Raw genomic sequence first — 103,611 nt, forward strand, 5'->3', positions numbered from 1 at the left:
ACCAGAGGTGCATCGCCCCGCAGGCCTGACAGCTCTGAGTGTAAGACGTCCTTCTTTCCCTCCTACCAAGTAGGAAATTGTCTGGAGCCGGGACAGGCACCAGGTCTGTCCAGTTCCAAAGCCCACTAGTCACCACACACCATGCATTTCAGTCAGCAAAAGCAAACGCATCAAACCACTGGATCGGAAAATTCACCGGGCAAGCACGCAGAAAAAGGAACATGGTTCGTGCAGTCGGAGCCTCCATAAGCCCTCAGGCAACTGCCCTGACATCTGATTTCAAGGACAGTGTCGCGAGGCATGGTGGTTCCCCAGCATCCCAACAGGGGCCCCTTACTTCCGTCTAAACAAGCAAATGTCCACTATCGCCCTGCCACCTTCAGTATCTCCTGGAACTTTTCTGAAGGTCAGACCTCTCCCATCAACAGCCCCCACGTTTTACTCAATGGCCCCAGACTAAGTCCATTATCCTTTGTTACCTTCCCATCAGGCCCATTTATCCATCCTTCCTGGATTTCTGCCTCACACACACCCAGCCCGGCCAGCTCCGCCCCAGTCACAACTCCCCAGTCTGGTTCCTCACCGCCCTCCTCATTGCAAGGCTCAGACTATTGCTGCCACCTCCTCCTCGTTTGTACCTTTGCCACCGGTTACACCCCTCTGATGTGCTCATCCTCCCCACTATCGGCGTTACCTTCCTAAGAGAATCTAAGCAGGACTCCCTGCTTTAAAAACATCCAATGCTCAGCTGGCAGGGCTCAGTGGTTGAGCATCGACCTATGAACCAGGAGGTCATGGTCCAATTCCAGTCAAGGGCATGTGCCTGGGTTGTGAGCTGGATCCCAAGTAGGGGGCATGCAGGAGGCAGCTGATCAATGACTCATCATTGATGTTTCTATCTCTCCCTTCCTTTCTGAAATCAATAAAAAAAAAATATTTGAAAAAATAAAAATAAACACGTCCAGCCCTCTTAGCATGGTCTCCTCCCATCTGTAGCGACCACAGGAACGTTGGTGAGAAACTGGCGTGGGTACATCGGTGGGTCCCAAATAAAGCTCATTTACTGAAGCTTCCAGAGAACCAACGATCAAGAATGGATAAGCCTGGGAAATGATCTTGACCCCCCTACTTCCCTCCTGTCCTCCTTCCTGAACATAATACAATAAACTGCATCCAGTTCTGTAATTCTCGGGCCTTAAGGCAGATGGTACTCAACGACCAACTTTCATATAATTTTAAACATTTCATATGTTTTGCTCTAAAATATATATATGACATTTTGAAAAATGGAGAACAGAAACACGAAAAATGACCCTGAGTTCACTCATCCCAATGCATTTTCATGTATTTCCTGTCAATTTTCCTCCCTATCCTTATGGGATTGTTGTGTATTTTATATTATACATTTGTAAATATGCCATACATGTAATTTTACATACTGCCTTTTCCTTACTCATGTTATCATCAGCATTTAAAACTATTATATCATTTTCTTAGCCGGAATTTTCCGAGCCCCCATCAGCTTCCTGGACTGGATATATGCAGCCTATTTTGCTTATTCATTCACTCAATTCTGGATTTCTATATTGTTTTCCATTTTTCCTTCTTATGAGCAGTGAACACTTGCATAGCTTTGTCCGTGTTTAGGATGGGGTCTTCGAGGCAATCATAGACAACCGAGTGCTTCCTCTAGGGGGCGCTGTGCGGGTGAGCATGGATCTCCTCACCTAATCTTTGTAACAAACCTGATGGGTAGGTCACTCTATGACCCCATTTTCCCGAGGAGGAAAACGTACCTCTGGGGCTGTTACCTTGTAGAGGAGGGTGGCAGAGCCAGATTGAATCCAGGAAGCCTCGAGCCTCCTTTCATTCTCAGAAGTGCAATTCCCGGTCAGAGGTTTATGAATGGGCTTACCCAAAGGAAGGCCTTTAAAGATAACACCTCATCTCACCCCAAACCTCCATGTGTTTATTTGGTGTCCAGGGTTATGTCCACGCTTTTCATGGGCCAATTCGGTGCAGAGGGCAACAGGAAAAATCTCCCGGTCAGACTGACCCTTCTTCCTCCCAAAGCCGCAGGAGCGTTCCCCAGAGGAGCCGGGGAATGTTTTTAGTTTCACGAGGTTAGAATTGCTGCATTCATGTCTTCCTGCTGCTTTTGCTGTTGTTGTTTTTTTAATTATTATTATATTATTTATTATTTGTTTTATTGTTATTATTTTTTTTTATTTTAGAGTGAGGAAGGTAAGAGGGATTGAGAGAAACAAACATTGATCAACTGTCTCTTGCATGTCTCCCCCTGGGGATTGGGACCCACAACCTGGGCATGTGACCTGACCAGGAACCGAACCGGCACCCTTTGGGGGGATGATACTCAACCCACTGAGCCACCCTGGCCAGGGCCACCTTTGCTGTTTTAAACAGACAGTGCCAGCGTGCTCTATGCTCCGCGCCATTCCCACCTCCATCCCTGCCGTGTCACGTGTAGCTGCTTTGGGAGGCGCGTTAAGCTCTTCTCACCGGCAGCCTCTTCCACGCGACAGAACGCGCTCAGCCTCCTACACAGCTCATTATCCATCCCCCTGACTTTCCTTAGGCTGACACAGAGCTGCCAGGCCTCATGGGGAAATCTGCTCTGGAGCCTTACCTTATCTCCCGGGAGAGGTCCCAGGTCCCCTTGCCGTCCGTGGCAGGCCAAATTCGGACGCCCCATCCAATGTCCCTGCAAAAGTCAAGAAAATGCATTGAGCAAAAGGATCTGGTTCTTTTTAAAAGGGAAAAAAAAATTTTTTTTTTAAATCACTAGTGTTTTTTCTGAATCCCATCTGGGGGCCGGGTGTTGAGTGGGCGTGGCACCAGTCAGCCTGTGGCAGATGGGCCGGGTGAGCTCAGGCAAGCCCCTCATCACCTTTGAGCCTGGTTGCTGTCTGCAAAGGGGCGCGGCTCCTCCCTCCCAGCGCAGCCCTCGGATTACACAGGAAGCCAGGAGTGTCTGGTGCATGCCTGCTGCCCTGGGATTGGCACTGGATAAAGGTTAGTGCCTTCCCATATGGCCAAGCTTTTAAAGTTACCGGGACAGCCCACCCACCTGCAGAGCTTTTTCTTTTTAAATATATATTTTTTTTACAGAGGGGAAGAGAGGTATAACATCCATGAGAGAGAAACGTGGATCAGCTGCCTCCTGCACACGCCCTACGGGGGATGTGCCCACATCCAAGATACATGCCCTTGACCAGAATCAAACCTGAGACCTTTCAATCTGCAGGCTGACGCTCTATCCACTGAGCCAAACCAGTCAAGGCCTGCAGAGCTTTTTCACCAGATACAGCCTGAAGGAGCTGTTGAGGAGCACGCTTTGAAAAAAGTCTTGTGTTGTTTCTAGCTCTTCCCAGTGGCCTGGGATCAAACTCCCCCAAGGCTGCACTGAGGCCTTGGTCCCCGCAGGCTTTCTAATGGTTTAGTCTCTTTTGTAACAAATGCTCTTTATTTTTTTTAAATATATTTTTATTGATTTCCGAGAGGACGGGAGAGGGAGAGAGAGAAACATTAATGATGAGAGAGAATCATTGATCTGCTGCCTCCTGAATGCCCTACACTGGAGATTGAGCCCACAACCTGGCGGGCATGTGCCCCTGACCTCTTGGTTCATAGGTTGCTGCTCAATCACTAAGCCATGCCGGCCAGCCTCAAACACTCTAGTATCTCCTGAGACAGGCTGGGCACCCAATGGAGAAAGGGTAGGAAGGGGGGTTTGCTGTAACTGGACCCTCATTCTAGGCAGCAATTTGGTCACTGTCTGTCATTACATGAGCAGCCCCAGAACCACCCTCAGCGGTTTGTTGGGGTCCCCTTGTCGCACATTCATTCCGCAGGATACAACTGGGTATCAAGTATGTGCCAGGGACTGGACTAGGCATTGGGGATGCTATAAGGACGATTTAAAAAAAGGCAAAACCTGAGCCCATGGCTCAAGCCAGCCAATTCCCTGTCCCCAGACCCTTCCTCTGGGTTTGAGGCCTTGGGGAGTTTTTGCTGATCTGCTCACCACTCAGGGTGCTCCCTGCAGACCCCACCTGGATTCAGCTCCTGCTTGGAGAGCCCCGAAGAGGCTCACTGAGCACAGGGACCCCTGGGCCTCTCTGCCCTGAGAATGAACCACACACCCTGTTCGTTCACGTGGGCCAGGTTCCTTTGAAACGGGGTTTTCCTAGCCTCCCGGGCCAGGGGTGATGAATGAGCAGCTCCTGTCTAGATGTTTCCCTTTTTGGTGACAGTGCCCGCCCGGGCCACCTTTCGCCCCTCCATCATTCTCAGCAATCCTGGGGTGTGTCCCCACCTGTTCCTGGCTGGGGATGCAATCCTGGATAAAGCAAGTCTCTGCTTTCCAGGTTCCTACAATCTCTGGGGAGGAGAGCTTGGGAACAAATGAGCAATTATGAATGCGACACATGCCCTAACCGGTTTGGCTCAGTGGATAGAGCGCTGGCCTACAGACTGAAGGGTCCCAGGTTCGATTCTGATCAAGAGCATGTACCTTGGTTGCGGGCACATCCTCAGTAGGAGGTGTGCAGGAGGCAGCTCATCGATGTTTCTATCCCTCTTCCTTCCTCTCTCTAATAATCAATAAAATATATATTTTTCAAAAGATGCAACACAATCGCAGTTTTTGTGTTGGGTGCTGTTATTGGAGGAGTCAGAAGTCCCCCCCTCCCCTTTGGGCAGAGGAGAAAGCTGGCAGGTTTCAGGAAGGGCATGAGGTATACTCAGGGAAATACAGCATAATAGTAATAATAACAACAGCTAGTTTGGGTTGAGCGCCTGCTAAGGGCCTGTTATACGTAATGTATGTACAGTAACTCATCTGTTATTCTAGGTGGGGGATGGGAGAGGCAGATGACCTCTTATGCATGCGAATTTTTCCACAGCAAACTCTGAATGCTAGGTGGCCTTTTTGCCCCAATATTTCTGGGCCTCCTTCCCCCTCACCCCCTTTTTTTTAACCCATCATAACCGCATAACACACAGAACTCTTATGAAAGGCAAATAGGCCCTCTTTCCTCCGGGTTCATTCCTGTGTTGCTGTATTAGACTGCAATCATGGGTGGTAAAGTGCATTACCAGTGGGTTGGACGGATCACCCATCATTGAGGATCATTATCCTTTGCTCTTGACATAAATAATCAAGATCTGACGGCTATTTACAAAGACCTGCATTCAGGCCTCCCATTCATTCAATCAACAATGAGTCCCTCTCACGGGCCCGGGAGCTGTTCCAGGTATTGAGGATACGACAGGGAACGAGACAAGTACAAATCCCCCTTTTCCAGGACTGATGCTGTCACTGGGAGAGAAACAGAACAATAGACCAAACGTATAGAGAAAACGTAGAGTGTGTTCAATGGTGATGGGCACCAAGGAGAAAAACTCATCAGGAAAGAGGCAGGGAGTGGGGGGTGGGAGAGGGGGCTGGGCGGGGTAGACACAGGTGGGCCAGTGAGGAAGGCCTGGGTGAGGGGAGGCTGACACCTGCTGGGAGGGGCGGTCCCGCAGCAGCAGGTGGGCTCAGAGGCCCCGGGAGGGAGCACACCTGGTGCAGGAGGCCCGGACCTGAGTGTTTTGAGCAGGCGATGAGCATGAAGACTCTCCTCTGATCCAACTTGAGTCTGGTTCTTGAGTTTCCTTTCTGTCCCTGACCTGGGGCTCTGTCCGTGGCCTGTTTGGTCCGGTTTTAGCAAGAATCCTGCTGAGTCAGCTGAGTGAAAACTCCCCCATTCTTGACAGCTGATGAAATGCCTCATCCCCTCCATTGATGTCTCTGGCTGGCCTTCAGGCCTTCAGTCAGAGTCCCCGGGCCCTGGTGCTTCCTCTTAGTAGTTCTCCATCCACAGCCTCCTCCCTGCTCCGAAGCTACAAACCCCACTGGTCCTTTTTGGAATGCAGGAGTCTGCTCCCACTCTCCTCCCCTGACCAACACTCCCCCTCCCCTCCACGCCCCAACACAGTCTGCCCTGCCATCTTTATCAAGTGTCAGAATCATTTTTTCTTTAACAGGCACATGTGTGGGGGGTTGTTATTAGTGATGAAATTCCCCGTGGAATCCCCCTCCCGGGTGTTAGAAAGATCCAAGCATCCAAGTCCCCAGGCCTGGCATCGAGGTCATGGGCAAGTCCCTGAGTCTCAGTCTGTGCATCTTTAAAATGCAGATGACAGGACTGTGACCTTCAACTTCCAAGGGCAGTGAGACGCTGTAAAAACAGAGACTTACAAAGGAGCGCCGACCTTAAAGGCAGAAAGGGGCCTGTGTAGCCAAGCAGCTTGAATGGTCTGGTTGCCTGGGTGGGGATTTGCAGCTCAGGAACTGGGAAGGACCTGAGGTCCCCCCAGCTGACCCTGCTCCCCTGCCCACCCCATCCCTTCCTGGTGGTCCTTTACTCCTTTTTCTTTTTTTATGTTTTATTGATTTTTTACAGAGAGGAAGAGAGAGGGATAGAAAGCTAGAAACATTGATGAGAGAGAATCATCGATTAGCTGCCTCTTGCACACTCCCTACTGGGGATGTGCCAGCAACAAAGGTACATGCCCCTGACCGGAATAGAACCTGGGACCCTTCAGTCCACAGGCCAATGCTCTATCCACTGAGCCAAACAAGTTTTGGCTGCATTGTTTTTAACATACCCACGTTAGCTCTACGGGTAACATCTTCCAGCCTCAGACATTCTGCTCTGGCCTTCCTAACTTTTTGTCCAGTTTTCTGGAGAGGCCATTGGGTGGTAAACGGTGTCATTGCCCCGTTACGGTTGGAGAGAGTGGCCCTCTTAGGAGGTAAGCAATAACCAAGATGACACCGCGAATTGGAGATCAAGCCAGGGCCTGCATCTGGGCAAAAATGAATTCCGAAAGGCCGCTCTGCCAAAGCTTCTAGGAAGCATCATCTGTTCTTTATTTAAGTCTGGGGGAAATGTGATTTGGGAGAAAAAGAATAGAAGCATAATTAAAGGATCTGGCAAGAGACTAGAAAACCCAGAGGGAACAACTCATTCCTGTGTGTGTGTGTGTGTGTGTGTGTGTGTGTGTTGTTGTTTTTTTAAGTTGCTTGAGCTCACATGTGATTTTTCTTATGTCTTCTTCCCAAATGGTCTTTTCACTCCTCTTCAAGTCAAATCTTAAAGTGCTGAAACCCAAACCCTCATCACCTGACTGCTCTGGGACCTGACCTGCCCTTGATTTTCTCAGCTGACCAAGCAACTCCACCTTTTTATTTTTTTTAACTTTCTATTATGGAAAATTTTGTAGGTATTCAAGAGTACAGAAGAGCTCAACTCTAAACAATGTGAGCGAATAATGTAAAACAAAAACACAAATCCCCAGGGTTGTGTGTTTCCACCTCAGGAATTCCCTACCCCGTTCTTCTTCGCCTGCACTGAGGGGGCTCCCAGGCCAGAGGAGACCATCTGCGCCCAGCTTCTCCCCTCCTGACAGCGAGGCTCCTGACAGCCACTCTGAGGCTCGATTTTCTTAATTTGCAACATAGGAATAATCAAAGCAACCCACCGAATAATGGCCGTGACAATGAAATGAGTTAATATCTGGAGATCTGTGTTGTATGTTATAAAACGCTCTTTCGAGTCCTAGCCAGTTTGGCTCAGTGGATAGAACATCGGCTTACGAACTGAAGGGTTCTGGGTTCGATTCCAGTCAAGGACACATGCCCGAGTTGCAGACTCGACCTCCAGTGTGTGTGTATGTGTGTGTGTGTCGGGGGGGGGGGGGGGAGTTATGCAGGAGGCAGCCAATCAAAGATTCTCTCACATCACTGATGTATCTCTCTCTCTCTTCCTCTCTGAGATCAGTAAAATTGTATTTAAAAGAACAAAAACACTCTTATAATGTGCAGAACTATTATTACTATTGCCTGGGCCCTCGGAGCATCGCCAGGCAGTGTGGTTCTCGTGCTCAGGGATGTCGACAGAGGTGCTGGCGTCACAGGAACCCGGCCTCCCTCCGTTCAGACCTGGTCCTGAGCCACTCTCCTCCTGCCACTTGGTTTCCACCCACTGAGTCCCAGCCTCGCTGCCCACTACTCCTTGCCTTCCAGGACGGTTTATCCGTCTTGTCTTCCCAACTTCCCCAGGGCTCCTTTGCTCAACAAGCCAGTTTCTGCACCCAGGCCATCCCAACGCAGGTGGACTTTGTATAGAGAGGCCCTCCTCCAGGAGGCACCTGAGGTCCTCTGATTTGGGCAAAATCCTGATTGGCAGCACCTCTACCCAGTAGGAAGGGCCCAGGCAGGAAGCAAGGCTGGCTTAGGAAGGAGGAAGGGGAAGAAGACCCTTGTCACAGGCTCAGCCCCATTCCTGTGGATCGAGGAGGAACCCACTTTTTAAAAATTATTTACTTGAGGCCCAGTGCATGATATTTGTACACAGGTAGGATCCCTAGGCCTGCCCAGCAATAAGAGCCAATCAGGGCCTTCCTTCCTCCAGCTGCAGGCCACTGACTGGGGCCTTTCTTCATTCTGCACCACCCCCTGGTGGTCAGCGCACATCATAGCAAGTGGTGAAACTTGCATTAGATTGAATTCCCGAGGGAACAATTTGCATATTAGCCTTTTATTATATAATAGGGAGATTCTTCTTAATCCTTATGTGAGGATATTTTTTCCATTGATTTTTAGAGAAAGCCGAAGGGAGAGGGAGAGACAGAGAGAAACACTGATGTGAAAGAGACACATTGATTGGTTGCCACCCGAACACCCCCAAGCAGGACCCAGAGCCTGCAACCAAGGTATGTGCCCTTGACTGGAATCGAACCTTGGACCCTTCAGTCCACAGGCTGATGCTCTATCCACTGAGCCACATGGGCAGGGCGGGACCCACTCTTTTTAGATGGTAGTCTTGCTCACAGTGGTGAGCAAGAGGAAATCCATGACCCCGTGGAGCTTGTATTCCAGAGGAGGAGCTGGCTATGAACCAACAGGTGTCTACGTAAGTCAAATAGATACTATTTCAAACTGTGAAGGAAATAATGCCTGGTAGGGACTAGCAGAGACAGGGGGTAGGGTGACTAATTAGGACAGGGGTCAGGTCAGGAGCTGTGGCTTTAGTGTGTGAGTGCCCTCCCGCCCCACCCACTTCACTGAGAACAGGAAACTCAGAGTCCCGCTGGCCACTGGCAGCCATCCCACACCCCGGCGGGGGGGAGGGGGGAGCAGGGAGGTGAGCCACCACTGTGGACGGCGGGATGGAAAAGGGAGAAAAACTGAGTCCTTGATGCTGTGGGTAAGCCTGGACCTTCTGGTGAGGAGCCCCAACGACCTGTTCAGGCCATTTTGATTTAGGTTTTCTTTATTTTAAAATGTTTATTGATTTCAGAGAGAGAGGGAGAGAAAGAGAAAAACATCAATGATGAGAGAGAATCACTGATTGGCTGCCTCATGCACAGCCCCTACTGGGGATGGAGCCTGAAACTGGGCATGTGCCTTTGACCAGAATCGAACCAGGGACTCCAGTCCGCAGGCTGACGCTCTACCCACTGAGCCAAACCGTCTAGGGCTTGACTTAGGCTTTCAATGCCCAACAAGCAACGGCACCCTCCCTGACGCCTGCCTCCCGTGGGCGACATCCCCACCCCAGCAGTTGGTCCATCCAGCCGCCCGCCACTCCTTCCTGAGGGTTCTGATGAGCCTACGCGTCACCTTCCCACCTGCCAGGATGCCATTGCCCGGTGCGGCCCTCCGCCACATGCCCCGCTCAGTAACAACACGCGGGGTCTGCCGAACTGAACTGGTGGATAAGCCGGAGCTGGGCTTCGGAGGAGGCGGGAGGCAGAAGTCCGTCTCCGGGAAGACATGGACGTTCCAGAATAAAGCTTCACAGCCTTTCTGGGTCACAGGACACTTTCCCACACCTTGTCCCATGTAACCTGTGCTGCCCCGGGGACCGGCGCAGCCTTCATTTTAGGGAGGAAGAAGCTGAAGAAGTGAGGTCGCATGGGGGGCGCAGCACTGAGGGGGGCGCCAATGAAAGCAGTGGAAAGAGGGGGTGCAGCCCAGGTGAGCCAGAGAAACACGTTTCCAACTGGGCTCATTGCAGAGCGCGGCCACACAGACAGCTCAGGTGGGCCCGGGGGTGCGAACCCTGGGCTGGGGGAGCAGGGATGCCTGGGACACAACACAGGCCATCAAGGTCACCTGCAGCCTAGCAGGGACACACACACACACACACACACACACACACACACACACTCCTATTCGCAGAGGATACAGGAGTGCACATGGGGCTCAGAAAGGCTTCACCTCTATCAAGTCTCCATCCCCCTCCCCTCCGGACTGCGGTCTTACTCAAGCCAGTCCCAGGCTGCCCCAGCCAAGCTCAGGCCTCTCTCTGCCTGCCTGGCCCTTCCTGGGACGCAGAGTCCTCGGCACTGAGCGGTGTGATGGGGGTCCTATCCCCCTGGGTGTGGGTCCCGGGCTGTGTTACCTGGGGCGGCTGCATCAGGACGCAGGCCCCGTGCACCCACCTGCCTCTGACTCCCAGGGTGCCTCCTGGCGACACAGGGAAGCCGGGATTCAGCTCCGGAGCCCTGGATGCTGCGGGCGGGCAGTGCCAGCCCCTGTGCGCTCCGCCTCCTGCTCTCAGCCATCAGGCCCGGGCGGATGGGCAGCACCTGAGGCTGCTGGGTCCAGCGCGAACCAGCACCGGCTGGGCTCCTGGCCCCTGAAGTTCCTGCTTTCTCTGGGCACCCCGTCCTCCACCCTCTGGAAGCTGGGCGGGGAGGAGGACCTGTCTGTGCTCTCCCCACCTGCCTGCTTGCTGCCACCCACCCTCGGAGGTCCTTCCTTCCGGGGGGGGGGGGGGGGGAGCAGAAGTAGGCAGGGGAGCCCGGCCCTCACGCGTTTTGCTCCAGCTCTACAGCTTGCACCTGGCCCCTCCACGGTGCCCACCTTTGACCCTGTTGCTCTGGCTTTGTCCGGCCTGGGCTGCGGAGACCTCTCATCAGCAGCTCTGTGTGCAAGGGGCGCCACAGAAGAAACTATCTGGAGCCCCGGAGGCAGGTCAGGGGGCTGTAAAGTCCTCCTAAGGTTCCAACCCCAGGCGAGCCAGCTTCACCTGGGACACGACACACCATGCAGAAAACCTTTCTGTTTTGTCCTGTTACTCCCTACCTGAGGGTGTTTTTCCATTGATTTTTAGAGAGACTAGAAGGGAGGGGGAGAAACAGAGAGGAACATCAACGATGAGAGAGAATCACGGATCGGTTGCCTCCTGCACGCCCCAAACTGGGGGTGGAGCCAAAAAACCTGGGCTTGTGCCCTGACTGGGGATCCAGCGGTGACCTCCTGGTTCATGGGTCCCCGCTCAACCGCTTAGCCACACTGGTGGGCAAAAACCCCCACCATTCTTTAGAGCAGTGTTTCCCAAACTTTTGACATATGTGTACCCCTTCTATAATTTTCGTAACGCTGAGTACCCCTCGTACTCATGAGAACGTAGAATTAGGCGCAGCTAAGCACGGTGCAGTGCACATTCCCACCAAACTCCGGTGCAACGCGGACCCTCACCAAACTCTTCCCGTACCCCTGGGGGTACGCGTACCACACTTTGGGAAACACTGCTTTAAAGCAATAAGGGTTGTCCACTGTCTTAATGAACTTTTATAACAAAGTGGGTGGATGGGGAAGCAGCTTATCCATGTGGTGTCTTCAGATAAGGCTCTGGGGAAGGGCTCCAAGCACCTCTTAGCATAGGGGTGTCGAACTCAATCAGAGAAGGGGCCAAAATCTAAAATCCAGCTTAAATCGCGGGCCGAATGGTTTACTGAACAGTCATAAACTGTCATTGTGATGGAAACGCAGCGGAGTGCAGTGATGACAGCGCGGTGCGGGCCACATGGCAAGGCCTGGCGGGACGGATTTGGCCCGCGGGCCTTGTGTTTGACACATGTGTTTAGCAGGAGGAAGGGTCGCTGAGTCCCCGGGGTCCCCACGAATGCCACCGCAGAGGCTGTTGAAGGGGGTCACGGCAGGTGGCTCCTTGTCTCGTATTCAGGGCAGCAGTGGCTGGCCGCGGTTCTGAGCACCCAAGGGCAGCCGACGTGTATGGACAAGCAGAGCCTTTGTCTCGTGCTCACTGGGACCTGTTCTCCATCACCCTCACCTGTTCTCATTCTCCTCCCGGGCCCCAGCTCTTCCTGTATTTTGGCTGCTGTCTCCCCTCACACAAACGCTCTGCACCTGAGGGAGCGGGAGCGTTCCCCCCTTCCTCCTCCCATGACCTGCAACCTGAGTCCCGGCTTCTCGTCCTCCCCAGGGGCCTTGTGGTCCAGCCGCTCTCACTCAAGCCGGTCTGGGAGGCGAACAATGGAAGGTGTGGGCATGGCTGACAGCTCTCTCCTGCTCCTGTGTTCTTCTTTCCAGAGAATTCTCACCTCTCCCCAGGTCCTCATGAAACAGATACTCTTCTTGTGTATCTGCTGGGCACAGAACGAGGCCCAGATGCATTTCCTAATGGTTTGTTTTCCAGCTGGGCTGTGCGAATCAAAGCCACAAACCACCCACAGGGCCCCGGGCAGCTGACAGGACAGAGGCAGCCATGGAGAATGCTAGGGAAATAAAGTACCACAGAATCAGAGGCCAGTGGGATTCTCTGTATTTTACTGAAGAGCAGATTATTTTTATATACATACTAGAGGCCCCGGAGCATGAGATTTGTGCGTGGCAGGGGAAGGGTCCCTCAGCCTGACCTGCACCTTCTGCAATCCGGAAGCCTTCCAGGAACCCCTGTGGGATCGGGCCTAACCTGGCAGTTGGACATCCCTCTCACAATCCGGGACCTCTGGCTCCTAAGTGTTCACCTGCCTGCCTGCCTGATTCCCCTAACTGCCCTCCCCTGCCGGCCCCTATTAATTTTTTTTTTAATCTTATCCTCGTCACACACAATTGTATTTGACTTCCTTATCAGCTTCTCCCTCTTGCACAATTTTTCTCTCTCCTTTATGTAACTTTTTTTTCTACTGACTCATCATTTATAGACTTTTCTTTCCTCCTTATTTCCTACTTCTGTTCTATCATCCTTCTTCCCATCTTTCTCCTACCTTCCCTCCCTCCCAACATTCCTTACGTGCCCACTGATACTTACCCATGTTCACCTGTGCATGGAGACAGATGGCCACAAGGGGGCACCAAGATCCGGGTGTAACCGGTGAAAATTCTCAAGGACTCAATGAGCTCATCCCAGCAGTTAGATGTGCAGGCCAACCAGAAGTAGGTATTTTCCCAGACAACAGAGTTTCCTAAACATCACCAGGTCATTTTTCCAGTTGTAAGCCGCCTAGCTGTGCACCAGGAAATAGGCCGTGAAGAGGAATGTGCCATTGGATTTACGGATACGATTCCTAGGCACAAGGTGGTGTTCTAGGGGCTGGGAGGACGCAAAGCTTCCCTTAAAGAACAGTCCAGTGTGTAAGCTGGTATTGCCTTACTGCATGCTCACCATGCACTAAGGATATTCCAGAGCAGAAGGCATCTCCCTGTCCTTTCGTTCTGAGGGAAGAGGCCCCAGAGGCTTGGCTGAGGACTGGACCTTTGTCCGGAGGCTGATAAAAGCCCATAGATATTGTGGAGCAGGGGGAGGTAACATAACAATGAAGGCACTTGGTGTGATGTTTGCATGGATTTCTGGGGAGAAGAGTCGCGAGTCAGGGCTGCCCTGGCAATGCTGCAGTAGACCGGGGCGGGGTCCAACTCTGTTAAAGCAAAACCTCCCGGTAAAACGAAATTGTAAGAACAACCCCAATAGTTAAGAGAAATAAAAACGAGGCTGTGGTTGGGGCTGAAACAGGACTATGGAACCTGAGGCTTCCCCTAAGAGGCCTCCCTCTCATCTCCTGACAGCCCCCAAATGGTGAGTTGGCCAGTTTAAAACCAAGTCAAATGCTGGAAGAACCGTGGGTGTACCTCTGTGTAACACAATGTGCAAACCACTGCAATGGTCCAGTCCGTCAAGTGGACTGAGGGAGGCACAGGATAAAGAATGCCTGTGAGGATGGAGAAATGGGGCAGCAGGATGACCCAGCCTTCACACCAGCTGCCCCAGGCATCCGTGCTCCATCCCAGCAGCATCCTATGCATGTAGCCTTCTTCCTCCTTGTACCATTTCTCCTGCTTCTCTTTGCCTTCCACCCATTGCCTTACTCTAGGCTCCGTGTCTGAGCCCAGTCTTTGGCCTTAACCTTGGCTATTTAATACTCTGAACTCCTAATCCCTCATTTATAAAATAATGATATCTCTTTGCAGGTTTGGTAGGAAAGAAAGATGCGTATTAAGTGCTCCACATGCGAGGGGCCCAATACAGTGTACTTTGGGGGGATTTCACTTTGTCCCTTTCATTCTCGGAACAATTTTCCACTTCTGCCGCTAGGTGGCGCCAGTGAGCAGCGCTGCCCTTTGCAATGGCTTTTCTTTCCACAGTCTGGGTACTAGGTAACTCTCCCCGCCTTGGTGCTGGTGCTCAGGCTGGCATTTAAACCCAGCCCTGCACGCAAACTCGGTGGTTGCAACCCATCTGCTCCTTGAAGAACTGTGAAACTCAGAAACACCTACTTTCAGCAGCCACCCATTTCTCTAGTCTATGGACTTGTCAGTGGCTATGCCTTTGGGATATATAACCAGGCAGCCGGGCCTTCGAAAGAAGTCAAACATTTAATCAGCAACTTTCTTTTCTTTTCTTTATTGGTATGCTTATCGCCATTATAAATTAGAGAAACTGGAAAGGGTGCAGAAATTCAAAGGCCAGGCCGTTGGTTTGAATCTCAGAACGCCTAGGCAACCTTGGGCAGACTATTGGGTCTTTTGAGGCCTCACTTTTTTTTTTTCACCTGGAAAATGGTTGCGATCATAGTGGCTGCTTCCTTGTGGGCCCTTGTGAGGGTAAGTGAGATAACACATGGAGGACACTCAGCATAAAACCAGGGACAGGGGAAGCACTCGCTAACTATAAGCAATTTGGGCTACCAAGAGCGTGAGCCCAGCAGTCAGGTGGGCATAGATCGGACTTCTGGCTCTTCAACGTCAACCCTGCATGACCTTGAATACAGCTTGGGGAGTCTCTGAGCTTCCCTTCCCTTGAAAGTTCCAAAATTATTAAGAAAATTTCAGAGATGTTTATTGAAAACCCTATACTTTTGATTTGTATCACGACCAATTTCAGAGAGGATTTTGAGTGTACCCACGTGCAACAAAAATTAGCCCAGCCCAGCAGGCATGGCTCAGTGGTCAATCGTGGACCACTGAACCAAGATTTGATTCTTAGTCAGGGCACATGCCTGCGTTATGGGCTCACTCCCTAGTGTGGGGCATGCAGGAGGCAACGGATCAAAGATTTTTCGCTCATCATTGATGTTCCTATCTTTCTCCCCCTCTCCCTTCCTCTCTGAAACAAACAATATATATATATATATATATATATATATATATATATATATATATATATATATATATATATGTTGTGTTTTTTTTAAATTAGCCCAATGACATTATCTCTAAAGCAGGGAATAAAATCAGAGTGAGGGACAAGCAGCGTGAGGAAAAACAGAAGCTAAGGCTAGGATCTTGGATTACTTTCTGTGAGTCTATAATTGCTAGCAACGGGCCGCAGATTTGGCTCTGAGCTTCGTAGCCTCCCAGGCGAGGAAGAAAGGAAATCTGGTTCGTTAAGCGGTTCCGAGTGCCAGGGAGAATGCAGAGGAGTTCTGCAGAAGGAACCCAGCTGCTCCCGCGCCGAGGCTGAGAGACCGCGCCGCACATGGCGCACGCACGATAGATGCACGGAGGGACGTGTCCTCACGCACAGGGGAAGGAGGGCGCCTAGGAACGGAAAGCCCACGGAAGGGGCGCCTTCCTGGCTGCAGGAGAGACTGCAGGCCAACCTGCCAGGTGCCTGCAGGGCTGGGAGGGAGGGCCGCCCTCCAAAGGCAGGCGAGAGTGTGACCCTGTCTCCATCACGCCACCCATCCGCAGCAGCGACTGCAAAGCCAGGGCCTCCTGCCGCTCGCAGGGGGTGGCGATGGAGCTCCCGTCAGACCGAAGGGCACAGGGGCCCGTGTCCTGTGAGGAGCCAGGAAGGAGAGGGGGCGGGGACTTGGTCCACAGGGCTGCTTGGATTACAGTCTCTTCCTCCTGGACATCGCCTGTTTAATGACGCCCCCCCTCCCCCCCCTGAGGGACTAAGTGGTCCTTTTCTGAGTGTGTTTGGCTTTGTTCTGTTCTCCGGAGGACTCGTCCTCATGGCTCCTGAAGGCAGACATGGGAGAATGGCCACAGGGAATGCTACTGTTTTCCTCCAAATCTTCTCGGCCATCCCTCCCAGGGCCGGCCTGCTCGGTGACATAACCGACTGAGCCAGAGCGTGGAGGCTGGGAAGATCCAGGCATTGTTAGGGAACCGTGGCTTCTTCCTTTTCTTCCACACCACACTCTGTTCCTCCCCCCTGTTCCTCCTCTCCCTCCCCACTCCTCCCTCTCCCTCTGCAGGACCCTGTGGGATGAACCATGAACCTGTGTCTCCCTCTGCTTTAGCCGTCCAGAGGGCAGGCTCCGGGCAGCATCCGAGTGCCTGCCTCCCCTGGGACTTGAGCCTCCAGAAGCCTAGATGCAGGGACAGCGCTCGCTGCCCTGCCGGTGCCTGTGCCCAGGAGGCTGAAAAGGAACTCATTAGTGAGGACAATTAGCGGCGGATTCCTGAACACGCGCTCTGGGTGTTATTGCCTGGCTCTCAGCAGCAGTGGAGGAGCCACTGGATTTCAGGATTAAAAGGCCCGCTGGGCTCTCCCATCCCCGCAGCCCAGGGCATTGTTATCTCGGCAATTACCTGCCTTCTAAGAACCCTCCCAGGGCTGGTTCCGGGATGGTTCAGATGGTTCTCTCTGCGCCCCCTGTGTCCCTCTGTGACCGGGGCCACGCGTTAGCAGCTCTGTAGGCCTGGAGGACGGGACACAGGACCACAGGACAGGAGTCAAGACACCAGGGTTCCAGGAGTGACTGTCCCAGACCAGTGGCTTTGGCTATGTCTCTTATCTTTTCTGGTCCTTGATTTTCCCTTCTCTAAAAAGCAAATACATATATATATATATATATATATATATATATATATATATATATATATATATTTTTTATTTTTTTTTTAAATTGAAAAGAATGTTTTACTTGTGAATTTCTTCTTGGGAGAGGGTCTATGGTTGTCATTACTTTCTCAAAAGAGTCTTGTTGGTTTATAAAATTTTAAAAAATATATTTTTTTATTGATTTCAGAAAGGGAGAGATAGAAACATCAATTATGAGCCAAAACCGGTTTGGCTCAGTGAATAGAGCATCGGCCTGCGGACTGAAAGGTCCCAGGTTCGATTCCGGTCAAGGGCATGTACCTTGGTTGCGGGCACATCCCCGGTAGGGGGTATGCAAGAGGCAGCTGATCGATGTTTCTCTCTCATCGATGTTTCTGACTCCTATCCCTCTCTCTTCCTCTCTGTGAAAAACCAATAAAAATATATTTTAAAAAAAATAGAAACATCAATTATGAGAATTATTAATCGGCTGCCTCCTGCATGCCCCCTACTGGGATTGAGCCTCCAACCCAGGCATGTGCCCTGACCGGGAATCAAACTATGACCTCCCGGTTCATAGATTGACACTCAACCACTGAGCCACACCAGCCGGGCAGACGTAGATATTTCTGCTCCCCACATCAAGGTCAAGATCAGGGTTGTTGGGGTAGGAGAGGAGGAAAGATTTGTAGCAGGGGATAGGAGCACCCAGATAGGAAAATAGGGTAACTCACCCTGGGAGTTGGAGATGACTGAGACAGCCCTGGGTTGGCCCAGCACACACCCAGCGTAGCTCCAGGGCAGCAGGTACCGGGGCTGAGGAGGGCGTCCAGGTGATGGGGCCGGAGTCCCACTTCTCCTTTCAGAGAAGGAGGATAAGGAGGAACTCCTACAGGGAGTTCCCGGGGCCTGGTCAAAGGTCATGAATTTAAGGGCCTTCAAAGCTACAAACAGACACTTTCAGAGAAGGAGGATAAGGAGGAACTCCTACAGGGAGTTCCCGGGGCCCCAGGAGAGGTAGAGGCCAGAAGGAAGGACCCAAATAGATGCGGGAGGTAGATACAGAGGCCCAGGGAGTGGGGACTCACCTCTGGAGGTCAAGTTGGGGCCGCACACAGAGCTCTGAAGGGCAAAGCAGGGTCCCCTCTCAGACAGACATCCAGGAAACATCAGCAAGCAGAACTGAGTCGTGTGTGTGTGTGTGTGTGTGTGTGTGTGTGTGTGTCCCGCCTTAGGCCTTGTGAGCTTCTCCACTCAGACAGGACCAGGAGAAAAAGGAGGCGGAGAAATAGCCTGCCTTGCACAGTTGTGTCTGAACGGATTGAATTCTTCATGCAAAGAGGTCAAGTTGAAGGAAAGAGCCCAGGATTAGCTCCTTTCTCTGTTGTTTAATCTTTGCAGAAAGAATATGGAAACACAAAAGCCCATTAGAGAGTAAAGATGGCATTGAGGGGCGTAGTGGGGGTTAGTGTCGGCTGCCATCCGCAGCGTGCCTCTGAGAAGCTGGCATCTGTGCGGGCTCCGCTGTAGACATATGTGTCTGCACCACATCGCAGGGAGTTCGCCGCCAGAGAGAGGGCCAGATGGAGAGCGTGTGTGGGAGTGGGGTGCGGTCCGGAGCGGGGAGTGACTGCTTCCAACCGGGGGACCTTCCGGAGAGGCTTTCAGAAGAAAAGGGACATCTCCATGTGTCTTGAAGAAGGGGCAGGATGGGGCCCTTCGAGACCTGCTTAGGCCTGGAAGGCAGCGGGCTGAGGGGTGGGCTCTCAGGCCTCCCTTCCTCCCTGCAGAGCGAGGATTTAAGCGTCTCTGCCCTCTGGGGCCACATGGGGAACAGCAGCTGAGGAGGGGCCCTGGCGCCTGTGGAACAGCAGGGCCTGGGAAGCAGGCGGCTGCCATTGCATTTGGCTGGGTGCGAGGCAGCACATCCCTCGCCTGCTCCGGACCACAGTGTTCTCATCTGGAGAATCAAAGGCTCAACCAGATGAAACGCCTTCAGACTGGAACAGCATTGTGTGATCCTCAAAGTGCCTCGGGTGGGCCTCGGGGAACGGGCTTCCTGCTGGCACAGACACTGGGGAATGGGGATCAAGAGGGTCAGCGGGGGTGTTGACAAGGTCACCGTCAGGGAAGTCTGGGCTCCTCCTGTCCCATCCACCTGCTCCTCTAGCCCCTCTTCCCCAATAGTTATCCCACCTCTCACCCGCATCCCGCCCCCTCAGCCACACAGGAGGAAAGAAAGGAAGGAGAAAGGGAAGGAGCAGGGGAGGGGAGGGGAGGAGGAAGAAGAGAAAGGGGGGGAGGGAGAATATGACCATTTCAGGGCACAAATAGCTGGGATCCAAGCTTCCCTTGCCGGAGAACGGCAAGGCCAAGGGGAGGCTCCTTCCTTTCTGCCGACCCACCCTGGCTCCTCTTTTCATTGACTTTCCTTATATTCCTGAGATTCATCATTGTTCAAAAGGAAGAAAGGCACTTTGGTCTCCTAAGGGGACCTTTTCATGAAGCCTTTGAGTGTGTACGCTTCCCTCTGTGGGGGAGCAGCAGGGAAAGGGGTGGGGGTGGGGGCTGAGAGAAGGGTGCTGAGCTCTCTGTGATGCTGCCATGGGAGGTGGGCAGGGCTGGACAGGGAGGGCGTGTCTGGCTACCACAGGAGCCTGGTCAAAGGTCATGAATTTAAGGGCCTTCAAAGCTACAAACAGACACTTTCAGAGAAGAAGGATAAGGCTAGAGCTGGGGCAGATTCTCTTTGGGAAAGGCAGTCCCAGCTCAAGCCAAATCAATTAGGCCCTGGCCTCTTCCTCAGAGGCCATCATCTTTATTTTTTAAATATATTTTTTTAAGTGATTTCAGAGAGAAAGGGAAAGAGAGAGAGAGAGAGAGAGAGAGAGAGAGAGAGAGAGAGAGAGAGAGAGAGAGAGAGAGAGAAACATCAAAGATGAGAGAGAATCATTGATCCGCTGCCTCCTGCACACCCACTGGGGTTAGAGTCCCCTAACCCAGGCATGTGCCCTGAACTGGGAACAGTGCTCCGGGCACATTCCCCTTGCTCGCCTCCCTCCGAGGGTGTTGATTGCGGGCCCTGAACGGACGAGCGCCTGCGCATCGGTTCTGGCATTAATCCTCCCCTCAGCCCTCATGGTGGCGGTGAGAACGGCATTTCACAGACCAGGAGATTTAGCTTCCAAAATGCACAGTATCAGTTCAAGGTCACATACCTGCTAAGTGACAGATCTGAGTCCTGGAGCTCCTCGCCTCAGAGCCATGGGTCTCGTGCCAGAGACGCGGCCGAGTTCCTTGGCGGGGGCTGCCGCTCACGCAGCGCAGTTTTCAGCTCCCCGGGTGGCTCTGCCAGGCTGCCTGGGCCGGGAACGGCTCTGACATCAGCCTTCCTATGTAGATCCGGGCTGTCATTCCTTCTTGCATCCCAGACTCCTTGAGGAGGGGAGAGGAGGGGAAAGGACTATGGATCTTCTCTACAAGAATAAAATAAATTCAGTTATACACGAAAACAGCATTCACTTTCAGGAAATGATGGGCCTTTTGGAGCTTCTACGTGAATTTCCACCAAGGGTCAGGACCTCGAATTAAGGCTGAGTCTATCAACGCTTGGCTCCAGGTATGTGGCCACTCATGGGAGTTAGCTGAGTCTTTAAACAATTATTTCCTGGCTCCACCCCAGCTCTATCCATTCAGCATCACTGGGTCTATACCCTGAGGTATGTTCCCCAGTGATTCTTGTATATCCACCCCAAAAGCAGACTTTGTGTGGGGGGAGTTTGAAACTGAGGCTCTAAACCAGGGGTGGGGAACGTCCAGCTCGCGGGCCATGTAAGGCCCAGGAAATCATTGGGTCTGGCCCTGACAAAGCATTAGAACTGAGTTAGTTAAATGTTTGACCAAATGCAGCAGGCTGATGTTTAAGGTGATATTTTTGCATGGCCCACGAATGATGTTATAAATATCCAAATGGCCCTTGGCAGAAAAAAGGTTCCCCACCCCTGTCCTAAATGCTACTCATTCAATGGATGAGAAGTCCTCTCTGTCATTTCCGCCTTCGAAATGTTAGGTCAGCTCTTTACCTCCCTGAACCCTCTCTTTTCTCTTCTGTCAAATAGGAATAACAGCCGTCCCTCCCTCACAGGGCTGAATATCCCATGGGAGTGGTTAGCACGGGGCCTGGCACATAAATATGCAAGAAATGTTTATGTCCCGCTCATGATGTACTATTATTTCTTCATCTAGGTAACTAATCTCTTAAATGTTCTCTTGGCGGTAGAGTTGGGAACAGAATGTAATTTCTAGCAGACTGTCAACAAAAAAATACATGAAAGAAAGGAAAAAATTCAAAGTTTATTAAACATGAAGGATAACAGACAGAGAAAGGTTTGTGTGGAACAGCATAAACACGGCCCACATCATGGTACACAATTCAACTGACCTCCTGTGGACTTTCACCTGGTTAGCGGATGCGATCTTTGTGGTGTTGCCAGAAAGATAATGGTAGATTATTGTGATGTTTGGTAAGGTGCTCCAAAATTAAAGATTTTTATGTCTTGATTTAAATAGTTACACACACACACACACACACACACACACACACACACTCTACCCTACATACATTTGGCCCTCTGTGAAATGTACTGACTGTCATGCCAAGTTCATTCAATTCATCAAGATCAAGGCTAAGGCTGTGCTCATTGTTTTAAATGGTATTATTGCCAGAAGGTGTGGTTCAGTCGACTTACAAAAGAAAAGGTCACGGTTGGATTCCTGGTCAGGGCACATGCTTGGGTTGTGGGCTCCACCCCAGTGAGGGGTGTCCAGGAGGCAGCCGATGCATGATTCTCTGTCATCATGGATGTTTCTCTCTCTCTCTCTCCCCCTCTCCTTTCCTCTCTGAAATCAATAAAAATACATTTAAAAAAAAAACAAAAAACACCAGGTTTAAAAAAATAGACCCAAGACCTTGTCAATGTACATGCAGAATCATCATGAGCTCCCTCACAAGACCAGCGAGTGGAAAGAAAGCTCTGGGATACCTGGTCCAGCGTCCTGTCCAACCCATGCCTCTCCTCCAGCAGTGCCTCCTACTCTAAGCGATGGTGCCTCAAAAGGCAGCCACTTCTTCAAGAGAAGGAGAAGTTACAGCTCCCCCACCCCCCCTCCCCCTACCTGCTGCCACAGGTAGCGTGGGATGGGCAATCCCTGCCTTTCTCTGCAAGTCTGGGCAGAAGAAACGGTGATGGGACCTCATCAGGAAGCCCTGGACCACTCATTCCAAATCGTGTCTAGAGGATGTTGGCACGATACGACTGGGCTTCCAAGTTAACGGGCAAGTAATTGATCTCTGAAAGTTGCTTATGAGGAAAGGTGGGGAGGGGGATGACAGCAGGACTGTTAGAATAGCTGCAGTCTGCAGAACTCACCTGGCTCTTGTGGACCACGGCCTCCCACACCCTTTAGCACTGCCTCCCTGGCCAGTTCACTGCCCTGGATGGAAGGCAGTGGGTCTGGGTGCGAGTGCTCACGTGTGCACAGTGGCAATGACCTACATATAAGGCACCTGCAGACGCCTGCGTTTAAAATCGTTTAAGATGAGGTAGGTCTCCAAAACCTTTCCTGGCACATGAAAGTGTATGTTTTATTGTGACAATTTTATTTCTTCTGTAGAAAGCATTTGTGATGCTCATTGGATACAAACAATCTAATTCCAAGAAAAACCAGTACTCAAATGCATTTTTTTTTTTTTGGAGGGGGCTACCATTTTATACGTCAATGAATTGGGTGGTCCAGTCCTCAATATATTTAAGTGGCCCTTCAACATGTCACCACTTAAATATATCATTTGTCTCTGCGTTAGTGAAGACTGCCATTTCACAACTAGGGCAATTAGTCTCTTTTCCCATGAAAAGGCCGACCCTGGCTCACTGGTGTCTCCTACTGAATACCGCTTCTTCAGACCTGCCTGAGACTGCCCAAGGTCTTGCTTGTTTCTGTCATTAGTGATTCACCCGAGCAACGCATTTCAGCTCCAACACTCTTCCACCTCCCGCTGCCCTCTACCGCCTGGGGCCCAGTGAACAGCTAACGGGACTATCCGCCCAGCGGGCTTCCCGAGACTGACACCAAGAGACAGCTGCTGACGGGCTGACCAGGAGCCCATCAGGTCACTAAGGAACCAGGTACTCTGGGCGTGGGACACTAGGAAACCTCATGGAGGGAAGCGTATTTGAATCCAGCACAACGTGTCTCTGTAACAGCAGCAGAATCTCTTGACATGACACAACCGAGCGACGCGGAAGAACAATCTTTAGAGTCGGAACATCCATCAAGTCGTAAGCCACACACAGCACCACTAGCGGCCGTCAACTGCCTAAGACGCGCCCACGGGAAGGACAGAACTGTTTGGGGTGTCTGCGGTGGTATTCCGTTCCAGGAAGTCATCGTTTTGAAGTGAACATTTCTGTGGCAGATGCTTTCCCTAAAAAACACTGTAGCATCCAATAAATATTTGACTAACATCCATTTTGTGCTTTTGGGTGATGCTAACTGACTTCTTTCTGAGACCTACTAGGAAACAGGAAATCCCCTTCGAGCTGTGAGAGCAGAATTCAGCACGGAGGGCCTTGATACTGTCGTGAAATCTCCAAGCAGAAAACATGCTGAGGTGTCCGTGATAGGCTTCAAATATTAAAGACATCAAAACCCCCAAGCCCTTCTTCTCTGTACAACGCTGATGAATATATATCTTTGCTATAGAATTTCAAAACATGGACTTTTCTCTTTGCTATATATAATATATGTCTTCCAAAATACATGGTCAGTATTCATATCTGAAAAATACTGTACAAAAAAAAAGAATGTCCTATAATAACTCTGTATAAACATTAGACAATTTCAGCATCTCTCCTTTGGGTCTATAGTAAACAGTTCAACTGATTGGATTTACCCACAGTTTGTGACAACACCATCCCCTTCTGAGATACACCAGTGTCTTTTACATTCATTTTTTTCAGAAGTACACTTTATATAATAGAAGCACATACGTTCAAAAGCAAATGGGGTGAGAAACGCAAGCTCCGGAATCATTAATTTATGAAGCATTCGAAAAGGGGCACCGCTAGGAAAAGGGGTCATCCAAAACGCCAACTCATTAACTTAACTGATGTTTAAAAACAGCAAGGTATAAGTCACAAAAATATATATATTACAAAAAAACGGGGGGAACTGAATCTCAATGGAGTTGCTGGGAATATATCAAGAGGGCTATGGAAAAAAGTTAACTATAAAAGTGGGGGGAGGGGTTATGGGAGAAGGGAGAGAACAAAACCAAACATATCCATGTCAAAAGCCATTCCAAAATGCGATTTGTTTGTGTAGGGTTTTTTTTTTGTCTGTTTGTTTGTTTTTTTGGCTCCTATGCTGATAAAGTAGCCCTTCCTTCTCAGACCTGCCATTCCCTCAGCTTCCCTGTCCTGGGTGGGGGATGTTCTGGGCATGCTCAAATGCACTGCTGTCATGTTTGTGTGTGTTTTATAAAAGAGGGTGGACTTCTCAGGGAGGGAAAACATCCTACGTCCACTAGTAATACTCAGGCAGCATGCTCTAGCGCACAATAGGATTATTGCTTTAGGTACAGACGGTGCAAACACACGCGCTGTGGTCTAGAAGAGTAACTCTCACGGATCCGGGGTGCGGAGGAGGAGGAAAAGGGAGCTTAGTCGATAGCGCGGTAAGCAAATACGGGCTCTAAGGAATCTAAACAGCACTGTCAATGCGAGGACGATCGCCATCCGAACTGAAACGATGAGGAAAGCGCCTGCAAAGGAAGAGGGCGAGGCGGAGCGCTGGGTTGTTCTGGGCACCGTGTTGGCATGTTGGTAACTCACAGGCCGGTCTGGACCACCGAGAGCCGCCGTTCTCCCAGGGCCCTTGCGGTGGATCCAAACCCAGGGTCCTGGCAGAGCAGGGAAGAGCCGCGTGGAATGGGGCAGGAGTGGGGAGGAGAAGAGGGGCAGGAGACCCCGCCACGGAGGTCTCCAGAGTCCAGTAAAAACATGGCACCTTTCTGATGGGGGACCCGAAGGAGGAGGAGAGGGTTCTCTGGACATGGCAAGTGCAGAGGCCCGCGCACCGCTGGCCACACGCATGCGGGAGCCCGTTGTGTGGATGGATGCCTCCGGTAAAGTGCTGCCGTCGGGAAGGAAGGTCAGGTCGGGTGTGGTGCTGTCATCGGGGAAACGCACGGTCCATCTAGTCCAAGGCCGGCCGGCCCCCTCATCCCCCCCGCCGTCCTACAGGGGCCCGTGCCTGGCCTCGTACTTGGCCAGAATGTTCTTGCACTTGCCCAGCTCCTTGCGCAGGTCGGCCACCTCCTGGCGCAGGGCCGAGTTCTCCTTCTCCAGGAAGGATGCTCGGATGGCGATCTGGTTCTCCTTCAACCGCCGCGCGTCCCGGGAGCGCTTGGCTGCCATGTTGTTCTTCCTGCGCCGTGCCCAGTACTTGTCATCCTGCTCGGGAGGTACAGAGGGAAAAGGAAACAAGATATTAGATTTCGGCAGGGCTGAGGGGCCGCCTGGCCAAACTGGCAGGCCTCGGGGCAGCGCCCAGGCACCAGCCCAGGAGTCTTAACCTGCGTCTCCTTCCTTGACCTTCTAGGCAACGGGGAGTGGAGTCCATGGGCCCTGGCCCCCTTCCCAGGGCAGACACCCCCGCCTGTCACCACGGGCCCCTGCCCTCTTTGCCCAGCAGAGCACGTGCCTCACAAGGCTATCCTTCTGAACTGCTGGCATATGATGTAACAGGCATGTACATTTTGGCAATTGAAAACAGAAATTAAGAAAAACCCACAAACTTCTACCTGCCACCACATCAACATGCTTCTACTGGTGACTACCACTTAAATAATTTACTCTGATTTCCTATTTTACAGTTCTCTGCGCATTCATTAGTCTGAGTAATGTTTAACTGGTCAACCAGAAGCAGTCCCTTCTTCCCCCTCCCCCTCCCTGCTCCTCCTGCCAGGAGAAAGGAAAATAATCCCGGGGAGACTGAGAAATGTAAGCCCTCTTTCAGCCCTTCCTAACGGATTTATGGAGCCACCTGGTGCCTTCTGCCACTCCCCCGCCTCCCTGCCCCCCCTTTCAATCCCTTGCAAGAGTGAATCGCGCTCCATCCTGGCAAGCCTAACACCTATAGTTACATGCCACCCAGAGTAAGCGGGTGAGGTCAGTTCTCACCCTCCCCCAGGATTCCAAGGGGCAGCTGGCACTGGAGGAGGTCACATGGGTTGGGGCCAAGACTGCAAGCCAGGGCCAAAGTCAGTGGCCCGCCCCCATACCTGCCCCTTCCCCTCAGCAGACATCTGCCCTAACCAAAGACATAAGGTGTGAGGCAGACAGCGAGTGCAGGCACCTCTGTCTGCTCTCACAAGCTGGGACTTTTATTTACCAAGTGCTTTCCGCTTTCTGTATATACCAGGACTGTCCTTAGAGAGGAGTTAGCTTGGGCAGGTATGCAATGGCTGGTGGTGGGATTTGTTATTTTGCTTCCGAAGGGAGCAGGGGGCTGGAGGAAGGGGAGGGGCCAGGCCAGTGCGTGAGAGAGGCTGGGAGGAGCTGGGGGAGTGAAAGGTCTCCCACTGCTGAACAGGCCCAGGTGTAGCCTCTGGTGAGCCCGAAGTTGTTTGCGCTACTTTGATGGAAACACCAATTCCACACACCCTCAAGCCCTGGGTGTCAGGAGGTCTGCCATCCTCCTCAGTGCTCTGTGAGTTTGGTTTCCAAGGTCATTCAAAAGAAGGGCTGACTTAGGATGTGTCCGAACCTGCACCACGGGCAACAGGGCCTGCGAGGTGAGGACATACGGACATGAGAAACTCCCCTGCGTGCTGCAGAAGCTGTGTGTGTTGGGGGGACAGAAGGGGTGTAGGCCACGGACTTGGCGGCGTGTGGCCACATCATAGGGCCCAGGGAGTCACCAGCTCACTCAACCGACTTCTCTGTCTCTTGGAGCTCTCGCCTCTGAGGCGGCCACACCCCCAGCCTCCCCGTCCATGCCTGGAGCTGAGCTAGGAAAGGCGAGGAATGGGAGGTGGGGACAGGAAAGGAGGGAGGATGCAGAAGGCGGGGATGACGCATGGCTGTCCTGGCGGAGAAAAGCCAGGCTGCTGCCCTGTGAATCGCAGGAGACTGAGGGGCTGATCGGTTTGGCACTGCATCCCCTGGCCCCTTCTCCTCCACCCCCAGGGGCAGATGCCACCCAGCTGCCCAGTCACCTCCACCCGGCAAGGACCCCCTCCCCTCATCCCCCCGTCCTGTCCCATCATCTTCCTGATGCCCCCTCCCCCCACCAGGCCGGCATCCCTCCTCACCAGACTAGAAGTGCCCAGAAGGTAAGACACAAAGCCGGGACCCATTCACCTGAGAGTCCCTAGCCCCTGGCACGGGGCTTGGCACACACTGGCATTGGAAAGACACGTGTCAAAGGAATGAATGGACGCTGCAAAGTATGATGAGATCAAAGTGATTCAATGGAGTCTCAGCTAGTAGTGTCAGTGTGTTACCCCTTCACCCCCGCCAGGGGACACATGCTGACCCAAATGCATGGCTCCAGGGAGGAAGCATGGTTCACTCAGTAGGTTTGCTTATCCAGTGCTGGGACCACAGACGGGTCTCCCACCACCCAAGCTCAGAGCTTCCCGCTTCCCGCTTCCCACGAGTACATGGTCTGTGGCCCAAGGCTTCCCTCCCAGCTGAAGAAATCCAAGGACACGTGGCAGGAGGATGCTCCTGCCCCCTCCCACCTGCCACGGGAAAAGGTCAGGCCTGGCTCTGACAAGAGCGATTCGCATAATCCCAGCACAGAAGGTTTCCGTGTGGCCTCTCTGTTGCCAAGGTTACCTGGGATATGAGGTGGGCTGGCCCTCTGCTTTGATCTTGAAAATTCAGAGACCCTGCGAAGGTCTGGCTGGAAGCTACATCTATTTCTCAGCAGCATCCTTTCAAGCTACCTTCCATTCAAAAGGAAATGCATGCCGCATGGGTTCCCGGGTTTAGAGTGAGAGATGAGCTCTGAAATACCGCAGAACGGCTGAGCACACAAGATGAGAGAAACCCTCCAGTGGAAAGAAGATACCTGCTCGCCCAAGGACCAACCTATGGTGCCCCTTCACACGCCGCCATAGGCTAACCATCAGTTCCCTGGCCGGGTTAGATGTTCTGGTCTTTACTTTGCACTTTCCTCTCCTGATTCTCAGGGGGCAGCTACTGACCTGTTCCCCAGGAGTCCCCGTTGTCGCCTCTGTCAGGGCAACGTGCTACAGTGACCTGTTTGGAAGCCAGAAGCCTCGGGGACCAGGCCAGGCCTTCCTCCACCTGGCAGTGAGCGGTGCTCGGCCATTTCACTGTCTGCTTCTCCTTTTCTTCAACGGCAAAATGATAACTTGGTCTAGTGTAGGGGTGTCGAACTCAATCAGAGAAGAGGCCAAAATCTAAAATCCAGCCTAAATCGTGGGCCGAATGGTTTACTGAACAGTCATAAACTGTCATTGTGATGGAAATGCAGCGGAGTGCAGTGATGACAGCGCGGTGCGGGCCACATTGCAAGGCCTGGCGGGACGGATTTGGCCCGCGGGCCTTGTGTTTGACACATGTGGTCTAGTGAATCTCTGAGGTCTGTTCACCCAGACAGTTCTGCATCCCGCCAGATAATGGCAGATACGGAGATGACCACAGTGATTTAAAGGGGCCCCTCCAATGCTCTTTCTGGATGGAAAAGTAGAGGTAACGAGTCTAAGCCAGTCCCAGGATGATGCCCCAAACTCCCATTTTCCCAGCCAAGGAGCAATACTCCATCTGAGCCACACCGAGGCCTGAGAAACCGGGATCAGAAATTAGGAAAGGGTTAAGGGAGTATGCTTGATTCCAATACCCTGAATGTATGTAATCATATCTTCACTGTCCACATGCTTGGAATAAAGCATAAACACAGACAAGTCTACGCAACAGCTAATCAAAGGTGGTTCTCAATGAATACCAGTGGACAGGCATCATTGTAAAGAATTCCCTCCCTACGGTATACTAAATGTGTCAGAATAATTTCAAGTTGCATCTGATTTCCCAAGATAAATCTATTTTCCTTTAGAAATAATGTGTCCCACCGAAACCGGTTTGGCTGAGTGGATAGAGCATCGGCCTGCGGACTAAAAGGTCCCAGGTTAGATTCTGGTCAAGGGCATGTACCTTGGTTGCGGGCACATCCCTAGTAGGGGGTGTGCAGGAGGCAGCTGATCAATGTTTCTCTCTCATCGATGTTTCTAGCTCTCTATCCCTCTCTTCCTCTCTGTAAAAAATCAATAAAAATATATGTATTTTTTTAAAAAAGAAATATGTCCCTTCAACACAGCAGAGAAAAACCAACTTGGAATTAACCTTTTGCTTAGATATTCAAGTGATCCTTATTTGAGGTAAGAGTGAACACTACAAAGAAACAGTGTCAGGGGACCCACCTGCCCTGGTTCCCCTAGGTTGGCATGTGGAGAGGGGTCCTGTCTCCAGCTGCGGTCCCCTGAGGCCTCCAGGGAAAGGATAGCAGTTAATTATCAATCAGTTCCCCCAGGGAACTTCCCCCGGAAAACGAGGGGGATAGATGCCTTCCCCAATGATCTTCTCTCTCTTTCCAACCTTGAAAGGTTATAGTTTGATTTTATTGGCCTTTCCTATGTTTCCTTGCAATGTGCCTCCTTCATGGGCTACAAATACCTTCAGCATGTTAGCGCCCCTCCTTTCTGGGCATTCCCGGGACATGAAAGGCATGTTTGAGAAGGCACCCAGAGAGGAAGCAGCTTGCTGAGTCACATGCCAAGAAACAGGATCAGAAATCAACAGTCCTTTGTCCACCAGCCTGTGTGATCTGCCCGGAGTCGTCCTTCTAATCCGCCTCTTGATCCTCCCACTCGCTGCTTGCCCACAGCCTGGTTACCAGTTCCAATTTACCTTCAGATCATCGGGGATGAAGACTTTGCGAGCTTTCTTGATCATGGGCTGCGGCTTCAGTTCCTCCTCGGAGAACTTGCGTTTGCGAGGGTCGAACATTTCCTGGCCGGGGATGCTGGACAGGGCGAGGTCTGCCGGGTCCGGCTCGTAGCCCACCGGGACCTGGATGGTGTCGGGGTCGATGGGGCTCGGTGTGTTGCGGTTCGCTGGCAACAGCTGACCTGGAACAACACGGGAGTTTCAATTCATCAACACCCTGGGGCCGTGGTCGGCAAACAGCGGCTCATGAGCCACATGCGGCTCTTTGGCCCCTGGAGTTTGGCTTTTCCACAAAATACCACGGCCTGGGGGAGTCTATTTTGAAGAAGTGGCGTTAGAAGAGGTTTAAGTTTAAAAAATGTGGCTCTCAAAAGAATTTCAATCGCTGTACTGTTGATATTTGGCTCTGTTGACTGATGAGTTTGCCGACCACTGGCCTAGGGAAACCCAGTAGATACAGCTTAGTGATGCTTCAAGGTGAGTGACGAGTCTGCATGTTCCTGATATCCGACCCTAAGCCTGTTCATCTTACTCATCCTCACCACGTTCCTGGGAGCAGACTGAGCAGGTCTTTACTCAGATTGTGCACAACCAAGACCCACAAACATGTGGTCACAAACTAAATAAAAAAATACCTGTGTTCAGCCCAGCTGGCACTGCTTAGGGGTTGGGCATCGACCGATGAACCAGGAGGTCACAGTTCAATTCCCTGTCAGGGCACATGCCCGGGTTGTGGGCTCGATCCCCAGTAGAGGGTTTGCAGGAGGCAGCAGATGGATGATTCTCTCTCATCATTGATGTTTCTATCTCTCTCTCCCTCTCCCTTTCTCTCTCTGATATCAATAAAGATATATTAAACAAACAAACAAACAAGCCCCTGTGTTCATTCTTTTCTGCAGCACATCCACGGACCAGCTCCAGACCAGGCGCTACAGGTACAATGGCTAGAAATACATGACTGTTACCTTCAAGGTGTTTTCCAGGCAAATCAGGGAACCAGACCAATGACTAGCCAGTGAGGACACAGTGATGGTGCCCGGATAGATGCCAACCCCACAAGCTTCCAGAGTGCGGGCAGCAGTGCCTAATGGGGAAGTTAGGGGACGTCTCCTAGAGATGACGCCTGCCGTAGCCGCATCTTGAGACAAAAGAGAACTAGCCTGGAAAGGTAACCTGGGCATAAACACAAGACAGAAGGTCACATTTCTGAGGAACCACACTCAGGCTTGGTGGCTGCAGCACTGAACGGAGCACACGTGGAGGGCTGAGGTGTGAGTGAACCAGGAGCAGGAAGGTGGGCATGGGGTGTTACAAAGGCCCCGAGTTGATGTCGGTGAAGGGTTCTGAGCACTGCAGGGAGGCACAGGGCTGAGCTGTGGAGAGAAGAGTCAGGTGGCATGAGGAATGGACTGAAGGGGGCAAGGCTGGGGTGGGAGACCAGCTCCCGGTTCGTTGTGATAACCACGCACGCATACTGCCAACTGGCCCCGGGGACAGTGAGAGGAGACAGGCTCCAGGAACATCTAATGGATTAGGAAGGACACAATGGAGCCAGTCTCACTTCCACTTGAAGGTTTTGCAGGTTAACCTCAGGAAATGCACCAGCGTCCACTGGACTGCAGGGTGCCTGGGTTTGCTCACACGTCTCCCTGGCGAAATGAACTGTTTGCATGGGGAGCTCTGAATCTTACTTCTAGTTTCACCTGAAGTTTTCAATCGCTCCTTTCAGGCCCAGAGGATCACGGAGTGGACACAGCTCAGCTCTGCTACTCCCCTTGCTCACGGCCAGTGGCTGGCCAGCGTGTGTGTGTCCTGCAGCCTTCATCAATGCCTACCCCAGGTTGAAGTGCAAAGCCAGGGGCTTGCATTCCAGCAAAACTGTGAAGCCAGGCTTGTCTGTTTCCTGGAAAGGCCTGCTGGGGAGCTTGCAAAACGAATGTTCTGGGTGACCTTTCAGCCCCCGCTCAGCTCTGAGCGCCCTCTGTCTCTGTCTGCCAAAGGGGAAGCGAGGGCCCCGGAGACATTGGCCGAGGACGGAGATGCCCGTTAGCCAGGCTGAGCTGGGCTCCGGATTGGACCGTGGTGAGCTGGGTTTGATCTCCTGCCTCTTGACATCGCCTCAGACAACAAACCGTGTCTGTCTGAGTCAAACGAGGCTTTCCTTTTCCCTTTGCAATTGCTCTTTGAACTTAATGCCAAAGCTACCCGGTGCCCCGTCTCTGTGACCGCCTCCCCACCCCACTCCCCACCGCACGCGCTCTCACACAGGAGCATGCCCCCTTCTCCCACCTGCTGCAAGCCTCTCTTCATTCATGTTTCCTAAATCCAATGGCTCAAAGTTATTTCGACTCCCTCCCAAGTACTCGGTATTCTGTTTGTGATGCTATATTAAAAGCAGTAAAATGTTCTCGTTTGTTGCTTTATAAATGTTAAGCTTCACACACACATACACATCCCTCCTCTACCAGACCTCATGCCCTTTTGTGGTTTATCTGTTTCATCCCACCCCCCCGCCCCTTACCGTGGTCCCTACGTCAGAGTCCAGCTTCTACCAAGAGCGCTCCTCATCAACGAGGCCCTCAGCAAGCTGGGCCCTGACCTTCATCCCTGGGCATTCTGCCAAGACCACTTCCGGGCCCAGCAGAGCCTTCCTTGGCACTCCTTCTCTCCAGCCTGTTCTTCCGACGGAAACAGGCCAGCCCCACCTGCAGGATGGGGAAAACCTAACTGGACCTCAGATGAGGCCCATGGCTTCCCCAGCACCAAAAACCAGCACAGGGCAAAGGACCTGAGAATCACAGCGGGGTCCCCCTTCTCCCCAAAGCTACCTCTCACCATCTTGGTTATCCACATTGTCTACTGAGTTAACTTGGCTGGACTCACCTCCCCCAAACCCCCTTATTCCAAAATGTCAGGTCTCATTGGATAACGGCGAGGAGGATCTTTACTTTTCATTTTACCTACTGTGGGTTTGCAAAACTGTAATGTAATTCTCAATTTGAGAACGCATCACTGCATAACTTTTAAAAAATCACCACGGATGCTCACTGCAACATTTGAACAAATGTGGCAATGGGTCAAGAAGCCATCCTCTCCCTTGTCCCCCGACCATCTTGCTGCCCCTTCGCGAGGGGATCCCCCTTAACCACATGTGTGAGCCTCTCAGACCTTGGCTGTTGCACAGACACCATATGACTGCCATCGCTCGTCAATAACGCTTCCATATACCACACACATTTCCCATGTTAGTGGAAAGGAAGAGAACTCCTTTGTTCTTTTCAAAGGCTCAGTATAGTTCCCTAATCACTCTCCAACGGACGGGCTTGGAGGTATGCGAGCATTCCTGTAGAAAAGATTCCAAGAAGTGGCCCTGCTCATGCAACAGGCATGTGCGTCTTATGTTTCCAAACGTTCTGCTAAACTGTCACATCTATTTACACTTGCACCAACACTTCGGAGAATGCACTTCCTCAGGATTAAATGTTCATGTTCTAAATGTTTCCAGTCTGATACACGTCCAGGCACCGGCTCCAATGCCACCTCCTCGGATCCCCGGCTTCCCTCCACCGTCCTGCTTCCTCTCCTGTACAATACCGTCTCCACCCAAATCACCGTTTGCGCCTGGCATTTGTGGACCACCTCCCTCCACTCACACGGAAGCTCCACAGGATGGGGGGTCTTGTCTCGTTTGCTGGGGCACCCCCAGTTTTGAGGCAGAACACTCATGGAGAGGAAGCTCCATGTGAATGATGGGGTAACCAGAAATAAGCACTCCCAGATCCCAACAAGGACACTTTTTTGGAAACAGGGACTTTATTTATTTATTTATTATATTTTGCAAATTGTCTGTCATAAGTATCTTTTACTTTAAAAAAAAATCAGAAGAAAAAAAACATGATTTTCAAAAAATGGACTTTGCTTACTTTGCACGTAGTACGCTCAGGAGGCTATGCCAAATACTATGGTGAGAGAGAAGGCTCAGAAAGAAAGAGGGGAAGACAGGAGCAGGAGGAGACCAGAACGGGAAATGGGCTGGAGAAAGAAGAGAAAGACACTGAGAAACAGAAGAACCACAAGAATGAAAGAAAGGAGGGAAGGAGTGAGGAAGGAAGAAGGGAGAGAGGGAGTAAGGAGGGAGAGAGGGAGGAAGGAAGGAAGGAAGGAAGGAAGGACGGACGGACATAAGGGGGAAACAGAAAGACAGAGGATGAGAAAGAAAACGCTCAGGCAAATGTTAAATGAGGAATCGCCTGGACCCCAGCAGCTGGGGATCTGTCCAGACGCCCCTACTTTCCAAGTGTCCGAACCTCACATGCTGATGTGCTGACATTAAGGCAACAACAAATCACACACACACACACACACACACACACACACACACACGCGCGCGCGCGCGCACACACCCTCCTTGGCACTGGCCTCAGACAGTGGCCAGGACTTCCGGACAAATCCCTGAGAGGCCTGTTGTACAGATCTCTTTGATCTGAGTGGCCCTTTTCCAACCCTCTCTCCGCACAGTAACCGCTGTCCACAGAAACACGGGTAGAACAATATGCCGGCTCAATCAGCATGTGAGCGATGGAAGGGGCCGTCTGCTACCCTTTCCTGAGAGGGTGAACACGTGGATCCCCAGGTGGAATCACCCTGAGCAACAGCCATAGCATCTGGGGGAACCCTCGCCTCGCCAGCCTCTCCGATGTATTACTTCACTTCATCCTCACCACAGCCCTGTGAAGGGGAATCATTGGTATGTCCGTTTCCAGACGTGGAAATAAAGAAGAGAAATAGTATAAGTTCAGAAATAACCATTTGCCCAAGGCTGCCCAGCTGGTAGATGAAACAGACTAACCTCACCATCTTTCTGACTCCAAAACTGAAGTTCTTTTCTTTAAAAATAATATATTTTTATTTATTTTAGAGAGCAAGGGAGAGAGGGAGAGGGAGAGAGAGAAACATCAATGATGAGAATCATTGATCAGCTGCCTCCTGCACGCCCCCTAATGGGGATTGAGCCTGAAACCAGCTGCCTCCTGCACGCCCCCTAATGGGGATTGAGCCTGAAACCATGTGCCCTTAAAAGCCTCTGATGGCTGAGACCTGCCCCAAAGGGGGAGGGGGAGGACTCCTGGCCGAGAGGGCATCTCACAGTCTCTCAGGGGGATGTGAAGCTGGCTTCCAAGGGCATCGCACAGGGAGGCATGTTTTTTTGCCCATGCCCTTACATTATCAGTATTTCAAGGAACACCTGCTTGGCTGGGTTCGAGTAAAGAAAGGCATTTGGGACTCTGTGCTGAGGTTCTGCTCCGGCCTCCGTCCCTCCACCTTGACCTCCCTGAGATGCACGGCTTATCAGAAGGTGCAGACAGACGTGGGCTCATCGTGGCTCTGCCCCAAAACAGCTCTGTGGCCCAGAGCCTGTCCCTCCAGCACGGAGCGCCTGTCAAGTGGGGAAATAGTATCATCTCATAGGGCTAGGTGGGATGGGCAGCACGTGGGAAGGCCCCTCGAGGGCGGTGGGAGGCACACCTCCCCTCACACACTCCCTCGGCTCCTACTCTCCTCCACCTGCAGCCCGATGAGGCCTGCGACGTCACCCGTGTGACCCCGTGTCCAGGACAAGCCCTCTGCCCTGGGGCCGTGGAACGGTGCCCTGGTGCCCGGGCGTGACTGGGCAGCTCCCGCCTTGGCAGGCACCGGGGCTGGCTTCACAAGCCTCCCATTCCAAGCGCGTTTATCATTGCGCTCCAGGCCAGCATGCCAGCAGGAAACACACCTCCCGGAGTGAGAGGTGGGACCGGAGGAGCTCACACCACAGGCCTGTGGAGTCCGGTGCACAGGGTGCAGCAGAAGCTCCAGCTGTGGTCAGAGCTCCTGTGAGCCCTGGCTTCTCACCACGCCCCCAAGACAGCCCCCTCTCCCCGCACCCTTTTCCCCGTAGCTGCCCCAGCACCCCGGTGCACAGAGAAGTGGCAGGTGGGCCAGAAATGAACTCCCGGTACCTGAGACTATGGCCTGCATGAGATACAGTGCAGATCTTGCAACACAGGCCCCCTGAGGTGGGTATGGAGGGTTGTGAGTGGGAAACAAGAGGCGATGGCCTTCACACACACACACACACACACACACACACACACACACACACACACACTGCAGGTATGGAACTGCGGCGGAAGAAGGCAGGCCTAGTGGCCTTGTACTGAAGGGAATGCGTGGTGCGTGGGGAGGGGGAGGCCTGGGAACAGACGGTCACGTCCCAGCCAGCTGCCCCTGGGCTCTGAGTGTCCGCATTCCACTGTGCTGCGCCGTCCTGAAAGCAAAGAGGCCCAGGCCCTCCCTAGGCTGCCCTGGCGACCCTGGCTGTGAGAGCCAATGGCCATTTCAAGCCTCACCGCGTCCACACACCGGAGGCCACACCACAAGGGACGTTTGGAGGATCAAGTGGAGGGTCCTGTCCAGCGTGTGCACGGTGTGGGTGCAATCACCTCACAGAGGAGCGGGGGAAGGGGGAGCTGCTCACTCGGCCCTGGGTGGACTGCGTGCCACCCACCTGCCGCCTCACTCTGCCCTCAAACGCCTCACTCTGCCCTCCAACAGCCCTAGCAGCAGGCCGATGGGGACCCCTTGCCTACGGAGAAGCGGAGCCACTGAGCAAGTTACTGGGCGTGTGAGGACGGGGCTGTCTTCTTCTCCAGCAGAGAAACAAGCTTGCCCGTCCCTGGAGTCCACTTCAGAGGCTCCTTCCTTTCCTGATTCCAACGTGCACCCCCCCCTGAGTCAGCACTGCATGGGCCCTGGGGGCCTCCGCATTGTCTGAGTCTGTGAAAGGAGCAGGCCCAGCCATTGGGAACCCGCAGTATCTAAAGGAGAAACCGACTGCTCTCCTTCGGGTGACGTTAAGATTTTGTTTGAACACAGAGAGAGGGGGGCGGGGACAAGGTGGGGGACGTAGTCCTCGCATCCACTGTGGACCCAGGAGCCCACGGTGACCTGACGGCCCGCCCTCTGCCCTTCCTCCTCTCCCCAGCCCCCACCCCCACCCCAAGCCAAACAAACGTAGGAAGAAAAACAGGATTGTCTTAGAGCCCGAGCTTCCTTAGGAACATGAATAGCATTCAGGTGTGTCTGTGGCTGTGCCGTCCCTGGAGGAGACCCACGAAAACGCCTTCCTGTGTGCGTCTCCAACTTGCTCGCCCACAAGTAAACACGCTTTTCCAAAGCTGCCAGGCCCTGGCCCCTGGCCAGCGCCCGGTGCCATTCTCTCACCAAGTTCACACAGAGTCCCAGCCAGCTCTGCGCGCCGGGATCCCTGCCTCCAGTCTGCGGGCAGCTCGGAGCCACACTGGCTCTCCGGTCTCCCGGTGACCACACTCTCCTCCAGGTCTCCTGGGGCCTGGGAGTGATTTCTCCATCCTGTCAGTTACCCACACACCTCTCAGGGGGGAGGGAGAAATGAGCCCCGGCCCAGAATCCCAACACCCGAGAGCTGTGGGAATGTGTGAGCTTCCCTGGCTTCAATGAATCCTGGGATGAGAGCAAAGGCTCCTTCAGACACTAGCAGCACACATTCCCAGATGTTCCGTGGAGGTTTTCCTTGGTGGTTCAGATCCCGGTCATAGGCCAAGGGCAGGCCAGTCCACAGAGGACTTGGCCTACTGCAGTACCTTCCGAACTGGTCTCCCTGCCCCTGCAGTCCTGACTGGCATCAGGGCCACCAGCTTACTCTTCCCAGGACATCTCTACCGTGGTCAACGGTGGCCGATGGTTTCCCACCGCCTCCCCACCCACACTCCTAGTCTGGCGCCCAGGAACCTCCACTCTCAAGCATATGGCTCCCGTCCTGTGTTCTCTGTTCCAGCCAAGCAGGTCCGCCTTGTTGCCTGGACATTCTTCCCTTACACCTTCTCCACCTCTACCAGGCCGACCATCCATCAAGTCCAAGCCAAGCCTTTCTCCTCCTGACTGTCCCAGGGTTGACCACAACTTCTAACATTCCTCACCTGGTACATTCAATGTCTGTGTCACATTGCACTTGGCATGTGTTAGCCTAGAAGATTTATTAGAGTAAGTGACTATAACTTTGAAGCAGTATCTATTCTCAAACTAGATGGGAAGTCATGTCAGGCAAAGTCCTTGCCAATGCCTTGCACATAAGATTACGAATAGCCCGACCAGATTGGCTCAGTGGTTGAGCATTGACCTATGAACCAGGAGGTCATGGTTTGATTCCCGGTCAGGGCACATGCCTGGGTTGTGGGCTCGATCCCATTGTGGGGCGCGCAGGAGGCAGCTGATCAGTGATTCTCTCTTATCATCAATGTTTCTATCTCCCTCTCCCTTCCTCCCTAAAAATGTTAAAAACAAAAAAAAAGTCCAAAGAGTTGGAAGAGCACATTCAAATTAGGGCGAATTCAAAAGCCCTGTCTGTCTACACTTCCACCTTCACCCACTCATGTCCACCAGCAAAATGAATGCCAACAGCCAGTGTCCGGCAATTTCCTTCTTGCAGCAGCACCTGGCTTCTACCCGTGCAGGAACCCTGGGGTGCTTGCAGGGGTCCTCAAACTTATTAAAGTGGGGGCCAGGTCACGGTCCCTCAGAGAGCTGGAGGGCCAGACTATATGAACTACTAATTCCTACTGTAACACCTCGGCTGCGCTCACTGCCCAAAAAACCTGGCGGGCCAGATCAGACTCCTCTGCGGGCCGTAGTTTGAAGACGCCTGCAAGGTGACCAAACGTCCCGCTTTTAGCGGCACAGTCCCGCCAAAAGTGGGACGTCTGGTCACCTTAGACATGCTTCTTGGGATGTCAGGTGCCTACTTTCCATTCTCTGAAGGAGTATTTGTGAGGTGTGTCTGCATCTTGAGATATTGAGCAGCCCAGCCCAATAGAAGTATTTCCCTTTGCTGTCCATGTACCAATGCCTCAAGTTCCCACGGTATATCTTTATTTTCTTGGTCTGGTGAGTGTCTGTTTGGGGTGCCTGGGCTATGGAGGTAGGGAGGAGGGTAGGGGAAAACCTGTAGAGATCCCCTTGACCACCTGCAATTAGCAATGTCTGTGCCAATTGCAGGAAGGGGACGTTTGCTCCGTACTCCTTAAGGACCGTTCTGAAAGGTTACTGAACAAGTGTTGCTAGGCAATAGGGCCTGCCTGAGGAGGGACGGGGGATTATGCTAAATCAGGGATATGGATCCTGCGGGGGAAATCAACTTAATTCTACCAAGTCAGCTGGTAACTAAACAAAATGGATTTGTGCCCCCAGCGTCTCATTTCGGGGGAGGTGAGTAATGGCCTAATACTGCAGCCCGGGCAGCCGCTGCAGGGCAGACTCACAAGGCTGGTCTTGCCGACTGGCTCCTACCTGTGAGGCGAGGTATCGCGGAAGGAATTACATTATAAAGAAGTGGCATTGAGGCAGAGGGACAGGGAAGACGATGGAGCAACGTAGAGAGTGCATAGCAATCTGTAATCTGAATCAACATTCAGTGGGCATGCGTCTGCTCTTCACGCTCGCATGCAAGCCAAGACTTGGGAAAAGGCGGGCACCTGCATTTCTTCAAATAAATCCAAGTCCCACCCACATAGGAGGAAAGTTTCCTGTCGCTGATTTAGACCAGGAGTAACGATGGAGGGGTTTCTTAAATCCATTGGTGGGGCAAGAGGCGAGACGCAGGTACATTTCAGACATGTGTTTTTCTTTTTTTAAAAAGATTTTTTATTGATTTCAGAGAGGAAGAGAGAGATAGAAACATCAACGATGAGAGAGAATCATTGATCAGCTGTACTCCCCACACTGGGGATTGAGCCCGCAACCCAGGCATGTGCCCTGACCGGGAATTGAATGTTGACCTCCTGGTTCATAAGTTGAAGCTCAATCACTAAGCCATGCCTGCTGAACTCAGGCACATTTCTAAGCCAGCCTATGGTCCCACAGTTCCTAAAATACACTGGAATAACACTCAATTTCTTAGAAAGGCGTCGTTCGGAAAAAGTTGAAGTTTTCCAGCTTGCACTGGGGTTAGCCAAGCAACACCTTCCGGGCCCCTGCTGGTGTTGTCTAAGGAGAAATCTGTCTGGGACTGGAATCTGCCTCTGTGCTCCCCAGGTGGAGGGGAGGTCTGCGTGCCTCGTGGGTGCACAGAAGCCAGACGCTAAGTCAGTATCAAACAGGACGAAGGATCTTAACTTCGTTGCACACTTTCTCCTTTAGCTTCTGAGACCAGTGCCCAGCGGGAGATCCCATCACACCCTGCGACGTTTCCTTGGACCCAGAAAATCACACAGCCTCTGAAATCCCTTCCCATTCCAGTGTGTTGGTCAATCACGACTCCGCCAGCTCGGACTTCCTAACACAGGCTCCTTCATGGAAGGGGCTCTTACCTAATCAGGGAGTGAGAGGCAGAGGCAGGCCAAGGGGCAGATATGCAAATGAGAGCGGGGAGGGGGCGGAGTCAACTTCCTCAAGAAGGAAAAGTTTGATGGAGACAAATGGTCTCAGGTGGGTGGGGGGCAGGTAGAGGCATCACATGGCTTCCCAGTTGGGGACACTGTCCTTGGCAGCAGCTCAGTAGACAGGAACCCTCAGAAGTGGGCAAGGCGTGGCCTCAAGGGAAGGGATCCCTGAAGGTTAGTGAGCATTGTCTGAAACCGGTTGTGAAGGTCAATACCAGAATAGCTGCATAAGATGGGCAGTTCTTAGAACAGGTGTTCTGGAGAACAAAAGTCCATTTTCTTCCCCTTCCCCTCCCTCCCTCCCTCCCTCCTATCTATCTATTGTATCTATCTATCTATCATCTATCATCTATTGAGGCTAACAAAGTGAAGGAAAGGAGACCATCCCCAGACTGGCAAGTTGTGTATCAGCCCAGGGACTTTTCATGCTGAAATAAGATAAAGAACAGTTTTTGACTGTTCATTTACTTGAACTGTATCTGCTTCTAATGGAACCCAAGGCAACACACAAAGAAACAAAATAATTATTCTTAAACACATATAAGAAGAAATGGATGATGACTAAACAATTACAGAAAAGTGAGAAAAGTACCCAACTGGCCCGGCTGGCTTGGCTCAGCGGTTGAACATTGACCTATGAATCGGGGGATCCCGGTTCAAATCCCCATCAGAGCACATGCCTGGGTTGCAGGCTTGATCCCAGTGTGGAGGGTGCGGGAGGCAGCCAATCAATGATTCCCTCTCACCATTGATGTTTCTCTCTCTCTCTCCCTCTCTCTTTTCCTCTCTCTGAAATCAATAAGGATATATATATTTTTAAAGTACCCAATTGTACCTAGGTGTTACTTCTCTGGTCCTTAGAGCTTTACTATAACCATATTTTAAGTATGGATTCATTTAATGTGTGTGTGTGCGCGCGCGCGTGCGCTTAAAGGAAGATCTGCCGCTTAGCAGAGAATGCAAGGCAAACGGGCTTCCATTTCTCCACATGGACCACAGTAAGGGAAGCCCTGCCATTGGGCCTGAAAGGGAGTGGCTGAGGCTTCATCATGGAGGAGCACTTGTCCCTTTAATGTCCCCGCCTCCCGTGGCCGACACGTCCCACCGTCATGAGGAGCCCTGAGGCTCCACAGGGCCACTGTGGAGCTTTAATTTACTTATTTTTAAAAATTAACTAATTAGTTGTCACCTGAGGATATTTTTTCCATTGATTTTGTAGAATGAATGGGAGGGAAAGAGGGAAAGAGGGAGGGAGGGAGAGAGAAACATGGACTCACATAGATTGGTTGTCTCCCACTTGTGCCCTGACTGGGGCTGGGGATCGAACCTGCCACCAAAGTACATGCCCTTGGCAGGGAATTAAACCCGAGACCCTTGGATCCACAGGCTGATGCTCTAACCCCTGAGAAAAACAGGCCAGGGCCACTGTGGAGCTTTTAAACAACACAGATTCTCAGCAGCTCTTGCATGTTCATTTGAAGCACTAGACTCGGGCCTGGCTCTGTATAATATTTTGCTTCTTGCTGGGTTTTTGTTTAATAAAAGGGGAAAGAGCCTGCTCACACATCTCATGATGGGTGTTTGAACTAGCACCATTCTTTCCGAGCCTGCACCCTTTGATCTGGCCTCTAGGAGCTCCACATCTAGGGATTTAAACTTTAGATATGCCGTGGGAATCTACAAAGAATGGCATCCAAGGCTGAAACAAGCTAAAGCTTGTTAAATAGATTATGGCACATCCAGACAATAGGATTTCACGAAGCTGTACTAATAGGAAAACGTGTCCAAAAGATCTATCTATATAAAAGCCTTAGCGACCATTCGACTGTTTGACCGTTCGACTGGTAGTTATGACATGCACTGACCACCAGAGGGCAGATGCGCAAGGCACAGGCATGGAAACCTGGAACAGACTTATGAATCTCAGAGGGAAGGGGAAGGCAGGAAGAGATTAATCAAAGGTCTTATATGCATGACAGAGGCCTGGTGCACAGATTTGTACACTGGTGGGGTCCCTCAGCCTGGTTTGAGGGGATCAAGCTGAATCTGTGTACAGGGCCTCACACATCCCCCTAGGGGTCCCGGATTGCAAGAGGGTGCAGGCTAGGCCGAGGGACCCCACCAGTGGATGAATTCGTGCACCCGGCCTCTAGTATTATATAAAAAAGGCAAGTTGCATAACATTATATAGAATGTATATTCATACATTACCACATTCCTATATACACACTATATGTATGGTCATTGTAACATAAATAAAGTCACAACTGTACATTTTAATAAATATACATATGCTTACAAACACAAAGAAAATGTCTGGAAGAGTATCCAAGAAACCATTAATAGTTAAATCTTCGAATGTGACATTGTCACTCAAGCGGTACACCTGTGCACTCAGTTCTAACTTTATTTAAAATTGATCACATACTACATTCACAATGAAATATGTTGGGGTAATTTTTTGCCAAAAAGGAAAAGATCCACTGATGATTCTCATGTGAGGTCATGGCTGAGGACCCGTAGTGTGGAGGAAGTCACTAGCCCTGTGGATGTCTAGCTCATACACTCCAGCTAGTAAGGAAACCCACCACCCTCTCAGGAGGGGAGTTTTCACGTGTCATGCCTCTAACTTGCCAGAAGGTGGAGGGCCAGAGGAAATCACCCAGAGCTTCAGCCCAAACTTGTCAAAACCAATTTTTCATTAGCCCAAGTCTTTTCGCTACTCTATTTTATTTATACCCAAAGCATGCTTTGTCGGAGTTAGAAAGGGAAGTTTACACACATTTTTATGCCATATACTCTTTTTCCCATAGAAACCTGGAGTTTTCCAATATATTAAAATGCAGCACTGGGTAGATGTTTTCCTGAGCGGAATTGTCTATGCTGACTCAGACCTCCCCCTCCTCCTCCTCCGCACCGTTTTCCCTGTTTCTTTGCTCTGGTTTAGGCATCTCCTTATCTTACTCCAGAGTCAATTCCACAAAGGCGGGCAGCAGTCAGCCATGGGAGGTGTCTGTGCCTCCGGACCTGCCCACGCCTGGGGCCCAGGACCAGCCATGTGAGGCCTAGGGCAGCCCAGGGCAGGTGCCAGGAGTGTTCCTGCCCTCCCACTAACCCTGCTTTTCTGGAAGTGGGTGTGTTGCCACAGCAACTGTCAAGTCCCATCAATTATCCGTCGCTACCCTCCCAACGTCTTCTTTAAACAAATTACCACATCGCAGACTCGTGACATGGCTGCCCTGGGCATGTGGAGCCCAGGGCCCCACCAGGCAGCAAAGCTTCCTTCATCTGGGTAGGAGGGAGCTTGTCACTTGGTAGATTAATCACCACATAACACTCTTTCTATTCTCTCTTCCCTCAACTATGATCTGAATTATTTCCTGTGCATAGTTAATGGCAAATAACTCTTCATATTAGTCAAGAAAGATCTCAATGAGTCACTTAAATGTAGGCTTCCAATCAATACAATGTTTGCTCGTTCATCAAGTCACAGCTCATGGACCACCTCTGACCTTCCCGCTACATCTCATTCAAAGCAGATCATTCTGGCCTTCCTGGTTCCAAACGGTACATACCAAATGTACTCTTTAAAAAAAAAATTTTTTTTTATTGATTTCAGAAAGGGAGAGAAGAGATAGAAATATCAATGAGAGAGAATCATCTATCGGCTGCCTCCTGCACTCTCCACAATGGGGACTGAACCCATAACTTGGACATGTACCCTGACTGGGAATCAAAGCGTGACCTCCTGTATGGAGCCACACTGGCCGTGCCCAATATACTCCATTTATCTATCTCTTTGCAATTCGTAAGCTTCTCGTTTTTAAGGGCTGACATCTTCCTTATATCTGGATTCCCAACATTTAGTTCAGTGCCTGGTAAATGGCCCTCAGTCAATGTCTGCTGACCAAATGGATAAATGCACTCCCAAACCAACATCTGTTTGCTTGTGGTTCTCCATTACTTTTTATTGTTGTTAAATAGCTAGGACAATGACGCAACGACCATGTCTCAGATGGGAAAATAAGATCCAAGTGACACACATAGAAATCCTTTTCCATGGGGCTGAGGGGGGATGGGGGTGGGGTGCTCGCTACAGAAGGTCTGGGCCCTAAGATTCCTACCATTCTCTTTCTTGTTCTTGTTTTTTCAGATCCAGGAAGTGTGTCGAAAGGGAGGCTTCTCCATCTGGGGCAAAGCAGTGCAGCCTGAGAGGGGAGCCGTCACATTCCCCAAGTCCTCAGCAGGCATCTGGCCCACACCTGGGAGAAGAGGCGTGTCCTCACACAAGCCTATTTTTGCCTTTCAGACTGCTGATGCCTCTCCCACAATGCAGGAAGGGGAAGGAAACTAATGTTTACCCAGTGCTGCCACATGCCCTGGCCTGATGCTTCACACACACAGCTCCCAGGACCACCTTCTCCCCATGCTTCGAATCTGTGAGGAGCTCGCACCAAGCGAGTGTCCCTGAAAAGTGAAAACTGGGTGAGCACCTCTGACTCCCTCAATTCATCCAGTGGATGGTCAAATGCAGAGCTGATGGCCAGCCTGTCCATACAATCATGCATGCTTTAAAAAAATTAATATTTCTTATTGATTTTGAGAGCGTGAGGAAGGGGGAGAAAGAGAAACATTGATGTCAGAGTATAACATTGATCAGCTGCCTCCTGAACCCCCCTCCCACTGGGGACGGAGCCTGCAAAACCGGATGTGCCCTGACTAGGATTCGAACCAGCAACCTTTCGGTGCACAGGACAATGCCCAACCAAGTGAGCCACACTGGCCAGGGCTGGTGGAGGCTATATATCCAGAGAAAACTTGGTGCGCATTGTGGAGGGCCCGATTCTCAGGATCTCACCAGTCAGGAGAGAAAGCACACGGTGGCCCTAGGCCACATGGGTCAAACACAAGGCCCGCGGGCCAAATCCGTCCCGCCAGGCCTTGCAATGTGGCCCGCACCGCGCTGTCATCACTGCACTCCGCTGCATTTCCATCATAATGACAGTTTATGACTGTTCAGTAAACCATTCGGCCCGCGATTTAGGCTGGATTTTAGATTTTGGCCCCTTCTCTGATTGAGTTCGACACCCCTACCCTAGGCCATCGCCCAGTCCACCTGCCCTGCAGGACGGCCTTCTTTCTGGTGCCCCCGTCACCTGAGGCCTTGGGGCGGCCGGCGGCCCAGCACACGGCTGAGGCCTTTGGGCGCTCCGGGCCCTTCCTTTGGGGTCGGCTTTGTGCATTTGTGTGTTACTTTGGCATCGAGGACAGATCACTCTGGTGTGGCTTCCCCAGGGCTAAGGAATACTCCTTCCACATTCCAAGGGAAACACCCCCGGAACCTGTGCAAAGAGCTGCCTGCCCCCCCCCCCCCCACCTCCCTGACAAAGTACAACCACAGGGAACACAGCATGCCACTTGTTTTCTAACTACAGGCACAACAGGCGCATTTATTCCTGCAGAGGGATGAAGACCTAGGAAAACAGACTTGGACTATGACCGTTCAGCCTTATGAATAAGTGAATACATTTCTCTTTTTTATTTTTAAAATATATGTTTTATTGATTTCAGAGAGGAAGGGAGAGGGAGAGAGAGAAACATCAATGACGAGAGAGGACCACTGATCTGCTACCTCCTGCACACCCCCTGCTGTGGAATCAAGCCTACAACCTGGGCATGCGCTGGGATTTGGAATCGAACCTTGGCTTCCTGGTTTGTAGGTTGCCGCTAGACCACTAGCCACACTGGCCAGGCCATTTCCATTTTTTAAAAGTTGCTCAGGACCTCAATTGGCCTATACTGTTTAAATAATTCATAAATAAATAAATGTCTATATATGAATATATATGGTGAATATGCCAAATTACTAATTCTAGGTGGTAAAAAGAAGGACACGTGCTATGTATTCTTTTTTGTATTTTAAATCATTCTCAAAATAATTTTTGAACACCTCGGTGGTCTGAATAATTTTCTGCCCTTTTCTGTCCGAGACCTCCATGTCTGGCCTGGTAGGAGGGATGGGTTCCCTATAGATGATTACATTGAGACGCAGGAAATGAAGGGGAGCAGCCCATCGGAAGGGTCCTACCCTCCGGGCATCGCCAGGAGGTCTGCAGTGTTTCCCCCGGTGTGGGCACTCAGCGTGGAGGGGCTTAGGGTGGACTCTGCCAGGGGATTGAGGGCATCACAAATCCCCGGATCAGCCGTCCCAACGCCTGACCTGCTGCTGCCCCCGCAGCAAGCCCGAGGGCAGGCCCGCCAGCAGCACAGCCTCTGCGTGGGGCTATATGCCAGGGCGCGGGCCTTGGGAACCCTGCCCTCCTCCCAGGGCAGGGTCGTGCCCGTTTCAGTAGCCCCACCTCTGGCTGGCACGGGCAGGAGTGCCATTGCCTAAGCCTGCCCTCCGAGAAGCCACAACTCCCGCCTCTGCCAACCAAACCAATGGAAGCTGGCGTTTCTTATCGGCACCCCCCGACCACACACACACACACCTTCTCTACGCACTCAGTGAAAATCCTACTTAAGAAGGTGTGAGATGAGTTTTAAGAACTTATACAGCTAATCCTGGAACATGCTACCAACTTCCAGTTGCATCCCTGTCACCAAGGCTGTGTGTGTGTGTGTGTGTGTGTGTGTGTGTGTGTGTATGTGTTTAAAATATTTTAATTGATTTCAGAGAGACAGAGTGAGAGAGAAAGAAACATCAATGAGAGAGAATCATTTAACGGCTGCCTCCTGCATGCCCCCTACTGGGGATGGAGTTCAAAACAAAGGCTGGGCTAGATCCACCTGTGTTTATAAGCACCTAAATCCTTTTGTCTGAAAACACCCTTTCTCCTTCACTACTAACAATCAATCAGAACACAGGGAAATGTTCACGTAGGAGAGCAGCTCCCTGAAGCTCAGAGGAGCCCTGGCCCGTCACAGTTCAGCAGGGGCCTGTCTGCTCTTCGCCTCCTGAGATCACCCAGCCCCAAAGCTCGTCCCGTCATCATGACCCTTGGCAAAGATGCACCACGTTGAAGACGTTAGGTGGGCACAGGAACTCGTTCAAAATCAATACTGTCCGGCGCCGGCGTGTTTAGCATCGGCCCATCAACAAGGAGCTCACAGTTCCATTCGTGGTCACAGCACATGCTCAGGTGACAGGGCCTCGATCCCCAGTGTGGGGCATGTAGGAGGCAGCTGGTCAATGATTCTCTCTCTCTCATCATTGATGTTTCTATCTTTCTTTCCCTCTCCTTTCCTCTCCCTGAATTTAATAAAAATATATTTTAAGAAATCAATACTAATGAAAGTAAGGTCCTTGTCATTGCATTCACCCTTTGCGTAGGTGCTGCATAGAGGCTTCCTCAGCCCCGGCCTCTGAGAAACTTCCCAACGAGGAGCAGAGAGCCAGCGGGCAGTGATGGAGACAAGAGCACCGAGAGGGGCGCTTCCCAGACCCTCACCTGTTTTTATGCAAAATGAAAAGATCCTGCAGCATGAAAGTACTCCCACTCACAGGAGAATCGTCCCAACTTAGGTCAACCACGGGATGCACTGCTTTTCAAAGCGGGCCAGACACAGGGAATGCTGCAAGCTAACAGTCCTGCCCGCACCATGCGCTAAGGAAGGCACCGTGCACAGCTTCTGTTAGTTATAAAATGAAACTGCACCCCCCCCACCCCGAACTCTTCCCCAGTGGAGGGCAGGGGCCCAGGCCTCGAGGTGCCGTCTCGCCAGGTGGCAAATGGCCACCAGCCAGGGCTTACACATTAACCATGGCTAAGACTTGGAAGAGGATAAGGCACCATGGAGGCCGGATGCCCAAGGCTAACAACAGACCATTTCCATCATCTGCCAGAGCTCCCGTCCCTCAGAAAAGAAAACGTGCCTGGCCGGCGTGGCTCAGCGGTAGAGCAGCGACCTTTGATTGCCGGTCAGGGCACACGCCCAGGTTGCAGGCTCGACCACTGGGGGATCATGCAGGGGACAGCTGATCAATGATTCTCTCATCACTGACGTGTCTATCTCTCTCCCTCTCCCTTCCTCTCTGAAATCAATGAAAATATATTTATAAAAAGAAAAGAAAATGTGTCCCCCAAAAAGTGCCAATCCGGCCGATAAGGGGAAGGGGGACAAAGTTTCAAACAAAGTTCTGAACTTCAACCCTGTCTCTGCCTTTTCTGGAGATGGCTCTGACCCAGCAGGGCGACTTTCACCCCTTCAGAACCTTATCTGACCTCCCCGGGGATGACTAATGAGATTGCAACAGCGTTAGGCTGGGAAATAGCACCCTTCTCCCTTCCCTGTCCCGCCCCCCACCCCCCCCCGCCCTGACACACACACACACACACACACACACACACATGGAACATAGAGCCTGAGTCTCTCCCAGCCATGTGACAACTTGGCGTTATTTTTTAAAGCTAATTACCAGCAGGCTTTTGAGACAGGTGGGATGGGCTTCTGTCGCCTCCCTTTTGCAGAGCAGGCAAACGCATCACCAGGTGACGGGCGGGAATCTGCATCCCAGCCCCCGAGGGTCCGGGCAGCCTGGCAGCCGTGGGGGCCTCTCGGGGGCAGCCTGACCCACGCAGCAGCAGCCTGGCACACGCACTCTGCTGGGAAAGTTCCTCTAAGTCCTGACTCCTCGCTGCTTGGCTGGGTGGTCCTGACAGCAAACGCAACCATCCAAGGCAGCAAACACTAGGATCAGAGTGAGGCTTGGCACGCCTAGGTACTGTGGGATCTGTGGGCTGTGGTGTGATGGCGGAGGAAGAGTCTGTCAATGGTATATAACAAGAGGGGTCTATTCCATTGGGGAAAAGAGAGAGAGAGAGAGAGAGAGAGAGAGAGAGAGAGAGAGAGAGAGAGAGAGAGAGAGAGAGGGAGAGAGAGAAGCCAGGATTGTTCCCACACATCTTTTGTTTTCCAACCATCCTGACCTCTCCCCAGCAGGGTTTAAAATTCTAAAATCAGCTTGATTTCCAACCCTGGGTCCAGCTTCAAGCAGCCACCTGCAAGGGCTGAGGGTGAGGGAAAACCGGAAGAAGTGAATCATGCCACCTCCCCATTCTGAAATGAGATACGTGTTTTACTGGAGGTACACCGATCGGCGGGGCCCTGAGCAAAGGGGGATGGAGAAGGGGATGGAGAGGGGTGGCCACCACCCCATGGCAGGAGGAATAGAAGCAGGCCGGCGAGGGAGAGCCGAATGGGAGAGCCTGTGTGTTTATTTGCAGAGTTTGCCATGGCGGGAGGCTCACTGCAGTTCCTTCCTCCCATGCTTGGCCTGGGACCAGCCTCTGAAAAGCCTCAGATCTTCGGAAAGAAAGATCTGGACCACGGCGCTGTTTTATCTGGGAGGCTGACTCGTTTACTCAAGAGCTCCAGGACTTTGGTTTTGATGTTATTACCTTGGCCCGGGTTCCTAGGTCCCGGGCGGGCGGGCGGGCGGGCGGTCCCTGGGTGTGTTTACTCATTCAGCGGGGGAAACGGGAGAGGCTGGGAGGGAGGGAGGCGGCGGCTCTGCAGAGGAGGCTGAACCCGGGCTGGGTCACCTTTTTCCTGGGCACCTTGCAGGCCACGATGGGGGAAAAGTCAGGTGGTTTCTGGAGGCCCCGCCTCTGGACACTCCTCTGACTTGCTCCCCGGATGGCCATCACCGAGGATGTGCTGCCAGAGTGTGTTCCACAGCGAGATGTGAGCTTGGCCCGGCGCCCGGCCCGGCTGTGTTTTGCACAGAGAGCTGCGGGCTGGCGTAGCCCGGGAGCACATGGCTCTCCATGTGACTGCGAGGGCCGGGCAGAGTCTCTGTTAATAAACGAGACTGTACGCGCCGGCAGCCCTGGGAAAACGTGAGCCAGGGAGAAGGACCCAAGGAAACCCCTGGCCCTGGCCGGGGAGGGACCACAGAGGCCTCCAGCTCGGCTGGGCTGGGGCCAGGCGTTCCCAGCCTGCCAGATGCAGAGGCAGGACACAGGCGGGGAGGAAAAGACATGTCCGTGCTTCAGACATGAAAACAATCCGTCGAGCATGATCCCTCGAGCGTGTGTGTGTGTGTGTGTGTGTGTGTGTGTGTGTGTTCTTTCTCAAGGTCCATGGACTGAAGTCCTTCGTGTGCACTTTCTCGGGATTGGCAGCAAACCCGGGACCCAGGGAACCTTGCCCACAGCACTGAGCTCGCTGCCAATGCGCAGGAGTCTGAGCAAGCCCTGGGTTCAGCTGTGTGCATTCTGGTCTGGTGGGAGGTGTGGCAATTCCGCCTGTTTCTACTCCCTCACCCCACAGGGGCCTGGCAAACGCAGTCAACTTTCTGTGAACCCTGCAGCCACGGGGAGGGGCTCCCAGCAACCCCAGTAATCGCCGTGGGAAGGCCGGACCCGCCAGAAGCTTGCTTTGTGGGCAGCGTGGCCTCCCCTGGCCTCGGGAGGGACCCGCCGCTCAGCATCTCCAGCCTGTCAGTCCACACTCGGGGGTACACAGGCGGGAGGTCCACAGGCTGAGGAGAAAAGGAGAGCAGCTGCCCTCTCAACAGATTAATCACTGACTCTCACGTTCCCTGTGTCCTCCAGCCAGCCCCGTCCTGTCTTCCCAACGCGGGGAGTGTGTTGGGCTTGAAAGGTGCCCAGGGCAGAGTTCCGGGACCCGTTGGGCTTTGGAACCTTTTAGGGACCACGCTGGGGATTGCCGGACTTCACAGGCCAACGGGCTTTTCTGGTTGAAGGGGAGTGGAACGTTCTGGAAGACACTGCACCTCCACTCCCTGACCATGGGCAGGCAACCAGTCCAAACCAGCTAATTGCCAGGCCCCGGTGAGCCCTCCCTGGGGTTAATCTGCAAACCGGTTCACCGGCCCGGGGAGAATGGCACGTTAATCCCGTGCAGGGCTCAGGTGCAGCCGCTGGGAACAGGAGGAGGCCGCAGAAGCAGAGGCGGCCAGGTCCACTCTCTGGGAGAGACTCCCACAGGCCACGTGTCACCCCGAGCCTGCCGCCCCACACCACACCCACCTAGACCCACTCCTCGCCTCAGCCACCTCCTCCCTGCCTGGGAGCACATGGTAAATGCTCAGTGAGATGCAGCTGCTGTTTTCCACTGGAGCGGTTCATGGATTCCAACCGGGGCGGACTCCGAGGCCCTCCGGCCGGCTGTGGGCAGCACATGGGGGGGTGGCGGGGGCTGTGAAAACACCATGCCCCTCCTTCTCAAGTGTTCTGTACAGAAAGGAACACCCGAAGGGCACAAACATCACCAGGAGAGCTGATCTGAGTGAGCACATGGCGAAGGTGAAGAGAAACAGCCTTCAGAGCATTGGCCCCGCAGCCTGGGTCCCTGAAGGTCATCTCTAAGCCTGGCAGACTGGTACACTCCCCAGTGCCTCTCGAAGAAGGTGGTGGCACTTTGTCTTCAACAGCAAGGCTCACAGGGCATGGAGTACGGGGGAGGGGGGGAGAGAAGAAAGGGGGGGACAGGGGAGACAGCCACCTGTTCCTTCCGAGGGCTAGGTTCCCAGGGAATCCGCAGCCGTGACCGCTGGCCATGGCCACCAGGCTCTGCGATTTGTGGCCGGAGCAGCGAGCCCCCAGCTTGTGCTCTGCCAGCCCCGCAGGGATGCGATGGGCATTGCTGGATCACAGCCCCGTCAGCCTCACACTTCCTGTCCTGTGACCATGGAGCGGAATCAATAGGCCGCCCTTCTTCCACTCTCTCTGTCAAGGTAAGGAGAATAAGCCTCCCTCAGAGAGCAAAACAGCACGTGCCCGGCCTGGAGAACACGTCTCTGGGACACAGGAAGGAGCACTGGCCGGAGTCCTTGACCTTGGGCCCAGGGGAAGGACAAGTCCTGAAGGCTCTTCACAGCCTGCTCTGTCAGGACAGCCGCACTCGGCACAGACTGTCCCTCTGCACCCAGATCGAGCCTCCGTGGGACAAGATGACATTCAGAGCGAGCACCTACGAGTCCATTGACAAGCTGTGGGGGGTCCTACCTGCCAGCAGCCCCCCAGAGGCCCAGCCCAGGCGCACCGCTGGCCACGCCCTTCCAGAAAAGCCGCCATCAGAAGACTGAGCTGGAGTCTTGGGGGTTTTCCTTTTCTTGTTTACAAATTATTTTGTCTGGCTAACAAACCACTGCTGAAATGTCCAAGCCTTGGGCTGATGATTCACCCAGATAACTTGGTATCAGGGCTCCCCGGAAGGCTGGACACCAGCCAGAAGCCAGTGGCTCCCGTTCGGAACGAAGACCACTTTGAAAGAAGCAACTACATTTAATGCTGCTGCATTACTTCACCAAATAGTGTCACATGTCTTTTGCTTTGCAGCTTAAGTTTTTTCAATATGTTCTCATTAATTTCAGAGAAAGGAAGGGAGAGGGAGAGAGAGATAGGAACATCGACGATGAGAAAGAATCAGTGATCGAATGCCTCCTGCACACCCCATACCGGGGATTGAGCCTGCAACCTAGGCACATGCCCTGACATGGAATGGAACTGTGGCCTCTTGGCTCCTGCATCAATGCTCAACCACTGAGCGACACTGGCCAGGCCCCAGATTATACTTTGATTGGGCTTTTATGTGGCCAGTTTTTGAATTGACTATCTTACTTGACATTATGGCACCTGGTAAGTGAGAAGGACACAGACTGTCCCCACCTTACAGATGAAGAAGGAAAACCTGGACAGGTTGAGGACCTGTTGAGGGTTATATTCTAACGAACAGCATCGCTGGGAGGGTACTGAGGTCTCTCAGTGGACCAGAGGGAGCATCAGGGACCTCGCAAAGACTCAGCCCAGCAACTCCAAAAGCTGGAAGTGAGACTCAAAGACTGAACTACATCTTAGAAAAGTGTCTTTAAACACCAGATTTTCACTCTGAATTAAAACTAGCCGGGTGATAGCTCTGCCCAGGCCCAGGCCCAGGTCAGCTCAATGGTTAGCCCACCCAATGTCACATAACCCCCAGGACATACTGTGCAACAGGCTGCCGTGTCCCGGGGAGGAAACGAGGGATTCCCCGCGTACGTGACTTGTCCGGGTATCATGGCTTCTTAGGAGACCTCCCACTCCAAACCCACCCTCGCTCAGGGCCTGAGGGTCTGACAGTGACACGCTGGTGCTATTAGGACTGCGTTTCTCCGAATATCCTCCCGAAAGCTTGCTATTTCTGCCTTGAAAATGATTTCATCCTGATCTCCATGGTTTTTGGCCACTGAGATATGCCCACGTGTATTTTAAGCTGTCTGTAATCAGAAGGGAGAGCTGGGGAAGGAGAGGGAACACATACTTCGGCAATGTAACCACCACTCAATCTCTTGGGGGTGGATTCAACCCCTGAACCAGCATCGCTTCTAATATGAGTTGATGTCCTGCAGCCTCTCACACCCGATGCCTAGCACCATCGCTGCTTTAATACCCCAGGGGTGCTGCTATGATTTCATATCCATTTCGCTGATTTAAACTTAGGGGCACGGTGTGTGTGCACTCTTTTATAAAACTCAGAGACATTTGATTGGATGTAAAAATATGGCGAGGGAGCTTTAGCTATTGTAGAATCGAACCTCCCTCTTGAGAGGAGAAAATTTTGCCTGGTTTGATGCTGTCCTTAAGACAGGGCTGGTGTATCTTCAAAAGCTCTAACCTGCCTCACCCAACTGTACAGTACATAAGATACTGTATTAAGACCACTGCCAAGAACTCTTCATTCCTAATCTGGTTGGGAAACTGTCATAGCAGGTTCAAAACAATTCTTATATTAACCAACTTTCAGTTATCCCCTTTCTGTAAAAACTATCTTCACACTTGTTTTCCAGAGGGGAAGGAGAGGGAGAGAGAGATAGAAACATCAATGATGAAAAAGACTCATGGACCAGCTGCCTCCTGCACGCCCCACACTGGGGATGGAGCCCACAACTTGGGCATGTGCCATGACTGAGAATGGAACCATGACCTCCTGGTTCATAGGTGCAACCACTGAGCCACACCAGCCGAGCCCAAATAATTTTCTTTTGATTTTTTTCAATTTCCTCCTGGTTCCATTCCACTCTGATGGAAGGCTCCATTTTCCCACCTGGAGACATGCTTGCCATGTTCCTTTCTTGCAGGGAGAGTCAAGGAGAGAGTGAGAGAATGATATTAGGGTGTTGACCACCATCCTGTTTTTCTTTCCTCTAAAAGCTTCCTTCATTGATTCGAAGGCCATGACATACTGACTCCACTCTAAGGCGAATTAAGTCTCTTGTTCAGTGCTCAGGGCCGGTGGAGTTTAGCTGTTGGCCATGCTCCTTAGAACTCTGCCCTTCTTGGGGGTACACTGAGCTCCGATCCAGGTAATCTGATTACTGCACAGCCAGGCGATCTTGTTCATCTGGTTTACAGCATGGGCTCCCATTGGCCAGGGCCGCCCGGTGGCATCCTTCCCCAAGCAAGCCTTTGCTTTTCCCATTCAGTCCAACTCAAGAGGCATTTCTTGTGCATGAATGAACAGCCTTGCTTAACTCTTTCCATTCTGAGCAGTAGCACTCAGAGAGCAATGAAGAGATCCCCCTTGTCCGCCCCTTCCTCCCCTCCCCCCAATCCACGCCTGGGTTCCTCAGCAAAGGCATCCGGGCGCACTGCTACCCAGAGCTCATTAGGAAAGAAAGCACTGCTCTTTCCCACTCAAGGAGATTCTGCCAAAGCGTTTATTTCTGCTGATCCATTTATGCAATCCTGCTTCCTAGGAGAACATTTTGTCACAGATGATTTAGTGTGGAGGCTCCCTTGAGCATCCCTCTGCAGCATGCACTCATTGCTCTTAGGAATCTCCGGTCTCCCCGGCAAGATTGGAGAGGGAAAAGGGGTTTAATTAGCCGTGAGCTGTCTCTGATGATAAGGCCCCAGATTCCAAAGCATCTTCCAAAAAATCATTCATGAAAAACAACAAAAAACACAAAACAAAATCCTAGATGAAACTTCCAAAACCAAAACTTCTGGGTGACAGGGAACTGTGGGACTATTCAAGACAGAAACCGAGACCGGGTGCCCAGGATGAGTTGGAGGGAGCAAAGACAATAAAAATATTTGGTAAAGTCAGAAAAGTAGGGAGGCATTTCAGGAACCTTCCCATTAAGTCATGGATGTGTGTCCGCCAGAAGCCAACTGGACAGAAACAAGGACTGTGTGGTTTTCCTCCAACAGACACTCGACTCTGCCAACACTGCTGTCATTGTCTCCTCCGCAAAGCTGGAGGTGAGATTGCACATGTCGACTGTTACCTGTTATCTGAGTGAACCTGTCTGGGTCATGACAACTCCTCCGGCTCTCTGTACGCTTGGGGCTGGCTGGCAGAGCCCCCTTCAGGGGTACTTGAGCACGTCATGTCATGCCTGGGCCACTCAGCAGTTCCCCGCCCCCCCAAAAAAAACCTGTGTCCCCCCTCGACGCTCCTTTCCCCAATAGAGAACACTCACACAGCCCAGAGCCAGCGTATCTCAGAGCGACATGCAATTAATTCCTGTTCCAGGGAAGAAGGAAGCCACAAATACAAGGTCGGGACTCAAGAATGCAAAACTGCAATAAGGACTCCTTTGTCTCTCAGGAGTAAAATTAATGAGCTGGCCGGAAACCTGGCTAAGTATTTTTAGCTTGATATTTGGGCGGCAGGTTAGTCCTCATAACCAAGGACCATTTGTATCACTGAGGCAGTAATTTTCTCTCATATGGACATGTTACACACACCAAACACACATACACACCAAACACACTCACTCTCTCTCTCTCTCTCTCTCTCTCTCTCTCTCTCTCTCTCTCTCTCTTTCTCTCTCACAGAAATCTGTTCCTTATACTTGTTTGCAACTCCGTGAGCTTTATAAAATAGAAGCATTTGAAAGTGATGAATGTGAATGGGATGGGGTTTATGAAACTCTATTTCTCTACTCCTGTGAGACCAGGACTGCTTTCAGACTTTTAAACTCCGAACCATCCAAAACCCTCGCATGGTTTTCTTGCCAAAGGCTGTTTCCCCCAATCACCCAAAATTATGGGCTTTACAAGCGAAACCTAAACCCTGTGTTTTTGCATTACTTTGTCTCGATCATTAGAACACTGTGTTTTGGAAAGCTGTTTGATGTTCGGGGCAGAGTATTTATTTTCAAAACAATCATAATGAGGAAGTCCCAGTTTGCCAGAGGAAACGATTGTGAAGTGTCTAAAAATGTTTCCAGTCCAACCTTGAACCCAAGGGGAAATGTCCACCGGCCACTTCCCTGCTCAAAACCCGTCCAGGGCTCCCCTCGGCCTGCTGGTGTCCCCGGAGCTGCCAGCCTGGCTGGCACCCGCCTCTCCGGACTCGGCCCCGTGCCTCCTCCGGATGAATTTCCTGCACTAGCCAAACTGGATCTGCACCTTGTGCCCTAAACACCCTGTGGGCATTCCTGCTTCCACAATGCGGGCACCACCATGGCCCACTCACCCTCTGGCTCCCCCACCTCTACCGCCAGGCCCAGCTGAAGGTCCATCCCTTCCAAGAAGCCTCGCCCAGGACACTCTTGCCCTGGGCAGTGGCCGCTTCCTGTGAGGTCTGGCAGATCTCCTTGTCTGCACAGCTCCCTTATTTATTTTGAAAGTTTTCGCTCACTTTCTTTCACTCTCCTCTTTCCAACGGGTCCTGGAGGCCTCCCTGTGCTCATTGTTTGGCAACGAGAACAGGCTAGTTTGCCCTGTCACTCCTCCTTTTTTTTTTTTTTTTAATATTTTACTGATTGTTTACAGAGAGGAAGAGAGAGGGATAGAGAGTTAGAAACATTGATCAGCTGCCTCCTGCACACCCCCTACTGGGGATGTGCCCGCAACCAAGGTACATGCCCTTGACCGGAATCGAACCCGGGACCTTTCAGTCCGCAGGCCGACGCTCTCTATCCAATGAGCCAAACCGGTTTCGGCTGTCACTCTTCCTTTTATCTCGACGTTCTGTCTTCCCTACTCCATGGCCGACTCCTTGAGACCAGCAGCCAAATCGTGTCCTTGTCTGTCTTCCCCAGGGGGCAGCCCAAAGCCAAGGCCACTTCTGGGGACTGTCCACGTGGCTCCTTGCTCTTCCAGCCTCCCCTGCAGCTCTCTAACCTTCGTGTTATTTGCTAGAGGAAAATGAAGGGAACTGACCTGTGGCAGAGGCTGGCCTCCCGTGTGCCAGCTGCCACCCTGGACCCTCACACACACTGGTTCTAGAAAGCTCACACAAACCCGGCAAAGACGTTACTTTGCGGACAAGAAAGTGGAGGTTTCGAAAGAGCAAGGCCTTGCCCGCTACAGGACCGTGTGGGGGCAGGAGTATTATCGATATCAGACTGGGTGCCTATGTCGGGTCCTCCTTGCCAGCAGGAGGATGAACTGTACGAGACCTTTCTCCTCTCCCAGCACCACCCGGTGTCTTCCTGGTTATTTACCCCGAGGCCATTCTACAGCCTCAGGTACCGTGACTGATGCCTGTGATTAAAAATGCAATAGCAACCTTGATGGATGGACTGATTTACCGGCGAATGTGTCATGGGGAAATCTAATTAAGAACTTACTTGAGCTGCATTTTGTTTGTTTGATTTTTTTTTTTTTAATCTCATGAGCGAGGAGGAATGAATGAAGATTCCAGTTAGTGACCCGAGGTTCCTTAAACCTCAGGGGCTAAGAGGGACAGACACGACTCAGGTAGAGAAGCAGAGGAGAGACGTCAATGGCTTGAGCAAACGCCTTGATGGGCTAGGAAGGGAAAAGCACGGGGACTCCAGGGCTGGGTCCTCCAGGGAGAAGTGAGAGCAGGCGGTACGAGGATGCCTCTCGCAGCGGCTAACTGTGCCTGGGCACCTCGTGTGTGCCAGGTGCCTCACCCAGTGCTCTCCGGGCACCTTGGCTCATGGACCTTCCACACTCCCGTGAGGCGGGCCAGTGATGGATGATTCCAAAGTTCCAGATGGGAAATCAGAAGCTCAGAGTGTTTAAGTGACCTACCCAAGACCCAGGCAAGCAGGGCGGAGTGGGACTATCCAGACCATCCTAGGCTCTAGGGGTGTCGAACTCAATCAGAGAAGGGGCCAAAATCTAAAATCCAGCCTAAATCGCGGGCCGAATGGTTTACTGAACAGTCATAAACTGTCATTGTGATGGAAACGCAGCGGAGTGCAGTGATGACAGCGCGGTGCGGGCCACATTGCAAGGCCTGGCGGGACGGATTTGGCCCGCGGGCCTTGTGTTTGACACATGTGCTCTAAACAGTGGTCAGCAAACCCATTAGCCAACAGAGCCAAATATCAACAGTACAACGATGGAAATTCCTTTTGAGAGCCAAATTTTTTTTAAACTTAAACTTCTTCAAACGCCGCTTCTTCAAAATAGACTCGCCCAGGCCGTGGTATTTTCTGGAAGAGCCACACTCAAGGGGCCAGAGAGCCGCATGTGGCTCGCGAGCCTCGGTGAGCTGACCACTGCTCTAACACATCGCTGTGTTACTGCCCGTGTGTGAACAGTGTCTCAAACACAGGACATGCCAATGGACCCTGTGAAAGGTGAGCCAGCAGGCGGCTATGTCTTAAAGAACTTGAAGTTTATTCCAAAAACAATGGCTTGGTGGTTTCAGGTCGACATCCGCTGGGACAATGCCAGATATGATAGTCAATGAAGAATATTCTCACCCAGCCCCACCACAGAATCAAATACAGGCCCTGTCCCCCCCCCGGTTCCCTCTCTCATATATTCTTTTCCAATGTGTTTTTTTAAAAAAAATCTTATTACTTCCCCTACCACCTCCCTTCCTCCCTCTCTTCTCGCTGCTGAGACATAAAAAATGACTCCTGGGTAAAAGTGATTAGTGCTGGCTGGCAGCGAGGTTTCCAAGGAAAAACCTCATAAATCACCGCTGTCTTTTCATCCTCTGCCTTCCACCTGAGGGTGGCATCAGGGCCTCGATCCTCCCCACCTCCCCAGCCCTGCCTTCTCCTCCACCTCGCTCTGTCTGCATGCTGCTGTTTTTCTAGTCTGGTAGGCACCGTGCTGAACGGGGAAGGCTCTGCCAAGCCCCTTGGCAGGAGCCGGCCTGCAGGAATCCTGCCCACCATAGCGGCGCGGAGAAGACAGGGCCTCCGGGCAGACGGGCGGGAGACGGGGCCAAGTTTGGGGTCTGGCTAGGAAGCTGGAGAGAGCAGGTTTCCCTGGCATCCCAACTGCCCTCCAGAGCTCGGCTTTCTCATGCCAGGGTCAGCGTTACAATCTCTGGCTGGCTGCGCCGCGGTTCGCCTGGGGAGAGAAGCCAGCATGGGGGAGGAGGGCGGAAGCCCAGCCAGCAGGCCGCCCGAAGCTGGGCGAGCTCCACAGGGCACAGCCACGTGCCTGAAGCACACGGTCGGTCAGGCGGGCAGGCGGGCGGCCAGAGTTGCCAGGGCTCTCACGAGAGCTGCGGGCGGGGGAGGAGGGCGGCTGGGCACCAGGCGAGTGGCCGCCTCCACACGGGCCGATCGGGAGGAGCTAACCCAGAAGTAAGGATGCTGGGTTAGCATCCCAGGAGGGACTCATCGTTCCAGGCCAGAATGAAGGAGGGAAGTCACCAGGCTACACAGAACACTGGGCATGCTGGGAGAAAAGCGCCTGTCCTATTTCTGCAGAGGGGAGGGGACTGGAAGCAAATCCCAGATGAGGAGCAGGGGCTGGGAGCACAGTCATTCTCGTCCCTAGGCCGTGCCACCAGCATCGCCAGGACGGCTCCCAGCCGGAGTATCCATGTGCCACGCCGTGCCATCCTCTGTGTTGTGCTGCCTTCCCGCGCCCTGCTGAGACCCCAGGGGAGCGGCTGGTTACTGTCTTCATTCTATTGACGAGGAAACCGAGGCCTAAAGAGGCCGAGGAACCGACACAAACTTATAGACAAGGCCAGTGTGGGTCCAGGATGTGAACCCAAGTCCCTGGGTCCAGAGCCTATGTGGGTTTTTTTTTAATTTAATATAGTTTTACTGATTTCAGAGAGGAGGGGAAAGTGAGAGAGAGAGAAACATCCACAATGAGAGAAAATCAAGGATCGGCTGCCGCCTGCACGCCCCCTACTGGGGATTGAGTCCACAACCCCGGGCGTGTGCCCTGACCAGGAATCAAACTGTGACCTCCTGGTTCATAGGTCGATGCTCAACCACTGTGCCACGCCGACCGGGCGCCTATGCTCTTAAGAACCGAGTTGTCCTGCTGTCCGTGCCTGTCTGAGACACCTCTTTCCAGAGGCCGGGAACCACTGTCCTCGGCACGATAAAGCCACAGCGCTCGGCGGAGAAGACACACTCTTTGAGGAGACAGACAGAAGTCTGCCTGCCTCCGGGACGAAGCCGATGCCCTCCCCTGGGTGACATCCTGGGTCCCGAGGCTCTTCCCCGAGGCACAGCGCACAGCTACCTTCAGTCCCCACGCCCCCACCTGCGAATGTCACCACACTGGTGGCCAACATATGAGCCGCCTGCATGTATGGGGAGGGGACACTGACGCTTCACCTAATGAGTCTGGGAAAAGCCAGAGAACACTGGTGCCAGGGCAGACCCTCCCCTCATCCCAGAGCCACCAGCACACAACCTCCTGCCATCAGTACTCAGACCCATGGCCAGCATTCTCCTGCCAGGCCCAACCTTCTCACAAGGCAAGGTCAGCAGAAACCACGCCCATTCCATCTCCCATGGGCATGCTGGGGGCTCCCTGACGCTCCCTCCTCCCCCCACCACGTGGAAGGGTTTTCTCATCACCCTCAGCCGTCCTTCATCCACACCCAGAGAGGGAGGCTCCCCATCCCTCAGCTGCGTACGGGTCTGCCAGGGCAGGACAACCCCGAGCTATTCAAAGGAAAACCACCAGAGGAAACGATCTCAACGTTGGCTCCACAAGCGTGTGATTTAAAAATAACCCTGCCTTTGTCTGCTGCTGTGACTTTCCCTAAAGGGACTGCTGTCCTTACAGCGGCCGCTCCATCCTCCGGGCAAACGGATTCTTATGTTTCCAGGACCCGGCGCTTCCAAGTCCCACTCCTGGTCCCCCCTGGAGCCCAGTCACCGATGTGGTCAGGGTGACGCCGGCCTCTGCTGCCTGGGACGCCCGGGAGGCGGCACCCAGGTGACTGAGCAGCTGTGCAGGTGCCAGAGCATCCAGCAGCCACCCCTCTTCTTCTGCCATTAGGGCGTCAGCCCAGGAAGCTGAGCGTCACCCAGAGCCACAGGAGGGCGAATGGGCCCCTGGAGTATTTCTGCAAGGCCAAGTATATTTCTCCAGACATTTGACTCATTTTCTGATCAGACAGCGAGACAGAGGAATAAGGATGGGTGCGCAAAACAGGAAAGGGGGTTGGGGCGAGTCACGGCCGATCGTATGAGAATTCACAGGAATGCTCACCGTGCCATTCCAAGACATGCTCTGGGCAGACCAAGAAGTGGCCATGTGTTACCTCCCACTTCGTTTCCTTCCCGCCAGACAGAGAGCCCTAATGATACATGCTCCCCAGCATAGCCCAAACGATGCAATAGCAGAAATCAAATGTTTAATATCAAAACTCTGAAAATGTCTCCTGGTTCACCCGGTGCCATACTTTTATAAACTAAAAGTGCACGACTCTGCTCTATGAACACTGTATTTCTTCTTGAAACCTAATGTCTCCTGACATTCTCGAGAGTTTGGCCACAGAGCATTACAGGAGGTCAAAAGCATCCATGTGGGTGACAGGGTCCGCATTCAGTCCCCAGTGGACAGTGGACATCACTTCTCAATAGGGATGATCCTGCCTCCAGGGGACATCTGGCAGCAACTTGTCACAGCTAACTTTTGTGTGTGTGTGTGTGTGTGTGTGTGTGTGTGTGTGAGAGAGAGAGAGAGAGAGAGAGAGAGAGAGAGAGAGAATAAGTGTGTGTGGAGTGAGAGTGTGTATGTGTGAATAATTGTGTGTGAATAAGTGAGTGTGTGTGAAGTGTGTGTGTGTGAGCGTATGTGCAAGTGTGAGTGTGCATGTGAGAATAAGTAAGCGTGTGAGTGTGTGTGTGTGTATGAATAGATGAGTGTGTGTGAATAAGTGTGTGGATAAGTGTATGAGAGTGTGTGTGTGTGTGTGTGTGTGCGTGTGAGTGTGCGTGTGTGCTGTTAAATTTCCTACAATGCACAGGACAGTTTCCCACAACAAAGACTTACTTGCAACAGCAGTACCGCCAAGGTTGGGAAGTCCTGCTCTAGACTGAGATTACACAATTCCCAGAATGCTCCAGGCTACCTCTGTGCTGTTCCCTTCTGAGGATTTCTTTTCCTCAATAGAAACCTGGTCTTTCCATTCCGGTCACCACTGTGATTACACAGGACCACCGAGAGCTCTCTCCTTTGTCAGGTTTGCTTAGGAGGGACCCTGCACCAGGCCCACACCTGCGAGAGTTCTATTTTGCATCATGATCTTTGTAAGGATCAACAGCAGAGGACATTTCATCGGCATCTGGTGTCTGAAGAAGAGCTTTAATGTTTCCCCTTTTTTGTGAGGAATATCATTGTGTTTTCAACTCAAAGAAGGAGATTATTTTGAAGTGTGTCTCCATGATCAAAAAAAGACGTGTCAACAAAGTATTTGTGTGTCCCCTTTGGTCCTAGTGTCTTTCCGCCCCCTTCCCCCCCCCACCCCCCCCAACCAGTGACAGACACTGACAGCAGGAGTCCTCACTATGGGCTTCGAATCGGACCGGGGCACCTCAGGCTCCTGAGTTGCTGGTGAACACGGATCCTAACGAGCTCTGACAAAAGACTGTCACCAAAGCCTCAGTCCCAACCCCAGCTCTTGATCCTCACTGAGAACCACGGTGTGGGGGCCCAATACTGGGCAAACAGTATTCCTAACATGGCATTTGGCGGAGGGGTGAGAAATACATATCAATTGATTGTAAGCGGTAGGGTTCAAACACCCCACGCCAGTAACGACGGGTCCACACCTCCTCAGAGTTCTCCCCAGACAAAGTAGCTGCATACTGTATGTACCTCATTAGTCTAAGAAGGTATTTCAGAAGACAGGGATCGAACACGACATGATAAAAGATGACACACACATGACAACGATCATCTCTGCTCTCGTGATGCTAGCCTCCGCACCTTTTATGTACCTCACCTCCATTTTTCACAACAGCTCAAACAGACAATCTGTCATTCTACACAGAGGGAAACAGAAGCTCTGAGAGGCTGTCCCGTGAAAGGCCACCGGGCTACAAAGTGGCACGTCCCCTTAGCCACGGAGCAGAAAGCCCGAGAGGCACAGCGGGGCCTTCCCACCGGGGCTCTGTCCCCCTCTCCCCGGTTTTGTGTCACTTTGAATGGTGTGTTTTGCTGCTTGTCTGGCCCTGGGAAGAAGGTGAAGGCAGTGGCACTGTCCGCTCATAGTACCCGGGCCTCGGGGTCATAGGAAAGAGAGTTCTCCCAAGCTTCCTCAGCCTCCCGGGGCGGTGAGAGGTTAAGAATGAATTCCGTGCCAGCCAGTAGCCTTGGGCCATAACTCACAGTAGATCTGGGAGGAGGGGGCCGGCACAGAGAGCTATGAATGGAGAACTTTAACCCCAACACTAACACTTCCAGGCAGGGGGGGCGCTCTTCCTCCTTTGCTGCCTGTCCTTCCTTTTACTCTTGCTCCGCATGTCACAGAAATTCTCCCGGAGGACACGGGGTTCAGGAAGGATCTCCAGCACAATCTCCCATTGTCCTGCTCTCCGTCCTCCCCTGCAGCGCAGGCCTCAGCTCCGAGGCCTTCCTGACAATGGATCCGGCCCAATCTTTGTTCCAGGTTACCTGCGCACAAAGCGCGGCCTTTCTTCCTGCTCATTTTGGACCGCGGGGAGCTGCAGGCCCGGAGCCACAGCCGCCTCCCTCCGTGTGTATCAGCGCTCGGCAGCGGGTTTTGAAGTCCTGGCCATTTCAGGGGATGGTTTTTGTGATATTTCAACACCATTTCCAGCCGACCTTGCGGCCTTGCAGGCATTGATAAAAGTGGACTAAGTGTGCTCAGACAGAGGAAAATGACAAAGGGACATGTAAGGACAACTTGGTTTAGAGGAATACGGAAGAGAGAACTAACTGTGGGGCCTGGTGCTGAAAAAGGCCAGGCCGTGCTTACTAGGAGAGGTGGGTTGAGAGTCAACTTCTCCATCGTGACGACATGAGACGAAAAGATAAAACGCCTATCTGCCCCATGCCCTTAACTCACATCGTTTTTTCCCTTCAGGCCAGCCAAGGGGGAACGTACGTACACCACTGCCTTATAGAGCGTCTACACACATCCTTTACAAGAGCCTCATATCCGGGGAGCTGGGGGATGCGGACAGGGGCAGGAGACGAGAGGGATGCTGAACTGTCCGAATCATCACCTGTCCGTTGGTGTTTCTTATGCTGCAGTCCTTGGACCAATGGCATCCAGTCCCCCGGGGAGCTGGTTAACATGCATGTTCCTGGGCTCTGACCCCAGGCCTGAAAACCAGCATTTCTAGGGTTGGTCTGCATTCGGCCGACGCCCCAGGTGGCACAGACCCTCACTGGAGTGGGACCCCGGCTGCTGGGGGTGGGACAGCCTGGGGCAAAAGCAGGTGCACAGCGGCGAGTACGCCAAATACCGTTTATACTCTTGTATTCGCATTTTTTCATCACTGTACCAGTTTCCAGACGAACAACTGGACACCTCACCCTGTTCGAGGCTCCTCTTTCAGAGCGAGCGAAGCCCCCCCCAACGAAGAAGTTTACCCCCCCTCCCCTTCCCACCGCTCCCTTAGCCCCCTCCCTGCCTGCAGTGAGCAGGGAGAGCCGCCGGAGGGGTTACCTGGTCTGATGGGGCTCTGCATGCAGGTCGGGGACGGGATGCCGGGGTGAAGGGGCGCAGAGGCCCGGCTGCTGAGGTCCACCACGGAGGGGGCGGCGGGGGCGGCGGGCGGCAGCCCCGGGGGAGGGTGCGGGCTGTGGTCGTGCTGAGGGCTGGGGGGGATGCCGTTCTCGGACAGAAACTCCTCCAGGTCCATGTACTCCAGCTGGAACGTGTCTCCGTCGTAGGGAAGGGTTTTGTCCCATAGGGTGGGTCCCAGGAAGGCGGACTGGGGGACGGTCGGGCTGTGGCTCTCATCGTCCAGCTTCTTGTCCTTGTCTTTGTCTTTGTGAAACGCTGCGGGGAAAGGGGAGAGTCGGATGTTAACAGAGAGAACATGCGGCCTTCTCACCGCCTCTCCCAGCCTCTGCTCCAGAGCTACTGGTCTCACAAACACCGGGGCTGTCTGGCCGCTGGCTTTTGTGGCTCCAGAGTGAAAAGTTCAGGCAGGACATGGATCCGGGCCCGTGTTTCAGCATCTTCCTATTTACTTTGGAAAGAAAGCGCTGGTCCTTGGGTTGGGGCGACAGACTGCTCTGGGACGTAAACACAAGGGCACAGTCTTTGGGGCATTATTTGAGGAGGCAAATCATTTCAACCCACAGTGGGAAAGTAACGCTCACAATTATATAAAACCGCTGGGATTTTTTTTTTTTTAAAGAAAAAAAGGCAATAACTAGGCATGATTTAGCATCTAGGAAAGTCATTACAGTAACAATAGGAAGCCATTCAGATGTGGAAAGCCCGGGAGTTGGTGATTCCAAGTTTGCTGAAGCAGGGACTCTCCTCCCTTCTCTGAAACCGTGTATTGAGCACCTACTTCGTACCTGGCTCTTTCCATATATCCTCTCCCAAACTCCCAGAATCTACTTGCAACTCGTGATTATCCCCATGTATAATGAAGACATGGAGGCTCTAAGCCGGAAGGAACCTGACCAATGCCTCATATTGGCCCAGAAGACAACTGAGAACATGGCCTAAGTTCAGGTTTTGCTTCTAAATCCACTGGGCTACACTGGATTCTACAAAAGGAGTTTTATTTCCTTAAAAATAAACACACACACACACACACACACACAAAGTGTTTTCTTCCACCTCTTCCCCTAAACACGTAAGTGTGACCTGGTTCACAAAAATCACACATGCACACAAGCTGTTAAAAGCCCGGCTGATGGGAAAGGTGGTTACCTGACATACCTATGATGGAGGTATGCAACTATTTTTACCTGGAAGCATCGCCTCACCCCGGGAGGGCTTTACCCAGCGCTCAGGGTTTTGCCAAGTCTAGTACTCAGGCGCCGGTGGAATCTGGGAATTAAGGAATTTGGCTTCTGAGCTCCTTCCTCGGAGAAACACGGCCTCCGCCGCCATCCGTTCTAATCCTCTCCAGTCTCATCTCCCGAGAATCTGACTGGAAACACCCACGGATGCAAAAAAGGCTGCAGGCAGGCAGCACCTCCCTGCCAAGTGCTACTCCTTCAAGGAGAGCTCCGTGGAAGGCTGTGCTCTGCAGACGGAGAACAAGCCCCTCGGCCTGGGTACACAACAAGGCCTGGGTGCCATGCAACAGGTGGGCCCCTGCCAGCAAAGAGGGTGCGAGAAGATGCAAGTGCTCCCCGGCTATGGGTGGCCAAAGGATCTTTCAGGACCTTCCACTCCGAGCCACACGGTCTGCATTTGCTACTGGGATGAGCCCAAATGGCAAACCCCTGGCTGCACCAGCTCGGGTGGTTCAAGGTCTCCTTGCACGACCCCTCCCTCCCTCCCTCAGGTCCCGCTCCAGCCCAGGCCACCGGGGAAGCTTCGGGACTTACCAGGAAAGGGCTCGGGCCAGAGGAGGCTCCCGCGCCGCTACACGTGAGCCTGCTCCTCGCTCCCCTCCCACCGACAAAGTGCAGAGCGAGAGGAGGCGGGCACCGCTTCCCGCGGGGAGGCAGCACCCCTCAGCCCCCACCCCCGCCAGCTCTCAGCACCCCTCCTCCCCCCGCTTCTCAATTACTCTTCACTGGGGAACTCGTGTCTCCGCGCACACCTCCTGAGCTCCAAATCCGAACTAATAACAGGCACAATAATAGGATCCCAATACTCGGCCTAGACGGTGAGACACCCCTCCCCCCAATTCGCCCCCCCCCCCATCTCTCCTCCCCCAGCAGGAGCTCTGCCCGGCCCGGGCGGGTCTCTCTGCGGGCGCAGAAGCCTCCGTGTGCGGAACACGGACCTGTCAAGTTCCATCTCCCTTCGCTCAGCCGGAGCTGGACCTGGGGAGGCTGGGCCGGGTCCCCTGCATTATTGGAAACATTGCACAGTGAGGGGGGGGTCCCCATTTTTCGAGGGGAGGTGGGGTGATGGGTGAGCTCCTCTATGTCATTAAAGCAGGGCCGGGGTCCCTGGGAACGGAGGGAGATGGATGCTCCAGCGAGCTAGCTGCGGGGAGCAGGGGAGAAGTGGGGGGGGGGGGGGTTGCCCTGCGAAGGAGGGGGACCCCAAGAGCTTCTTTCCCCCTCCCAGAGAGGGGCAACCAGGAGGGCAGCGCTCACCGTCTTCAGGATGAAGGGGGAGCTTCAGCGGGTTCTCCAGCAGGGACCTGAGCACGCCGTAGGGAGGCGGGATAAAGGTGGGGTTCAGGGGGAGCGGTCGGGACATTTTCTCCATGGCGATGCAAATGTTTTTCTTAAAAAAATATATAACCGCCCCCCAAAATGCTGTTGAGCTTTTTTCCTCCGTCCTTTGCCAAAAGTACTCGCTTGGAGACCAGGGAAGGAAAAAAAAAAAATGTGTTTATAGCTTTAGAAATGCATCTGCATTAAAAAAAATAATAATAAAAGCAAAAAACTTTCAGGTTTCCAGTGCGGCCGGCCTCCGGAGAGCGCGCCAAGTGCCCTCCGGCTCCGGGACGGCGACCTGCGGGATGCTCTCACCTGTCTTGAACCCACCACCGCCTTGCAAAAATGTTTGATTGCAAAAATAAAATAAAATAAAAAATATAAAAAGACTGTGCAGGCGATCGCAGGAGTGCGGAAGACTCCAAGACAACGCGGCCCCGTCCCACCAGCACCCGAGGCCGCACGCGGCCCCAGCCCACCCCGCGCCCCGCGCGCGGGCGGCCGCTGGTCCCCTGCGCCCCGCGGCCCGCAGCGCCGGGCTCAGCGCATCCGGCCGCCCATGTGCCGCGGCCCTGACAAGAGTGACGTCAGGGCCCGCACCGCTCGCCGATAGGCGTACGGGAGGCGGGGCCACGAGAGGCCCCGCCTCCGCCCAGCCCCAGCCCCGCCCGCTGCCGCCGCGTGTTTGGCGTGGTCGCGCGCGCGGATTTTCCGAGATGGACCTTGCGGATCTAGAGATGGCAGGTTGCAAAGGGACCGGAGCCCGATCCCTGAGGCCAACGACCTGGACAGAGGGTCTGATTGTTCCCGAGTGGGACGAGGAGGGAGGGATGCACTCCCGTGGTTTTCCACCGGGGGACCTGGGGGAGTTAAGCACCCGGATGCCCACGCTGTATCCCAGAGGAACTAAGTCAGACCTGTGCGCTGACAGCCAGGCATCACTTGTTTCCAAAGCTCCCCCGCGGTTCCAAAGAGCAGCCAAGTTTGCGAAGGAAGGACAAGTTTAGATCCATGGAAGGTAGATGCTCTTCTGAATCCTCCTGGCCCCAGCGCGCTCAGCCCCTCCCGCTCCTGATCCGCTCCCTCAACCACCGAAAATAGCTTCTTACGGGAAGTTCCCAGAAGATAAAAAACGTGCCCTGGAGAGGGGAGTGCGGGAAGGAAGGAGCGCTGTCCGCTGTTTCCCACGCTGCCCCGGCGGGGTCTGAACAGGGATACACAGAGGCGCAATTGCATGCAGGCAGGAGGGACACAGGCGCTGAGTGGCGTTTTAGAGATAGCTGCTCCAGGAGAAGACAGATGGCCTCAAGGGAAGAGGTCTGCATGGCCATTAAAATGATTCTGTAAACGATTCCTACAGCAGATCTCCGCTTCATTGCCACAGCAGCCGCAGCTCCCGCTGTCGGTTTGGCCCACTGTGGCTCTGTGCACCCTTGTCCCCAGTGTGGGGGGAACCCCTCCTGACCTGGGTGGGCCGGGCCAGGGCATTCAGGCCTGCAGAGCCCCAGGCAGGCAGGGTCTTCCCTTCCTCCCGCATCTCCCGCTGACACCGTTGTGGCAGGATCCTCTGCAAGAAGGAATGGGTACAAATGAAAGAAAACGTTCTGTCGGTGAGACCGAAAGCTCTTCTTGAACATACAGGCCTCTGTGAAGGCTGCATCCCAGGGTGGGGTACAGCGGGGTCCGGTGCATCCTACTCCCCTGGAGTCCCAAGAGAGAAGCCTCCAGAAAGAAGGCACCTGGAAGGCAGGGGCTCAATGGATAGAGAGTCAACTTGGGGACTGAAGGGACCCGGGTTCAATTCCGGTCAAGGGCATGTACCTTGGTTGCAGGCATATCCCCAGTAGGGGGTGTGCAAGAGGCAGCTGATCGATGACTCTCATCGATGTTTCTAGCTCTCTATTTCTCTCCCTTCCTCTCTGTACAAAATCAATAAAATATATATTTTTAAAAAAACAGAGAGGATCCAAGATGGCTGCTCGGGTAGACATCTAACCGCAGCAGCACACAACAATTTCAATGGAATACAACTAAAATGTAGAGTGGACATTGCCTAGAGCTACAGGTAGTCGACTGACTGAAAATTCTACAACAAGAAGGAAAGAGAAAACCAAAAGGAAAATCAGAGGAGCTGAAAAAAGCCTAAGCTACAGAGACATGCTGCGCGCATGCACATGCGCGTATGCGGAGAGGACGCAGCCGGAGAGGAGGAGAAGGCTGGGTGCTGCCTGGCATTCCCTAGCAGGAAGGAAATAAAACCCCCAGCCTGGACTGAAACCCCGAACCGGCAGCGCTGAGCCCCAGTGAGCAGCAAAAAGCAGGGCCCCCGGAGTCGCGTGCACATTGCGCGCAGAGGACTGAATGTTGACTCTGATGCTGGGTTACCCTAGTGGGAAGAAACAAAGCCTCCAGCGGCGCTGAGCCTCAGTCTGGACTGCTCTGAACCCCAGTTCTAGGCCAATCCCTGGGGACCCAAGCTCAAGCAGAGGGAGACGGGGCTGTGAGGTGGAGTCCTGGGAGAGCGGTGAAAGGCCGAGCCCCCAGAGTCGCGCACATTGCTTGCAAGGCAAGGAATGTTGACTCTGATGCGGGATTGCCCTGGAGGGAAGGAAACAGGAGCCCCTGCCGTGTTGGGCCCCAGTCCCGCTCTAAACCCCAGTCCTAGGCCAGACCCTGGGGACCCAGGCTCAGGCAGGGGGAGACGGGGCTGTGAGGCGGAATCCCAGGGGAGCGGCGAAAAGCGGAGCCCCCAGAGTCACGCACACTGCGCGCAGACGCACACAATACATGCAGAGGACAGAATGTTGACTCTGATGCTGTATTGCCCTGGCGAGAAGAAATAAAAACAAAAACAAAAAACGTTAAGGTTAAGGTGCTAAGCATGCAATAGTATCAGATGATGTGCTGTGGAATTGTGCCCCCTGACACCTGTATAATTTTGTTAACCAGCCTCACCCTAATCAATTCAATAAAAAGAATCAAATGTTAAAGCTGAGTCACTCATTTAGCTAATGCAATCGCTAGAATGCTGTGAAGTGGACCTGTGTGCTTCTATCAAAGACTCACAGAGAATGGCCTTGGGTTTTACTCTTATTGTTTTTATTTTTGGGGTTTTACTTTAAAAAGTTATGCTACTTTCTGGGGCGATGAGGAATGTGGGTTACACAAGTGTGTATACCTTTGTCTAAACCAATTAAACAGCATACTTAAGATCTGAGCTCTTCACTGCTTGTAAATCACACTTCAATACAACAAAAATAAAACCAAAAGAAATCTCCTTCTTGGAAAAAAAAAAGCAAACGAATAAATATTATTAGAAGAAGATTTGACAGGTCAGTGGAAAGCCTTTCTCTAGGCTCCTGCAGGAGGGCAGGGAGGATAGCGAGGCGCCCAAGGTGTGGAACTCTGCTAGAAATAGCAACGCCATAGAAGAAAGGTTTCTCAGAATCAGCTTCTTAGGAGAAGCCAGCACAGCCCCACTTTGCCCGGAAGTTCCCTTGTCCGGCTTCTGGGCCGGGCCTGCAGGTCTGCGGGGAGACCTGTGCAGGGGAGGCAGTCTGTCTGTCAGTCCCAGTGGGCGTGAAGCCTGGGCCAGCACACAATGGCCGCCACTGTCTCCTCCCCAGCCCGGAGCCGAGGTGGATGGAGGTGAGCGCGCGGTGATCGAGGGCTTCCAAGCCAAGCAGCCAAACTTCCAGCGGAACCTGTTTATCTCGTTGCCAGAAAGGGCGCTTGATCCGGGGAATTAGTTCCGAAGTGAAAGGGATCACGCGGCGGTTCAGCCGGCTACGCCTCAGCCTAGCCCAGCTTGTCCTGGCTCTCCCTCCGGTAACCTCCACCTCAACTAAAGCCCCAAACAGGAAAACGGTAGTTAACGAGCTTAACCACCGGAGACACTCTGACCTGTTGGCGTGGTGCAGGAGCAGGCTAACCAAAAGCAACAAAGCGCGAGCTGGGTATACTGAGCTCTCCTCCCCAGGGTGACGCAGGCAGAGGCCCTGGCAGGCTCTCCGGGCCTTCTCTGAGTCCCTGAGGCTCTGGTAGACTTCGGTGGGAAAGACGGAGACAGATGGGTACAAAGTGTAGTAAGGCAGATGTGTGTGTGTGTGTGTGTGTGTGTGTGTGTGTGTGTGTGTGTATGTATGTATGTGCTTAAGAGTCAGAGGCTTGCAGATATGTGATAGGAAGGAAGGTGAAGGGAACTGTAGGAGAGACAGAAAGAAGAATACAGGTGGCAGGGGAGAGGAAAAAAATCAATGAATGTAGTGGGTGGCAGTAGAATGAACACCGGGTTGAGGGCCGGACATAGGTGGCCGGACATAGGTGGCTATTTCCTATTATTAGAATACTACAAAGGAGAAGAAGGGACATTTGTTGTGTGCTTACCTGTGTTCTGGCACAGTGCTAAACACTCTTCAGGTATTATCTCTTGTATTACTTGCAGCCATCACAGGGTAGGTAGCAGGTTTATGCCCATTTTACAGAGGAGGATAGTGAGGCCCGAAAGATCAGTGAGTAACTAGTCATGGTCACTAGCCAATGTCTGGGGAAGCTAAGCTGGAAATGGCTGTGCTGAGCCCCGAGCTGGTGTTCTCAGCCATGCAGCACAGGCAGGTTCAAATTCTGCCCCATCCCGTGATCGTGCGGAGCCTCTCTAACTCAGTTTCCTTTATGTGAAATATAAACCCATGCCCGTGTTTCCCAGCTCTCAAGGCTGCAAGGAGGACTAAGGGAGGGGCTGAAGGAACGCGAGGGCTGGTGAACTGGAGGCATTTTCACATTTTCTGCTTTCTCTGTTCCTTCATAGAGATGCTCCCACTGTGTGCGCGCGCCTTGGTGTCTGTTAAGTTAGACCATGATGTTAGAGGTTACTTCCCACCCAAACACATATGTCCTTTTCTTCTTCTCATCCTCCTCCTCTCTCTCTCTCTCTCTCTCTCTCTCTCTCTCTCTCTCTCTCTCCAGGACAGCCACCTTACACTGTTCCCAGTCTCCAAAATAAATCCAAGTTTGAAGTTCAATGAAAAATCAAATACAGCAAATTCCAAATAGCCCCTTCGCCAGAGTAGGGAAGGGATGCGCATTTCCTGTATCTCACTAAGAGACGAGAAATCAAAATCCGAGGGTTAATTGGCCCTTTAAAAATTATATCAAATCTAGTAAATATAGCTGAACTAGAGATGGCTGAGCTATAGAGACAAGGAATTGTCACCACTCAGACTCTAGTCTTCCGTTTGCTCCGGATCCGGGTCAATCATGCTTAGCAAAATCAACTTACATCAACTGCACTCTACAGTATAATTTCCAGGGGACATGGTAGGCCCTTTTAGGTGCAAAGAAAATATAAGGCCAGACAAAACCGGTTTGGCTCAGTGGATAGAACGTTGGTCTGCCGACTGAAAGGTCCCAGGTTCGATTCCGGTCAAGGGCATGTACATTGGTTGCAGGCACATCCCCATTAGGGGATGTGTAGGAGGCAGCTGGTCAATGTTTCTCTCTCATTGATGTTTCTGGCTCTCTAACCATCCCCCTTCTTCTCGTAAAAAAAAAAAATCAGTAAAATATTTTAAAAAATATATACATATAAGGCCAGGTGTCCTGAGGCGACAAGAATTTACTGTTAGGCTAAACAGGCAAAGAGGAAGAGCCCAAAACCTGCTAAGGGGATACATGCTGTCATGGACCAAGTTCTTCATGACTAAGGCATCCTGCAGGCCTGGGAGCATGGAACAATGGCCTCTCACCGGGTGTCCATGCAGGGCCAGCCTACTTCCACTCACGGTGTCCTCGTCCCCGAAGGTTCTGACCCCTAGACCCCGCCCATCACCATTTCACATGACCTTCGCACACTGGGCTGGGTTTCACGTGAGCCATCTCACAGTGATTGGCCAACCTGATGCTATAAGTGGGTGTCTTTGTTGGGACACTGGTAACTGATTCAATGACTAGAGACCAAAGCATCTGGTGGAACTCCGATGCGTGGCCCAAACCATGTGCAACCAGGTTAGTGGGCATGGCTCTCCTTTAGGAAGGAGCTCTGGGTGTGCCAGGGATGCTGAACTTCAGGCGGTACTTAAAGCTGCGTGCCAGCTGGACAGGGTGCTCCCTGCCCTGTAGGGAAACTCTCCCCGGGAGCTTGCTTGCTGACATTGAGTCGGAGCGTGGCAAGTTGGACTTCAGTGCAGCACCAACCGGATGCACTCCGCCTCCTTGCGACTCCTTTCCTGCTGAGGACCTGTGCGGATGTAGACATTCCTGCCACCGGGACTCGGAGCCCGGGTGGGAGAAGTGGGAGGGAAGGTCCTGAGGTGGTTCCAGGTCTTCTCACGCTCGCTGACAGACAGGTGCTCACTCACCACGTCTCAGCGCTGGGAGCCGCGTTCACTAGGCTCCTGGCACCCTCTTCCCCATCTGTTCATGCTTTTCGGGTTTTGTCAGGCAGAGAACATTGAGATGGATGGGTTTTCAGCAGGTCTGCCTTCCTGAGACCACACCCCCTCCCCCGCTTCTCAGTGCACACAGCACGGTGGAGAGCTCTGCGGGGGCCCCGTGCTGGGCACTGAGGTTACAGCCGGGAGAGAAGTCTGGGGTTCCGCGCAGTCAAGTGAGGAGACAGCCACTCACCCAGATGCCTCTCTCAGTGTGATGTGTATTCGCTGATAGATAAAAGGAGAGAGTGAACAAGGAAGTAACTAACTGCCTGAAGGGCTCAGGGAGGTCTTCACTGGAGGCCTCAAGGAAGACTTTGTAGGTAGAGTAGGAGTTCGTCAGGGAGGCGGGGAATGGGAGAGAGAGGCCAGGTCAGGGTACGCAGGAATACACAGTGGGAACTACAGGTTGTTCTGTTTTCTGAGATGCAATGTTTACCAGAGGGAGAGCCAAGGCCTTCATTAGAGTCTCCCAGGGAGAGGTGAGCAGGACAAATAGCTGAGGATGGGCTAGATTGGATCATTTTGGAGGGTGGTCCAAGTTGCCTGGTACTTGGCCCTGGGGTGATGGAGGCAGAATATTGCCTCCTGGGGTGAATGGCCAGAGGGAAGAGAAAGGCCTCTGGGCTGCTATTTGCCCATCAGAGGCCTGCTCCCAGCTGAGCCCCTTACTGTCTCCAAGAACTGCCTAGTCCTGAGAGGGACAGTGTCCTCCTCCCCACCGCAGCCAGGAACATTTCACAGATATCAAACCATCATCCTATACAGAAAATAAAAAATATAAATGTGGCCGAAACCGGTTTGGCTCAATGGATAGAGTGTCAGCCTTCTGACTGAAAGGTCCCGGGTTCGATTCCAGTCAAGGGCATGTACGTTGGTTGAGGGTACATCCCGGGTGAGGGATGTGCAGGAGGCGGCTGGTCTATGTTTCTCTCTCATCGACGTTTCTGGCTCTCTATCTCTCTCTCTTCCTCTCTGTAAAAAATCAATAAAATATATTTAAAAATATATATTTTTTTATATATATAGAAACGTGCAAGTTTCTAACCCAACTCAGTAAGCTTAGATAGCAGAGCAAGTTCCAAATATCTGAGAATCTAATTCTCTTTGCAATATAATCTTAACACAATCCCTCTGGCCTCCTACTCTCAAAGAAACCACCTCTCCCTCCTTTCTGATTCCTCCCTCCCCTAGTGGCTTCAGTTCACCAGTCATGCTGGTAAAAGCTGCAGACCTGGCCCTGCTTTCCTCCTCGTCCCCCCAGCCACCCACCCACCTCTGTTTCAAGAACGAAATGCAATATTTAACATCAAAGATGGAGCCTAACTAACCTCCAAAATGCCTCTCCCTTTGTCCTGTCACTGCCTTTGCTAAGACTTCCTGGCTCTCCCTGGGGGGGTTCCAACGGCCTCCTTACTGACTGCTGTCTGTGCACTTCCCCTTTCCTTCCCATCTCCAGCGAACTGTCCGCCAAAACGATCTTTTAAAAGTACTGATTATGCCCTGGCCAGTTTGGCTCAGAGGACAGAACGTCTGCCTGTGGACTGAAAGGTCCCAGGTTCAAGAGCACAAGCCCGTGTTGCAGGCTCAATCCCCAGTAGGGGGCGTGCAGGAGGCAGCTGATCATGGTTCTCTCATCAGTGATGTTTCTCTCTCTCCCTCTCCCTTCCTCTCTGAAATCAATAAAAATAGATAGATAGATAGATAGATAGATAGATAAATAGATAGAACTGATTCTATTTTATCTTCTTGCTTAGGAGTCTTCGTGTTTCCTCATGAAATGGAACATAAAACCCACGTTCTCATGCAGTAGATGACCCCTCCCGGCTGAGCACCAATCCACCCACTTATGGCTCCAGCCCCAATACCTCCCTCCACCTCTTCCCCATCCCACCAGCAAAAGGCAGTGTTCCGATGGCAGCTGCCTATAGCTCACAGCCTGGCTCTACCACCTACCACCTGGGTGACTTTGGGCAAGTCACTTGGCTTCTTGGTGCCTCAGTTTCCTCAACTATACAATGAGAAGAGTAACTGTATGAACCTCACAGGTAAGGCTTAAATGCATGCATACACATAAAGGGCTTACGCTAGTGCTTGGCACAAAGTAGTAGCTCAATAAACATGAGTTTGCATGCTCTCACATTTCATGCTCACTCCCTTTACTCATGTGATAAATGCCTGTCTGAACCATTGAGGCTCGGCTCAGCTGACGCCTCCCTGACACCCTCAGAAAATGTCAGTCCCCTTTGTGCGCCTGAAACTTTTGCTTTCCTATCCACACCTCCCACTGTGGCCTGGCATGTGGTTCTTCCCTCTGGATGGTCCTCAGGGTGCCTAAGACTTTACTCACTGCACAGAGGACCTTGGACAGTTTTTGAAGGTGTGACTGTATAGATTTCATGGGGGCTGCACCAAAATTCAGAGTCATCTGTTTGGGTCACCTAAAGGTGCCAATCAGCCCGGCTGGTGTGGCTCAGTGGTTGAGTGTTCAGTCCCCAGTTAAGGCTTGCAGGAGGCAGCTGATCTATGATTCTCTCTCATCACTGATGTTTCTATCTCTCTCTCCCTCTCCCTTCCTCTCTGAAATCAATAAAAATGTATTTAAAAAATAATACAGGTGTTGATCAGATTGCCTAAGCATCATTTTCTCAACTCTCACATTTCAACTGTTCTTTCCTGCCTACCTTTGAGGGAGTGAACGATATCGGTCACAGATCAGTAGCTTGGTGCTTCCTCCTCTGCGTGTCAGCTTTTATCCAAATCTGCGGGTTAATCCTGCTCCTTATCAAGGCTTCCCAGATTCTCCATTACCTCCTGGGTGGTTTCCGCTTACCCGCCCAGACTCACCCTTGGCCATTCAGGACCCCTTCCTTGTTAGTTTCCTCGCACGCTGAATCAGAGAGGGTTCCTGTCCAATGAGACCTGTCACCTTGTTTTTAGACCCGTCACCATGTCTCCAGTTGCTACCCAGTCGATGCTTAAGAGATTATAAGTCTCCAATAACCAGTAATCTGGGTATCTCGTATCATGGCCTAATAAGCCCGGACTCTTTGCAAAGAAAATGGCAGACAGCCTATGGGATTTCCTTTATTTTGTTTTTTAAAAGAATCTTGAAACATTGGGCCATTTCAGTCCCGAAAGACGAAGCCATACTCGGTTGTTCTTTACCAGTAGTTGTCAAACTTGAGCAAAGTTTAGAGGAGTTCGTTAAGATGTGGATGCCTGGGCCTGCTGCTGGGAATTCTCATTTGGTAGTCCAGGGTAGGGTCTAATTTCTGCCTTTTAAAAATATATGTATTCTGCTGAAACCGGTTTGGCTCAGTGGTAGAGCGTCGGTCTGCGGCCTGAAAGGTCCCGGGTTTGATTCCGGTCACGGGCATGTACCTTGGTTGCGGGCACATCCCCAGTGGGGGGTGTGCAAGAGACAGCTGGTCGATGTTTCTCTCTCATCGATGTTTCTAGCTCTCTATCTCTCTCCCTTCCTCTCTGTAAAAAATCAATAAAATATATTTTTTAAAATATGTATTCTTTTTTATTGATTTCAGAGAGGAAGAGAGGAGAGAGAGAAACATCAAGGATGAGAGAGAGTCACTGATCCAATGCCTCTTCCATTACCCACCTGGGCATGTGCCCTGACCAGGAATTGAACTTGGATCTCTGAGCCATGCTGGCCAGGCTGATCTCTGCCGTCTTCACAAAGGGTACAGTTTCCTGGGCTGCCCTAACAAATGATCACAAATGCGGTGTCTGAAAGCAACAGAAACTCTTCTCTCACAGTCTGGAGGCCAGAAGTCTGAGGTCAAGGTGTCAGCAGGGCCACACTGCTTTTGAGGGTCCAGACCAGTGGTCGGCAAACTCATTAGTCAAATATCAACAGTACAATGACTGAGATTTCTTTTGAGAGCCACATTTTTAAACTTAAACTCTATAGGTAGGTACATTGTTATTAACTTAATTAGGGCACTCCTAAGCTGGCCTTTGCTAAACACTCAAGGGGCCAAAGAGCTGCGTGTGGCTGCCGCAGTTTGCCAACCACTGGTCTAGAGCTGTGGTTCTCAACCTTTCTAATCCCTGACCCTTTAATACAGTTCCTCATGTTGTGGTGACCCCCCAACCATAAAATTATTTTCGTTGCTACTTCCTAATTGTAATTTTGCTATTGTTAATGAATCGTAATGTAAATATCTGTGTTTTCCGATGGTTTAGGCTCTACAGTAGCGCTTCTCAACCTGTGGTCGTGCTGTGGCTGACCATTCCAGTGCTATAGCAGCCCCATGGCCATGACACTGACTGACGGTGGCTGTCAGTCTCAGGTCTTGGAGACAAGCAAAAAAAAAAAAAAGGAGAATGAGCTCCGCCCAGCAGAGCACATCTTTCCTTCCCCATTGCTGTGGCGAGGTGAGCGGGAAGGCAGAGGACGGCTTTAGCCTCTGCTCTATATTGTGCATGCCCCCATCCCGCCCGCCTCCTGAATGTCTCATCTTCTCCCTCCCCGCCCCTCAAATAAGACGTGGACTGTCAAAGCTAAGCTCTAGGCTCGGACATGACCTCTTCATCAAACGCACCATGGCCTCTTCATCAAACGCACCGAGCCTACTGCTTGGAACATGATTGAACAAACACAAAAGAATGGAAGTACCTCCTCTTCTTTCAACTCATTCAGAATATTGCTGCATATTGCACCTTGGGGAAAAACAACAACAAAAAAACCAGCCCTTCCTTTCTATACCCCTTTCCCGGTTTTCTCCTCCCTGTATCTTATCACCATAATTTTATCATGGAGATAAGACTCCCCTTTCTCTTCCTGAGTGTTAGTCACCTTCCCCATCCTGTTTCAAACCAAAGAAGTCTTTGAAACCAGGGATCTACAATAATACCTGCTTTTTCTGAAAAAGTAGGGCGTCTTAATTTCATGGCTACAATCTGCCTTGTCTACAAGCCTGTCTCCTCTACCATACATTCATTTCCTGCAAACCTAATCCTCTAACTATCGGTTACAAATCCTTTAGCTGGTGCCCCTCCTTAAGCATTTTTATCCTTCCAAACAGTCCTCAATCCCTTCCCTCCACCACAGCACTGAGGGCCCTAGAACTCTCCCAAAGCTGTGACCCTTTCTGACATCAGGATTGGGCCCAATCACCCTGGGCTCCATCCCAAAGCTCCGCCTCCACTTCCTAACTCCATTCTCAGATATTATCCCGAAAGCAAAATCTGGCCAAAGGTCCCTCTTTGTTGGTGTCCGCCTCTCCCATCCTTGTACCCCTGCTATTCATTCTCCCCTCTACACTGGGACCCGGATGAGTCTCACAAACACAGTGTGGGTGGGGCCACAGCGATCCAATCCCAAAGAATCTGTCCTTTGGGTTTAGAAGCTGGTTTAGTAGTGTCTACGCTGGGGAGCAGTGCTCATAAATGTTCAACAATGGGCTCTACAGGAAGGAGAGTCATGATTTGCGGTACTGGCTGATTTCCCTGCTGTAAATACTCCTACTTGGCCAATTTCAAGCTACTAACAGCATGTTACTTAATGCGGAGTTGGGAAAAGTTGTGCTGTAGCAAAACATTGTGTAGCATTTCCACCAGACAGATACAGTAGATGGAAATGACCTCAAGAGCATAAATATTGATAGTAGCACGATGTAGTCGAGTAGTAGGAAGTGGTGAATGCTGAGTACTTATTACCATTTTTTGTGTGCCTAGTGATCTTTCCAGAACCTCACTCACATATACAGCTAAGGTGACCTGAAAACGCAGGACTAAAAGGACTTCACATGGCCAACTACATTTGATTTCCACTCTCCTTGAACCTTCCTAGTCTAGTCAATATTTACTTCGCTTTTAATATTATATATGTATTTTATTGATTTTTTTCACAGAGAGTAAGGGAGAGGAATAGAGAGTTAGAAACATTGATGAGAGAGAAGCATCGATCAGCTGCCTCCTGCACACTCCCCACTGGGGATGTGCCCACAACCAAGGTACATGCCCTTGACCAGAATCAAACCTGGGACCCTTCAGTCTGAAGGTGAAGCTCTGTTCACCTAGCCCAAAACGGTTAGGGCTTACTTAGCTTTTCAACCAATATTTAGTGAGCTATGTTCTGGGCACTTTTATTTTTATTTTTTATTTTTAGTGATTTCAGAGAGGGAGGGAGAGGGAGAGAGAGATAGAAAGGTCAATAATGAGAGAGAATCAAGTGTGGGGCTGTCTCCTGCATGTCCCACACTTGGGATGGAGCCCACAACCCAAGCATATGCCCTGACTGGGAATCAAACAGTGACCTCCTGGTCCACAGGTCGGTGCTCAGCCACTGAGCCATGCCGGCTGGGCAGCCAGACTTAATTTTAATAGCGCTGTGTAACAACCAGCTCACGAATTCCTCAAAATTTGGCCACCATCACTCACGAGCTGCTGGAGGCCAGCTTCAGCCTAAGATGAGGGTGGATGGATGGATGGATGGAACGAGATGTGATGGGAGATTCCGGGCTTGGAGTCATGGTTGGTTTCTTGATCTGGATGCTAGTTAAATACAGATCTCCACATAGTTAAAATTTATTGAGCTGAACACAATAGGTGGACTTCTCTGAATATATGTTCTCCTTTAAAACAACTTACCCCAAAGGGCACTGACACTTAAAAAGGGAGGGGTGTTGGGTCACTTTTTTGTCCCTTTCCCTTTCCCTTTCCCTTTCCCTTTCCTTCCCTTTCCTTCCCTTCCCTTCCCTTCCCCCTTCCTTCCCTTTTCCCCCTTTCCTTCCCTTTTCCTTCTCCTTTCCTTTCCTCTCTTCTCCGCCCTTCCCCTTCCTTCCTCCCCCTCCCCTTCCCCTTCCTCCCTTCCTTCCTTCCTTCCTTCCTTCCTTCCTTCCTTCCTTCCTTCCTTCCTTCCCTCCCTCCCTCCCTCCCTCCCTCCCTCCCTCCCTCCCTCCCTCCTGCTTCCACTTTGCTGAACACTCTGGTCCATGCAAGAATTTGCCCCAAGCAAGCTCAGGACTTGAATGGGTTAATGCTTTTTATAAAGGTCTCAATTTTCCTCCCTTCTCCAATAACAACTAGAGTAGAGTTTACAGCCACCTGCTTTGTATCACTAAGCTTAGGTCCTGCAAGAATATGAGAGCTTGTAAATACTGCAGATCCTGTTTGAACCCACCTCCCCGTACTGAAAAGGACTGCCAGATTGCCGCAGCAACTCAGCCCGAGAGGGCTTTCACCAGTTTGCAAGGGAAGCTACTGCTGCTGCTCCTTTGAGCTCAACGGGAGCTTAGGGCTCCTCTGGTTCGCTGGGGGAGTGCCACCCGCGCCTTAGTGTTTGTGTGCACTGGGCGCTTCCCCTGTAGGTAAGCGGCCACTTCCGAGCTGGCATCCCGTTCACCAACAGGCAAACCTGAGCTTCCAAGTTTAGTCTGATTCCTTTGGAATTCCTATCAATCACAGGAAACTATGGAGAACTATAAGCATTCTTGCTTATTTGCATCTATTTTTTTTTCCCCCTTAAGAAAATAATGCCGATGATGCCAGGAATCACATGAAGGTGTCAAGCATTTTATAGACACCACTGTATGTTAGTGTATTTGTGTATATATATAAAAATTTAAATATATATATATTTCAGAAAGGAAGGAGGGAGAGGAGAATCATTGATGGGTTGCCTCCTGCATGCCCCACACTGGGTCAAGTTGAAACCTGGGCATGTGCCCTGACTGGGAATCGAACCATGATCTCCTGGTTCATAGGTCGATGTTCAACCACTGAGCCATGCCGGTCAAGCTATAAACATCATCTTTACTCTGATCCTCACAGCAGCCCTATCTTGTGCCTGTGGCTTTGGCCACAGTGCAGATGAAGAGCACTGAGGCTCCAAGGTGAGGCGACAGAGTCACAATGCAGGTAGACCAGTTGCAGCAAAAGGAGCTGGGGGACTGAGTCAGGTCTGTTGGACTCCAGAAGGCTTACTCATTCCTCCTTCAAGAGCGGGACTTCTGGAGGACTCAGGAAACTCTTGGTTTCTCTATGTTTTGAGTGTCTTTCTCTCCTTGAATGGTCTTCACTGGAGCACAAGGAGAACAGATTTCATAGGCAGCCACGGAGATGCGAGTCTGAAGGAGTGGAAGGCTGGAACTTGCAGTTCAGCAAGGAAATTCAATTTTCTTACATCAGGCCTCCTGGAGGGTCCATGGTATCACACCTTTGTTTTTCTACTGCTGTCATACCAGACTGAACCTCAGAGATTTAACGAAGAACATTGATAGCTAATATTGCTCTCCATCTATTGCCAATGCCACACAAGGCTTTGTAGTTGTTTAGAGCACATTAGTCCTACAGAAAAACATTATGCCTGGTTTTAGAAATAATAACCAAAATAGGTAAATTTTTATGAATTACTTAGCTTGTGGTTGAGTGTCGACCCATAAGCCAGGAAGTCATGGTTCGATTTCTGGTTAGGGCACATAAGCAGGTTGTGGGCTCGATCCCCAGCAGAGGGCATGCAGGAGGCAGCCAATCAATGATTGTCTCTCATTACTGATGTTTCTATCTCTCTCTCCCTCTCCCTTCCTCTTTCTGAAATAAGTATCAACATATTAAAAAAAAACAACACACCCCCCCCCCCACAAACACACACAAAACCAAACAAAAAAAACAAACTTAAAGGTCTAGCTAAGAAGTGTTAAGGGAGAAACAAAGAAGAGAGAGAGTTTAGCCTGAAACAGATTCTTTAGAAAAGTTGCCCATCATCACAAAGAGTAAAACCACCAAAACTGCCTTTTCATTTGCCTTCCTGTCATCAATGCAAATTGTTATCTAAGGACAAATATTTAAGAGTAGACTTAGCTGGGTTTCGTTGCATGTTGTTTTTCTGGATCTATACTTAGAGGGATGCTCTTGCAACCTCAGTTCCCCTCCCTTACCCAGACTCCACACACACATACACACACACACACACACACACACACACACACACACCCCTAAACAAAACTCTGGAGAAGAGAACTATAAAAAGAGTAGAGGTCAAATTTTAAATAATCTACATGATATCTTAATGTGTTGGATGTTCTGGGCTGAGTTGCATGCCTCTTCTCTCAATTTTATATTATGAAGTCATGGCCTGGGGTGTCTCAGAATGTGACTGTATTTGGAAATGGGGTCTTAAAAAGGGTAATTTAGTTAAAACAAGGGTGATCCCTAATCCATTATGAGACCTGTCCTTTTAAGAAGAGGAAATTAAGACACAGACACAGAGAGAGAAGACTGCGTGAGAACATGGAAGATGGCTAGCTACAAGCCAAGGAGAGAGGTCTCGGGGGAAAAAAAACACCTTGCCAACACCTTGATCTCAAACATCTAGCCTCAGAACTGTGAGCTCCCCTCAAGGTGGAGAGAGGGCACCAATAATTCCACATGCTTCTTCACCCCATACGAGGAGAAAGAATAGCATCATGTAACCATGGAGACAAGGCCAGGCTTCCTCTGAGTGAACCACTCATTGTTACACTGGTAATCACAACAGTAAATGTTCATTGAGCACTAAACATGAGCCAGATACTCTTCTAAGTGCTTTGGCTGAATCAACTCTTTTAATAAAAAGACAATGGAACTACCCTGACTTGTTACTTTAATTAAGGACAACCCCTGAAATTGAGGGGAAGCAAGCCCCACGTCACATCCAGGCGGCTAAAGCAGTAGGTCATTCCCTACAGAGCGTGCACAATGGGTGTGAGGAAAACAACCACAGTATGAACTACAGCCACGTCTCTGCAAAAGTATCACTGCACCAGGCTGCAGTTTCCCTTAACGACCTAGCTTAGCAAAGGCAAAAAATAAAAATAAAAATAAAAATATACATTGCCTAGATTATTGTCCATATACATTACCTAAATTACCATTGTCCATATACATTACCTAAATTACCACTTTCCCAAATGTCCCTTTTGAAAAGTGGATTTTGGGGGTGATATTGGTTTATTAAATTATTGTACAATATATAGGCTTCAGGCGTACCATTCTATAATACATCACCTGCATATTGTATTGTGTTCACCACCCCAAGTAAAGTCTCCTTCCATCACCATTTACCCACTTCACCCTCTATACCTCCCTCTACCTCCCCCACTCCCCTTTCCCTCTGGTAATCACCATAACTGTTGTTGCCTGTGTCTATGAGGCTTTGTGTGTGTTTGTGTTTTGCTTTTCCACCAGCTTAAATGTCCTTTTGAACATCACAGCATTGCTTTCTCCTGGAAGGTATACAGTAGATGCCAGCAGACACTGAGTTGGGAAACTTGTCAGTTTCTGGAGCTCTGGTCCCAAACACATGACCAGCCTTCCTCCTGCAGGTTCCAGTGGCCTCAGGTCCCACTCTGGCCTGATGCTGCCGCTGCTGTGACATTTAGGCAGAGGTGTGGGAACGGCTGGGCTTAGGCCGGCCTGGCTTGTGTGGAGTTTCTTTCTCTGTTGCCCTTGGTTCACAGTAAGAAAGGTGCAACCAGAGACAGGCACGTGGTACCGCTTTACATCATCTCACTCCTATTCTCCCTCCTGCCCCCCATGGACAGGCCAGGTGGCTCCCTGTAAGGATTAAGTGCATTGATCTGACAGTTTCTGTGTTTCAAACTCGAATTCAATTAGAATTTTATCCCAAGACCCCAAAATCAGAAATGCTGTATTATGATTTACAGCATTTCTAGCAAATCAAGTGTTAATCTTATTGGGTTTCATTGATTTGGACTACTGGCCTAGGTGGTTTGGCTCAGTGGATAGAGAGTGTCAGCCTGTGGACTGGAGGATCCTGGGTTTAATTCTGGTCAAGGGCACACTCCTGGGTTGTGGGCTTGATCTCCAGTAGGGGGCATGCAGGAGGCAGCCGATCACTGATTCTCTCTCATCATTGCTGTTTCTATCTCTCTCCCTCTCTCCCTTCTTCTCTGAAATCAATAAAAAGATATTTTAAAAAATAATGGACTACTTACTGCCTGAATGGTAAATATTTAAATGCCACCTTGGTACAAACTAGTACAACTTTTTTTTGGAGAATAGTTTACAATATTTTATCAAAAGTTACAAAATATTTGTATCTTTTACATAGCAACCCCACTTCTGGAATTTAACTTAAAGTAGAGGGGGAAAGCATTATGCAAAAGTACATTTGCTAAAGACTGGCTTAGAATAACATGAATGGGAACAGTATACAGTCCAATGATATGCACCGCTAAGACAATTATAGTAAAGGACTCTTTGAGGGAAATATTATGTAACTGCTAGCACTTCCCTTTGTTTGGAACACTTTCCCACTCCCTCGGCCTTACTTTTCTGCCAGCTAACTCCCACTTAGCTTTCAGGACTCAGGGTACCCACTCCTGCACTTGGCTGTCCCATTGCCAACTCCGTTGTGATTACATAACACATGGACACACTGCTATGAAAGGGCTGGTAACCCATCCTATATAATAAAAGGCTGATATGCAAATCAACCGAACGGCAGAACTACTGGTCACTAGGACGCACACTGACCACCAGGGAGCAGACACTCAATGCAGGAGATGCCCCCTGGTGGCCAGTGCACTACCAAAGGAGCGCTGTTCAGCCAGAAGCTGGGTTCACAGCTGGTAAGCGCAGTAGTGGTGGCAGCGCTAAGATGTCCGACTGATGGCCTAAGCCATCAGTCAGACATCCCCCAAGGGCTCCCAGAGTGCAAGAGATTGCAGGGTGGCAGGAAGGGCTGAGGGACCCTGCCCCCCACCCCCACCCAGTGCACAAATTTTGTGCACCAGGTCTAGTCCTATATAATAAAAGCCTAATATGTAAATTGACCAAATGGTGGAATGACAGGTGGAACAACTGTTTTCTATGATGTGCACTGACCACCAGGGTGCAGATGCTCAATGCAGGAGCTTCCCCTAGCCAGCAGGCCTCTGGCCAGCCAAGGTGGGTGCCAGTGTGTATGTGTGTGTGAGCCCAATCATCCTGCAGGGTCACTCCACAGAGGGAGACAACCACCAGTGGAGATGGTGGGGGGGTGCAGGTCTCCCCACAGATTGGCCCTGTTCGCTGACCAGGCCTAGGGACCCTACCCATGCAAGGATTTTGTGCACCAGGCCTCTAAGTGCATCATAACCCATTGATTTTGCTTGTCAGTCCTCTCACTGGATCGCAACTCATTGAGGCAATGTTGTTTGTGCAAAAAGTTAAAACTCAGAAGGGGAAGGACAAGAACTAAAATTATCCATGCAACAAAACCCTCAGGCTTCAGTTGATTCAGAGTTGCCTTCCATTCCCTTCACCCTACCCTGCCTCATTGACACCCACCACCAGCATCTCCAGAATCTGTTGGGGAAGGTGAGAAATATGCTTAAAAGCTTTCTAGGGGGAGTGCTGGGGTGGAAGGAGATGAGAAATGGGCCTGCCCAACATCCCTGCAAAGCTCCAGGAACCATTAACATTCTTTCACAAGTTTGCTTCCAGAATGTCTGAGTTACACCATAGACAAATGGGGCTGCCAGCGATCGGTGTGGTTCGGTCACAGAGGGACCCCGCGCTCCCCTCCTTCAGGCAGCGTGGCTTCAGAAAGCAGGGAAGTGGGCTCAGCGGTGCCCAGACAGGGATTTGGAGTCTTTCCTCCCATTCACCTCCAGCTCCACGCCCTCCGCGCCGCGCTCCCTTCTGCCCGCCCGACCTCGCAGCGCGGCGCTCTGCGGGGAGGAGAACCGGCGAATCCTCGCGAGCGCCGGGCGCTCGAGGACCGGCCCGCCCCGGCCCGTCACGTTGGCTGCAGAGCGCATCCCAGCTGCGCCCAGCGGAGAGGCGGAGAGGGGAGAGGCGCCGGGGTAGCTGAGGGGAGCGGTCACGTGAGAGGAGGGGGGAGGAGTCTGACCTACTTTTCCCGCTGCAGGCGCGTGCGCACTCCCCGTCTGCGCGCCCGTGGGGGCTCACGTGGAATCGCACGTGCTGGGCCGTGGGTCCAGGGCTCCGGCGGGGCGCACGCAGGTCTCCGCCTGGTGGAGGGGTGGAGTGGTGGAGGGTGGAGGAGGGAGGGGGGAGGGGTGCAGGGGGTGCAGGGGTGGACGGGTGGAGGGTGGACAGGGGTGGAGGGGTGGGGGTGGAGGGGTGCAGGGGTGGAGGGGTGCAGGGGTGGAGGGGTGGGCCTGGGGCGCCCCTCCCAGGCCGACCGAGACTTCGCTCTGCGGGTCTGCAGTCCTCACCCCAATAACCCACAGCTTTGAGGAGTTGCTTTGGTGCCCCATGGGGCTTCCCAGGAAGGTACCGGATTTAACATCCATGAATTCAAACATTCAGGTTACTCTGCATATGCCCTTTGGATCAGCAGTTTCCACCACTTCGGATTTTATCCTACAGATGGGCTCCCGCTTCTGTGAAATGTCGCCCCAGAAGGACAACCGTGGCATCACTGACATCAGCAAAGATGGGAAACACTCTAAACGCCCCCAACCATAAACCCGGTCAAATACGTGGAACATGAATTCAGCCTGGGCTGTATTTGGAATTCTCTGTTTGTTAAGAAATGGACGGACAGCTCTGTAGGCGCCGATAGGAAGAGACCTTCAAGATCCACTGTGATCTAAAAAAAAAAGTAAATAAAACGGAGCAGGATACTGTGTGGCGGTTGCTAACGTTTATATGATATTTGTCATTGTATATATACATTTACATACACACACACACACACACACACACACAATTAGAAACACACTTGTTTGTAAATGTATAGAATACTCTGGAATCATGAACCAGAACCTGAAAGAAGCTATATTGGATGATTGAGAGGTCAGAGGAAGGAAAGAGACTGGATCTACATTACACACTTTTGTAATTCTTAAATTTTGTACCTGTGTGATTAGTTTTTAAAAGAAATTTTAAAAACAAAGTTATTTACCACTTAACTCTGCGTTGACCACCAGGTTTCATGCAAATCGTTTCCTTCTAAAAAGTTTGTCATGGATAGTATTGACCACATTTCCTATTTTGTTCAATTTGTATGTTAAAAATTCAACCTTCCTGGAAGATCGCAAGAATCAAGTCAAAGATTTGGAACATAAAGAGCCAGAAGACACTCCTCCACAGAAGCTAGAAGGCAAGAGAATCCAGAAAATTGAAGATAATGTAAGAAACCTCTGGGACAACTTCAAGCGAACCAACATCAGAATTATGGGGGTCCCAGATGATGAGAGAGAGCAAGATATCGAAAACATACTGAAAGAAATAGTGATAGAAAACTTCCCCCATCTGGTGAAAGAATTAGACTTACAAGTCCAGGAAGCACACAGAACTCCAAACAAAAGGAATCCAAAGAGGACCACACCGAGACACATCATTATTAAAATTCCAAGAGCAAAAGACAAAGAGAGAATATTAAAAGAAGCAAGAGCAAAGAAGGTAGTAACCTATAAAGGAGCACCTATACGATTGTCAGCTGACTTCTCAACAGAAACCATGCAGGCCAGAAGGGAATGGCAAGAAATATTCAAGGTGATGAATAGCGAGAACCTACAGCCAAAAATAATCTACCCAGCAAAGCTATCACTCAGAATCGAAGGCCAGATAAAGAGCTTCACTAATAAAAAAAAGCTAATGGAGTTCATCACCACCAAACCAGAATTATATGAATTGCTGAAGGGGGTTCTTTCAGAAGAGAAGGTAAACAAAGATAAAAATTATGAACAACAAATACGTAACTATCAACAAGTGAATCTAAAAACCAAGGAAATTAAAAAAAAAATCTGATGAACAATATTAACTGTTGAATATAATAGAATCAGAGATATGGAAGGGGAGTGAACTGACGATTCTTGGGGAAAAGGGGAGAGGGGGGCGTGGGAAGAGACTGAACATAAACTGTGCACCTATGGATGAGGACAATGGGGAGAGGGGAAAGGGCAGAGGGTGGGGTGGGAACCTGGTGGAGGAGAGCAATGGTGGGGGGGGGGGGAAAAGGAACATTTGTAATAATATGAACAATAAAAACTTATTAAAAAAAAAAAAAAAAAAAAATTCAACCTTCCTGATAAACTCTGTTAAGAAAAAATTCTAACTCTTAAGATAACAAATCCTCTACATCTTTTTTTTTTTTTAATTTTCACTTGAGGATATTTTCCCATTGATTTTTAGAGAGAATGGGAGAGAGGGAAAGACAGAAATATCAGTGTGAGAAAACACATTGATTGGTTGCCTCTTGCATGCTCAACCAGAATCAAACTTGGGATCATTGGTCACAGGCCAACGCTCTATCCACTGAGCCAAACCATCTAGGGCTGAATCATCTACATCTTTAAGATCCTCTGTAAGTCTGTCCCTTAAGGGGAAGACCTCTCAGCAACAAACACTTGCATGATAAAACCTACAAAGCAATTGTACATGCCTCATTAAGCTTTATTCCCAATTGCTCTGTGAATTTGTCATTCTGGTTATTATAATAAATGTACATCAGTTATATTTGGTTGCAAGTAACAGAAACTCCTAAGAACAGAAAGTGCATTTAACGGAACCAGGATAGGACAGACTTCAGGGGCAGTTTGATTCAGCAGCTAAGCAATGTCCTCAGGACCTGGTGTCTCTCCGCCCCTCTGCCATGCCCTTCATGGTGGTGTCTGCTTCATCTAACGCTTTGGGCAGATCTCACTTAAGGAAAATGCTTCTTTCCCAGAGGCAGCAAGCAAACACCGTCCCCATAGTCACTGGCCCAATTTCCAGCAACTGCCCACACTCCTTAGAATGAGATGGGATGATGCTGATTCCTGGGATTTGGGAGGCACCTGTAGGTAGCGTGACAAAGCTACCCATTCTGCCGGTGTAGAGAGCTTCAAGATTACTGGGTGGGGTTGAGCATATTTGCATAAGGAACCAAGTTTTAAAAGGGCTGGAAACTCCCTTTTTCTTCCTTTTGATGTTCCCAATTGAAAATTTGTTTGAAAATTTCTGATGTTTGAGATGGTACTAACTGAAACCAGTAGGTAGAACAGGAACCAAAATGTCAGTCACAATGAAGGAGTGGCCTGTGGTTAGTGACCCTGAGTGTCAAACTGAGGATAAAGCATGTGTTTGAGGCTGGCCATCTTATCGCCAGGTGAAGGTTAGTGGGGACCACAACATTGGGACCTCAGAGATGAGCACACTTGAAGGAGGAGCCTTATTTTCCCTCTCCCCCCACATTTTCTCGTGGAAATGCTGTGGCAGAAATGACCACCGGGAAAGAGCCTGTGTGTGTTATCAATAAGCCAAACACAATAGTTTGTTTTTCGATAATCAAGTTGCTGGTGTGTATCAGTCAGGTTAGGCTAGGGTTAGTCATCGTAACAAGCAAACCAAATCCCAGTGGCTTGAAAGTGTCAAGATTTACTTCTCGCTCATGCTCTACATCCATGGCAGGTGGGCAGGGACTCCTGTTCATCTTGTTCTCAGTTGGGGACCAAGACAGTAGGAGCTGCCGTTATCTGAAACACAGGTGGTCTCCTTCGCAGAGTTACAAGAGGGCTCCGGTGGGTCCTCCATCAGCAGTCACATGTTCCTGCCTGGAGGTGACATGCATTGCTTCTATTCACAGCCCAGCGGCCCGAACTAGCCTCCTGGCCCCACACAGGGACAGTGGTTGAACAGGTGCAGTCCTGCTTGGTGCCAGGAAGATAAGGGAGCTGGAATGTTCCTGAACAGTTTTTAACAACTGCCACACACGTGGCTTCCTTTTCCTCAGGTTGGCTCACCAAATTCAGACAACAATGGGCAAGCTGCAATACCAGGAAAGAAACTGACGGTGGGAAGAGGAATGGCCAATGACACTTATGGAGGGCTTGCTCTTCTGTCGAATAGAGCAGGACACTAGTCTAAGCACTTTTCCCTGCAAGAACGTATTTAATCCTCCCAACAACCTAGAATGGCAGGAACAGCAGAATCCTAGCACAGGGAGGAATAGTCGCTCAATGTGAGTGCAGCCTTCCAGTCATATAGATTTTTTTTTTTAACAGAAAAAGTGAACTTAGTTTAGAAACCTGGGCCAGAGTGATTGCACTTTCACTTTGTAAAGGATGGATTCAGCTTAACAGGACCAGGGAAGGGCAAATGCAAGGGCATGAATATGTCCACGAGGACATTGGTGCTTGTAGTCCATTGTCCCCGGTAACAACAGTTACTTTATCAGCTCATGCACAGCGTTTCCTTACTGGCCTCCCCCGAAAGCAACTCAGGGGTCAACTGGAGGAACACGGGCAAGAGTGCTCACTACAACATATTGTTGGCAGAATTCTCCCCGAGGGCAACCTGGAAATGGGACCGGTGTGTGTGTGTGTGTGTGTGTGTGTGTGTGTGTGTGTGAGAGAGAGAGAGAGAGAGAGAGAGAGAGAGAGAGAGAGAGAGAGAGAGAGAGAGAAAGAGAGAGAGAGAGAGAGAGAGAGAGAGAGAGAGAGAGAGAGAGAGAGAGAGAGAGAGAGAGAGAGAGGTGTGTCTTGGGGAGGTACTTTGGTCATGAGGGTGGAATTTTCATGAATGGGATTAGTGCTCTTATGAAGAAGACTCTAGACAGCACCCTAAGCCCCCTCCTCACCTGTTGAGGAAAACGTTGGGCTATGAATATGTTGGAAGGGTGCTCTCACCAGAAGGCTACCCTGTTGTCATCTTGACCGTGGACTTTCCAGGCTCCAGAACTATGAGCAATAAAATTCCGTTGATTGTGAGCTCCTCAATCTTGTACAATATTTTGTTATAAGCAACTAAGACATTGCCCAACTACAGCTATTTTCACAGCCCCCAAAGGGAACCACCTACCAAATATTTCTGAGACATTGACACTGACTTGGGATATTGTGTTAGGCAGTGCACAGAAAAATTATGAAATAAGAACAGCTAACATCTGAGTGCTTGCTATGTGCCAGGCATCATGCTGACTACTCTAAGTGCATTAGACTGTTCATCCTCAAAAGAATCCTGTGAAGTGAGTAATATTTTCCACTCAAATTGAGAAAGGATGAATTGAGGCAGAGAAGTTGCCCAGCTGGTCACCAGAACCAAGGTCTTTCTGGCACTTAGGACCCCTGCACTATTCTGCCTTCTTTAAAAACAAAAACAAATATATATATCTATATATATTTGGAGAGGAGAGAAATATAGCAACATCAATGATGAGAATCATTGATTGGCTTTCTCCTGCATGCCCCTCACTGGAAATCGAGCCTGCAACCCAGGCATGTGACCTGACCAGGAATTGAACTGTGACCCACCGTGGTCCATAGCTCAACACTCAATCCCTGAGCCACACCTTTATTGAGGCTTCCTTTTGCCCACCTGAGTCTGGTGCTGTGTTCTAGCCTGACTTAACTTTAAAACATACTATACCCTACCACGTAATTTTCCTGCTGTGGCGTTTAGGCTGTTTTCTGAACACCTCTGGGTGGATTCTCCCAACCTTTCGCCCATGGCTCACTCTGAACTCTGCCTGTGGGGATGCTGAGAGGAGTAAGATACTCTCCGTGCCCTCAGGCATCTTGCAGCATGGCATGAGATGGAGACAAAAACACTAATTTAGATATTAAGCCGGGTAGAACTCAATTCTTTATTAGAAGCAAAGGAAGCATCTCAGACTTCCTGAAAGTCATCAGAGGTGAGAGAGACAGGACAGCTTTGATCAGCCACCATGCTCAGTGTTGAGCATGAGGGGCGACTCAAGGATGGTCCCTGCCCTTAAACAGCGAGGCCTGGGATGTTGGTCTGTGGTCTGTCTACACAGGTAGGTAAAAGGGCTCCTGGTCAGGTGGCAGGTTCTTCTCACTGGTAATGACCCTTCAACTCCCCTCAGTGTTGGGTGGTCAGTGATGTCCACATGATGGGATTAGAATCTCAGATGAAGAGGTCTGGTTCTATTTTCAAACTCTGTTTCGTAGGGCAATGGGAAGTTCCAAGGGACTCTCCCAGGGGCAGGTGGAGGAGAGATGGGGGAAAGAAATTAAGCAAGACAGAGCAAGCCACACGCCTTTTCATTTCAGTCAGGGCAGCTCTGCTTTTATTTATTGTATTCATTTCGTTCCCATGTAAGATTATACTACAACAAAGGGTTTGAGGCTGGAAAAAAATCTGGAAGACATGGATTGAATTTCAGAGACAAAATCTGGATGACAAATGGCTCTTTTTTGTCTTCAGTTCAGGCCTGGCTGGTGTACTTAATGGTTTGAGCACCGGCCTGCACACTGAAGGGTCAAGAGTTCGATTCCTGGTCAAGGGCATATATTGTACTTGGGCTGCAGGTTTGATCTCCGGCCCCAGTCTAGGTGCTTGTGAGAGGCAACCAATCAATGTCTCAATCTCTCTCTCTCTCTCTCTCTCTCTCTCTCTCTCTCTCTTAAAAATCAATGAAATAAATATCCTTGGGTGAGGATTAACAACAACAACAAAAGACATCAGTCACAGGAAGCCAAGAGAAGACTTGGGTTTTTAACTCCCGGGCTGCTGCACTTTCCTCTGTGCCAAACCGCCTCACTGTGAAGCTGGCACAGCCACCGGGGATAGGAGGCCCTCAAGGTTCCCCCTAAAGTGCCTGGATCGAGGTCCTGTGATGGGTTTACATTGGAGAGGAAATGGGGGAGCTTGGAGGAGCTGTTGTTTGTGGCCAATGCTTAGCACCTCTCCCTGCCTGCAGGACACGGTGGTGTTAGGTGAGTTGTGGAAAGAACAGGCCAGGAAAGAGCCCAGGACTCTCTCCCTGATCCTGATAAAGAGAGCTCAGCAGGGAGGTCGTTGGAGCCGGAAGGCAGCAGGAATTAGTGTGTTTGGAAAGAGTGCTGGCTTAGGAAGTGTCCCAGAACAGAGGCCAGCAGTTTTTCTCTGAGCGCCAGGAAACTGGCCACTTTTAGGGTCCTTCAGTCATTGAGTACCTACAGAGGAAATCAAGGTGGACCAGCCATTGTCCCTGCTGTAAAGAGGCCGACAGTCCAGTTGATGAATGTAATATATATTACATTCCAGAGAGGAAGAAAGAGGGAGAGGTAGAAACATCAATGATAAGAGAGAATCATTGACCGGCTGCCTCCTGCATGCCCCACATTGGGAATTGAGCCTGCAACTTGGACACAAGCCCTGACCAGGAATCCAACTGTGACCTCCTGGTTCATAGGTCCACGCTCAACCACTGAGCCATGCCGGCCAGGCAAGGCAGTACATTTGTACATACAATGGAAGGGAAGGAGAGGGGGTCCAAAGAGATAACAGAATGGGCGCCCCGTGAGCTGGCCATGCTGGATGGGGAAATCACAGACACTTCCTGGTGCAGGCTGCCCTGAGCTGGCACTGGCAGCAGGTAAGCCACTCAGAGATGGGCAGTGCGCCCCGGCCTAGGGCACAGCAGGAGGCCAGATCTGAGTGGGGCGTGGAGGATGTCAGCCTGGCTGGGTGCACACGCTTGAGTGTGTTTTAAACTCTATCACTTTTCAGAGCCTGAGGGGGTGTCCTCGGTGGGCCTGTTCCCTGGAATACGAAGAGGCCATCACTAACATGTGTGGCTTTGGGGGGTTCAGTTTGGCTGCCTCATGAGAGGAAGCCAGGATCAGATAGAGACAAAGGTTTCCAAAGGGTGTGTGAGTGCTCCTCCTCTCCCACCGCCTCCCAGAGAGAGAAGCCGACTGCTGTGCGGGGCCCAGCAATGAGTCTGAGAAGGTGATGTGTGGCTGGCATTTACTCAGAACTCTGCCCCCCTCCTAGCGTCAGCGAACAGCCTGGAAAGCATCCTGAAATCACCAGGAACTACCAGCCCTCCCACGCCAGTGTGAAAACACTGTTTATTATTCCTCTGGCACTTCCCCAGGCCCGCCGCCTGACATCATGCGCAGAGCGGGACAGAGCGTGGCCAGCAGAAGGCACCTTCCCTGCCTATGGAGGGTAGAAAAATGCCAGAGGTGGGGAGCAAGGAGGAGAATCAGGGCAGACCTTAGAGAAGGTGGCTGACCTTGGATGCATCTCTGCTCTTAGGAAATCCAGTCATTATCACAGAAAACTTGGGGATAGCGAAATGCTTTCCAAGGTATCTGGTTGCCTTGCCAACAAAACAAACATGGGAACAAAATCACCGCACATCCCACTTTGACTGTTTGTAAAGAAGTGATAATGTTGCTGGGAGGACCCTCTCTCTTTCACCGGAAGTGGGGTGGTCCAGCTAGTGCATTGATAGCCTTGAGGATAAGGATACAGCCAAGGCGGAAGAAGAGCTGATGGTCAAGGCCACCATGTGGCACACTGAGGTCACTACACGACAGACAGGCAAGCCTGAAGCAAGAAGCCAATGAATGAGTCCCAGGAGACCAGAGAATGTAGGGGCCGATCATTGTCCTGGGGATGTGAATTCAATCCGAGCCACTGTGATTACTGCCTGGACCTTCGGCTCATCCTCTCTCCTTCCCTCCCTGCTCCTTCCATGCTAGTGTGATCTGGAAGAAATGAAGGTAAACTTATGTTAAAAAAAAAAAATTCCCTCCTAAAACATAATTCTAATTCTGCCTCGTGGAACAAGAACCCAAAATAAGTCTAATTGTTTTTCCACATGTTAGTCCCTCAAACAGAGAATGCATGGTAGAAAAGAATGGCATTTTCCTTTTATCTTGGAAAGATCCAGAGATTATTTACCCCTACTTATCTTGTAGTTGCTGGAGAATTTTGTTCAAATTATGCCTCATCGTCGCAACTCACCTTTTTGAAGCTCAAAGGACAACTTAATTAAATCACTCAAATTGATGAATGAATAGAAGCAGGACCTTGCACTCCCCAGCTCACTTTTCTGACAATCCCGAAGTCATTTCAGGTTGGTGGCAAATTAATTTGGCTTTAAAAATATTTTTTATTGATTTTTTTACAGAGAAGAAGAGAGAAGTATAGGGAGTTAGAAACATCGATGAGAGAGAAACATTAATCAGCTGCCTCCTGCACACCGCTACTGAAAATGTGCCCGCAACCAAGGTACATGCCGTTGACCGGAATCGAACCTGGGACCCTTCAGTCCACAGGCCTATGCTCTATGCACTGAGCCAATCCAGTTAGGGCTTAATTTGGCTTTGTTCATTAAAAAGTTAAAATGTATTCACTGTCCAATACATAGGACCCCTGGGAACAGAACAGTCTTTGTCATTCATTTCACACGGTCAAATTTATCAAATTAAAACTGCATGTAAACAAATAATTTTCTGGATGCTTAAGGCTGGTCCTGATTCCACCAATAATTCCATTTGGGTAAGATGACCGGTATTTCTTTCCTTTGCTTCCAGAGCTACTTATGCTGTAGGAGACAAAGACCTGGAGGAGAGGTCTCCTGGCTGAATTCCACCCCCTCACTGGCTTTGAAGTGCATTCCTTGGAAATTAGTGGACGCGTACATGTCTATCTGCTAGAGAGTCTCCTTCCCACCCTCAGGCTCGGAAACTGCGGAACCAATGGCTGCCTTTCCTTTGGCTCAGAGGAGAGAGGAAGTGGGTGTTCATGTGGTGGCTTTTGTTAGATAACTGAGGATTTGAGACATGCCTATTGAAGTTTGTTTCCTCCCTTCACACCATGATCCAGCATGATCCAGTCTCCATCGACTTCTCGGCCTCAGAGTGCATTTATTAAAGGGAGACACTATGAACTTAGAACAGAGGCAAATTATTTTTTTTTCTTTCCTTAAAAAAAAAAAAAAAATACAAATAGCCTCTTGAGATTCAGGGCAGAGGTGTTTGTCTTGGAATCTGAAGCCTTTTATTTTTGTAGGGAAAGATGGAGGTTGTTTTTTATTTTTGTTATTTTTAAAACGAATCAATGAATTTTTATTGTTTATGTTAAAAAATTAAGTTTATCGAGATGACATGGGTTAATAAAATTATCTAGGTTTCAAGTGCACAAGTCTATGATGCTGAAACTCAGGAGGATGGCCTGTGTGCACCCATCAGCCGAAGGCAAGGCCGGATGGAGCATGCCTGCAGCCACTGAAGGGACCCGGGGTCATGACCAGGTCGGGTGCATTCCATCCCAGCAAATCCCAGTGGATACAGAAGGAAAGCTGCCCCCCACTCCCAACCCACCAAAGCTCCTCCCACCAAGAGATGCCCCTTTGGGTGGGGGTAGGATAGCAGAACCCTGATGAAGTTTTAGTCTGAGGTGCCTGGGAAGAAAATCGCTCAGCTCACTGACTGAGTTTAACTGGACTGAACACATTGTATTTTCTGTTTTAGGTCTCATAATCTATAGCCTCATAATTCTTATCCTCATAATATTTCTGGATAGACTGTAGATGGATTTGCCCAATCATCTATTCATGCTCACCGGATATTTATTTATTTATTTAATACTTTTATTGATTTCAGAGAGGGAGAGAGAGATAGAGACATCAATGATGACAGAAACACATTGATCAGCTGCCTCCTGCATGCCCCACATGGGATCAAGACTGCAACCTGGCCATAATCCCTGACCAGGAATCAAACCATGACTTCCTCACTCATAGGTTGACGCTCACCACTGAACCATGCCAGCAGGGCGGGATACTTATTGAGTGCCTATTTTGAGCCACACTGCAGAGACATAATGAATGAGGGCACCATGACCAGGCCTTCAGGGAGCTTAGAGTCCAGAGGAGGAAACTGAAGCTAGAAGGGGGTCAAACAATCTGCCAGGGTCACATAAATTGAAAATAGCAAATAGCAGATTTAAACTATGTTCCCAGGTACTAGGAAATAGAAAATAAGCATTCCCCAAATAATCTGTAGGTTCACATGATTTCAGTGGGAGGTCAAATTGTAGGGGAAGTTTTTAAAATGGATTCCGAATGTCATCTAAAGAATAAACATGAAGACTAGTGAAAAAATGTAAATAAAAGCATTAAAATGTTTGTGAGCCATGAGATATCAAAACAAATTACCCAATCACCTTAATTTTTAGGTAAGATGCAAAAAAGCAAAAGGGAAGTATGTGAAACAGGATGGAAAGCTTTGGAAGAGCAAATAAATGCAATGCCCGATGAAAGAAAATTTACAAACAACAGGGTAGGGAATGTTCAAAAACTAATACCGAGGTGATTAAGTCTACTTTAAAAACTAAAGCTAGATTCTTATTTTATACTTCCCAGCAGACGAATTTCATGTGGGTTAAATATTCTTGAAATTTAAAAACAAGGAGAAAGCATTGGCAGACAGTAAACTAATTAAGGATAGATGAGACAAAGTATAAAAGCAACAGGAGAGGTCATTAAAAAGAGGCTGTTATATCTGAGTCCCTAAAATGGTAAGTAGTTTGTCACCAACACCACAAACAAAATTAAAAGGTGTGTGACAAACTGGGAAATCTGTTAGCAAACAAACAAAACGAAGGGCAAATAGCCTTCAATTAAAAAGAAAAATATCTAATTATACAGACACAAATGCTGACATAAACATGTTCAAAGGACACACAGAATTTGGCACGATTGAAATGAATGCTACTCAAGGGTGGGGTGAGGTCTTGGTCCATATTCCCTCTCATGACGTCACACAGTAAGACATTTCATTGGGGACTTTTCACAAGTAGCCTAAAGTCTTTAAAATGGGCACTTCTTTGAATATAGAGATTCAATTTCTAAAAATCTAAAGAGATATTGAAGCCCAAATTTATATTTAAACATGGTTAATTCTCATACGTTACTTAAAATGGTGATTGGTGGCAAATAGGGGACTTCTGATTAATGGTGATTTATGTCTCATCTATGATGGAGCATACATAGCCACTTAAATTAAAAAATCTTGTTTTCAAATAATACTCAATGACTGAAGAAATGGTAATAATATAAGAGTAAGTGGAAAACAGCAGGATACAAATTTGTGCACAAGGTGTGATACTAATTTGGCCACACACATGTGTATTTATGAGTTCACATGTGTGTATCTTCACGAACACTAGAAGGAAACACACAATGTCTGCCTATCTAGACTTCATCTCTTCTTTATCTTTCTCATTTTATGATTTTGTAACCTTTTAAGTGGGGCAACAAGCTTACCTACCAAGAATGAAGCTTTTCTTCTTTATCTTTCAAATTTTATGAGTTTGTAATCTGATGAGAACATTATAAATTGGCACATCAAGCAAAACCATAATCTTATTTTTGGCCTTTATTATTTCTCTCTGAACCCTATAAAGGAAGTCATACAGGCCTTTCGGATGGCAACTTGCCAACCTTGCTGATCAGGATTTTAATGACTTCCCTCCTTCTGAGGCCTAATTTAAACCCAATTTAAAGTAAACAAAACAGGTGTATTACTCCATAAAGGAGAATGAGCACTCCTTCCTTGTGCGGCTTTGAAGAGGAGTCTCTCTATGAAATGAAAATAGAGCAAAAAATGAGCTTAATAAGCGAGACTTCTTCTCTGCTCAGGCTCTTCTCATTAAGGTTTAATGACACAGAAAGCCCAAAAAAAAGTGAGACTTAGACAGCGTGTCAGTGATTCCGTGTCCTCACATGCTAAATGCGGGGGCTCAGCATGCTTGGGAGGTCACCTGTGGTTCATCAATGACCCTGGTCCTCCTTATATCTATTGGATAGAGTGTCTTTTTGTCTTTCAATTTACATACGCTAGAGTTCTTTATCTGTCCTGCTGTCTCTTTGTTTCTACCTCTCTCTCCCTCTCTAGATATATACACCTATATACAATCATATGTATATATGTATATATGATTGTCTACCTGTCTCTCTCTCCATATGTCTCCCTCTCTCCCTAAATATCTGCCATTTATACCTTTTCCAGTTTATGGTTTATCTGTTTACTTTTTAACACTTCTCTTTTGCCCTATAATATTTTTGTTTAATGCAGATAATGTTATTTGTTCTTTACTCTGTGTTACCTAGGGAGGATTTCTCTACTTCAATAGTATGATGGTTTGAATCTTGAAATTTTTACTTCATCTGCCATTTATTTTATGAGGTGACATGCCTTTTATTTATAGTATATAATAAATACATAGTATAACTATCATTGTTAGAGTTTTTTTCTGTTATATGGATATATTTTTCTATTCTTACCTCAGCATCATATAGTTTCATTACTAAAACTTTATAGTATACAGACAAGTTCTTATAAGTTAAAACATTTCCTTGGCTATGATCTGGCATCTACTTTTCCAGAGAAAGTTAAAGATTTATGCAATCAGACTCAAACCTCCCATATAAAAAGAGAGCAGCTTGAAAAACAGGAGGATAGAAAGACATGTTGAAAAGGTCTAGTATACTTGTAGCTAAAGTCTAGAAATAAAGGGAAGGAAAAAGGGGGCAGAAGCATATTTGGAGGCATACTGACTAATATTCTCCAAAACTGACCAAGGAATCAAATCACATCTTCAAGAAGTGCTATCAACATCGTAATAAGAAAACCACATCTACACAGAACATAGCAAAGCTTATTGAAATACCAAAGACAAAGAGAAAATATCAAAACCATGTGATTGGTAGAAATTCTTTTCTTATAGTAGTCTGTTAAAATATATTTGCCTATAATTTTCACTGGTTCTAGTTTTAACCATGAGTATGTCAAAGAATGTGGAATTTCCCAGAATTTTGGAGACAATTCTTCCTCTATTTCTTTGTGGAGGATAATTCTCAACAGCTTCTAGAGTTTGAGAAACAGTTTTCGAACAAAGAACCACCTAAAATCCACTACCATCCATCTTTGCTACAAACAATGAGCACCTGTTATGTACCTGTTACTTCCTTTAAAAAAAAATATTTTATTGATTTTTTACAGAGAGGAAGGGAGAGAGATAGAGAGTTAGAAACATCAATGAGAGAGAAACATGGACCAGCTGCCTCCTGCACACTCCCTACTGGGGATGTGCCCCAACCAAGGTACATGCCCTTGACTAGAATCAAACCTGGGACCTTCCAGTCCGCAGGCCAATGCTCTATCCACTGAGCCATTTATTATTTCTCTCTGAACCCTATAAAGGAAGTCATACAGTCCTTTCGGATGGCAATTTGCCAACCTTGCTGATCAGGATTTTAATGACTTCCCTCCTTCTGAGGCCTAATTTAAACCCAGGTTTTGGCACCTGTTACTTTCAAGATGAGAACGCGACGATGACCATCACACACTTGCTCACTAGGAGGAGTGCATCACGCAGAGGGTGGGAAGGACAGTAGGCAGCCATTGCAATGCTGTGCGATAGCCATAATGACAGGTGTGAGCACAGAGATGCACAGATGCTGAGAGAGTGCAGAGCAGGGGCATGGAACGCAACACGGGGAAGGAGGACACTGTTCCTAACGGAGCTGGTAGCTGAGATGAGAGAGGAGTCAGCTATCTTTTTTCTCTTTCTGAGTGGAAAAGCAAAACAGGTGTTGTAGATGCGGAGAACCATACATGCAGAAGCGCACAGAAACGAAGGAGCTTGCCATCTGGTCTTCCTGCCTTGCTCTCAACTACACAGATGAGCTCCTTCCTGCAGCCAGGGAAGACAGCTCCCAGCAGCCCCCGAGCGGCACTGTCCCAGCTTAGCAACCTCTGAGGGGAAGGAGAGCTGTTCCCTCTGTGTCCGCGCTGGGCGCTCGCTGACTGGCTTGGCTCTCGTGCCCACCCCTTGGGCCATTCAGTTTTGTAAAGGAATGCAGTGCCAGGCTTGGACAACCTTGAAACATGTACCCAGCCTTTGGAGGAGGAGAGGATGTGATTAGAGAAGAACCCGTAAAAAATGTATGGAACAGACTTTCTAACCTCAGAGGGAAGGTGGGGGAGGGTGGGTGTGGAGGGATCAATCAAAGAACTTGTACACATATATGCATAACTCGTGGACACAGACAATATAGGGTGGTGAAGGCCTGGGATGGGGAGGCGGGTGTCAGAAGAGGTCAGTGTGTGTGTGTGTGTGTGGGGGGAGATTATGTCATATTTTCAACAATAAAGATTTTAAAAAATCAATACTTTCCATTTCCAGAGGAACTCATGGATAGGGGAGCAGTAGGACCCCAGGGATAAGATGCTGGTCGGGAATAAGCAATGCCTCTTACCTCCTCGCAGCCTAAACAGCCCGGGGAGCTGCAGCCCCAGCCTCAAGAGTTTTTCTGGGTTGCCATGGAAAGACATGGAATTTGGGGTCTGAACGTCCCGCCAGTGTCACCACTTACCACTCTTGTGACCCTGAGCAAGCCATCCCTTAAACATCAACTTCTGTGTTTATAAAAAAGTGTGCAATGTTAGGCTGGCTACTTGAAAAATGTTAAGCAACCAACACAAATCCTGATATTCAATACCTGTTTAGATTTCCTTGGGTTCTCAGGCATCTAAGAGAGCAGGCCTGAGGTGAGACTTGTATAGATATTTGTGTCAACCTTAGGTATCCCCGAGACTGAGGGACCACAAGAGCAGAATGTGGGAAAGGCTGGGTTGGTGAGAAAGAAGCAGGGATATGAGACTTGGTGAAGAGGACTTGAGACAAGGGCACAATTTCTTGGCTTTTGAGTTGATTCTGTCACCATTGGTGTGCATTATGTGTGTGCACGTGTGTGTGTATGTGTGTGTGTGTGTGTGTATGGGGGGAATATGTGTGTGTATGTGTCCATGTCTATGTGTCTTGATTATATTGAACAAGTTAAAGGTAAAGTATCAACACTGTTACAAATGATACTGAAGAGTAATGGGCAGGAGGAAAAAGAAACATCTTGATTTGACAGTGTAACTGTCACTCCGCCCTTCGTGGGAACTGTCACTTATGCTAACTGTGCCACAGCACAATAAGAGCCCTAAGCCTTACGGACTGTGCTTCCGATGACGCTGTCTGCAGGTTGCATTTGGTGACAACTGTCAACTGTATTCACACATGCTTGGCCCCCTGCCCACACTTCCGCAGAGAAAGAAAACTGCTGACGAAGCAGATACGGAGACGGCGGATCTCCCAGGGAGGCGAATGCTGGCCTCCCCTGCGTTTGCTGTGAGCAGTTCCTTCGCTATGACCTTAGCAGCTACATCTTGATTAGACTTCTTCCCTGGAATAGGTTCAAATGTCCTAGGCATGCTGGGAAGGCAATTGGAAGTTGATGGGAATGAGAAATGCTGTAATTACAAAGCATCTTCATATTGAAAAAGAAATTGAATCTTTGAATTTATTTTCATTAATAACATAAGACACCGGAACATAGCTCTCCCCCTCCAGTCACCTTCTCTCCACCCTCTCTTCCCATCCCCTCCTCCCTTTACCCCTCC

The 103,611-nt window shown here is 50.6% G+C and overlaps 1 protein-coding gene across 2 annotated transcripts; it reads right to left on the reverse strand.

Moving 5' to 3' along the window:
• Positions 1–21,429: 21,429 nt before the first annotated feature.
• On the reverse strand, positions 21,430–68,576 carry HLF (HLF transcription factor, PAR bZIP family member). Of its 2 annotated transcripts, none has more exons than XM_036454321.2 (4): positions 67,959–68,576; positions 65,383–65,718; positions 30,095–30,315; positions 21,430–25,612 (listed from the first exon to the last, which is right to left on the reverse strand). In XM_036454321.2, the coding sequence occupies exons 1-4, from the start codon at positions 68,071–68,073 to the stop codon at positions 25,394–25,396; spliced, it is 891 nt and encodes a 296-aa protein (XP_036310214.1). In that variant the 5' UTR covers positions 68,074–68,576; the 3' UTR covers positions 21,430–25,393. The 2 variants fall into 2 exon arrangements, with proteins under 2 accessions (XP_036310214.1, XP_036310215.1); XM_036454322.2 differs by having other exon boundaries at positions 21,430–25,609; positions 67,959–68,572.
• Positions 68,577–103,611: the final 35,035 nt, after the last annotated feature.

Source organism: Pipistrellus kuhlii, unplaced genomic scaffold, assembly GCF_014108245.1.
Source record: "Pipistrellus kuhlii isolate mPipKuh1 unplaced genomic scaffold, mPipKuh1.p scaffold_m20_p_28, whole genome shotgun sequence".
In the NCBI taxonomy this organism is placed as follows: domain Eukaryota; kingdom Metazoa; phylum Chordata; class Mammalia; order Chiroptera; family Vespertilionidae; genus Pipistrellus; species Pipistrellus kuhlii.

Excerpts from the sequence above, each read along its gene's own strand:
- HLF (XM_036454321.2), bottom strand. The coding sequence starts at position 68,073 with ATGGAGAAAATGTCCCGACCGCTCCCCCTGAACCCCACCTTTATCCCG. Across the intron at positions 30,316-65,382 it reads GCAGAGCCCCATCAGACCAG|GTCAGCTGTTGCCAGCGAAC; the intron begins GTAACCCCTCCG and ends GTGTTGTTCCAG. Across the intron at positions 25,613-30,094 it reads TCATCCCCGATGATCTGAAG|CAGGATGACAAGTACTGGGC; the intron begins GTAAATTGGAAC and ends GTACCTCCCGAG.